A 144,179-nucleotide genomic window follows, 5' to 3' on the forward strand; every position below is an offset into this window, starting at 1 on the left:
TTGAACAATGTTTAGATTTGGACTCAGGAAGCTGAGGAAGCGCTTGTCCTACTTAAACAAAGGCTAGCATCTGCAGCTGAGTTGACACTCCCTGACTACTCTTCACGATTTCCCTTTGATGTTTCTGTAACAAAACTAGCAGTAAATCAAGTTTTGTTTCAGGAAAAAGGAGAGAGATAAGAGTGCTAATGTCATCCCCAATACACACAAGATGCAGAGGGAATAGCCAGATTGATTTAAAAAAGACGGCTCATTTAGTCATGGGACATACTTTACATGTTTTGATGACTCATAGTGTGGTGGCTTATATAAATACACAAAGTTTCACTTTGACTGCACTCAGACAGCACAGGCTGTCCAAAACCTTGGAGTCACCCAACATCATATTCATACATGAAGGCATGAACATGGCAGATGGCATCACGGATAGTGAACCTCATCAGTGGGAGGAGATTGTGTCCAGGATGATAAAGGTGAGACCAGATTTGGAAGCCAATTCTATTGAAGGCCCCCAGGTGAGACCGTAGTTTACAAAAGGTTGTTGTTTTAGACATAGTTAAGGACCAGAGCAGCCTTGGAAGAGTGTTAGAGCAGGAAGGGTGCTGTAAAAGGACCTAATGGAGGATGGTGTTTCCTCCAGAATTAAACAGGAACTTTTTCTGCAGCACATGGAGTAGGATATGTATGTTTCAAACAGATGTTGGACAATTCATTATTTTATGGTTTTTGAGATTTTAACACAGTAGGCTGACAGGAAGGGGGGTTGGAAGAGGGGGAGAGACATGCGGCAAAGGGCCGTGGGTCAGAGTCAATCCCAGGTCGACCGTGTCGAGGACTAAGGCCTCTATACATGGGTAGTGCTACCCGCTGCACCACCAGCACGCCCTAATGTTGGAGAATTTGAAAGAGTTGTTGCATCCAGTCATGTCAGATATGGTGGACTATTTTGTGAAAAGAGGTACAGCGTGTGGTCACTTTAATCTCAGACATCATTACAGGAAAAATGTCCTATGATTGCAAACCGGAAAGAAATTATTCTTGATTACACAAAAATGGTGATCCCTGTCAGAGGTTTTAAGTATTTGCTTGTGTGTGTTGATGCTTTTACAGGACATTTGACACAAAGATTATCTTTCTCAGTTACAGACTGTCTTGGAGGCATAAACCAGAATACAAGGAGATCTTAAGGTAGGAGAAGGATGTGCATCACCCCTAGATGCCGACTGGGTGTGCTTAAAGGTCATCTAAAGAAACTTGTTTTAGCCAAGATTCACAGAGCCCTACCAGTGCGTGGCAACATCGGAACCCCAGAAGTCGTTGAAGGAGGAGCAGGAGGGAAGTCAGTTGTTTGCGCTCAGTCAGCCATAAGCAGAACCAGGTGAATGGTCGGAATAAAACCCTCTGGTTCTTGACACCACACGCAGTCTACCCTGTGTGTTGAAAATTTATCCGGAAGATTTATTGCAGTTGCACCAAGTGGCTCTTTAAGCTCTACTTTTTTAAAAAAATAATAAAATGTCCGGGAGAAAGAAGAAGACATCATGAACAAAATTTTGTAATTAATTAATTGGTCTTATGAGTTCAATATTCCTAAGATTTAGATTACAAGAAATGTCGGGATACTGGTTGTGTCACTACCCTCATCTATGGTCATGAGCTTTTGGTCATGACCGAAAGAATGAGATCCCAGATACAAGCGGCCGAAATGAGTTTTCTCCGTAGTGTGTCTGGGCTCTCCCTTAGAGATAGGGTGAGGACATCAGTCATCGGGGGGGACTCAGAATAGAGCCACTGCTCCTCCACGTCGAGAGGAGCCAGTTGAGGTGGCTCCCTGGTGAGGTGTTCCGGGCACGTCCCACCAGGAGGAGACCCAGAGAAAGACCCAGGACTCGCTGCAGGGAATATGTTTCTCAGCTGGCCTGGGAACGCCTTGGGAGCTTGCCCAAGTGGCTGGGGAGAGGGACGTCTGGGCCTCCCTACTGAAGCTGCTCCCATGACCCGACCCGGATAAGCAGAAGAGGATGGATGGATGGATGGATGGATGGATGGATGGATGGATGGACGGATGGATGGAAGTCGGAGGAATTTATGTCTGCACTGAGCACTTTATATGCATGACTTACCATGAGTGACATGGTAAGTCATGCATATAAAGCAAGTAGCCTACTTGAAATCTGATCAATTTGACAGTTATTATTTATAGTTAACAACAATATACTGAATACACCTGCAGTGCTGTGGTACTGTCTGTGGTTCTGTTTACGCGATAAAACAGGTTTCCGTTGCGTTTGTACTGTCCATTTACGCACTACAAGGTTTAACTGTTGCTTAAGGTGACTTTCAGCTATAGCTGTGGGTTTATTCAGAAGAGTTTGCAGCCAAAACAGTACTCCACTATCTGTTTTTTTTGTTCTTGTGGGCAGTTTAATGTGGAGTTTTAAAGATCACAGCACTACTCGTGATGCGGTATGGGAATTACACCATTTAAGTACTGTGTCCGTGTCAAAAGGGCCTGTGAGTGCAAATGTACTTTAAAAATGTTAATGAAATTGGCTGACAAAAAATATAGAGTTAAGGATAAGTAGCTTGATTTTATTTTAAACATTTTAAACATAGTTAATCATAAATTCTGCTGTAAAGATTAATAAACAGTTTAAAACAGTCTACATTATTTTTTTTCTTGTTTGATATAACCATTATATCATTGTGCTTGAAGATTGACATGTCAACTATCGCAAGAATGGATGATGAGAGCTTGGCCAAATACATTACACCTATGTTGACAGAATTGCCGGAGATTTTGAGAGATTTTTGAGTACCAAGGAAACGGTGAAAGAGATGTGCATCAACAGACGTTGCTTGAAAAACTCAAAAGAAAGATGGGAATTGACAATGATCCAGAGGAACATGACCAAGATGCAGTCTTGCAGTCTGATGCAACTCATAAAAACCCAAAATCATATTTAAGATACAAACTGGCTTTCGTGGGAAGAGTTCGGAGAGGCCATTGAGAAAGACTTCCGTACGGTTTCGAAGCAATTCTGGTCCACTATCCGGCGTCTCAGGAGGGGGAAGCAGTGCAGTACCAACACTGTTTATAGTGGGGGTGGTGTGCTGCTGACCTCAACTCGGGACGTCATGCTTCGGTGGGCGGAATACTTCGAAGACCTCCTTAATCCCACCAACACGTCTCCCATTGCGGAAGCAGAGCCTGAGGACTCTGGGTGGGGTTCTCCCATCTCTAGTGCTGAGGTTGCCGAGGTAGTTAAAAAGTTCCTTGGTGTCAAGGCCCCAGGGGGGGATGAGATTCGCCCTGAGTACCTTAAGGCTGTGGATGTTGTGGGGCTGTGTTGGTTAACGCTGCTCTGCAGCAATGCGTGGACATTGGGGGCAGTTCCCCTGGATTGGCAGACTGGGGTGGTAGTCCCCCTATTTAACACGGAGGGTGTGTTCCAACTACAAAGGAATCACACTCTTAAGCCTCCCTGATAAGGTCTATTCAGGGGTTCTAAAAAGGAGGGTCTGTCGGATAGTCGAATCTCGGATTCAGGAAGATAAGTGTGGTTTTCGTCCTGGCCGTGGAACACTGGATCAGCTCTACACCCTCAGCAGGATCCTGGAGGGGGCATGGGAGTTTGCCCAACCAGTCTACATGTGTTTTGTGGATCTGGAGAAGGCATTCGACCGTGTCCTCCGAGGGATCCTGTGGGGGGTACTCCTGGAGTATGGAGTACCTGGCCCTTTAATAAGGGCTGTCAGGTCTCTGTATGACTGGTGTCAGAGTCTGGTCCGCATTGCTGGCAGTAAGTCGGACTCGTTTACAGGGAGAGTTGGTCTCTGCCAAGGTTGCCCATTGTCACCGATTCTGTTCATGTAAAGAATTTCTAGGCGCAGCCAAGGTGTTGAGGGGATCCGTTTTGGTGGCCTTAGGATTGTGTCTCTGCTATTCGTGGATGACGTGGTCCTATTGGCTTCTTCAGGGCATGATCTACAGCTCTCACTGGAGCGGTTCGCAGCCAAGTGTGAAGCGGCCGGGATGCTGAGGCAAAACCGAGTTTTGAGCCAGAAAAGGGTGCCTTGTCTGGTTGGGGAGGATGTACTGCCCCTAGTGGAGGAGTTCAAGTATCTTGGGGTCTTGTTCATAAATGAGGGGAAGATGGAGTGGGAGACGGTGGATTGGTGCGGCGTCCGTTGTGAAGCGGGTGCTGTACCGATCCATTGTGGTGAAGAGAGAGCTGAGTCAAAAGGCAAAGCTCTCGATTTACCGGTCGATCTACGTTCCTACCCTCATCTAATAAAAGAAAAAAGAAAATTTTGTAATTACTGAATTGGTCTTATGAGTTTAATATTCCTAAGATTTTGATTACAAGAAATGTCGGGATATTGGTTGTGTCACTACCCTCATCTATGGTCATGAGCTTTTGGTCATGACCGAAAGAACGAGATCCCGGATACAAGCGGCCGAAATTAGTTTTCTCCGTAGTGTGTCTGGGCTCTCCCTTAGAGATAGGGTAAGGAGCTCAGTCATCCGGGGAGGACTCAGAGTAGAGCCGCTGCTCCTCCATGTTGAGAGGAGCCAGTTGAGGTGGCTCGGGCATCTGGTTAGGATGCCTCCCGGACGCCTCCCTGGAGAGGTGTTCCGGGCACGTCCCACCGGGAGGAGTCCCAGGGGAAGACCCAGGACACGCTGGAGGGACCCGGCTGGCCTGGGAACGCCTTGGGATTCCCCCGGAGGAGCTGGCCCAATTGGCTGGGGAGAGGGACGTCTGGGCCTCCCTACTGAAGCTGCTAACCCCGCGACCCGACCCCGGATAAGCGGAAGAAAACGGACAGACGGACGGACTGGCTTTCAGCTTAAAGACACTACAGAAGATCGAGGGGAACTAGATCTGTCTAACTTCCATCACTACTACTTAGCATATAGGCTACAATACATTTCAAAATGGATAAAACATAACCCCTTAGATGAGCCCTGGCTAGACAGAGAACAGAAAATATGCAATAATATTATGATTTCAGATTTACCGTTTATTAGCTCAAATATAAAATATTATACATGCTGCGGTCTTCATGATGGTATCAGGGCTATGGTTGATTGTATCTTTAATATTTTATCGGCTGGTTGTGCTGTTCTTTTTACATCTCTCTTTGCAGGTGAAGATGCAGACTGAGGATGTTGTATTGTTCTCTCCCTTTTTGGTCCTCTTCCTTTCACCTTTTCTCCTTTTTTCTCTTCTTCTTTCTTGTTTTAGTGTCCATATAACCTGATATATTCCCTGCATAAATTATAATAAAGCTACTTGCATATATAAATCAAGCAGAGCACTACGGTGAAAGCAGTAAGGCTCCGCTTGTGAAAGTAAGATCTGTTGGGCTCTTTTTGGCATCAAGATAACAATTCTTATTGCCACATTGCCAGACAGGACACTATAAAAAAGGAACAAACTGGCTTTGAGAAAGGATGGATACATGAAGGATAGCAGCTACGCAAGAAAAAATGGAGGAACAAGAAGAATGGTCTTGCCAAAGGAAGCAAAAAAATCCAACATTTCAAGTGTAGCAAAGGAACTATTCTTTCCGAACAAAAGGTCTGAACAGGGAGAACTGTTAGTCTATCCATGGAAAAAGTGCAATTTGTTATGGAAAATCTAAAATGTTTCAGTGCATGCAATAGCACTATGTAATGTATTTCAGAAGAAAACTTACCATTTCACTCAGAAAAATGGCCATATGTTTCCAGGAACATATGGTAGTGAGCCACAATAGAATCAGTTAGCTTTTGTTTACAGGTAAATACAGGTTTTTGAAGTCAAATTATTGCTGTAGATATAAAGCTTCTTTAAGTTAAAAAATTTGAAGCTTGTGTTAAACTGTACTCATTTTCCTTTTCTTTACATTGGGCATTATTTTTCTTTTATATTCTTCAAAGTTGATTGTAAAATATATAAATGTATTGAGTGCAATAGTGCCCAGATTTCTAACAAAGACTTTTGTCTGTTTTATCATGTTAAATTTTGAGATCCATGTATTGACCATTTAAATACACATAGATCATATTCTAGTTAGGTCATCTTCTGGAGGTAGAGAACTTCCTTTCAAAAGGATATTTCAGATTACTTGTTAAAGGTACTTTAATATATGTTCTTCTGTTAGTAGACGTAACATTGCAAAATACTATTACGTTTCTAAAGAAAAAAATGAGTTGGTTTGATTACAAACCATAACACTTTATATTGTCATGGGTTTTTATCAAAGATTCATTAAAAGTTTTCATGTTCAACATAAGCATAAGCACTTTATTTTTCAACTTATATACCTGTCAAACAGTACATAACTTGGGTCTCAGTGTTCAGTAACAGATAACTATAACAGTCTTGCTGTTATAAATATGAAAAATATGTCTTGAGGAGTAGCGGTGTGGTTTATAAAACATCCATCCATCCATCCATCCATTTTCCGTCACGCTTATCCCTATTGGGATATACAGCTGTCAATCGGCGAGAGGCGGGTTACACCCTGGACAGGTCGCCATTCTATCGCAGGGTTTATAGAACATATGTAATTTAAATATTTTGTGTCCTGTATGATAGATTACAAGGCAGATGTGAATTTAAATGTCTTGTTATAGTCCTAATATATGTGGAAGCATATATTTGCTGTCATACACAACAATAATCACACAAAATATAATGCCTAAGAGCAAAATTCAAAAGGTTATGTACATCATGATAAAACTTATAGGTACATGGAGGTAAGTGAAAACTGAGGTCTGTTTCTTTTTTTCCCTCCATCTGTATTTCTTTGACTGCTTGTCCTTTATTGGTTGTGGGGTCTGCAGCTGCCTATTTCTGACTGTGTGGGAAAGTGACAGGGTCATTCTGTACATGTCACAAGTGCAAAACTTGAAAACTTCAAAAATTCACCTAAAATCACTTGTGTGGTGTAACAAGCTCAGATTTTCAGGATGTATTCCTTGAATAAGGAGTAACAATTCTCTCACTGTATGTATTGAGGTTTTTGAAAGTTGCACACTCTTATTTTTTAAAAGTTTGTAAAATGGAAAAATCAATGTATTTTCCACAAATATTGTTCAATCCCAATAAAATTGGCCACTATTTGTAAAGCACATTCAGACTAAATGTGGACTTCAGTTTGGTAAAAATCCAGGCGATTTTGAACTATTTAAAAGACTTTGAAATTCCCATGTGCAAGACTATAAAAACTAATTTATTTTTTATCTGAAACACTTTTTTCAATGGGCGTTTAAAAAATCACGTAGTTAGATACAGCACTCTTGGACATATGTGAATATTTTCAGAATTTTAGAGCAAACCGTTGATTTTTAACGATTTAATGAATTTTATGATCTGGTCACAGCTGTCACCATCCAGAACTGTGAACAGGGTGGCCATTTTGCCCATATATGGGCACATCACAGGATGTGACGTCACATTCTAAGCGGAGCAGAAACTTGAAAAGGGAGGATAGCTTTAAGAGTTTTGAAAAGAACACATAATTTAAAAAAATGAATGTAAAAATGATCAAGCAGAGAAAAGGAAAGTTATTTAGAAGGCAAAGAAGACAAAATGGAGAGATTTTTGTGATTCAATGGGCAGAACAACTCCTATTGCTAAGGTATGGGGAATGATTAAGAAAATGAAGGGAAATAGACCAGAGAGAACATATCCAGTTCTAAAACATGAAGAAGGAACAGCAGTAACAAATGAAGAAAAAGTAGAAGTAATGGCAAGAACATTTGCAAAGATCCATAGTTCAGATGTGGATCAGGCTTTTTCCAAAAGTAAGACTATAATATAATATAGATGGATAGATAGATAGATAGATAGACTTTGATAAATTAGAAAACTTTATTTGTCATTTTGTATGCACAGAGTGCGTGCAGAACGAAATTCTGTTGCATACAGCTTGTAAATTGCAGTAAAATAAATTACAGTATAAGGTGCAGCAGGGATTTGAAGTAAACAATGATTTTAGTCTTATTTAACACTACAAGCTACAAGGATAAGAAGAGAATATCTTGGTTGAACTTAGAATAAAAAGGAATAAATTACGGGATACATGTAATTCATATATTATGAGTTGTCATGAAAAGGAGTAATAGCATTAATGGTTTAAAGGTCACTGTAAATGAAGAACATTCATTATATATATATATATATATATATATATATATATATATATATATATATATATATATATATATACACAAAATGCAGAATGCTCTCTATGGTACTTGTGTAGAGGGTTGTGAGGATGGGCGGGGGCAGTTGGGCTCTCCTCATCCTCTGCAGGAAGTACAAGCGCTTCTGTGCCCTCCTCACCAGATGTGGTGTTCACAGACCAGGTGAGGTTGTCCGTGATGTGCACCCCGAGGAATTTGGTGCTGCTAACCACCTCCACAGCTTAGCTGAGTTTGTGTCATCTGCAAACTTCATGATGTGATTGGGGGTGAACCTGGGGGTTCAGTCGTGTGTCATCAGAGTAAACAGCGGGGGGCTGCGGACACAGCCCTGAGGGGAGCCCGTGCTGAGGGTGATGACATCAGAGGTGGTCTGTCAGACCCGGACCGACAGTGGTCAGGAGGTGAGGAAGTGATGAGGGGTGTGCTGAAGCCCAGATGTTCCAGTTTTTTAACCAGATGCTGTGGGATGAGGCTGTTGAACGCTGTAGTCCAGGAACATGCTCAAAGGGGGCGGTGTGTGGGCTTGGAACCCGTTAATAACTGCTTGCAGTTCTAGTTTGTTATTGTTTTTTCAAGTTTTTATTTTATTTTAAACAAAGTTGAAAATAATGTATTTATCTTTTCTACAAATTGAGCACATTCCTTTTGCTAAATGTGAGTAGCTAAATATTCCAAATATTTTTTTTTAAGTATTTACATTTAAATTCTGAATGTCGGATGAAATGTACAGGCATTCTAAGATGTAAAACAGCACATTTATGATTTTTTATTTTATTTTTGGCTGTATTTTTAATGTAGCCATCTTAAACCTAGTTCACCTACCTTAATGCTTTTGTTTATGGGAATTTAAGAAATTACTTTTACAAAATCCCCATCAAAAGGAGAATAGCTGCTGTTTAAAATTGTGAAAAAGGTTAGACTGGATCAATATTAAAACCGCTCAAACCTAGACTGCAATAGAACAATGTTGTTGATAAGTTTTCTTTTCTGAGTGAGTTTAAAGACATCAGAAAAAAACAAATACAACAACTAAACTGAAAACAGAATGTGGTGCCAGGAGCTTTGCCACATGTACCTTACCAGCAGGAGGCCCCAAGTATTATTGATCAGTTCTGATAATAACCTTTGAATTTACAGCAGTGATAATGGTGTCAGGATGGAGCTTGCCCTGTGCCCTCTGGCGCCACTGGCCTCTTGCTGCTTAGCTTACCCTCTAGTTCCTGGTGTTTACGTTTATCTTGATTCCCCGGCGTGTTTAGACGCCCTTTGTTCTTGGTTCCCCGGCGTGTTAGGACGCTCTCTGATTCTCGGTTCCCCGGCGTGTTAGGATGCCCTCTGATTCTCGGTTCCCCGGCGTGTTAGGACGCCCTCTGATTCGTGGTTCCCCGGCGTGTTAGGACGCCCTCTTTTCTCTGTTCCCCGGCGTGTTAGTACGCCCTACGTTCTTGTTCCCTGGTGTTTTAGATATTCCTGTTTCCCTTTGCGCCCCGGCAATCTTCTTCCTTGTGCCCCGGCGTTCTCTTTGCGCCCGGGCAATCTCCTTCCTTGCGCCCCGGCGTTTTTCCTCGCGCCCCGGTGTTCTCCCCACGCCCCGGCGTTCTTTTCCCCAAGCCCCGGTGTTTCCCTCACACCCTGGCGGGTGTCCCTCTGGCGTTGTCGTACGCCTGTTCTTCCCTCTGGCGTTGTCGTACGCCTGTTCCTTCCCTTTGGCGTTAAGTACGCCCGTTCCTTCCCTTTGGCGTTAAGTATGCCCGTTCCTTCCCTTTGGCGTTAAGTACGCCCGTTCTTTCCCTTTGGCGTTAAGTACGCCCGTTCTTTCCCTTTGGCGTTAAGTACGCCTGTTCTTCCCTCTGGCGTTGTCGTACGCCTGTTCCTTCCCTTGGCGTTAAGTACGCCTGTTTCTTCCCTTGGCGTTAAGTACGCCCGTTCCTTCCCTTTGGCGTTAAGTACGCCCGTTCCTTCCCTTTGGCGTTAAGTACGCCCGTTCTTTCCCTCTTGGCGTTTTTGTACGCTTATATTTTCCCCTTGGCACTGTCATGCGTCCGTTTTGCCTCGGCGTTTCCCTCACGCCCCGGCGAGTTTCTACCTTGCGCCCCGGCGGTTCCCTCATGCCCTGGCGAACTTCTCCCTTACGCCCCGGCGGTTCCCTCACGCCCCGGCGATCTCGTCCCTTGGGCCCCAGCGCTCCTCTCACGCTCCGGCGTTGTCTCTCCTTAGCGTTTCCACACGCCCGTTCCTTGGCGTTTTCACACGCCCGTTCCTTGGCGTTTTCACATGCCAGTTCCTTGCCCTTGGCGTTTCCATACGCCCGTTCCTTCCCCTTGGCGTTTCCATATGCCCGTTCCTTCCCCTTGGCGTTTCCATACGCCCGATCCTTCCCTTTTTGGCGTTTCCATACGCCCGATCCTTCCCTTTGGCGTTTCCATACGCCCGATCCTTCCCTTTGGCGTTGTGTACGCCCGTTCCTTCCCTTTGGCGCTGTGTTGCGCCCGTTCCTTCCCTTTGGCGCTGTGTTGCGCCCGTTCCTTCCCTTTGGCGCTGTGTTGCACTCGCTCTTTTCCCAGGTGCAGTCAAGCGTTCGTGCCTTTCCCTGATGTGCCGCGCCCTGGTTGTGCTTTGGCACATCAGTGTTCACTAGTTCCTTGGTTCCCCCGTGTTCTTTGGCTCCTTGATTCCCCGCTGTTCTCTAGTTCCTTGGTTCCCCAGTGTTCTCTAGTTCTTTGGATCCCTGTGTTCTCTGGCCCCTTTTGGTTCCCTGTGTTCTCTGGCCCCTTTTGGTTCCTCGTATTTGCTGGCTCTTTGGTCCCTCAGTGTTCAGTTTCGACTCTTGCCCGCCTTCCTGGGCCCCCTCCACCCGCCCGGCGTGGGGATTCTGGGCCGTCCAGTGTCCGGCCTCGGGGGGGGGGGGGGGGGTACTGTCAGGATGCAGCTTATTGGCTGCATGCTGAGCCTCTCTCCCTCTCTCTTGTTCCTGCGCAGCCTGATCGGTTTCACCTGGCAGGCTGCAATTAACCCACAACTGCTTCCACCTGTTTCCACCGCTTTATAAGACTCACCTCTTTCTGTTCCCGTCGCCGGTCCATAGCGTTCACTCCCGCTCAGTCCCTGCCAGTATTCTTGTCAGCTCCGTTTGTTACTGTCAGCCTGAAGACTCCGTTCTACCTGGTTTTGTTACAGTCAGCCCATAGACTTTCCGTCAGTTTGTTTTCCCCAGAACACGGCTCAGACGTTCAGCTCTCCTGTGCTCGGCTCAGACGTTCAGCTCTCCGGTGCACGGTTCTGATGTTCAGCACTCCACTGCACGGCTCAGACGTTCTGCCCTCCAGTGCACGGTTCTGATGTTCGGCTCTCCACTGCACGGCTCAGACGTTCTGCCCTCCAGTGCACGGCTCTGATGTTCGGCTCTCCACTGCACGGTTCTGACGTTCTGCTCTCCAGCGCTCGGCTCTGATGCTCTGCTCTCCAGCGCTCGGCTCTGATGCTCTGCTCTCCAGCGCTCGGCTCTGACGCTCTGCTCTCCAGCGCTCGGCTCAGATGTTCTGCTCTCCAGTGTTCGGCGCCAGAGTTCCTCCCGGTCAGTCTCTCCACACTCATCCTGCCGGCCAGCTTCTACACCCTTCACCTCCGTCCGTTGAAAGACTCTGGTCTCATCATCCATCTTCCACACTATTCAATAAAACTCACTCATAAGAACTGACTCTGTGTGTGCGTGCTGTGTCCGGGTTCATCCCAGAAAAATATATCATAACAAATGGATTATGAGTTTTTGCTTTTCCGCTGATTAAAGCATGTCAGTAGTTGACTGGGTTGATTATTGAAGCTGATATGAACAGCTGTCATTCACTTGCTCGTGAATGCTACTCACATTAGAAAGCTCTGTATTCATTACTTTGTTTTGACACAATAAAATGTGAATAAATGTAGCTTTATCTAGCTTAACCTTTCATTGTGTAGAATACAGATATTTTTTTATTAGCCTTACAAGTGTCGAATTAAAATGTATTTTAATTATATTTATATATGTTATAAACCCACAGCTATAGCTGAAAGTCACCTAAAGCAACAGTTAAACCTTGTAGTGTGTAAATGGACAGTACAAATGCAACGCTAACCTGTTTCCATCGTGTAAACAGAACCACAGACGGTACCACAACAATGTGTATTCAGTACATAGTTGTTAACTATTTAATAATAACTGTTGAATCGATCAGATTTCAAGTGGGCTACTTGCTTTATATGCATGACTTACCTTGTCACTCCTGAAAAGGTAAGGAGCAGAAATAAATTCCCCTGACAAATGCCGACTTAAAAAGAAATAAAGGGCGTCCCTCTGTCTCTCAATCTTCTCCCATGACACTGAAATATCCCGGGAACTGATGCCAGGTTATGTTGCGTTGTTTTAAGGAGAAAATTATCTCATTTTAACGGAATAAGTCTCTTGTTAAAACGAGAAAGTTATCACGTTATAACAAGTTACCTTGTCACCCGTCTGGCAGGAAAACACTTCAGTACAATCCGTGAAAGTCACGTGAACTCCCGCAGCCAGAACAGGCAGCCTGTGAGCATGAGCTCAGGGCAGCAAATCCGGAGGATACACATACAAATCCTCCTACACATTTGCGGATGTCTCATGGCAAAAGTGTAACACGTGTGTACACACGTGTATCACGTGTGTAAAGAGAGCCAACGGAGAAAGTGCTTGACTTGTAACCAATGATTTGTCTGTATTTGTGGGTCTTGAAGCAAAAATACTTTAGAGATTAGTGTCTCTGTGTGTGTTTACAGATTGATCTACACATTTGCAGATCTTGGTACACATTCGCAAATCTTAGTACACATTTGCAAATCTTAGTACACATTTGCAGATCTTAGTACACATGTGCAAATCTTAGCACACGTTTCTAATCTGAATACAGATTTGTGGATTTTTTACACATTTGCAAACCGGATTACACACAAGTTGTCTTACACATTTCCAGATTTTTGTACAGACACACAAATCTCGTCACACATTTACAAATTTATTTACACATTTTCAAATCTCACTGCACACACACAAATTGTGATACAGACACACAACTCTCCACACACATTTGCAAATAATGCAACAATAATGCCGCCATACAAATTGTTAAATTTGCAGATGATTCTGTCATTCCTATAAATCAATGTGGTAAAAATTAAAGAGATGTTGATCGACTTCCGGAACAATCCCACAGCCATCCCTGTTAGGATTGAGAATGAAGCAGTAGAACTTGTCAACAACTACAAGTACCTTGGAACTTATAAAGACAACAAGCGGACCTTTGAGACCCAAGTTGACGCTGTGTATAAGTGTCAGGATGCAGCTTGTAGGCTGCAGTCTGAGCCTCGCTGCCTCTCTCCCTTCCCTGCTCAGAAATATTAATTCCACCTGTCAGACTGCAATTAACCTTCACTAAATAAGGCTCTCACCTGGTTCCACCCTTATTTATACTCACCTCAGTCTGTTCTTGCTCGCCGGTCCGTAGTGTTCTTCTCCTGCCCAGTCTCTGCCAGAACCCTGCATCAGCTCAGTTTTCACGTTTTGCCCCGTCAGAAGCCTTCCCTTCAGTTTAGTTCCAGCCAGCCTCAACTCTAGACACGCTTCTGTTCCTGCTCACGTTCTCTTCTCCTGTTCACGTCTCCTGGGTTCCGTTCTACTCAAGTACTCCAGCAGTTCCACGGTCTCAAGTTCAGTTCCATGGTCTCAAGTTCTCCAGCAGTTCCACGGTCTCAAGTTCAGTTCCACGGTCTCAAGTTCTCCAGCAGTTCCACGGTCTCAAGTTCAGTTCCACGTTCTCAAGTTTCCCCAGCTGCTCCACGTTCTCAAGTTCCAACAAGTTGTTTCACGTTCTCTAGTTCCTGAGCTGTTCCACGTTCTCAAGTTCCCACAGCTGTTCCACGTTCAGTTCCACATTCTCAAGTTCTCCCCGCTGCTCCACATTCAAGTTCTAACAAGTTGTTCCTCGTTCTCAAGTTCCAGCAGCGGTTCCACGGTCTCAAGCTCTCGGTTCGGATATTCTGGTCTCAAGTGCTCCACCCTGGTCTATAGTCTTCAGGTCCGGTGTTCCTCCCTGGTCAGTCTCTCCGCACTCCTCCTGTCAGCCAGCTTCTGCACCCTTCATCTCCGTCCATAAAGACTCTGGTTCCTCTTGTCATTAATCCTCCATTCTGTACAATAAACTCACTTCAAGAACTAGCTCTATGTGTGTGTGCTGTGTCCGGGTTCATCCAAAGACAAATCATGACAATAAGAGCATGTATTTTTACAGGAAATGTTATGCTCTTTTATGCTCTTTACTCTTGTTTTATAGAATCCATCCTCACCTTCTCCTTTATTTGTTGGTTTGGCTCTATCTCCCTCAGAAAAAAAAATAGTGTAATGATCTTGGCACTTATGCTGGGCTGATAATCCACTCCACACACCTGCCCAAGTTCTGCCACGTCTTCAATCAGCCTTCATCAGATCCACCTGTCTCCAGCTCTATTTAATTAGCCTTCTGTCCAAGCAAAAGTGCCAGAACGTCTTGTGCCACCTCGGTGAGGCCATCCAACATTCTCAATTATTTGCCTGCCTGCCTGTTTGTTGCTCGACCTGATCTGTTTTCTGTCTCTGAGTCTGCCTAACCCCTTTCAAGTTCTGTTGCCTGTCTGGAGACCTACCGATCAGCCTGTGGTCCTCTGCATCGGCCTGGACTCGTCCTGGACCTGGACCTCTGAATCTGGACTGCCTGCCTGTTGCCTGACCCCGATCTGTTTGTGAGTAACCGCATCTGACTAACCCCTGTGTGCCTCTGAACTCAGCCTGACTCTGGACCTGGACTGTACCCTGACCTGCTCTGGACAATCCCTTGGACCTTCTCTGGATTTCTGATTCTGTCTGAACTGGACTGTCTGCCCGTTGCCCGACCCCGATTCTGTTGTGAGTACCAATTCTGTCTAATCCCTGAGTGCCTCTGTAAACAGCCGGATTTTGGATTGGACCCTGACCCGTTCTGGATACCTCTTTGGACCCTCTCTGGATTTCTAACCCCTCGGCTCCTTCCCCGGACCCCCATTTATCAGCCCCGCTTCCTCATTACTAGCCGGCGCTCAGAGTACCCCGCTCCCGACTCTCCAGGTTAGTGTCTACTCCTCAGTACTTCAACATGCCAGTATTCCCTGGTCATTAACCAGCTGTTTTGCCTCCAGAGTTTCTGCAGACGTGAGCCGCTCGGGTTGCTGTGCTACCACCATTAAATAAATACTCAAAAACGTCACTGACCTTGTCTTGGTTGTTTACTGGGTCCAGTCTCGGTTCTTAACAAATAGACTGTTGGGTATTGTAATAGTGTGCAGCAAAATTGCAGGTATTCGAATGACCTCACTCCCCTTTACAAGCTCAGAACTCTTAGTGAGGCCCGCTCCATCCTTGAGGATCAGAGCCACCCCTTGTCTGGTAAATTCCTGCTTCTACCTTTGGGGCATGAGTACGCCCTGCCAAAATGTAGGACTAACAGGCTAAAATAACTATAAAATATTCCTTTGTCCCTTGAACTGTTCTGCAATTTATGATAGAAGTTTGGTAAGTGCAAGCATAGAGTGTCATGAATTAGCTTTTTGTTTTGCTTTGGACTTTTTTCAGACTGTCACCCCTCAGCCACCAGTCACTATCAAATCAGCTCAGCCACCAGTCAATTAGCCCACATCAACTCCACCTGCTGCCAGTAATTACATTCAACTCTGGTCACCTTTTACCGGTTTACTTATACTTGCTTCAGCCAACTCTTCCCTGCCAGAATGTCTCTTCTCGTCCAGTGTGATGTGCCCTGCCTTTACCAGATCCTGTGTGCTCAGCCAGCTGGACTCTTTAGATAGAAGTTGCCTGTGTCTGTGTGCTGCAGCGGTCTGCCTGTTTCCCCGTGAGTTCCAGCTGCTTGCTCTACCTGTTCTGGTGGTTCCCCGGTCCACATCGCCTGTTCCGGTCTTTCTCTATCTGCAGCCTCTGGTCTCCTGCTGATCCCTGCCTGCATCACCAGTCATAACGCATCTGTTCAAGTCTGGTTCTGCTTGTCTGCCTCACCTGCCACTATTCATCCCTCACAATAAAACTTTTAAAGAAATGTAACTCTGTGTGCAGCTGAATATCAGGTTCACCAGCATCAATCATTACATACAGGTAATATGAATATCTATACATTTTTATCACCTCTACGCCTACTTATGATGTTTTGTCTTTTTTAGGAGGTCCAAACGTTGTTCAGGGGCACCAGACTTCTAATCCTTTGAATAGTTTGCATAATGAGTTCAACTTATTTACTATAATTGAGATGGCCATTTTTGTGAGTCATGATGTTGGTGCAATTAAACAGAAATTAATTCAATGAATTCAATATTCAAATATATAAACTTCATAACTTTCAAGTTGCTGCCTTATCCAGGAGTTCCACACACTATTCCACACACCTGCGTTCACATATTTATTATATTTAGCACCTTGCAAAGAGCTGTGGTGACCCTGAAGGAATCCCAGACAGCTTGAAGTTAATGAAGAATCTATGAAATACTTAAAAATTGATATCCACAGACATTTGCCATCAAAGCAAACGGAACTTAAGCTACATTGCAAAGAAGAATGGGCAACAGTTTTCATCCCTAGGACATAACCCCAAAAGACTTACGTATATGATGTGAATTTGCAAGAGTTGATTATATATGCATACCACAGTTTTTAGGTTGGTACTTCACAAATATGCACCATTAGGTCTCTACCTATTATTTAAAATTTAAATAAACCATGCTGAACTTTTTAGTTGTGACTAGGCCTGTCTCAATACCAAATTTTGTTGGACAATAAATCTTCATAAAAATTACCGCAATAAACCACAATATTGTCATTTGGAGACCTTTTTCAACTGATATGATAATGGCATAATAACACAAGTATATCTTCTCGACATAATGGCTCAGATAGATTAAACGGGTGGCCGCCGTCATTTGGCTTAAATCCAAAAGAACTCCCCCACTGCAGCAGTCGTGTTCGGCTTTGAAACCAATTCCATGTTCTTTTCAAGATAGCGGTTCTCTGGCTTTCTCTCTCACGAGGTGCTCATGCTAAACTTTGAGCATGTTCCTACCTGACAAAGTGTGTAACTCCTCCTACACTGAGAAAAAAAGACAGGAGGGGTGAGTAAACACAGATGCACCATACTGAAAACTTTCGTTGTCCAGTCTCATAGAGAGGAAAGGGAAACATGTGGGGATTGTTTGTGTCTCTGCTCTGTCTTCTCTGACCCCGAGTCGGTCGAGGCAGATGACCGTTCATACTGAGCCTGGTTCTGCTGGAGGTTTTCCTTCCCGTTAATGGGGAGTTTTTCTTTCCACTGTCGCTTCATGCTTGCCCAGTATGAAGGATTGCTGCAAAGCCATGGACAATGCAGACGACTCTACCTGTGGCTCTAGGCTTATTCAGAAGGAGCTAATGCTGCTTGTCAAGACTTTGATGCAATCAACTGGGTTCCCTTATATAGGAAAGTTTTTGACCAATCTGTGTAATCTGACCCAATCTGTATAATCTGATTGAATTTGAGAGTGCCTTGAGATCACATGTTTCATGAATTGGTGCTATCTAAATAAAAGTGAATTGAATTGGATAATTTGCATGCACAAATTATCAAGCTTATTTTCATTAATCGTGTGATGGAAATTTAGCATGCGACTAATTTATTCATTGATTATCGCGACAGCCCTAGTTGTTACAAAATGTGCAAAAGTCGAAGCGATGTAGTTTTACAAAGAACTATACAGTAAAATGTGTGTTAAACACAAAACAGCAAACATCAGCTAAATGTTTTTCAAGTAAAATTATAATCATTATGATCCCCTTCTAGCATTTGATTATAAATATTTTTTTTTCAAAGATGTATGATTATATTGCACTGCACTAGGTATGGTAAAATGATAGAAAATGTTAAAATTCTTCCTAAAAGAGACCAGGGTGGAGTTAGAAACATTCCCAAAAACATTTTTATGCTCAGAGTAATTCAGACAAATTAACACAGAGTCTGGGTGGACTGCCAGCTCTTGATTTTACAGAGAGAAGGACAGAGAGAGAGAGAGAGACAGACAGAAACACACATTAACTACTAAATTACCAAATTTTCTGCCTTCCTCTGTAACATCTTCCCGTTGTTATTTCACACACTCACTCCCTCATTCTGTCTACACACACTCACACAAGCAAATGAGTTGCTTGCTTAAACCAAATGGGCAGCTTTAAGTTGTTTTTTTGCCATTTGTCAACAAAGACCATAGCTTGTTGACCCTTGGTCCCCCTTTATCAGCCTCCTCTTCTTCCCTTCTTTCCAGCCAACATGGGGCGTGTAATGCAGAGACACACAAAAATCTACAAACACATGTATTGAGTATCAACATCACACACGGGTACATGCATCAAGCACACACACACACACACACACACACACACACACACACACACACACACACACACACACACACACACACACACACACACACACTGTTCTGTCTGGGTGTATAATTACAGTGAGTGAAGCAGCAGAGGAATAATTACATAGGCTGGTTCCTGTTGTTGTTTCCAACAAATAAACCAGTAAACAAACAAGATGGAGGGGTTAGTGGGGGGTCAAGGGATCTTGTATCTGTGCATCCGATTTCACAAGCGTTTATACGACCACTTGCAGCATCACTTGCATCAGACTGATGTGGTAAGGGTTTCAAATGATTCCTGAGAAGAGGTGGGTAGTAACTAGTTAGATGTACTCAGTTACATTTACTTGAGTAATGTGACTCAAGCTTACTTTTTGAACAAAATGTACTTTTAAGAGTAGTTTTACTACACTGTACTTTTGACTCTGGGTTCAGTGGGTTCAGTAATATTTCTGGGTGCTTTATGTGTAACTTCAGTGAATGAAGACCTCAATTGTTTTAATGTAAAATGCACCAGAGACACACCTACAGTTTATCTTAAAGTGAGATTTCTTGTTTGTACACACAAACTCTGTTGTTTTAATGTTATTTTTAGTGTCATTTTGAGGTATAGTTATATATATTAACTGCTCTAAGTATTGATTTCATGAGTTTTATGTTGAAAAAACATTATGTAGAAAAGTGTTTTTTCTGCCTGAATTTTTTTTTATTATGTTATGTTTTGTATATTTTTGTTTTTAAAATGCCAAAATCTGTACATAACTTTGATATTGAAAAATGATGTAATCGAAAACATAAAATATAAAGAGAAGTCTTCTTACCAAATACTTTTTACTTTTAATTGAGTAAAAACTTGCTGGAACATCACTGATCTTTCTTGAAAACAATTTTCGGCTAGTCTATTCACCTCTGTTCCCGAGTCAATTTTGTGGAGTTTAAAGTTCTTTACAACAGAGGAAAGACACTATAAAATAAGCTGGGAGGTAAGATACATTAGCTATGTTACATGTGTAAAATTCCTCGATCCGATTGACATGTATTCAGATTTAAAAAGTAATAAAGGGCACAAAATCAATCAATCTGATTATGATATGCATTTTCATGCACCAGACCTTATTCAGAACAGAAGCATTCTAACAATTCAATTAATTTCAATTTTATTTATAAAGTTCACAACACATGTCATCTCAAACTTTACAAAGTCAAATTCAAACAAATCATGCAGACAGATAGGTCAAAAAGTTTCCTTTCTAAAGAAACCCAGCTGATTCAGATGATTTTTTTGAAGATCTACAATCCTTACACATCTCTCCTTTATTTTAATTGTGTTACACTTAATTCAATACAATTTTCAATTCACTTTTATTTATATAGTGCCAATTCATGAAACATATCATCTCATGGCACTTTCCAAAGTCAAATTCAATCAGATTATACAGATTGGTCAAAAACATTTTCCTATCTAAGGGAACCCAGTTGATTGCATCAAGTCTTGACAAGCACCTTCAAGTCCTCCTGAAAGAGCGTAGAGCCAAAGGGGACAGTCATCTGTATTGTTGATGGCTTTGAAGCAATCCCTCATATTGAGGATGCATGAAGCGACAGTGAAGAGGAAATCCCTTTTAACAGGAAGGAAAACTTCTGGCAGAACCAGGTCATCTGCTGCGACTAACTGGGGGTTAGAGGAAACAGAGCAGAGACACAAAAAGCACAGGAGCACACATTGATCCAGGAGACCTTTCTATATTAGAGGGTAATGGCACCTAACGAAACGCCAGACCAGGTGTACCTACAATGAAGAGAATAAAGACAGAGAGAACAAAAAGTTAAAACCTGAAATAACAACAAACAATGCAAATTGGAGAACAGTAGGAGAACTGAGCGGAGTGAGAAGAATAGACACTGATGTCATCCAGCAAACTAAGCCTATAGCAGCATAACTACAGAGATAGCTCAGGGTAACCTAAGTCACTCTAACTATAAGCTTTGTTAAAAGGAAAGTTTTAAGCCTAGTATTAATAGTAGACAGGTTATCTGCATCATGGACCAAAACTGGAAGTTGATTCCACAGGAGAGCAGTCTGGTAACTAAAGGATCTGCCTCCCATTCTACTTTTAGAAACTTTAGGAACCAGCAGTAGACCTGCAGTCTGAGAGCAAAGTGTTCTGTTAGGAACAAATGCGGTACCGGTATGAGACGGTAGGGTTTTTCTTCCAGCTTTAAATTTAGGTCAAAAAGGTTTTTTTTTTTCTAAATACTTCTAAAAAAAAGAGGCTTTAAAGTTGCTAAAACAAGTCACTATTTCTGTATACATACTTTTTGATTTTATACCACCTTAAACCCAGGAGATGCCATTTAAATGTCTATCAAAAATTGCTCACTCTCTCAGGGAATGTTGTTTTTTTCTTATTTCTTTGACAATGTGGATTTTTCGGAGATCATCTGCGGTCGTGATGGCACAAAAGAGGAAATGTACCATTCAGGAGGCTTTGGAAGAAATTACGAGGGAGAGTCATGCTGAGATAGAGGAATCTTCTGACTTACACAGATTTTGAAGAGGACTAAGATAAACAGCAGCTGATTCTGGACCTGGTTCATGAATAAGTCATATTGTTCCTTTTTGTTCCCAGCATCTTTACCTCACATGTCGACTACAATTAGTTACAGCCATGAATAACACGGTCATTTTATGTTATTTTGCTATTTTTGAAGAGCGGGTTGTGCAATTATACACTGCTTAAAGTTATTTAATGTTTGTTAAATAACCCTCTGTCTGTTAAGTATTTTCTGGTAATAATCAGCTGTTAAGCTGATATCAAGACAATGGTTGAAAGGGACGATTCGAGCACTAGTGATCTTTTAACAGCAAAACCTGCACACACAGAATAAAGGAGTGACAACTTCTTTTCAAGTTGAAGAATTTAATAACAGAAATAAAATGAGCATCCAGAGAACATCACTATGTAATGCTGTTTATCTGAATTAACACAATATTTTAATTAACAAATCCTCTCTACTAGGCTAGTGAAATTTAACTAAACTACTAAGCAAAATGAAGATAAAAAAGAAGCTAAGCTAAGGAACTATTTACATGCAACAACAAACAAAAGACAAAACAAAAGTGGTTGATCATAATCAGAATAACTCAGTGAATCCTTGTTCACTACGGATCTGATTCCAAAAGCATGGAATGGAGTTAAAAACATTTGCCATATGTTTCAATCCATTCACAATGCAAAGCCCAAGTTAAACAAAACATTATTTGATGAAATAATATTTTGTTTAAGTTAAAGAACCAAAGTTCACCTTAAAGAATGTGAATCCTGGTTAAATTAGCTTAACTAATTCAGGACAACATTTGATATGTGTTTCAACCCATTCACAATGCAAAGCACAAGTTAACCAGAACATTATTTTGAGTAAATAATATTCTAAAGACTGATTTGCTCAATAAAATCATTTAACCCTTATGGCCGATCTTTATCAAAATTTCCCTTAAAACCGATATTAATATTCGATATTAATGTGAGAATAAGGCTCATAGCACTATTTAAGGATGGCCAAGCACAACAGTTAAGCTTTATGCTTTAAAAACAAGCTCCTTTTGAATGTCCAGAACCGGGTGTTAACAGAAGCTAAAAGCATTTTGGCTAGCGGGCATTCGGTGCTAACAAATAAAGGCTTTAGCTTTATTTTTATTCATAATGAGTGGGCTAGATAACATAAATATTAATGTCCCATCAATGTATGAAACCCTTGTGGAGATAACCTTTTGTTATAACCATAAAAACACACTCAAATGATATTAGCAATACCATGAACGGAAGGCTAGCGTGAGCTACCTCTGTTAGCCCTTTGTTCTTTCTACTTTCTCCGGCTTGGATGCAGCCCGATTTGAGCAGGTTCTCCTCACATTCGAAAGCAGGCCCAAATGTGTCTGCTTTTCAGCTCCAGCTTTGGTTCGCTTACCTGTAAAGGCTGAGAAGAAATACAACAAAGCTGTTTTTGGCATGCAGGATCCTTCCTCCTGCATCTGATTATGAGGTTAAAACAGTAGACTTAACTCTGATTTGCCCAGACATGTTCTCCGGGCGACGAGAACTTCCTCCCAGGTGTTAGATGTGCGTCGGTCAGGCCCGGCCAGGGCCTCATTGTTCAGGCCTTCTCCTTTGTCTCGGCAGTAAGGAAGGTCCAGGGAGGTGAGTTCCACAGAACGGCTGTTCTAAAAGAGCATGTGGCTTTTGGGTCTTCAGTCACATAGATGCAGAGGAAGGAGACCCCCCTCTCCTTGGGAGCCCCAGAGGAGTGCTGGTCATCTCAGGTTTTGGAGGAGTGTGAGGAGAAGAGACTTTTTGTCTGTGGGGGGAAACTTTTATAGCCAGAGGGAACCCCTGCTGAGAGAGAGAGGGGCCGTCCCCGCTGGCTCTCTCTCCTCTGTGGCTGTGTCATCAGAATTCAATCTGACCTCAACCATTTTGGTGATCATGGCGGTAATATCACAACAGCTGTAGGTAATAATATATTGTCGCGTGAACAGAGAGTTTAGCTTCACCCATCCGAACCCCTGCTGCTGCAGCACAAAGCTGGTTTTACTTTCACTATTGTCTGCATGATCTAAAAAGCATTTTATGAAGTGGTAGTATTGTTTATACCTTTACAATACACCTGATGTTTTATAGCGATGTTGTTTTATGTTTTTTTGCTATTTTTGGAGAGCAATAGGTAACAATTTATTGTTACTCTCTCCTACCACCCCAGTAGCACAATTACTTCTACTGTACGTTGGATGGTCTAAAAAGCCTTATATGAAGGGTTTATATAATTTACACTTTCCCAATACAACTGCTGTTTTATACCACTGTTGTTCGGTGTTATTTTGCTATTTTTGGAGTAGTAACAAATAATTATTCTTGTAATCAGAAAGTTTAGTCACTACCCCTCTCTCCTTGCTTTTGCAGATCAAAGGAAGATTTACCTGTCGTCAGGGTGCTGCGGAGACGCCTAGGGTGGGCGCTGCCGTTTTTTCCTCTTCCTTCTCCACAGGTGGTGGCTGATGAGCGAGGAGGCGCCGCTCGCAGATGTTTGCCATTTTGCCATCAGCAGGCGGCTGTCAGCACTTCTTTGCCAGAGTGTCAGCCTTATGGGGTAGGACTTAGTAGGCCAGCGTCTCTCGTCTAGAGAAACGTTTAATCGTTATTTCCCTGTTTCCCAGGTTGCACCCACTCCGGATCCCGCTCCGGAGAACCTCCTCAAGTTCTCAAGTATCTGCCGAGCTGGCCAGCCTTCGGTCCGCTCTGCATGTCTCAGCTGATTCCCACGAAGACATCCGATCGTCCCCACAAGCCCGGCGCCCTCTGTGCGGCGACCAGCTGACAGCCTCTCAGCCGCCGGCTCGCTGCATGCACAACCGGACACTGCTCGCCCTCCTCGGATCTGTCTCTCAACCTGACAGCCACCACTTCCACTCTGATCACCAGAACTCACTTGGCAGCCCTACCCCTGCTGCAGGCACGGCAGTCTCCCAGCCTTGGGCGTCCCACAGCAGCCACTCACTCTAACCCTAACCGGGCAAATCACTCACACAGCAGCGGTAAGCGTCTCACCCCCTACTCCTCCTGGCTTGACTTCGGTGTACTCACGCCTCTCTCCGTTTCTGATCATCAACTTCCTTGCTTTGCTCCCCGATGCCCGGAGGGCTCTCTGCTCATTCGATATCTGATTTTTTTTTAAATTTGTGATTATTATTAAAGTTTTTATAGACCAGTTCATTGTTATTGTTTTGATGCGGGTTTTTCGCGCATGCGCGCCGGACTGGTAGGCAGAAAGCGAGCATAATGGCGGACGCAAACAATGGACACGAGGAATTCTCGGCGTATTTTTCTTCTTTAGATAACGTTTCACAAGATCGTTATAAGAGTAAGTTGATGATTGATGGTATCAGATTGCCAGATCCATATAGCAAAAGCCTGAAGGGATGGAGCGAGTCTGTAAAATGCTGGCCGAGTGTTCCTTACGGCAACATTTACAGCTACCTTATCGACACGCCAGGCCAGTACACACGAGAGAGCATGAAAGCCTTGAAATCACGGTATCCCCGTCCCAACGGGCCAACGACAAGCCACATGAGCCGTGGGTGTACCTGAACAAGGAGCAGGGATACGTTGTAGCTGCATATTGCACATGAAAAGCTGGGTAAGTCGCCGAACAAAACATGTTTCCACGTATTTATTCTATCAATATTTTTCCCCTACAATGTTTAAATGTGTTAACATTTAACTAAACATATATGATTTGGATGAAAAAAATATCTTAGTTGCCGTTAACTTCCCTTTATTTGATATCGTCTTTTTTTGACCGGTTAAAGGCCAAAATTTCCAACTAAATAAGCAAAATGAATGTTTGTACATGTAACAGAATTTATTTACTCCATTTTATTAACCGTGGAATCTGTTCCATTTTGGCTTGGCTTTGCTTACATGTATGTTGATTTTCTTTCCAGTTTGGGAGAGGCATGCAGTCACATTGCTGCTCTCTTGTTCTCTTGAGTTTCCTTTTTTCACCTCCGGAATATCGCCAAAATTAGAAACATTCTGTCCAGGAGTGATGTTGAAAAACTGGTCCATGCATTTGTTACTTCAAGGCTGGACTATTGTAATTCTTTACTATCAGGAATTCCACAAAATGCAGTTCAAAGCCTTCAGCTGATCCAAAATGCTGCAGCAAGAGTTCTGATGAAAATCAACAAGAGGGATCATATTTCTCCAATTTTAGCTTCCCTTCATTGGCTTCCTGTTAAATCAAGAATAGAATTTAAAATTCTTCTTCTAACGTATAAAGCCCTTCATAATCAAACTCCATCATATACCAGAGCTCTGATTACCCCGTATGTTCCTAACAGAGCACTTCGCTCTCAGACCGCAGGTCTGCTGGTGGTTCCTAGAGTCTCTAAAAGTAGAATGGGAGGCAGATCCTTTAGCTATCAGGCTCCTCTCCTGTGGAACCAACTCCCAGTTTTGGTCCGTGAGGCAGACACCCTGTCTACTTTTAAGACTAGGCTTAAAACTTTTCTTTTTGACAAAAATTATAACTAGTGACTCATGTTACTCTCAGCTACCTTTATAGTTTTACTGCTATAGGCTTAGGTTACTGGAGTATATCAGGATCTAATTTTCTCACTATATTGAGTTCTACTGTTCTTCAATTATGCATTATGTGTTGTCATTTCTGCTTTAACTTTCTGTTCTCTCTCTTTTCTCTTCATAGTAGGTACACCTGGTCTGGCGTTCTGTTAACTGTGACATCATCCACAAAAGACGGCTCACCCGCTACTACCATCTAATGTAGAACAGATTACTAGATCAATGTGTGCTTCTGTGCTTTTTTGTTTCTCTTGTTGTGTCTCTGTTCTGTCTTCTGTAACCCCAGTCGGTCGAGGCAGATGACCGTTCATACTGAGCCCGGTTCTGCCGGAGGTTTTTTTTCCCGTTAATGGGTGGTTTTTCTTCCCACTGTCGCTTCATGCTTGCTCAGTATGAGGGATTGCAGCAAAGCCATGTACAATGCAGATGACTCTTCCTGTGGCTCTACGCTTCCACAGGAGTGAATGCTGCTTGTCGGGACTTTGATGCAATCAACTGGTTTCCTTATATAGGACATTTTTGACCAATCTGTATAATCTGACCCAATCTGTATAATATGATTGAACTTGACTTTGTAAAGTGCCTTGAGATGACATGTTTCATGATTTGGCGCTATATAAATAAAATTGAATTGAATTGAATTGAATTGTTCAAAGTTGAAGCAGTGGACAGATTCGGCCTCAACCAGGAATCGAAGACAAGCGTTGCCTGCGCCTGGAACAAGTCTTACCGGCAAAAGGTATTGCAAACTTATTCATGCAAATGTTGCAATTACTTATTGTGTGCCAGCAGTCAGGTTTCAATGTATTAATATTGAGTGTTAATCATAAATTTCCCTTATGTACACAATCATGTAGCTTACATGTTAATTTTTTTAGCCTAATATTAGGTACATGTGAACATTACCCTGGCTCAGTGGAGTATATTGTTTAATTTTGAGTGAAAAGCATATACATGACAGGGTGCTGAAAATGAAAATTTTTATTTATTTATAGCTTGTTTCTCATAAATATGATTTTATTTGTTTCATTACAGGTCACAGCGCAGCGAATTGTGGACATTGTTTTCACCACCCCCAAGTATGGCAAGACCGCAAAGTGGAAGGTCAACAAACAGAGACGCGTAGAAGTGGCTGGTCTGGACAAGTCTGAACAACAGAGGCCTCTTGAAGCGCTCCGAAGAATCTGTCCCACTGCTGGATGTCTTACGAAAGCGGAGTCGGACACGGACACGGACAGCGCCTCAGAAGATGAAGACCTGCCACCGGTAGGTTTAAAAAAAAAACATTGTTCATAAAGGAATATTTCTGTTTACAATTTCTTTGAATCCCCAGCGAATATTAGTTACTTTTTTATTTACTTGAAAAAGAGAAATGCTGTAGTTCCGTAGTTGTAAGTTTTGGAGATTTTATTTGACAAGATAAACTGTCCAGCTTTATTTGCCGGAGCACCCATTTCTTTAAACTTGTAATCCTTTCTTTACATCCATAAAACAATCTATTCTTTAGTTTTTAAAGTATTTTGCATGTAATATGTTTCAGTTGCTGAGTCGCTTCCGTGACACCGAGAGAAAGAACAGTTCGGCAGATGATCTTCGAACCCGATGTGCTGACTTTCTGAAAGACTTCATAGTAAGTCAGCACCAGTGCGACAACCTGGAGAAAATGACGAGGACACAGAGCCAGAGTTTACTGTGGCAGCGTCATCGTAAGGGAAGAATAACGGCCACGATAGCGCATGACATCAGTACGTTGCAGGACACAACATCACGAGAAACATTGTTTAATCGGGTTATGAACCGCTCCCATATTGACTTGTCGAGCGTTGCAGCAGTGGCGTTTGGCCGGAAATATGAAGACCAAGCCAAGCAGCTGCACAGCGAGTGGATGAAAGACAGACATGAACAGTTTGGTTTGCGTGAAACGGGCCTGGTTGTTGACCAACGGTTTCCCTTGTTTGCTGCCACTCCCGATGGCATTCGATCATGTGTATGTCATGGCAAGGGAGTCGTTGAAGTAAAATGTTCTTTCAATCATAAGGATCTGTGTGTGAAAGACATTCCTGAGGTTGACAAAACATTTTATTTAGAAAAAGACTCGCTTGTGTTAAAACAGAGCCACCGCTACTACACCCAAGTTCAATTTCAGATGTATGTTTGTAACAAGCTGTTCTGTGACTTTGTTGTGTTTACACACAGAGGTGTTCTTGTGCAAACAATAAAATATGATCATGCTTTTGTACAGGAACTAGTTTCAAAATGTATGCCTTTTGCAGTAGATGAACTTGTGCCAGTCATCATCCAGCAGAAGCTTACAAGTTGAGATTTAGTTCATTCTGTTGTTGGAAAGTTAAAAAAATAAATGTAAATAAAAGCAACATTCAAACTTGCTGTGATTGTATTTATTGAAATATATTTTGCTTTCAGTTGGTAGATAAACATTTTTGTACTAAAGAATATATAAATACATTAGTCATACATAAATATATGTACACAAACCACTCAATACACCCCCTAGTGGGATCTTTATGATAACAACTTTACCAAAAACAAAACTTGACAGCAGCTTGTGTCCCATATGTTTATTTTTTTAGGTGTCACTTCAACAGTTTAGGCAAAACATTTGTAATTGCACAACATATGATCAGTATAGAATCAATATGACGAGACAGTGTTAATGGCATAACATTTTTCAAAATTCCAAATCGTTTTACACGCTCAATTGCTCGTTCAACATGAATCCTCAGCTTTGATAAGCACCTTCCCTCTTCCACTTCTTTTTGCGAGAATTGTTGCTTTCCCTTGGCAAATGGAGGCATGGCTAATGATGCCCCATGAGCAGCCAGTTCTTCTGCAATTAGAAATCCTCTATCTGCCAACACCAAATAACCAGGCTCAAGTTTATCATAGAACCCGGATTGTTTGGTCAGTTCTTTATCAGAAACTCGTCCACCCCAGTTGGAAGAAACAAAACTAACCGTTCCATAAGGGGTGATGCCAATCAACAATTTTGCTGTATTATGATGCTTGTAGTTGGACCATGTCTTTGCACGGGCACTCAAATTCACAGGTCGCTGAATGAAAATCTCACTACAGTCAATAATTACTCTAGCTCTCCTGTAGTGCTGCCTGAACACCTTTGGCATATTCTTCAGCACCTCACCCTTTGTTGGCCACCGTATGAGGAATTCCAGTTTTTTAGCTATTATGGGTATGGCGCTATTCAAGATGGCAGACACCTGTGTTGGGGCAACCTTAAACCGTATTGCCAAGTCTTTATTGGTACAGCCAAGTTTCAGTTTCATCAAAACCAGCAGAAGAATGTCACCAGAACACAATTTACCGACCGGTTTCAGAGAAAGACACACAAGGGACATTAACCACTGGAATAATTCCACATTAGGAAGTCCTGTCAATGTTTTTGTCACCGAGTTGTTGAGATTTGTGTAGGTAAACCAACTTGCTTCACGTTCGGCCTTGAGACTCAGATTTTCATCCAGAACACGTTGGTAGTCCTGTTGAAGTCCTGTGTAATCCCTTTTTAGCTGATCATACTGCTGCTGAAGAGGGTCAGGGTCAGGATCTGTTCCTGAAATGTATAAATTTTCTTTTTTAAGTATAGCTCAAAGCCTTACAGTTTCATTTTACAGTTAAACAACCATCATTTGAAGAAATAAATTTTAAAGTCAAAGATTGCAGAATTGGACAAATAATGTAGTATATCCTCTTTAATAAGTTCAATAAATTCTGCACTGAACAACTACAATACAACATTGTTACAATGTCAATCATTAACTCTTTACAACTTGTGTTCTTTAGTTTAGGTACCATAATATTATTAACATTAATATCTTGCCAACCTGAATCTTTGTACGATGGGGTATGATGTGCCAAATCCAACAAGGCCTGGGCGGCTGTTTGTTCCTGATGGCTGTGCGATACATTTTCCTTCGTTTGATAGGGTGTCAATGCCAATCTTCTTCGCTGTTTGGCCACCCGCTCGAACCTTTCCAACGATATTGGAGTTGACTTGGTCAACGGTGTAAAGTTGAAAATAGTGGGCTGAAAGTCGGGATGGTTTACGTCTGTTGAAGGCTGACCTAAAATATTGAACAAGACAGTATAAATCTCACATCTAAATACTGTTTTTTTTCTTTTTAAATCAACATAAATCACAGCACAGGATACATTTACACAGATAATGTACCAACACAAAAACCTCCCTCAAAAACCTCCCCCAATCCCCACACACACCATGTACACACACACATTCATTCATCCACATTGAAAGAAATCGGTCATCCACTAATTACTTAAATATATATCCTAATTTTTTATTTATATAATTATTTAAGTAGAACAATGACTAGTGCTAAATTAAGTTATATTTACCGGAGATGAAGTGCAGACTGCAAATTCTGTCGTGGTAAGACGGCTCCCATAGTCGTTTAGGGTTGTCGGCCTGCGCCCTTTTCATAGAAACAATCCATTTCTTTCTTCGGTAAACGAAAGAACCGTACATCCGACGACTTGGAATGCCTCTGTGAGCAACCGGGAGCACAACAAGTTGTAGGCATTGTTTAGATTTCGCAAATAAACGACCTAAAAGCACGCTCTAATTCACCCGTTTTTACACGTTGTTTGGCGAGAACAGTCCTCCTTTTGCCTAACGGTTTAACCCGGAAGTAGCGCCGACGTCACGCGTGAACTACCCTATTATTTTTTTAGAACATATGTGCGTACAACATGCCTCAAACCTTCTCACCCCCCCCCCCCCACAGAACAAAAACCACAAACATAACTGAAAAAAATAATAATACAAATATCCTTGTATTTCTGCTAAATATCCTGTTAGCAGAAAACACCACAAAGGACAAAAATAATCACTCGTCAATACTTACCAAAACAGCAGTTCGTCAAAGGCATTTACTTATCCCAATATTGCAGGAAAGGAAATAGTTCCAGGATTTCTTAAAAATGTTCTATATCATTATGTAGTCTAGCCAGCATTTGCTCATATGACAATATTTCCAACATTAATTCCAGCCAGTTTTTAACATTCGGAACAGTTGAAGATTTCCATAGTCTGAGGATTATCCTGGCAGCTGCAAACATTCCCACCTGCACCATGGTTTTTTGATGCTTTGACATTTTAGGCATCACTGTTTGATCCCCTAACATGCAAAGTCTTGATGACATGGGTATCCCCAAACCTATCCACTTTCCAATGTGTTGTAATACTGCTTTCCAGAATGAGGAGATGTATTTACATTCCCATATTGCATGTATAAAAGTTCCTGATTCTGTTTTTCCAACATAAGTTATCCGCAAGTAGGCTCACTCTATGTAGCCTAGATGGTGTGAAATAAAACCTATACCTATGGTACATCTTGTAATGCATAAGTTTCCCCCCTCGATTCTGTAATATATTTCCCATTATTTGAAAGTATTTTCAACCATTCTTTATCACTAAAAGTGCAGCCAAGGTCCCTCTGCCAGACAATCCCCAGACCTTTACATATATCTTCTGACATGCTATTAAACAATTTATAAAATGTGGATGCCTTATACTTAACTTTCCTTGAGCCCATAAATTCCTGTATTGGATTATCCACATGTGTGAAATTATCTATAGTAATACAGTCTCTAATTTGTAGATATTTCCAGAAACTATCTTTTTTTAAATTATATTTCAGCATGACATTTGAAAAAAAAACATGAAAACCCCATCTGCATACAAATCATCCACAATGCGTATTCCCTTCACAAGCCATTGTTCCCAGTAAACAGGTTTTCTTCCAATACAGATGGATGGAACCTAAAACACAAATAAACCATAAGGCAGGAAAAGGCTAACTTACCCAAATCATAAACAGGAACCAGGACCGAATATTACACATTATGCTGTGCACAATGGTACATTTTGATGAAACATTGGGTAAATCTTATGAACAAATACTTTGTCATATGCAGAAGGAGTCATACAATGGAAATCAGCACTTTTATCTGACCAGATTTACTTTGATGAGGTGTAAAAGACATTTGTCACAGTTTTGGCCTATTTTGGCACAATTGTACCAAAATCACAGGTCCGCCTGGCACACTGCCCACTAAAACCCTTGTGGAACAAATATGCTTCAACTGATTCAGTCAAAATTTATTGCAGTTATAGTTAAGATGTGGATCTTTAAAATCTGATGTCATGATTTAGGTTGTTGTTTGTTTATTTTGGACTTGTCTGGACTTGAATCAGAAACCATTCTGTCAGCCTATCACATCTCAGCCACCAGCCACTATCCAATCAGCTCAGTTACCTGTCAGCCCAGATCAACTCCACCTGCTGCCAGTAATTACTTTGAACTCTGCTCACCTGTTTCGCTGACTACATCTACCTACCTCAGCTAACACATTCCTGCCAGAACATCTCTTCTCTTCTGATCTCATCTTGTCTTTTGTGATGTGCCCTTCCTCTTAAAGTTGCCTTTATCTGCGTGCTGCACAAGTCAGCCTGTTTCCCCGTAAATTCCAGCCGCTTGCTCTGCCCGTTCTGGTGTTTCCCCGGTCCACATCACCTTTTCTGGTCTATCACTACCTGCATCTTCTGGTCCCCTGCTCATCCCTGCCTACCTACACCATCAGCCGTGAATCCTCTGTTCTAGTCTGGTTCCACCTGCATATGGTCAAGTCTGGTCCTGCTTGCCTGTCTCTTCATCAACTACTCATCATTTCAATAAACTTTTTTAAAAATGTAACTCTGTGTCTAGATGAATATCAGGTAAATCAGACATGGTGACATTTGCAATAGTCGTTCCACCTGAAAAATATTCTTTGATGCCTTTTTGTCACACAAATACTAACTTTTACATTTACACTTTATAACATTGGAGCTTTACTTGATTTATTTATGTAATTTCATGTAGAAGTTGGTCCTAAAATCCTCTGGGCTTATGGTTTCAAATAAAAAGGTTGTAAGTCTAATGGACAGTTTTGCTCCCCCGACGTAGAGTGTAGCTCCTAATGGTGAAAATACGCCCCATTGACATAGGGTACAGGCACAGTCAGGGCAGTTTACCCCTATCTGAATGAAATGATTGGAGCAAGTTTTTAGATGGACGCTGGTTGGATTAAGGATCAGCATAAACCACCCATCTCATTCAGAATATGATTTAATTCCGATTGAGCTTAATCCAGTCACAACATTATGATTGCAGTGTTTACATAGTGCATTGTTATTGCAATCAGCCCTTTATTCCAATAACTAATGTTCATGGAAACATCGCTAATGAAGAAAAGAAAGGAAGGAGCTGAAGATACAACATAAGGACAAACAGGAAGAGTGACTAAATTAAGGAAGGAAGCAATGACACAAAGAAAGAAGAAGTATAGCAAGGAAAGACACATTTTAGCTAATGGAATGGATGAAGAAAGGAAAGAAGGGAGAAATTAAGAAGTAAAAGATTCAATTATATGAGGAAGGAAAAAAGGGAAAAGCAGGGACATGAGGGAAGATAAAGGAGGACACAAGCAAGGAATTACAATAGTTTCCTATCCCCTCTACTACACTATCAACCCAGTCTCACTAAAGAACATGTAATATCCATGTTGGTCCACAGGGGAAATACCATATTGTCACAATTTGGCTCTTTAATAAAGATTATGAAAATAATAACCAAACAATATCCAGGCACTTTCTGCACCATTGTTGATGTAAACGTTAACCATGAATCTGAATTATATTATTGTCAAGCCTTTAAATATGGAGCCTACTAAAATCACAGACTGTTAAAACTGATGGTAGAAATTATGGTAGAAACAATGGATGGATGGATGGATGAATGGATGGATGGACAGTCATTAATAGAGGTATTTCAAACAGAACTGATTTATTAATCCTTTAGATAGGATAAAGCAGAATCTACTCCAGTTGTCTGATAATACAAATAAAAAAAAATAGAACACTAAACCAAATTGTGTTAAAGTAAGGTTTACATGTCCATAGCCATGTTGAAGTTAACATTTTATCATTGTGACTTTTCTGGAAATGCATCATAGGCCTACCACTGCATTTGTTCACTTTTGTTGATTCACATACTGGATTAAAACTTTATTAGAGGGATTTTAAAGTAGGTTTTGATTATGCTATAATTTCCTAATTTGTTCAAAAATTTAACTCAAATTCTTTCATTCTTTCTGTCGGCATTTCCACCACCTCTATCATCTCCAAACTTCTTTAATGCTCTCACAAGCACACACTTTTCCAAACCACCCAGTGACCAGGCAGTCACCTGTACTGAAGGGAAATGGAGTGTTAGTTTTTACTGGTGCTGTGATTACGGGGTACTGCTGAGGAGGAAATGTGTGTTTGGTTTGTTTATATGCCATCAGACAGCAGGTGGCAGAGTCAGCATACCACCTCTCGAACCGCACCAGGGAGAGGGGTTGATCAAGGTGCAGGCGAGGGGCGGTACCTACAAAACTTCCATCCAAACATCGGTAACAAACAAAAATGCTGATGGATACACATGTATGTACTTTAGACTCCATCAATCCTCCTGTTTTTATGGTCAAATCTAAGTGTGTGCATCTGTGCATGTGTGTAAGCTACTGAGGGTTATCCCACTGTGTTAGATAGGGGAAAACGGTGAGGGAGGGAGGCTCTCTTGCAACTAGACAAAAAAGGACAGATGAAAAAAATGGACGATAAACGAGTGCCGTATGAGGTGGCTTTGTTCTACTGAAGGGCTGGGTTAAGCATTGGATGAAGAGCTATCTCTTACTGCGAAATCACAGCTTGCAGTGGGTCTCTGCCTTTCATTTTTTTTGCTTTTTATCTTTGTTTCTAACTCACACTTTTGGTCTGATTATCAATGTTTTTTTCTCTCTCCTGCTCTTTATCTTCTCTGGATTTACCTTCAAAATGCTAACTTAAAAGGTAAAAATGTGACTTTCCGTCTCCTTAACCTTTATTGAAATAATTTGGACCCATTTTCTTCAAGCTTTACTTTAGTTAAATGAGGTTTTTACTAAACATCCCACCAAAGCATTAAGGTTCAGTTGAAGACTTTGACTGGGTCATTGCAACACCTTGACCTTTTTCATTGGTGCCATTTTGCTCCGTATTTGCAGCTGTGTTTAGGTTCCTCATCCTGTTAATGACCCAGAACAGGTCAAGCTCATTGCCAAAACAGGCCCACATCATCAGCCTCCCCATACTTGTTCCAGGAGAACTGTAGCCTGGCCAGCCAGACGACTTACGCTGTAAACAAGGCATATCAGTATGGAGAGCTGCCGGTAGAGCCAAATTTTAAAGGTGGGACTAACGGGCTCAGCAGAAACAGGCTAGAACCAATCAGATAACTACAGATGTGATGCAAACTCCAAGTAACAAACTCAGCAGCCAGTTGTTGAGATTTTACATCCAGCTCATTCAGGACATAATAAAAGGCATCATTAAAACATCGCTCTGTTGCGGCCACCATCTTGATTGGTATGGTTACAGAAAGCACTGTTGCATTAGGGGTAAAGAGTGACATATTGTAAACTCCCGTGCTGTGATTGGTGTGGTAAGTTTTAGACCGGAGAGTCTAAGCGTTCCCAGACTGACAAGCTGTGTATTAAATACACATAGCATAGGTCAGTCTGGCTGGCCAGGCTAGGAGAACTGGTGTTCATTCAGATGAAACGTTCCTTGTCTTGCTGCCTTTACCGTTTTACAAAGTATAGTGCTGCTTCAATCCTAATTCTCAAGCTTGTGGTGCAGCTCCTGGCTTTGTTGCTGTTTCTCTTTGCGTTGCAAACCTTTGATTTAGTTTTGTTGGGAAGATTGAGAGCGGTCTTAAATGTTGTCAACTTGTAAATAATCTTTGACTTCAAATTGTTATGGGATGGCCGTACAACCCTTACCAGATTGATGGGGAACAACAATTGCTTCTCTGAGGTAACTCCTGATGTCTTCCTGTTTTGATATTGCTTGAACACAAAAACATTTGCTCCAGATTAGCTAACTGCCCAAAGTCCTCCGCTTATAGAAGTAGTCACACTTTTTGTTGATCAACAAGTCAAATTGCCTTTCATTGGCAACACCTGACTGTTCCTTTAGTCTTCATTTTCATGAAAATAGCAAGAGATTTGTATTTGCAATTTTTGTTACTCTATTGCCAGTAATATAAACATTCTATATCCTATGCCAATCAGTGTGAAAAGAAAAAAAAACTGTCTTGAACAGATAAAAAAATAAGGTTAATGGCCTTGAAGTTTCATGAATGTCTACTTTGTTTCTTCTCACCTGTCTTTAAATGGACAGGAATGAGTAATAGGGGTGAATAATTTCTCAGTACATCTATTTCAGTAGTGTATTTAATAAAATAAAATGGCATTGTATGAACCCCTGGTCATCAGTGATGCAATTATTTGCAAAGGGTTGTATTTTAAGTCCGAAAAATATTGTATTTGTTTAAAAACATGATTATAGACATTAAATGAAGGAAAAATTCAGTCTTGGAAAATAAATTTTACAAAAAGGGAAATAATTTTTTTGGCAAGCCTTGGCCTGCTAACTTAGTCAAGTCAGAACCAGCCTAAAGCATAAGCAAACTATGGGGATGTTTAGGGCAACCAGACTAGTAGGCACCCACCAGAACTGCTTGACTTCTAAAACATTATACAAATTTCAAAGCTTTACATTAGTAGTTTTGCTTATGAATACTGAGACAACTTAGAAATCCACATTAAAGCTTTTATATTAAAAAGACATTTCAAATTAAAATATAATTTTTTTGAAGATCTACAATCCTTACATATCTGTCCTTTATTTTAATTTTGTTACACTTAATTCAATTAAATGTTCATTTAAATTTTATTTATATAGCGCCAATTCATGAAACATGTGATCTCAGGGCACTTTCCAAAGTCAAATTCAATCAGATTATACAGATTGGGTGAGATTGTTGGGATGTACTATAAACCTTGCAACTCCACACTACTCCAGACATTTTGAATTGAGACAGCTTTCTGGATAGGAAGTGAAACGACTTCAAACTTTTTTTTTTGTTTTTTAACTTTTTTTTGGAATGACCATGACCTGGATGACTGAGAATCTTCACCATCTTATTAATATGAACAAACTGGAATCTGTCAGACAGATACGTTTTAAACCAGTCCACTGCCTTTCCCTGAACATACTGTAGGCAGTATGTTCAACTTTCTAGGAGAATATTGTGATCAACTGTATCAAATGCAGCACTGAGATCTGACAGGAAGAGTATAGACACAAGTCCATTATCTGAGGCCATGAGAATATCATTAGTGACCTTCACCAGCTCTGTTTCAGTGCTATAATGAGCTCTGAAGCCTGACTGAAACTCTTCAAATAGGTCATGACTTTGTAAATGTTCACATAGTTGATTAGAAACTACTATTCATTTTCTCACTCTACAGATTTCTACTGTTCTTCAGTCTACTGTTCTCCAGTTTTGCACAATGTGTGCTTCTGTGCTTTTTTGTCTGTCTTGCTGTGTCTCTGCTCTGTCTTCTGTAACCCCCAGTCGGTCGAGGCAGATGACCGTTCATACTGAGCCCGGTTCTGCTGGAGGTTTTTTCTTCCCGCTAATGGGTGGTTTTCCTTTCCACTGTCGCTTCATGCTTGCTCAGTATGAGGGATTGCTGCAAAGCCATGGACAATGCAGACGACTCTTCCTGTAGCTCTACGCTTCTTCAGGAGTGAATGCTGCTTGTCGGGACTTTGAAGCAATCAACTGGTTCCCTTATATAGGACATTTTTGACCAATCTGTATAATCTGACTGATTTTGACTTTGTAAAGTGCCTCGAGATGACATGTTTCATGAATTGGCGCTATATAAATAAAATTGAATTTAATTGAATTGAACTTTCTGAAGAATTTTAGATAGGAAAAGAAGATTAGGTATAGGTCTGTAATTTATTAAGTCATCTTGATCAATAGAAGGTTTCTTAAGTAAAGGTTTAATAACAGCTACATTAAAAGCTTGTGGTACATATCCATTTACTAAGGATAGATAAATCATGTCTTAAATAGGGCCATTGATCAAAGGGAATACCTCCTTAAATAACTTGGTTGGGATTGGGTCTAACATACAAGTAGAAGATTTAGATGAAGCTAAAATTTTAGATAGCTCAAAAAGCTCTAATGCTGCAAAACAATTCAAACACCTATCAGGTTCTAAAGACTCCTCCAACACTGCCTCACTTACTGAGGACGAGGTAATCATGTTTGGGAGGATGCCAATTATTTTATTTTTAATGGATTCAATTTTATTAATGAAGAATCCCATAAAGTCATTACTGCTAAGAGCTAAGGGAATGGATGGATTAACAGAGCTGTGACTCTGGGTAAGTTTAAGTGTTGCACATCATCCAGGTTTTTGCTCCTCTTTCTAAAGCTTGAATTAACTGTGATTAATCACATTAATCAGAAAGCTTATTCCAATTTCATTAGACCTTACCTAGATCAAGAAATACCTCACATAAGATTTGTCTGACACCATGAAGAAGAATAAATAAGAGATCTCCCATAATGCTGAAACCTAAAGAAAGTCACAGACATCTATCAGTCTGGAAGGGTCACAAAACCATTTCTAAAGTTTTGGGACTCTAGTGAGCCATGATGAGAGCTATTTTCACAAATGGAGAAAATATGGAACAACGATACTTTCCCAGAAGTGGCCTGCCCCCTATAATGACTCAAAGAGTACATCAATGATTATCAAAAAGGCCAGAAACGAACCTAGAACAATACGTAAACCACTGCAGTCTCACATGCCTTAAGATCGCTGTTCATGATTCAGCAATAAGAAGGAAACTGTGGACCCTGATGATTTGCTCTACTTAACAATGCCATTATTTTTTTTTACCAAAAACTCCTGAAACAAGATTTCTGACTATCAGTTTGTGACCCAAAGGCTCGAGTTTTGCAGCAGGACGATTATCCAAAGCACCTCAGCAAGATCATCTCAGAATGACTCAAACAACAAAAAAACTAAATAAAGATTTTGAACTATCTGTTTTAAATGTTGTGGAGAGACTTTAATCAGGACAGTCATGCTCGATAGTCTCCATCAACATGTTTTACGTGCATTTTTCATATTGCATTACAAAAAGTTGATGGAAACAGCAAAATTTCAAATACCTTCCTCAATTTTACAAAAAATGTTATCCACTCGCAAGATGTGGTGTTTGGATTTGGCAAAAATGTATTAATACGCAAAACAGGAGATAGAATCACATTTACCAAATAAGTTCTGACATAATGAACATTTACCTTACATGACTGATAAGCTGTTTCTGCAGTCGGTGTCTTCCCGGATATTCCCACAACACGCATAGAAATGCATTTCCTTCTCCATTACATCTCCGCACAGCATGTAACATCGCCAGTGCAAGTTGACATGACCTAACAATTCCAACTTGCCAGATAGCAACACATTACTGAAAACCTCTCTCCTTTTTTTAGAAGTGTGATCCATGCTAGTTTGCAACCTCTACTTCCTGTTTACTACGGCTATATGTACCATCAACTTCTGACAAAATTGCACTTTTGTTAATTTGTTCCAAATTCGCATGACAATTGGATGGAAACATAGTTAATGACGGAGTAAAAAAAAATTCTGATTGGGTGACCCTCTACAAAGGGTCGCTCAACTAGTTGTTTGGTTGAAGGAATATTATTTTTCGACATTGGCTAGGTTGGTTGGACAGCATTTTTCTTGATAACACAAAGGCTTCATTATTTGCATTTACTCATTTAATCTTTGTCTGATATTGAAATATTTAAACATGACAACAGCAAAAGCCAGAAATCTGTAAAAGGGGAAACATTTTTCAACTGTCAAATGCACTGGTTCATACAGAAAAGATTATTCATAGTCTGAATGTAATCCCAACTCTCAGGATAATATGATGCTAGCTAAATAATATTTATTTTTATTATTTTTACTGCTTGAAAACAAATTAATAATTCATAAATGGGCCATTTACTTGTTTTTTTTCTAGTTAAGCATTAAATGTAACAGGTTTGCTCAGTAAAGAGATATGACTGCTGTGTTGGCTTCTGCGTGGTGGGCTGAACTGGAATTGGATTCTGCGTGGGGCACCATGTAATCTGTGTGAAGATGAGGCATGTAGGTGAAACAAACTCAAATTCTTTTATTCATAAATTAATTAATCTTGGTTGAGTTTTATTTAGAAAAAAGTCAGTAAACCGACACTGTTTGTTTACTGTCCAGAGCTTATTCTAACAAACTAATGGTTATCACTGTAATACCTCATGCAAACATGGCAACCTCATTACTTTGCCTACAGTCTGATCCCTAAAGCGATGGCCACTTAAAACCACGCTGAACTCCTGAATATCATTGTTTACAAAACAGTATGGGTCAGTGAGCGGATATACAAACAGGATAAAAAAAACAGCTTTCACTAAATTTGTTTTTGCTTTTTTTAGTCTGTCTGCCCTTTGTTTGTCTTATCTGTGTGTGTGTGTGTGTGTGTTTTTTTTTATTTAGCCTCTTCTTGTCCCTCATGTTTTTGGCTCACGTTTGGGGCACCAATGAAAGTATTTTGAGCAAACATGATGATTTTTTGTTTCCATGGGGATCCAGAAGGCCTCACAATGTCATAGCGGCTTTAGCCAATAGTCTGCTACAATTTTGCTTTTTCTTTCACATTATGTCGGCTGAACTGAATCTCGGCTCGTCTTTTAAACACTTCACTTTTCTCATTTCTTTACATTCGACTTTGCCAGCTCATTTGTTTTTCCTCATTCATCCATTTAAGCAGCTCCATTTCTCTTTTTCCCCTCTGTTGTTCTCTTTCCTCTCTCTCTCACTTATTCTGCTGTCGCTCTTTGCCGTCATCTGTGTGTGAAGAGCTGCGATAAATAAAGACAAACAGGGTGGATTTTGTTTGTGTGTTCTTTCGAGAGAAGGACGCCAGCTCTCTGATAGCATTGTTAGCCTCTCCACCTCTCCTCACTCCACTGAACATCCACGGCAAAGGCTTTCTTTTCTCCCTCCATCCCTCCATCCGCCCAGGCCCTGTGCCAGGAAGGTGGCTTTGGGGCCATGTCAGGACCAGAATAGGGGCTTCACTGTGGGGCTGCAGGGGGCATCAGTGCTGGAGGAAGAGGATGAGGGATCCAAGCCAAGCTCTAGACCCTAGACCCTAATCTGGCTTGCCAACCTACCCACAACAGGGCCTTTATGGCTGGACACGGCACCAGGGCCAGAGAGGAGGTGGAGGCTGAATGTCTCAGCAGTGGCAATGGCAGTGGCTAGATTATGACCTTTTCTTCTAAAATCACCACAATGGAAAAAGTCTGCAGCACATTGCCTCTATTCAACTTCATCCGTCAGAGGCATAAATAATTGCATGAGCATGGTGGAGCTTAGACTGGTTAAAAAAAGAACACATACTAAAGGGAAAAAAAGGGAAAAAGTTAAGAATTGTTCTGATATTTTTATGGTACAGTAATTGCAGTGAAAGATAAAAAAAACGATGGTAAGGAGGATGACTCAGAAAATCCTTTTTTCCATACACCCAGTGAGGCAGTCAGTTGGGAATAGTTAGGAAAAAGCCAAGTATGAAGAACCATGCCAAAAAAGAAATATGGTAGATTGTCAAAAATATCCCCTTGTTTGCCTTCATACAAACATAGTGAGTGACATCCCTTTCCTAATCCATAGGGTTTAATATGATGATGGTTTCACTAAGGCTATAACAGGTTCTGGGAAAGCTTTCCACAAGGTTTAAGAGCTCCTTTAAGGAAATATTTGACCGTTCTTCCAGAAGTGCATTTATGCGTTCAGACACTGATGATGGAGGAGAAGGTCTGACTCACAGTTGCCACTCTCATTCATCCCAAATATTCTATCAGGTTGATGTAATAATCGTCTGTAGGTCAGTATGCCTACTTGTTACACACAAACCTTGCTCACCTATGTCTTTATGGACCTTGCTTTGTGCACTGATGTCCAGTGATGTTTAAGCAGGAAGAGGACTAATCCCCAACTGTTCTCACAAAGTTGTGAGCATAAAACTAACAAAAATGTCGGTAAAATATTAAGGCAGTAAGTAGGTAACCCAGTTAGCAAGCATAGAAGAAAATTACATCCAGGTGCTTTTGTGTAAGGTCTGTTATATAGTAGAAAACTATTGGGTTAAATTGAATGTCATGTTTTGGAGATAGGTTACAGAAACTTCCCTTTAATTGGCCAAGGTTGGGCAAGGACTACAATCCAGAAAAGAAGACTTTTCTGGATTGTAAGGTCTAATCCAAACCTATAAGGTTTGGATTAGACCTTTATTTTAAATTTGTTATGGTACCCATTTTTACGTTGAAATGATTAAGAGTTTCAAAAGGGGACATCTACCAGTACATGTGAATTCCTGTTTCATGTTGCCGGCGCTAAGGCGATGTCATACTATTACCCTTTGGATGTGTTGAGTGGACTGGGATAACAGTTCTAAACCTTGTGCAGGGTCTATATACTCAGACCTTGAATCTCAGAGATATAATAATTTAATGTTTTGGGGGCAAGATGTGAGAATCTAAATTCCTGCCACACTCACAAGCTTACATAAAATGTGACCACATTTTCCAGTGAAGAGTCACTGTTTCTAAAACCCCAAGTTTTATAACTCATTATAGTGTTATGAATTTACAATGCAAAGAGTATCCTGGTGTTTTTTGCTAATGTTTCAATGTCTCCAGTAGATACTTGTTAAAATGCAACATGTGTAAAATATCAAAATAACACAGTTGATCCAAAAGGACAGACTTTTTTGGTTTAAAGGTTTTCCTCCAAGAGGAGGTTTTTTTCCCCTTCTGGAGGAATTTTACATATGTACCAATTTATACATGCATATGTCACACTGGCTTTACTGGCTACAATCTTAGGAAATTGTTCCAGTATAAACAGACTTTTCAGCGTCATTCTGCAAATTATTGCCACGATTAACTCTTAAACTCTTTTTAAACGTTTTTTTGTGTGGAAAAAAAGACATGTAAAACAAGTTTTGTTTTTAGCTGTTTGGTTAAACTCATCCACTGTGGACCAATCCTGCAGAGACATTGCTTTATCAGCTGTATCAAAAGTAGATATTTAGGCTGTTAAGCATTATTAAGGTAAGTTAACAGCAGAGCTGATAAAAAAAGGAAAACAATTTTTTGGATTTCTTCTGATAATTTGCTGCAGTTTTCAGTATTTTTTCTACAGTGCATTGTTAGAGTTTCTTGACAAAAGAAGACAGAAAAGAATAGGTGATGTGTATGAAAGTTCACCAGTACAAATAAACCCATATTCATTTCTCTTTGTGTCTGCTAATGTCCATGTTTCTAGTCACAGAGGAGCTCGGATACCTGGTAATGCCAGCAATAAGACCTTTTTACCACCTCTTACCTCTTCACCTGTACCACACTGTACTTCTGTAGTCAAAGTGTGTGTGTGTGCATGAGTGTGCGCGTGTTTACGTCACAGCTCTCAGAGAGGACCCTGGGACCCTCCTCGACAGAGAGAGCTTTTAGCTCTTCCTCGCTAATGTCCTGAATAATGGCATCTTGATGGAGACGGAGCAGAGGGAAAAGAGGTAGAAGGGGGACGGAGACAGAGAGAAAGACAGAATGAGAAACCGGTGCCCGTGTGTCTTTACCTGCGGAGCGCCATCAGGAGCAGGACTACCATTATTCCCTCTCTCAGCCCTTCTATTTTCATTATTCCCTCTTTGTGTTTTTCTGAGCAGGATGATCATCCTGACATTTTACTTACTCTTGCAAAACCCACCTCTCACTCTGTCTGTACTCATTGTAAGGGGCCTCCCGTGACACCCTAGCCTTTTAGCAGCTGGAACTTTTGAAATCAATGAAGCATTATTGGAAAGAAAATAGAATATCCAGGTTTCATGTTAGCATTAAAAAGTTTCAACTTGGGCGTAAAAAGTTGAAGCTTCCAACTATGAATCAGAATGTTGTTTAAAAAAGGAAGTAGATCTGATACAACATGTGTGTGTCCCCTCTGGTGTTTGGCTGAAACAGAAAAAGTGGAAGTGGAAAAAAATTGCTCAAGACTTACAAGATAATGCTGCTTCCCATTTTTATGCCACAAAGAAATATGAACACCTGCTGTGATGAGAGGCTGTTCTGCTATGTTTTCTCTTGATTTGTGTTGTTTGTTTCCCTCCACGTCATGTCGCCTCTTTTTAGGTTTGAGCGCTTTTTGAGGCTCCTTGAATCCTCCTCATCTGCACTCATTTGTTTCAAGTCTGGCTTTAGGTGCTGCACTGTAGCATTTCTGCAAGCCTGCATCACACAAGTCATCAAATATACGATTCTGTGTGATATGTCTTTTTTTAAGGGAAAAGTGGACTTCAAAGCTCCACTCAGGTGCTTTTTTCAACAGGTTTCCTGTTTTTTTTCATTTCTGAAAAAAGCGGAAAACTCTGACCTCCACCTGTGCCTTTGGTTTTTGACATTTTTGGCTAAAAACTGAAAACAAGTGCATCTCAACGAATTATAATATCAAAAAGTTAATTTATTTTGGCAATTCATATTACATAATTTATTTACAGAGTGATCTATTTCAAGATTTAATATTTTGGTAAGTATAATGAGAATGGTTTGTGACTTATTATCACCAAATGTGGAGCCGCAAATAAATAGAATAATTGATTCACAACGGAATTTTAATCAACAAATGTTGTGTTGTGGCCAACACAATCATGGGAAAGACTGTTGAGTTTTCATCGAAACCTTTAAGATGCAGGCTAAACCACGTAAGGACATTGCTAAAGTATCTGGTTGTTTACAGAGTGCTGCATTCAATCCAATTCAGTTCAATTTGATTTTATTTATATAGCGCCGAGCTACAACACATGTCCTCTCAAGGCACTTTACAAAGTCCAATTCAACCAAATCATACAGACAATTAATCATATTAATAGAAAGTTAAATGGAAGGAAAAATGTGGCATAAAGACAGCAGGAATAACTGCAGCTTTGGGATGAATGAACTTTTCAGTGCATTAGAATATCAATGAGCATTAATTTAATTTCAGGAACTCAAAAAGTGGATTTCATATCTTTTATTGATTGATCAAACTCAGACTGACATATTTAAATAGCTTATTCCTATTATAATATTAATATTAATTATGGTTTAGAGCAAATGAAAATCTCTTTTTCAGTTTCCTGAAAAAAATTAAAATAAAATAAAAAATAAAAATAGAAAGGGATTTTTGAAACAGAGATGTTGGCCTCCTAAAAATATGCTCCATGCAGCATATGACCTAACTAGCTAGGGCTTCTTTTGCATAAATTACTGCAATAGGTTACCATGTCATGGAGGTAAACTGCATATGTTCAGTTAATCTGCATTGTCAAGAAGAAAATGGGAGACACCAAACAGATCCTCTGCTTCACAGTAATCCCAAGAGAGTGCAACATTTTCCACCTGACTTTTCCTTTCAACTAAACTTCCTATTAATATGGCTGGAAAAAGCTCCATAAATAGCTATCTTCTTAAGCAAATGCCTTTTGTGGGTTCCGCTCCAGTCTCTTGTGCCCATTGTCTAGGCTGTAACATAACATTTCCGTGTTTAAAAAATATTCAAATGGTCTTGTTTTAAAGCCCAATTTTTGGAGGATCTGTATTATGGCTTTTCATTAGCCGCAAGCTGTAAGCATCACAGTTAACAAAAAAAATAGTTTAGAAAAACTGTTTTTGAAATACTGCAACATTCACCTCTCATTGACATGATAACATACTGAAACGCTTCTGTATAAGTATTTGTCAGGTCATACCTGGATATCTCTCTCTCTCTCTCTCTCTCTCTCTCTCTCTCTCTCTCTCTCTCTCTCTCTCTCTCTCTCTCTCTCTCTCTCTCTCTCTCTCTCTCTCTCTCTCTCTCTCTCTCTCTCTCTCTCTCTCTCTCTCTCTCTCTCTCTCTCTCTCTCTCTCTCTCTCTCTCTCTCTCTCTCTCTCACACACACACACACACACACACACGCGTGATTAAAACGGTTTTAGTTGCAAATATTTGTTACGATTAAATCTTTAAAGGAAGTTGAGATTAATTTAAATGGTGTGTAACATATATTCTCTAAATAAAACCCTTTGTAGGAGTGATTGGACTTGCTACTAGCTGTAGCTCTGATGCATTCATTTTCTCTCTCCGTTAAAAAAGCTTTTTATTGCTTTCATTTCCATCAAATTGCCGCTACCCCCTCCTCTTTCGTAAAATAATTCCTTCCCAAACCCCTTCTTGTTTTCGGCCTTTCATAAACCCTTACTCCCACACATTAAAAGCTGAATATATGATAACTTCCTAATGTGCATCGAGACTAAATATCTGCGCATGTTTAAAGCTGCCCATCTAGGATTCCATCATTGTTAGATGTGGTCAGAACATTTGCAGCGCTTCTGATGTGTGCCTATTTCTTCTTTTTTATTAATCAAATAAAACTAAATACTTAGGGCCTTCTTGGGCACGGGCAGAGAACTTGAGCGTTATTCCAATTTTACGTTTATTTCAAGGCTCCAAACGGTGCTGCTGCACACAGATCCTCGTTCTGTGGCGCGGCAACGCACAACGCTGATGGAACGTTTAATGATTGACTCCTACGTTTAATGTTGTGAACAACTAGTACCGCGCTATCAAAAACAAAAAAAAAACAAAAACAAAACTAGGTTTCATGGAAATCTTGCTTGGAGTTCCTTTCGTGTCTTAATTACTTTGAAGCATCAGATGCGCACTAAAATTTGATCCCAGATGAAAAAGAACAGAAGCGCATTTCCCTTGTCCCTTTTTAAAATTCTCCTTATTTTCAAAACAGCATAGAAATGCTTTTGTTTTATTTATTTTTGACTGATGTCGTTTCAGGGTAAATGCAAGTTAAATGAAACCGCATAGTTTTACATTTGCTGCCGTATTAAGATTTCTGTCGGGATTAATTTTAACACCTTTGTAGGACAAAAAAGCGTGTTTTAAAACGATGATCGTTACGCGCTTTTTCAGGTCCAGTCCACTTTAAATTACTTCACCAAATGATCAGTGACACTCAGTAAAAAAACGTAGGACTGAACTCACTTATTACTAAGGCTTTATTTTAGGTCTGATTGGAATTTAAACATGTACCATTAAGAGTTAAACCTCGGGAAATTATGACACGGATTTTTTAAATTTGATGCATAAATTGACTTCAATATGAAAATAATATTTCCATATAAAAATAACTTTTGATATTTTTTTACCGTCAATCTGGAGAGTTCTCGGCAGCTTTGCGCACATAATTAATCACCAAGGATCAATTGGAGGATGACCAAAATAAAAAAAAGTAATTGATTTATTTAATTAGGATTTAAAAGTAAAATTATTCAGTTATAAATCAAGGCTGATATTTAACCATGTAGAATGAGACAAGTTGAAAAGTACGGATAAATGTTACTTTATGTTAAAAATCATGTATCCCTAGTTCAGTAGAAATTATTAAAAGCGGTTTAAAAGCAACCAATTATCGCCAAGATCTGAAGCAAAAGAGGGATAGCCCAGATTACCCCATTCATCCTCTCTCCATTCCCTCCTTCTCCGCTCTGACAGCGCGCCTCCTTATAAATAAAATCCAACGTCTCTCCCCCCCCTCCGGTTCCTCGTCCTTATTGGTCAGGTGAAGCCGCTACCTCACTCCAGGCCCGGTGACGCAGCGTCTTCGCGTATCCTTCGTTTTTTTCCTCCCTTCGTTCTTGTTTCTTTACCCTGAGAGTCTTCCAGTCCGCTCAGAGTGTGTCGGGACGCGGAGCCGGCTAAGGGGTGCACTCGATAACTACATACTTTCCATCCCGGGAGGAGAGCGGCGCGCAGGAACACACGCTCTCTGTATCTCTGTGCGTCTGCTTTTACTCTGTCTCTGTCCCTGTGCGAGCTTTTCCATTCTCTCTCCCGCACATCCACGCACGTTCCGCGCGCACACGCATACATCTCCACTTGGCCGTAGTAAATTACGGCATTGATCTCAAAGGCGAGTGTGGATCTCTCTTCTGTGCGCTCCTTGCTCGACGGAGCGACGCTGAGGAAAGAAGTAAGTAGAAAAAACCTTCTACAAACAAGGATCGAGTTTGAATCATCCACTCCAGCGCAACTTTAAGCTTCCAGATGGTTTAGTTTGTACTTGATCCATTTTCCCGGTTGTCTCTAACTGCGTTCAGCTTCTGTTTGAAAGAAAGACAGATTAAAGTTCACTGACTTGCTTTATATGCAGTTTAGATCGGGTTTGGCTGTGTCCACTTTTTTAAGTAATTTAGTTTTGAAATTAAAACTAATAGATCACCAAGAAAGTGAAAGGTTGACCAATTTTCACTATTATCTGGCTTCTGCTTTAAGAAGAAACGCCGCATAAACGCAAAGGTGTTTATAGATAAAATGTGCGCAGTGGACGAGCATGGATTCATCCTGCTCGCGCTGACTGTCATTATCTCGAACTAGTTATTGCTTGGAATAAAGCAAAGATCCGCACATCTCTTTATCTCCCGTGCGTAAAAGTGACCCCGGACTCGGAGCGCACTGACAGAAATAATGTACTATAGATTTCAGATTTTTGTTGTTAAATTATACTCACGTTTACATAAAAAAAATATATTTAAATATATATTTCTAAATTTCATTTGGTAATTTTTAGTTTAAATATAAAGCAAAGTGTTAATAAATATAATTTAAAGCGTTCAGATTTCATTGTATTGCGTAATTATAATCCTGCTTCTTGTTTATTCAGTCCCTAGATACTAAAAAGGCGTTTCCAGTCATTACCTGCTCACTTACAATTTCACTTCTCAATTGCAGAGATGGTTTTCCTGCTCTTTAAATTCAGATTAACACTCAAGTTTCAGTTTTGACACCAAAACCATGCATGTACTCCGTCTCACATCTCTTTTTCAGTACACCTTTAAACAAAGGCTCCAAAGTTTAGTCTGTTTTATGTGTGTGGAAGACATCGTGTAAAATCTCAACTTGCTTTTTAAGAGACTTTATAGAAAATACTTTCTGTTTTTGTGATTCAAGCTTTCTAATCTATTTCTAAATGTCACTTTTTAATATAAAGTTTGGAAGAAATAATGCAAACAGGTAGCAATGTATGCATTCATGCCTGGATAAAAAATGTACTGCAGATTATTCCAATTAAACTTTCACACCTGCTTTGGGAGCATCCCTGTTCTGAAGAACTGTGCTGGAAATAACTTTAATTTGTTAGGCATTTTCCTACAATCATTAGCCTGAAATCTTTTGCAAGACATGCAAACGCTGACACTGCTGCTTGTCTGTTTAAGCAGGTAATAACTTTCTTCTGGAACAGTTTTCAAAACTTGTGCCATTATTTTTAGAAGAAATGTTGAAAGCAATACTTTATCATCTGATGATGTTGAACACTGATATACGGACTTGTAAGATTTTTTTCATTTAAATTAATTCAGTCAGTGGTCTACAGGCAGTTCAAAGCTGAATAAATATGAAAATAACATTGGTTGTCATAGGGATTTTGCAAACATTCACGGTGTAGGTGTTTCTGATATAAATAGATAATTAAAGCTTAAAAATGCTATGACTGGAGAATTTAATAAATTACCACATAGGATTAGATTTTAAGCTCCACCAGGATAAAAGCTTCTGCCGTGTAGGCCAGCTATTTTTAAGAAGATGGACAACCCTAACCCTAACCATAACCCAAAAGTAATATATATATATATATATATATATATATATATATATATATATATATATATATATATAAAGAAACAAACAAACAAGTACAAATAATAGCACAACACATTTAATGGTAAACATCCAAACATTGTAAGTATGAAAGGAAAAGCTCTCTCCCAGGTTGTCATTTTCGGCGTCTTTCTCTCCAGCACTGTGCCTTTGCTTCAATTATTAACTTGAAACCTGAATCTCAGTTAAATTACATCTAGCAATTACTTTGATATTGAGTAATGTTTAGTATTTAATTTGACATCTTTTATTATTTACATGAAACCAAAGTTAAATCCACTGTAGTGAATGTGATGTATAACTCTTTTTATCTAGTTTGAGTTGACTTAATTCTCCTTTGGCTTCTCTCTCTGCACACTGCCGTTTGAAGAAATTTAAAGTAATATGTTTTGCAAAGTAATTATCCTCTTGTTTCATTTGAATGAAAAAATACTTAGTGGGTTGTATTGTGAAATTTTGTTGGGTAACGTCACTTTGACCTTACTCGTTTACTTAAAAAAGTTCAACGTCCATCTGTTGGGAAACAAACAGAAAGCTGGGTTCACCGCTTTGCCACCACAGTAAATTATGTCAGAATAAAAGGCATTCAGACAAGTTTTACTCAAATAATAAAGACCAAATTTAGACCTGATATAATGTGTCTATTTCGCATGCATTTGTAAATTAATTGCTAAGCAGAGAAATAGTTTAAAAAAAGCTGTTAGCATTACTTCTATTTATGGCACAAAGCCATACATTTGCTTCATGTCTCTATAAAGGTTTAGTGTGGCCAAATTGATCAATACTGGGGCATGTTTTCCTGTGACAAAGGTGGAGAAAAGGAGTTTGGGGATGTAGGTGTCAGTGACAATATTCACAATTGTGACTCCTTTTTGACAAATTGAATAATAAGAAACCAATAATTCTGTGTTTTTTTTGTTTTGTTTGGGTTTATGGTTTTATTAAAGACAATTATTAATAATGCAGCACACAATTAGGATGAAAAACATTTCATTTCGGCCTCAGATAATAAGAATCTGTTGACTCTTCCCAGCTCCTTCCAAGACACAGGAATCAAGGTTACCCTTCAAGGGAATGCAGAGGAAATGATTTTCAATATTACAGACAGGTGTTATGTCCCTATGGGAATATCTCCTTGAGCTATATTAAAGAGTGCAGTGTTTTTTTTCCAGTGCTTCCCATGAGTTATTTTCAAGAAGTGCAACAGGTTCCTCCTTTTTTGTGTTTAGCACTGTCTCTCACTGACTGAAGTGACTTGCTGTTGTTCTTCTGAGTTTTTATCTGAGGTTTGTCTTTTTGATGCCTTAATAATAGGACAGACAAAAGAAATGTTGCAGTAGTGGAATTAGATTATTTGAACAAGTATAATTTCAAAATTAAACTAATTATAGCTACCCATTTCAATTAGTCTTTACTTTGTTTTTTAATGGACAGGCTAATCCTCTCACTGTGTATTTGACTGTGAGGCCCCCTGGACATGCCTGTTTAGCTGCCCTGCGGGATGCCTGATCATGACAGCACCACCCTCCTAACCAGACAAACCAAGCGCAGACGTGTCGACATCGGGGTGAAAAGGACTGTGGGTAGCGCAATATTCCCCCGTACCCGGGAGACCCTGCTCAACGCCATGAACCAGTCACACGGCCCTGATCAGGATGGAGACTGCTCACTGGTGAGTCACAGCCATGGGGCCACAAATGGTGACGGCGAGAAGACAAATGTCCTCAGAAAGCTGCTAAAGAGGGCCAACTCTTATGAAGATGCCATGATTCCTTTTCCTGGGGCCACAATCATCTCCCAGTTATTAAAGAACAATATTGGAAAGAATGGAGGGAGTGACTCAGGCTTTCAGGTACAAGTTAATCTGCAGATTTTAGTTTAAAAAACATGTCCTTAACTTTAAAGCCCAAATTAAATTACTGATATGCCTAAAACATTATAAATGTATTGCCTTTGTTTCTTTATCTTAGGGTAGTGGTGCCCTGTCCAGTGGGGGTTCAGAGATTCAGGCTGAAGACGCCTGTAGTAACTCTTCACAAGACAGTCCATCCGACTGCCTTTCCCCTGGTCCTCAGCTACCTCCTCCATCTTCCTCTTCCAACTTTGGACGACAACCACCCCCCTCAAATCACATTTCACACACCTCTTCTCAGTCCTTGTCTTCTTTCGACTTAGACCGACTGTCGGACGAGCATCTCCGCGCCAAGAGAGCCCGCGTGGAAAACATAATCCGTGGCATGAGTCACTCCCCGCTTGTCCGTCCCAATTGCAGTGACCACAACCAAGAAGGCAACCACGAGAATGAAAACAGCAGCAGCAACAGTAACAGCCACAGAATAGAGGACGGCACACACAACAGCAGCCGGCATGGTGAATGCCCTTCCCTTCTGAGCTCTTCTGGTTCACGAGGCGGAGTGATTGGCATTGGTGAAGTATACAGAGAGAATAAGAGGAAGCAGCGTCTCCCCCAGCAGCAACACAGTTTCACCCAGCTGGTTTGTTCCAGACAGGAGCAGAGACAGGAAGAGAGAAGGCAGCTCAAACTACAACTTGAAGACATGCAGGTAACCTTTTAGAAAAAACACTCCACACTCATGTCTGAAAGCTTTCTCTTCAGTTTAATTCTTAAGCTTAAATTAGACTTTGAGATAGTATAGGGGCTCCCCTGAGCTTCTAAAAAAATCAATCAGGGGCAAAAAGAAGATCAACCCATATGTGTTATGTCTTTTCTTTGTTCAGAAACAACTGCGCCAACTTCAAGAGAAGTTCTACCAGATCTATGACTCCGAGACAGAGGAAGAGGAAGAAAATATGGTGAATGGAGAAGCCAACCGAGGAGGGGACAGAGAGGAGGATGGCAACCTTTCAGAGGACAGTATCCGCTCTGACTGCCTGGAGGAGAGGCACAGAGACAGAAGGGGGCAAACACAAGATGATCTTTCTGAACTGGACCCAGGACTGTTCCTGGACCGAGCCCGAGCCCTCCTCCGTGAGCAAGCCTTGATAGATAGAGAAATGGAGGAGGAAGCTGACAGCCGAGAAGAAGAGGAAAGAAATGGAGAAAGGGTGAAAAGGAGAGCGGTAGCAGGGGGTGGGGGAGGAGGAGGTAGGCAGTTGGCCGAGACTCTGAAGCAGGAGCTGAACTGTGCCGTGTCACAGGTTGTTGACACAGTTGTTAAAGGCTTCTCCTCACCCAAGCAGACCCCCAGTCACCATCACGGCTGCCACAGCAGTACACCAGCTGCACCTTCTTCTTCCTCCAACTCATCCTCATCCTGTCCACCACCTTTCGGAGCACTACATCCACTTACCCCAGAGTCACGGTTTGGTGGTGGTAATTTGGCACTCAACTTGAATGGTGAAGGCAGTCCTACCCCTAACTATCATTCGTCCAACCAGAGGCTGCACTGTTTTGGGGATGTAATCATCCCCAGCCCACTTGATCCTTTCGGCGGTCTGAGCAGCAGGCTTAGTGGCGTGCCTACACCCAATGATCAAACAGAGGCTCTGCCGCTGGTAGTGCGCAAAAATGGTGGGAGTGCAGTAGAGACCACCAACTCTTCTCTTCCTCCCCCTCCTCATCATTCCTCATTCCAACCATCTCCGCTCACAGCTTCTCTGGGCTTCAGTCCTCCATCATTTCGCCACCCGTTTCCTCTCCCCCTCATGGGTTACCCCTTTCAGAATCCCCTGGGGTCACATGGGGGTGGAGGTGGCTACCCACCAGGACCAAAAGACCACAGTCGGGTATCCCCCGATTCTATGGACATAACCCGGGAAACTGTCAGCATCAGAACCAAAATGGCATCTCTCGGAGGGGGCCACATGGGTCACCATCACCACAGGCATAGCACTGAAAGCCAGCATGGACCGGAGGGCCTGTCACTGTCCCTCATCAAGTCAGAGTGTGGAGATCTTCAGGATATGGCTGACATTTCTCCCTACTCAGGCAGCACTGTATCCTTAACATATAATACTATATGTACTATAATTAAGCTAAATTTAGGCTAATAGAGCATGGCAAAGCTTCAAAACATAGCCTGAAAGATACAGCCTATACCAATTTGGAAGATTTACCACAAATTTATTGCTATATTCGTGGATATTACTATTAATATTTTCCTTCTCCTGTCCTGAACAGTCACATTTTTCATAACAAAGACAACAGTGGCAGGAGGTAAAGTGACAAAAAGTCTTTAATATCAATTAATTAGCATTCATTGGTTCCTGCTCTGAACCTCTTGTTTTTTCGGTGAGTAGGGAAGATGAAAAGGGCGCGCCGGGTCTTGCAAGAGGGGGAAGATTAAACAGGTCGCACGCTGCTCTCTCAAGCTCTTTTAAGTCTGTACAGCAGGTTGTGTTGTTTAAAGGTGCGGGGTGAGGCTAGTGAGCTCCCTCTTGAACACGCCAACACACACACACACACACACACTGTTTGCAGTGTCTGAGACACTCTGGTGCTGTTAGGGTCTCTTTCATCACAAAGACTTTGTACATAAACGCTCAAAGCAAATCATATTTCACTTTGTCTGAGTGCATGTGTGTGAGGTAAGACCTTGTTCACAGGAGCTCAAAGCTAATCATATTTCAAAGAGCATGTTAGAGGAGCAGGCAAACGTTTTGCTTTATTGACGGCAGCTTTCTAAATTTGTGTGTATTAGTGTTGTGGGCAACAATAAGGAGAAGTGTAACATCTAAAATGTGCACAGTTTCCTCTTTATCATTTTTAGCTTAATCTCCTCCTTGTTACTGTTTTGGAACCCACCCACTCACTTTCATTTGCTGGCCCTTCGTTCTTAGTTGCCTAGCAGCTGTGTATGTTTAGCACACACGTGTATGCACGCAGGAACACCCGCTCTGCCTTTCATGACGTGTGCATGTGGACAGGTGTTTGCAGGTAGCTGTTTATCTTTTCGTTCCTAACCTTTCATATGGAGAGGGCATCTCCAGGTCACCTCACTTTGTTTCACACAAGTGAGCAAAGAGGCACATGTGCAGAAACGCACACATTTGAACAACAAAGTAAAATGAAACATAAGACTTTGAACCTGACATCGGGAACTCCTTGCAGCTGGGATGGGGATTTGATCACAGTAGTCTTCAAAGCTAATGTAGATGTTGCTTTCATGGAAGTACAAGAAATACTGTATTTGACACAGCTCTTGATCTTGTTGAGCTGTTTCATACCAGAATGCTACCTTGTTCATTTGTTAGATAAAAACAAATATTTGAAATAGATCATTATATGAAGACAGGAACCTTGCTTTAAACCATTTCTTTTGGGGAGACATTGCAAAATCTTTTTTTTTTTCCTTATGTTTATCAGAGAAAAATAACTTTTGTCATAACATATAGAGTATCTTTAAATCTTAAAGGGTAACTTACTGTTGTAACAGAGCCTTACTGGTACCACATCTAATGTTTGAAAAATGTGCTTAAAGGAGGCAGTGCCTGGTGGACCAGGGAACATGGGGGTTGGGTGGGCTGTGCGTGGTCTAGGCTACTAGAACACGGTAAATAAATGCTAAATAAACTGACAATTGATAGAAAGATAGCAAAACTCACTATGCCAACTCGCTACAGAGGCATGTATAAGATGGAGACACTTTCATATGCCACAGCAGCAATCCCTTATACCGAGCATGCATGTAGAGACAGTTGTTACGACCCCCTGTTGGTCTAGGGGAGTGGGGTCATAAACATATAGGCAAAAACAGGTAAGTTCTTATAAAATGATAATTTATTTGGTAACAAGAGCTGCAAGCCAGACACAAACAAAAGAAGGGTGGATGAGGGTGCTGTGAAAATAACAAACCAAGTAAAATAAAAGAGATCCTCAAAAGGAGGATTGTGCCTAACTATACATTTAAACAGAGGAGATTCTTACTAAAAAACACAGAGCACAGCACCCACTACACCTAATGAAACTAACATAGGAAAACTCAATGTGGTAGTCAGTGAGGACTCTGGCCCTAATTCCACCCTCTTTCTGGCCTCAAGTTAATAAATGCACATCAAACAAACACAACAAAAGATACTGGCACAGGCTACTAAACACAAACCAAAATGGGTAACCATAAACTTATATGAGCTACTCCACTAAGCACAAATGCATCAGCTAACTAACAATTTCTCATTCACATGAGGCGCACAAGTCAAATGGCTGTGACAAGCTGCCCCAATCAACTGGTGGGCTCTCCTTATGAGCAGGAGGTGATTGTAGGTGGTGACGAGCCATTGGTTGAAGTGGAACCGAGGGAACCAATGGATGGGACTGAGGTCAGCACCCCCAGAAACCAGGAAGTAGGCGGGTCTTTTCACAGGGACAAGCAGCCTACTTAGTATAAATGAGAAAGAAAAAGGGGGAAACACAAATGTGACGGCAAGAGCCGTGACACAGTGAAGAAGCAAACTCCCCTTTACCAGGAAGAAACATCCAGAAGAACCAGAACTAGGCTCAGTGAATTTTACACAAAATCTTAAACAGTACTATCAAAACCTAAATACAGCATACTCTATGATAGCGCTCAGTACCATAATAATAGTGTAGTTTTTTCATGTCGTTTTAAATTTCAAATTTGCCCTGAGATCAAGAATACAAAATAAAGCCACATGCCAGTAATGGTTTAGAGAATACAATGTAAAATAAAAAAAGCTACAACTCTCTTTGTGTGAAACACTTGCTAGCTGCTAGGTGATATGCTAGTTTTAGCAAGCAATTCAATAGCAAGCTATTTCCCTTCAGGACATTTTTCTTTTGAATTGTAAAATGTTACTGTAGAGCTTATAACACCCATTTCAGCACATTTTCAGTATTTCCTTTTTTTGTCTCAATGGGCATGTTCATCAAAAATAAAAGGTATTCATTGTAGATGATTCAGGGTGTAAATTCACTGGCCAAGCAATACCTCAATTTGTTACCCATTTAATAGCATGTTGTCCCTATTTCCATTAACATTTATGCATCCACTTTTTTCTTTTGGTAGTTAAATACTCTTTATGAAGTTTTAACATAAATATTCATATGTCATCTATAACTTCATTTGTACAAAAAAATAAAAATATCTTTATTACACTATCTCCATTGATTTTGGTTCTGATCCCCAATGGGGCCAGTACACTAATAAAATATGAGAGATTATAGTTTTTATGTTAAATCTCCAGCTGATAAAAGCTAAGACTAAGGTCAAAATAAGATATGTTTTGCAAGAGAATCTGTTTATTTATCTATTTTTAGCTGAATGTTGCTTAAACTTGCAGTAACTGAAGTGGAAATATTCAATCAAAAATCAAGAATCTTTATTGTCACCATGTGTTAGTTGTGAATTTTCCTTTGAGACAGACCCCGGCTTAAGATGTACATGGATAACATAACACAGAGACACACAGACTAAATATTTTAAATTTTTTAAACATTATAGGATTAGTGCTCGGAGTGCCGATTAGACGAACAACACAAAGACAAACATAAAAATCTGGGTGCCTCCAGCAGCTGCATGTTTCTACGCCACCATGTGATATTTGTCCCATTTAAACTAAATTTGTTTGTAAAGCATCAAATATGAAGGCAAGTATTTATAAAGCAATTGCAGTGAGCAGTATTCAACAAAAGAATTACATTTTTGCCAACTATGTATGATTTGGGTTTTACCGAGTCAAACAGCAATGAAATTGGATAAAACCAAGGGCTCCTTTAGATTGAAAACAAGGCTTATCTAAACAAAATACAAATTGTTTCAAAGCACCCTCTATAAAAGCAGTACATGTGTTTGTGAAATTGGCAAACTAAGTGAATACAGGGATTTTAAATAATGTTGTACCTGAAAAAGTTGCGTATTAAAGATCTAAAATTGCGTGGTGGCTTCGGTGGCGCAGTAGTTAGCAACATGTCCTCAACAGGCCCTCCAGGGTTCGACTTCGACTTGTGGTCCTTTGCCGCATGTCTCTCCCCCTCTCTCGTACACCCTTTCCTGTCAGCCCAATGCCATGAAAACCTCAAAAACAACAAATCTAAAATTGTGAAAGTACAAAACAGCAAAGGATCAAACTTACTTGTGTATAAATTATTAATTAAGTGGACATGTTACTGTTCTTTGCAGTCCCTTCAAGGCATTTTGCAATGATCATCAGTCACCTGAAAGGCTGCCTTTTACAGTGAACACACTCAGGTCTGTGTATCTTTAATCCTTTGTATTAAGATGAGCAGATGTCCTCCATTCATATATGAATTTATCCCTCCACCCTCCCTCTTTGCCTCTCAATCCTGCTCTTCCATTTACACACACACACACACACACACACACACACACACACACACACACACACACACACACACACACACACACACACACACACACACACACACACACACCTGGTAACAAGGTCAAGTTACCGCTGGTAGAGTGAGCTCTGCACAACACTCGCAGCTTATTTGACAGCTATGCATTAGGCTAAACACAGACCAATAGGAAAAGAAAGGAGTAAATTGGGAGGAAGAGGAATAGGAGGAAAAAGAACATGTTTGCTGTTTATTCAGTAACCCCCTTGAGCTACTATTACATCAAAAACAATGCCTCATTTACTCTTTATTCATTATATTACCTCACACTTATTCACTGTTAGTCCCGTTTAGTTTGTTTGTGTCCAAAGAAAATAGTACATTTTGTGCAGGGTTTTAGTGTGTGTTCTGAGTGGGTACAGTGACTGGTTGGCATGAATGTTAACAATGAGATAGTGTTTTTGTCCCATGACATGATGATCCAGTCTCTAAATGAATGATGGCTCACGCTGAGACTCACTTCTAGTTGAACATGGAGGCTGCATCATGACACTTTCCAGATGTTGCTTAATTATGATTTGGAGCAGTGACTATAATATTTTGTGAATGGCAAAGCCCTTGAAATTTAAATGTGGCACACCATTATGATTTCAAATTTGATTCTCTCCTCAAATTGCTCTTTTTTTCCCTTTTTTCTTTACACCAGAAAGCTGATGCCACTCTTTCCTCTTTTTCCAGCTGTACATGGCCCCTAAGGTTTTCTTGTGTGTGTGTGTGTGTGTGTGTGTGTGTGTGTGTGTGTGTGTGTGTGTGTGTGTGTGTGCTAATTGACCTTGCAGGGGGCTCCATTGATTGCCTCATCTTCTCTGATAGATTATAGGCTTTTTAATGTGGTAGGGAAATGGCAGCATGGTGGGACACAGCTGTTGCGACCACACACACACACTAACAGTCACTCGCTGTTGGACACACTTGCTTTGGGCGCTCCTGAATCCAAGGCCCTCACAATTATTATTTTTGTCGCTGAGACTGTGGGATGCAGGTTGATTGTGGGATTTGATCAAAAGCCAGCAGGTGCTTGTGTTTGCTTTGGGTGTAAACTACCATATTCACCACAACATCAGGCCCATAGGGTTTTTATGTCTAATTTGGCCTTAAATGGGACAAACATTTTCAGTACTTGGAGGAATATATTTGGTTTTCTGCATTCTTTAATGAGGCCAAAGATTCACAACCCATCCCTGCAAGTTTGGTTTAAGCCATAACTAAAGCATCCCTTTATCCTGACTATTTATGATTTTTTGGGTGCTGAGCATTTCACCCTTTAATGTTTACCACTGTTGATTGTTTCGCACTTGAGGTTATTGGGTATATGGAAGAAAACTGTCTGCCAAGACTCAATTTGTATCAGCTATGCACCAATTCATACCTATGTATGGTTCTAGATATTTCACATCCACATTGAAGATTTAAAGTACTCTAATTTATGTTAGAATTTACGAGCTTACATGTACTATATTTTAAGGGTTCGTGACCTCTCATATTTCAGGAGAGACAATTGGAGCAAAAATGGAATAGGAACCAATATAAAAGGCAATATGTAATCATTCAGGTATAATTTAAAGTCTACAATTGAATTAAATAGGAGATTTCAGCATTTTTATTATTATTTATCTTTAGAATTCATAAAAATACTCAAGTTCTAAGAATGACAAACTGAAAACATACAAAAGCTAGATTTTTTTTTTAGAAATATGTCCATTTAGACCACTACAGAGGCAGTCCCCATAGCACTGAAATTTGTCACAACTTCTACATTAACACGTCAAAATTTGAATGAAAACAGTTACTCTTTATAGCTAAGATGCAAGCCAGCATATATCTATCTATCTATCTATCTATCTATATATATATATATATATATATATATATATATATATATATATATATATATATATATATATATACTCTTTTATCAGACTGGACAAAACATAAAGTTGGCTAAAAAGTGAGGGAAAGTTGTCGACAGAAGTGTTCCTAGTGTGCTAATAGCCCGAGTCACTGTTATGTTACACTGTGCTCTGTAATGATTACAAAACACTTGTAAGGATATTACTGTGAATTGAAGAAAATATGTAATTTGAGAAGAAAGTTACTCCCTTGGTTGCAGTTGGTTATGTGTTAGTCTGTGCTCAGTTTTCTGTGCTGAGGTGAGGAGCTGATTTTTGGTTCAGCATACTGCAAAGGACATGTCGTGTAGGCTTTATCATTACAAATGCAGAAGATCACAGTTTGGACTGATTTAGTAGCAAAACTCTCTATGTGTGTTCTTTTAAAAGTTTTTGATAACTCCACCACCTTTAAGCTCCTTAACCTGTTATGATTCAGATTCAGGAGGGTTTGTCTCCAAATCATCTCAAAAAAGCCAAGTTAATGTTCTTCTACACTCGCTACCCTTCCTCCAACATGCTCAAAATGTTCTTCTCTGACGTCAAGGTAAGACCCATTTCTTTATTTTTATCCTTCTTCCCTTTTGAAAAAGACACTATTCTTCTTTAGTGCCATTTTGTATCATGTCGTGCTGTATGTCCCTTTGTAGTCTGACTGAGAATGATTTTAAAGAACATTTATTTAAAACAGCTTTTGTTAAAATAAACATACCTTTCATTAATTTCTAATTTGGTCATAAAATCTATAGCCTTCATCAAATCCTCAGGGTAACTGCTGTTCTAGCCAATGCAAAGCAGTGTGAAATTGTGAAAATAGAATTACAGTATTATTCGGACTATAATTCACTCATGAAAATAAGTTGTATCAGTCAAAAAATGCGTCATAAATACGAGAAAAAAAACATATAATTCGCACCGGACTGTACACATTTATTTAGACATTTATTTCACACAATCCTTGGCTAAAAACTGACATTTAATCTGGCAAGCAGAGATGAAAGTAAGCCGATACAGTTGGATACTGCATACCGCTGAAAGGATTTAAGCCAGAATGCAGTACAGAGAAGAGGGGAGAGCAGTCTCCACCTATAAAGCTTTCATTCTGAAACAGCCACTGCTGCACGTTAGATCAGAAAATAGATCTGCTAACCAGATTCAGTCTGAAACATCACAATCTTTTTATATAAGTTTTGTTTCTATTAATTCTGAATTGTTTCTGAACTACATGTGCTGTGTTTCTGTGCCTCAACTCTCTTACCTATTCTCCTATCCCTTTCCTCGGAGCAAGCGCCCAGCCTTCAAAACGTGTGCCATTATGTTTCATGTCTTTCAGCAAAATTTCCCAAATAAAATTAATGGGAGAGTTAGTAGTTGTGTTTTGTTCTATAATGTTCAATCTTAACGACATAGAACAAGTGGTGCTTCGTTGAGTTGCTGTGTTGCCTTACACTTGATTCAGGTACGCATAATTTAGTAACACTTAATTTAAGTGCGTACTTTTAAGGGCCATTTTGAGGGACTTGTAACATTGGGGGGGGGGGGGGCATCATCTCAGGCCTCCTCATTCCTCCTCTTCCCTCTAAACCAGCCTTTATTTATTTATGCATTTTTTCCCACTGTTTATTTCTCACGTGCAGCGCATGCATGGAAAACGCAAAAAAAAAAATCTGCCCACCTCAACACGGTAGAATAAATTATGCTGGGACTGGACAATTTGCTCCCAAATAAAAAAAACTCTACTGTCACTAGGAACCAGTGAGACACAGATCTTGAAAAGCTAGGCCTATAATCTGGGATAACAATACATAAATAAAAGCACTATCTCATATAGGCTTCGGCCTTTAAGAATATTGCTGGGCTGAAAGCGAAGCAGAAAGTAATCATTCTGTCCGCTCGGACCACAAACATCACATGTGCTAGAAGAACAACTTCAAACTCAACCTGCGGCACGCACAATTACTCACTAGAGTACCCTGCACAATATAGAAGATATAATGTCTGGTCAGGGCAGAGATTGAGATTACTAACCTGCGAAAGGTGACAACAAAGGTTAGAAATTACAGTCTAGAAATGCATGGAGCTGAAAAAGAGGGAAAAATCAGCAGCTGGATTACGTGTAAAGATGAAGTGTGAGCCCCCGGACGTGTTTCAAGTGTGGCAGCTGAGGGGAAAATGTTGGTCCATAGGGAGGCTTGATGAAAGTCAACCACAGTCAAAAATGAGGTCATAGGTCTATATTGATAAACAAACCCATAGATTAATGATAATCGGGTGTGTTTTCATTCCCTGGATGTTAATCTTATAATTCAGATTGTGCCTTTTATAATCAGCTACAATACTTTCTTATTAAAGTCAGGGCCATAAAGATTGTGTCGTTTTGTTGAGCTGTTTTTGAAGAACTTATTCTTCATTGCAAAACAACTGTATTTCCCCCTTTTTAGCAGATTAAATTAAAACTCAGTTGCCCTGAGTGCTTTAGACACTCTAAAAACTAGTAATTAGGGCTGTCAGTTTTAACGCGTTTTTAATGCATTAACTTTGTTAGACCATACCACAGACGTTAATCGCGTGAATGCTTTATTTTGCAAGCAGCACTCTCCGGACTGTATGTTTTTTTTGCCCTCTGCGCTTTCCGTAGTTTCTAGAGGTTGTAGCAAAACAGACCCGCACGTACTGTTGCCAAGCCCGCTTATCTAACGCGACTTAGGTCTTCTTTTTTCTAAAGTCGCTTGTAAATGAGTTGCGGGTTGCAGTTTTTTTGGGCTTGTTTCTGAAAGTGAAGTCGCTTATTTGGGCTCTAAAATAAGTGACGCTGCCGCACTACAGTGAGTATAACTAGCTGAAATATCCCTTCACCTCATAACGCACCCCATCCTCCTCTACACTGATATAGGAGCCGAGGGAGTAAAGGCAGAGAGAGCAACTCTGCCTGTATTTTCTGCAGTTTACGGTTGCAATAATAGATGATAACTGCTGAAAGTAGATTATGCGGTGCAGATCACTATTTTGAGCAGAGATTGGTTCTGAAGATGATTTTTTACATGCTGATAACATTGCAGAAACCCAACCCATAAACTATACTTTAATGCTTGTTGATTTGTTGTCTTTTTGTCTCTAAAATGTAAAAACATTTTCTGCATGAAATTTTTATTTATTTACACATTTGTTTACACATTGTGTAATCATCAGGGAGTTATGATTAGTGATTTAGCCATTATAGGCCAGATTTTAGCATTTTCTGGCACCAGGATGTTTTCATTCCAATTCTGGAAAGTGCTTGAAAATAAAAAAATATATATATTTTTTTTACAAGCATGTTTTTCACAAGTGTCATTTATTGCAAAATTGCATATTAAAATGCCCAAATAGGCTTTTACACTTTCAGAAATAAAAAGATAAAATATGCACATAAAATATAAACATTTCAAATTTGGTTAAAAGCTAAAAAGAATAGCTGTGTTTTAAGACAACGTTTAAAAACAGAAAGTCTGCCTATAAGATATTTCATTCCAGAATCTTGGTGCAACAACGAGAAAGTGTCGTTACCTCTTTGCACTCTCTTTGTTTTTCAAATGACTAATAAAAACTGACTTGCCAACCTGAACAAACAAGAGGAGCATATAGATGAAGCAGGACTGACAGATCCTAGAAAGCAAGACCATGAAGATATTTAAAGAAATAAAACAATTTTAAAATCAATCCAAATTTGAACCAGTAGCCAATGAATTGCGGTTAAAACGGAAAATTGTGTTCTTGTTTCATGGTAGCAGTTAAAAGAAGTCCAGAAGTGTTTTGGAACAGCTGCAGTCAAGCCCCTGGAGTTTTGTTAAGACCAGAGTTAAGTGCAGAGCAGTAATCTAAACAAGTTTTAAGAATAGCTTAAAATATTTGGTCAGTTGTCTGTTTGAAAAAGCTGGACCGGACCACAGATTTTAACTGAGGCTCAAATTACAAAAATAAGGCTAAACACTGGTTTCTTATAACTGAGCCCAATGGGACGGGGTAAAGAGAGAAGATGAAGGGGCCAAGAATGGAGCCTTAAGGTACTCTGCATGAGTAGGACTCTTTAATAAGATAAAATAAAATAAAATAAAAGAGCAGTCCATTCATAAAAAAACTACGGTTTGGTGTGTCCTAGCTGTCTGATGGATGATGGCTGACACACTGCCATGGTTTATTGGAATTATCCAGAAGTTCTTCCGATGTCCTCATGTCTCTAAGATATATTAGAGGGAAAAATGTTCTGATTAATATTTTGCTCTTTGAATTTAAAGATGTTCACATGAGCAGAGATGGTACTTTCTCCTTCCTCTCTGCTTGTATCTTCTTCACAAAGATTAAACCTGCCATTTGTGGAAAGTACTAATCCAAGTTACACCAATTACACAGCTGCATCCACAATCGTCTGAATAACATAGAACATGCCAAGGAGGTTGAATGGGGTAAATTAGCAACTCCAACCGGCAAGGTTCTTTCCAGGGCATTTCAGCATAATGGGCTGTAACGCTGAAAGTCTTCAAACTTATGCTGATATCAGACCATGAGCTTAATGGTGCTACGTGCTAAACTAACAGTATGACACAGATGTTTCAGAGCAACATAAGGCTCACATACATCAGCGAAGTTGTAAACCACCTGGACAACAGACCTTTAAGCTAGCACTAGCTGTTATTAGCTTCACGGACATCCCAATAACAGGGTTCTGTCACGATCTGGGCTCTCCTATCGAGCTGCACCACACAACGGTCTGCTGCGTGAATGCATACTTAAACAGTGAAACAACATACAAACATGTGTTCTGTCTTTGTTGTCTGTAAGTTAAGGTTTCAATATATTTTTAAGCGGTACATGAGCAGGATATAGTTTTCACAAGCCTAGAGCACCCTCTTCTGGCTATAGGCAGTAATGTTACTCCTTGGTTTATGCTGGTCAGTATGTATTACCATTTAAAATTGATATACAAGTCGCACCTGACTATGAGTCGCAGGATTGGAAGAAAAATATGAAAAGTGTAAGGTATAGTTTGAAAAATACAGTAGAAATGGGTTTCCAAGATTCTACACATAAATAGCGGATAAGTGTCATGGATGTATGTATTTAGTCTTCCAAAGTCAGTACTTCCTACAATCACTTTTTGCTGCAAACCCAGCAGCAGGTCTTTTAGGGTATATCTGCACCAGCATTGCACATCTGGCTCCAGCTCTTTCAAAGGGGCTGGAAAGTAAACGTTTGCCTAAATAGCCTTGGAAGGTGACTGTAAGGTCCCTTTAGGTAAAATATTTTTGCTCAATGTGGTCTCTCTGTGAGAGGCACTGGACTTTTGAACTCCCGTCAATTTAAAGTCTGTAACCAGATACAACATTATTTTTAAACATACTAAATATTGGTTTTGTCAAAACTCAAATTGTAATTTGTTTAACATGGTTCTCCGCCATGTTTTAGGTATATTTGTATTTATTCTCAAATTTTTATCAGTATTTTAATTATTGCTGTATTTTAGATATTCTGTTTTTAACAGCCCATTGTGGAACATGTCCTGCAAATTATCTCAGGCTATAAGCACCATGATGCATCCAAGGGACTAATGCTATCTCAGTTTCTTTATGTTATTGTCTGTCTCTATTAAATGAACAAAAATAAAAAGCTCATAAAAATTTATGTATCGCCAAATATACCTAAATTATATCTAGGTCTGGATATTGACAGGGCCATTTTAAATCATAAATATACCTTCATCTAAACAATTCCATTCTATCTCTGGATGTATGTTTTGGGTTATTGTTCTGCTGGAAGTTCCAGTCTCTTGTCGTTGACACCCTCTAACAGATTTTCTTCCATGATTGCCCTGTATTTAGCTTCTTTCATTTTTCCATCAACTCCAACATGGGAAGATTTCTGTTCTGTAATAAAAGATCTCCACAGCATGATGCTGCTACAACCATTTTTCTCCAAACCTCTGAAGCTTTAACTGAATGACTTTAATCAGGCAGATTCTAAATTACACAGATGGATTCTATTTAATTATAATATGACTTCTAATTTTATTTTAGGAATATCAGAGTAAACTGGATCTAAAGAAAATGCATGTCAGACTCAGATTTCTATTTGTAAAATAAGAACTTGAAGACCACATATCATTTCCCTGGCACTTATGTGTTGTTTTGATCCAAATTAGACATGAAGTTGGTCATTGTAATATGAGAAAATCAGAAAAAAAAAATCAAGCAGTAGGAAAACATTTGCTGGGTATTTTGTTGTTCTTCAATGCCACTGTCGTATTTAGATTATCATTGCATCGTTCTATATATATCTGAGTTCTTGTGTGTGTCTGTTGTGAAAACATGCAGCACAGATGGGTGCTCCAGCCTGGCACATTTTGTGCCATAATTAGAGTTTCTGGCCTTAATCGGCCTGCATTTAGTGAGTAAGATGGGGGGTTAACGCCCACTTTCCTCTCACACACTCCCACACATACAGTACAATCCCTTCCCCCAACTCACACACACCATAACCTAAACCATTGTGTTGTTGTCCCTCAAACACGCCAGTTGTGACTGAGTAAAAAATGCATTAAAGATGTTAGAGACAAGGGTAAATGGACTTCAAAGAAGTTTGTAGAGAAAAATGACAAAGCGTGTGTGAGTGATTGCATGTTTGAGGAAAATGACAGAGGGATTGCAGGGGAGGAGAGGTTAAGGGGGACAAAGAAATGAAAGGGATGACAACAGAACAACAGCTTTAAAACAAAAGCGCTGATTGTTTTGTGTGTACAGGCTGCTACGGGTTAGCAAAGGAGCATACGGCTGTTCGACAGATTCAGGACGCTCTATTCAAATGAGCAACCACTCTCTCCCTTTCACACACACATACACTCACACACACCAGCTGCCCTTTGGCTCATATCTATGGTGACCACTTCCTCGTGGTAGTGCCACATCCTCATTGGCTGTCATGGGACACCAGGTTGCCAAGCAAACTCAAGGTTGCTAAGCTGACCTACCGCAGGAGAGTGAGAGCCTGAATTGTCATCTAGGAGCCCATTAAGTGATTAAAAAAACTACATTTTTTTTATCTTGCAAAACATTTAAATCACCAAAATTCAGACAGCAACACAGAACACGTTAAATAAAAACAACTAAACTTGCGAAAATGATAGTCCGGCCATATGTATAATGGATCAACAAATACAAATAACGAAAAAATGCACTAAAACACAAAAAAAACCTATGGAAATCAGAGTGTAATGCATTCCCTTTGATGGCAGTGTTTTTGCAGTAATATAAATTTATTATATTAGACCAGGGAATCCCAAAGCGCACCCCCGAGGTGCCACTAGGGGGTGCGCGAGTTGAAAAATCGCGCAGCGCCTACAAACAGCGCTGCTCATGGTGCCGTGACTCTGAACTGGCGACAAGCACTGACGCCCATGACACGCCCACACCGCTGCTGCCACTGCTGCTGCTGCTGGGGGGGCTTTTCACTGTTCATTGCGATTCAGACAGGCACAGTTAATTTTAAAGATGCAGTTTTAGTGTATATATAGACAGGAACAGAGAGGAACAGAGAAACCAGAAACCAACGGGGGTGCGTCAACCCGGATGGGACATTGAAGGGGATGCACGGCTAAAAAAGTTTGGGAACGCCTGTAATTGTCTTGTGAAATCACTAGATTTTGTCAGGAATGTGAATTCCTGACCCCACTTTTTGTCTTTTTTTCCACTTAGAAACTAAGCTGGGTACACAGTAGGGTATAAACCTTGAAAAACATAAAGAAATTCCATACTTTTAAAATATTGGCTCAGATTTTTAAGTGAGGTTCTAAGACGATATTATGGTATTAGTTCCCTAATCTTTTGTATATGTCTTATCACCACAAGCTTGTTGGAAAGGTAAACTTTAGAAATGCAGGTTGGGTAAATATAGGCCCGTTTACACTACACCTAAAAACCGAGCCATGCCGAGACCAGTCCAAGCTTGGATCAGTTAACCGGGATAAAAACGGCCGTTTACACACAAGAGTTATCTCGGTTACCTCGGTTCCTTGGTTGCTGCACGCCTCCTAGTGGCGATCTGCGGTACTACCGCTCTCTGGAATTAAAGGCGGGACCGAGCAAATCAAAATGGTGGCACCCGTAACATTCAGGATGTTATGGTTAGACAGAGTCGGCTTTTGGGACGTGGATAAGACAAACAAACGTCTAATAAGGATTTACAGACGCAGGAAACAACAACAGACACTGAGGTTCATCACACTGCTAAGCAGAATCATCTCTGGAAACCGTGTGGCACGGCAAGGAAGCTAGTATTATTATGAATGTCTGAAATTTGTCTGAATGGATTGTGAATCGGGACGTGCAGCCAGACACGGCGGAAAACCCGCGGACAGTCAGCTGACTGTAAGGGGATGACACGGTCTGCTTATGCACTCTTCGTTATTAGGTAACCGGGATAAAAAAAAACAGTCCGAGACCTACTAGGGAACTGGTCCGCAGTTAGCGCGGTCCGGTTAGGGTTAGCGCGGGCCGGTTCAGTCTGCTGACCGTTTACACACAAGAGTTATCTCGGTTACTGAGCTCGGACTGGTCTCGGCTCGGTTAAAAAAGTATAGTGTAAACGGGCCTTATGATGCCCTTATGTACCAAGATGATGTTTTTTGTAGTAATGGATGCCTGAAAAAAGGGTTAGAAATTATAGAACAACCAATAGGTTTTTATGTGATTTCATAGACATTAACAAAGTAATTTTTTTTATTCCAAAAAGAAATGTAAGGGATTAGGCTTCAGAAGCCTAGCTAGGTGCTGATCATATTGTGCCTTTCCTGCACTTTTTGTCTCCTTGTAACCTTGGTCAGTAAGAAAAGCACTCAACCACATTCCAACAATGCATCACTTCCTAATTCTCTAAAATCTACTCATGGTCCAATTAATAAAATATACTCACACACAATTGGGTTTAGAATGCCAGTAGGCTAAAACATAATCATTAATCAAAATGGGGATAGATTTTATGAAAATTTAAAATATACCCCATAGTGCTTTTTTGTTTGCATAAGTTATTGTTTACCAATGGAAAGAGGAACAGGAGTACACAACTTACAACTCTCATAGATTATTGCACCATTTTAAATTATTTTGTTTCTGAATTGAGATTCATTTTTAATTTTACTTTACCAAACAGCTTAATTAGAACTAATAAGTTTACACATTCACTCAGTTTTTATCTTGTAAAGGAAAATTTGTATTTATAATAAATTTAGTCTCCAAACTGTAACTTTATTAGCAAATTGATATTCAATTAAAATATCCAATTTTAGTAAACATAGATTTAGATTAGGGAAATCAAATTTTTCATTGTTATGTTTTTTGTTTGTTTAACCAATTAACACCGACCAACATTACCTTGCAAAGATATTGTAATACTTCTTAATATTATTGTCTTTTAACAGCCACAAACTTCAGTTGTATTTATAGGTATGAAAACAAAAGTGGCTAAATTCAGGTGTATGCAGTAGTTTTCAGATTTTTTATTTTGGTTAAGCAAAACGAAACAAAGAATAGCTCCTAGACTAAATGTGTGATCAGGTTTGCCAACATTATGTCTAACAGATAATAGTTCATCAAAGAACCGTACAGGCAAAATTTAAAAAAAATACCACACACATGGTGATGTATAAAACTTACTTTTTCTAATGGGAACAGATCATTAATATCTACATTCTTGTCATTCAAGAAATACAATCTTCTTTTCGGTTTGTGTTTTATGCAAATAAGTGTTTTTACCAAACTACTTTTGAGTCATAATCCCACTTAATCCATCATGTTTTGAGACACTTCACAAATAATGATATGCTTAATAAAAGAAAAAACAAGATTTTGGGTAATCCTACTTTTAAATGAGTGGAGCTGTCCTTTTTTAGGCTTTGTTAAAGTGTGCGTAGGAGACTGGAGAAATTGCGAGCGCCCTGTTGCTGTCTGTATATGTGTGCCCCGTTTCAGCGTCGCACTGCATTCATTATCATAACTCTAAAATCCCAGTCAGTGTATATTTCCTGTTCCCCTTTCTCACCCTCACTCTTACTAACTACTATCTAACTAACAACCCCTCCTTCCCAGGGAACAATAAGTAGCAAGTGTTACAAGGATTCACTGTAAGGGAATTAGGGCCCTGAATGGCTTCTGCTAATTGAACTTGAATGGACTTTGTCTATGGGAAACTGGTTCTTAAAGATGAGCCTCTTATGGAGAATGGCCTTCTCGCTGAGAGTACAAAGTGGGTTGATCTGACAATTGTTTTAGGCACAGACGAGCAAGCGCGCGCTCACACGCACACGCACACACACACACACACACACACACACACACACACACACACACACACACACACACAGACAACAACATACAAAAGGAATCCCAATTGCATGGCTAGACCTCTTGCCTTCTGACCAGACAATCATGTGTTAGCACGAGACACAGGGATTCCTGATGTCTCGCATTGAGAGAGTCAGTAAGAGTAATTAAGACCTTGTTAAGACTGGAGGAGGATTAATTAGATGCTTTCTGGCTCAGGGAGCTCCTTCTAAGTCACACACAGCTGAGTGTTTTTACTCTCACTAACTTATATTCATGCAGCGGGCATGAAGCTGTGATGTGTTTATCACTCTTGTCTCAAGAGGCTGAAATGATTTCTCAACGCATCTGCCTCAGTGAGAACCAATTGGGATCCACACCGCTATTTAGCCATCCTGTCAATTAGGTACACAATAAGTTATACAGCCAATTTCACAACATAAGGATGAGAACACGGGGGAGGTTCTCCATACCGATTTAACTGTACCCCAGCAATCTGTAGGTTTAATGGTGTAGGTGTGCAAGATATATCTAAATGAAGAAGCAAGTTGAAAATCAATTATTTCTACCATATAAGAAATAGTTTCCTTATTAAACAAATTAATACATACACGTATAACTGGTATTGATGTCATATTAATTTTGGGCCTTTAATGATGCATTCCAGGGTGGAATAATTATTGAAAAAATAACTTAAATTAATTTTAAAAACAAAAATTTGCTGCACAAGTCTGGATTTAAAGTGGATTTTCTCCATAAACCATAAAACGTTTAAAAAATTTCCCTTAGCAAGTTGCAGAGGAATTATGGAGTTTTTGAAGTCATCATTAAGGCCATATTTTAAACTGTTAAAACCACTGGCTCAAAATTTTACTGTAAAGGGCAAGTGATTCTTGTAACTGCCACCCACAGACAAGCCAAATAACTTCGAGACAAAAATGTTATGGTCCAACAAACAAAGATTAAGGTTTTTGGCCACACTGAAAAAAGTATATTTGGAGAACTCGAACTAAGGCTTTCTTTTTTTTTTCTCTTGCTACTATTTAATGTTTTATGAAATAAATCTATGCATATACCTACTGAATTCTAAGGTATAAACTAAGTGAATATTGGAATAACACAAAAAGGACAGGTTTACAAAATATAATATTCTTTGACAGATATATTTGTTTGTGTTCCTGGCCCAAAATGACTGTAAGGTAAAACTTTCCGACATAAAACTCAAAATCAAGCTAATTAATTAGTTATATTACAGAGAACCATCCACCCAATAATTATTTCCAGGTCTTGCTGATGCACACTATTTGCATAGCTTTGACTTTCTTTACTTTGCCTTACATTACAAGAGTAATAAACTGCAGTGGCAGGGTATCACCATCTTTAAGATTAATCGCCGGAAGGATCTAGCTGCAGCTGCAGCTCCTTGGACTCGAGGGGAGTTTTGACATGAACACACTGCTTTTCAGTGATTGGCCAAGGGTGATCAGAAACAAAAAGGTTTCTCTCCAAAGGTCCAGAAAGACTGAAGAGCGAACACATGGATGTTAATGACCACTATGAACAGAGTGGTTAAAACCAAAATATAACTACTATTTAAAAAAACATATTTGCAACCATATCTGCTCAACAGCAGAAATAGTTGCAGACATTTTACCACACCTGCCTTTTCTCTTTTTTTATTTTATTTATTTTTTATAATAAATAAATGATATTATTGCATATAAATATGCAATAATATCATATAATATAATATATATCATGATTTCGGATTTGCCGTTTATTAGCTCAAATATAAAACGGCATACATGCTTTAAAAATATTAATATTAGCTCTACTATAACAGCATGGTGGGAGTTTCTTAAAATGACGAAGTCCTCCCTTATCTCATGCAGTCCTACACCCATCTGGAATAATCCTGACACCCTACAAAATAATAATATGATAACTTTACATACTTGAAGAATAAAGGTATTGAATACCTGGAAAATTAATTTGACAGAACCAAGTTTATCACTTTTGCCAAATTAAATATGCAATATGCAGGGCAGTCAAACTTTTTTACAGTAGCAGGCCACACACTATCAGGTAGGAGGGTGCACTTATGCCGGTGCCCGAGCCCCGGAGGGGAGAATTTTGAAAAATAGAGTCTCCCTGATGTATTTTGGAAGCTTTCAAAACAGGTGATTATTTAAACAATAGAGTCAGAGTGTGTCATGGTTTAAGTTGTCTGGCTTCTGGTTATTTTGTAGTTCACCCAGCTCTCCCTCCCACAGCCATTAGTCACACCTACTCTAATTAGTCTTCATTCCCGTCACCTGTCAGGCTCCCTTTATAAACTCACCTCAGTTGTTTCTTCGTCGCTGGCTCGTAGTGTTTGTTGCTCTCCATCGTGTCTGTCTGCTCCTGTTCCCCCGCCTTGGTTCCCGGCCCGTCAAGTTTTGTTTTTTGTGTGGCTGTGCTGCTGGCTTCAGTTTCTCTGTCTTCGTCCTGGTCTCGTCCCTGGTCCTGCAGCAGCCCAGCTCCTCTCTGTCTCGTAGACTCTGTACCTGTCAGTCAGCTCCTGCATCATTCACCTCCGCCTGGTAACAAACTCTGGTTCCTCATGTCACCACCATCCACCTGCAATAAACTCTCTTCATCCTACTCTGTGTGTGCGTGCTGTGTCCGGGTTCATCCTCGACAAAATCCTGACAGTACGAGCCAGCCACAGGATGAGTCACGATGCAGGAGCTGGCAGGATCTGCTCCGCCTCAGTTAAATGTCTCCGTGAGTGTCTTCGCCGCTGGTTCCGTTCCGCCGGAAGGATCGTTCTCCGCGGAGCTCGCCTCCGACGCTGCCCAGCGTTCTCAAGTTCCTGTCTGCATCTCAAGTTCCTGTCTGTGATCTCAAGATCCTTGTTCTCAAGTTCCTGTCAGCGTCTCAAGTTCCTGTCAGCATCTCAAGTTCCTGTCAGCGTCTCAAGTTTCTGTCAGCGTCTCAAGTTCCTGTCCGCGTCTTAAGTTCCTCGTTCTCAAGTCCCTGTCTTCGTTCTCAAGTTCCTGTCTGTGTTCTCAAGTTCCTGCGTTCTCAAGTTCCTGCCTTAGATCTTTAGTTTCCTAGTTTAGCTTTTATTTTCTAGATTTGCTTTAGTTTTCTGGTTCTCTTGTTTTCTAGTTAGTCTTCTAGTTTCTGTCCAAGTTCCCTAGTTTCTGTCTTAGTTTTGAGTTACTTAGCATTCCTTAGTTTTAGAGTATTTCAGTTCTTCTTAGAATCCTTAGAGTTCTTTAGTTTTTGTCTTGCTTTGTTTTTTAGTCCTGCTTTATGTTCTAGTTTAGCCTTAATTTTCTAGTTTCGTTTTAGTCTCTAGGCTTCTAGTTCTATCTTAGTTTTCTAGTTTTTCTTGAGTTTTCTAGTTTGCTTTAATCTTCTAGCTCTTGCTTTGGTTTTCCGGTCGTCTAAGCCCTGTAGTTTGTGTCTTTTAGTTTTGACCTCCTAGTTCCCCTGTTATACCTAGTCCCTGTGATTTATCTTTTTACCCTGTAGTCCCTGTCTTAGTCTTGTAATCCCTGTCTTAGCCTTGTAGTCCCTGACCTAGTCCCCTTTGTCTTGTCTTCCTCAGTGTTTAGGCGCCACCAGAGCCCTCCGGCGCTCCAATGTCGCCGGCTGAGCCCTCTGGTGTGCCCGCCCTGTCGCTGCCCAGCGCACGCAGGCCGCCGCCAGAGCCCTCCGGCGCTTCCTAGTCGCCGGCTGAGCCCTCTGTTGTGCCTGCCTATCACTGCCCAGCACACGAAGGCCCCGCCAGAGCCCTCCGGCGCTCCCGTGTCGCTAGCTAAGCCCTCTGGCGCGCTCGGCCTTTTGCTGCTCGGCGCACTCCCTGTTCCTTGGCGTGTTAGGACGCCCTCCGTTCGTGTTCCTTGGTGTGTTAGGACGCCCTCCGTTCGTGTTCCTTGGCCTGTTAGGACGCCCTCCGTTCGTGTTCCTTGGTGTGTTAGGATGCCCTCCGTTCGTGTTCCTTGGCGTGTTAGGACCCCCTCTGATTCCTGGTATTTTAGAACTTTCCCTCTCGCCCCGGCGTTCTCGTCCCTTGTGCCCCGACGCTTCCCTCGCGCCCCGGCATTTTCTTTCCTTGCACCCCGGCGTTCCCCTCACGCCCCGGCGTTCCCCTCACGCCCCGGCGATCTCTTTCCTTCCGCTGGCGTTTCCGTACGCCCGTTCTCTCCCCCGGCTCTTCTGTACGCTAGTTGTGCTCCAGCGTTTCCGTACGCTGTTGAGCCCTAGCGTATCAGTCTGCCTGTCTTGTCCCTCTGGCGTTTCCGTATGCCTGTTTTGTCCCTTTGGCGTTTCCGTACGCCTGTCTTGTCCCTCTGGCGTTTCCGTACGCTTGTCTTGTCCCTCTGGCGTTTCCGTACGCCTGTTTTGTTCCTTTGGCGTTTCCGTACACCTGTCTTGTCCCTCTGGCATTTCCGTACACCTGTCTTGTCCCTCTGGCGTTTCCGGACGCTTGTCTTGTCCCTCTGGCGTTTCCGTACGCCTGTCTTGTCCCTTTGGCGTTTCCGTACGCCTGTCTTGTCCCTTTGGCGTTTTCGTACGCCTGTCTTGTCCCTTTGGCGTTTCCGTACGCCCGTTCTCTCCCCCGGCTCTTCTGTACGCTAGTTGTGCTCCAGCGTTTCCGTACGCTGTTGAGCCCTAGCGTATCAGTCTGCCTGTCTTGTCCCTCTGGCGTTTCCGTATGCCTGTTTTGTCCCTTTGGCGTTTCCGTACGCCTGTCTTGTCCCTCTGGCGTTTCCGTACGCTTGTCTTGTCCCTCTGGCGTTTCCGTACGCCTGTTTTGTTCCTTTGGCGTTTCCGTACACCTGTCTTGTCCCTCTGGCATTTCCGTACACCTGTCTTGTCCCTCTGGCGTTTCCGGACGCTTGTCTTGTCCCTCTGGCGTTTCCGTACGCCTGTCTTGTCCCTTTGGCGTTTCCGTACGCCTGTCTTGTCCCTTTGGCGTTTTCGTACGCCTGTCTTGTCCCTTTGGCGTTTCCGTACGCCCGTTCTCTCCCCCGGCTCTTCTGTACGCTAGTTGTGCTCCAGCGTTTCCGTACGCTGTTGAGCCCTAGCGTATCAGTCTGCCTGTCTTGTCCCTCTGGCATTTCCGTATGCCTGTTTTGTCCCTTTGGCGTTTCCGTACGCCTGTCTTGTCCCTCTGGCGTTTCCGTACGCTTGTCTTGTCCCTCTGGCATTTCCGTACGCCTGTTTTGTTCCTTTGGCGTTTCCGTACACCTGTCTTGTCCCTCTGGCATTTCCGTACACCTGTCTTGTCCCTCTGGCGTTTCCAGACGCTTGTCTTGTCCCTCTGGCGTTTCCGTACGCCTGTCTTGTCCCTTTGGCGTTTCCGTACGCCTGTCTTGTCCCTTTGGCGTTTTCGTACGCCTGTCTTGTCCCTTTGGCGTTTCCGTACGCCCGTTCTCTCCCCCGGCTCTTCTGTACGCTAGTTGTGCTCCAGCGTTTCCGTATGCTGGTGAGCCCTAGCGTATCAGTCTGCCTGTCTTGTCCCTCTGGCGTTTCCGTACGCCTGTTTATTCCCTCTGGCGTTTCCGTACGCCTGTCTTGTCCCTCTGCCGTTTCCGTACGCTTGTCTTGTCCCTCTGGCGTTTCCGTACGCCTGTTTTGTCCCTTTGGCGTTTCCGTACACCTGTCTTGTCCCTCTGGCGTTTCCGTACACCTGTCTTGTCCCTCTGGCGTTTCCGGACGCTTGTCTTGTCCCTCTGGCGTTTCCGTACGCCTGTCTTGTCCCTTTGGCATTTCCGTACACCTGTCTTGTCCCTTTGGTGTTTCCGTACGCCTGTTCTCTCCCCTGGCTCTTCTGTACGCTAGTTGTGCTCCAGCATTTCCGTACGCTGTTGAGCCCTAGCTTATCAGTCTGCCTGTCTTGTCCCTCTGGCGTTTCCGTACGCCTGTTTTGTCCCATTGGCATTTCCGTATGCCTGTCTTCTCCCTCTGGCATTTCCGTACACCTGTCTTGTCCCTCTGGCGTTTCCGTACGCCTGTCTTGTCCCTCTGGCGTTTCCGTACGCCTGTCTTGTCCCTTTGGCGTTTCTGTATGCCTGTCTTGTCCCTTTGGCATTTCCGTACGCCTGTCTTGTCCCTTTGACGTTTCCGTACACCCGTTCTCTCCCCCGGCTCTTCTGTACGCTAGTTGTGCTCCAGCGTTTCCGTACGCTGTTGAGTCCTAGCGTATCAGTCTGCCTGTCTTGTCCCTCTGGCGTTTCCGTACGCCTGTTTATTCCCTCTGGCGTTTCCGTACGCCTGTTTAGTCCCTCTGGTGTTTCCGTACGCCTGTTTTGTCCCTCTGGCGTTTCCGTACGCCTGTTTTGTCCCTCTGGCGTTCCCGTACGCCTGTCGTGTCCCTCTGGCGTTCCCGTACGCCTGTTGTGTCCCTCTGGCATTTCCGTACGCCTGTTTTGCCCCTCTGGCATTTCCATTCGCCCGTTCCTTTCCTCTGGCGTTTCGGTACACTAGTTGTGCGCCAGCGTTCCCGTACGTCTGTTGAGCCCTAGTGTTTCCGTGCATCAGTCCTTCCCTTTGGTGCTGTGCTGCACCCGTTCCTTCCCTTTGGCGCTGTGTTGCGCCTGCTCTTTCCCCTGGCGCTATTTTGCGCTCGCTCTTTCCCCTGGCGCTGTGTTGCGCTCGCTCTTTTCCCTGGTGCTGTCAAGCACCCGTACCTTTCCCAGGTGGGCCGCGCCCTGGTTGTGCTGTGGCGTGTGCCGGCTTGGGTACGTCTGTGTTCTCTAGCCCCTTTGGTTCCTCCGTGTTTCCTAGCCCCTTTGGTTCCTCCGTGTTCTCTGGCTCCTTTGGTTCCTCCGTGTTCTCTGGCCCCTTTGGTTCTTCCGTGTTCTCTGGCCCCTTTGGTTCTTCCGTGTTCTCTGGCCCCTGGGTTCCTCCATGTTCTCTGGCCCCCTGGTTCCTCCATGTTCTCTGGCCCCTGGGTTCCTCTGTGTCCTCTGGCCCCTGGGTTCCCCCGTGTTCTCTGGCCCCTTGGTTCCCCAGTGTTCTCTGGCCCCTTGGTTCCCCAGTGTACTCTAGCCCCTTGGTTCCCCAGTGTTCTCTAGTTTTAGACCCCCTATGTTCTTGACCTTTTGGTTCCTTAGTTACCTGTTTTTGACTCGTGCCCGCCATCGTGAGACCCCTCCACCCACCCAGGGTAAGAGGTTCTGGGCCGTCCGGTGTTCGGCCCTGGGGGGGGGGGGGGGGGTAGTGTCATGGTTTAAGTTGTCTGGCTTCTGGTTATTTTGTAGTTCACCCAGCTCTCCCTCCCACAGCCATTAGTCACACCTACTCTAATTAGTCTTCATTCCCGTCACCTGTCAGGCTCCCTTAATAAACTCACCTCAGTTGTTTCCTCGTCGCTGGCTCGTAGTGTTTGTTGCTCTCCATCGTGTCTGTCTGCTCCTGTTCCCCCGCCTTGGTTCCCGGCCCGTCAAGTTTTGGTTTTTGTGTGGCTGCGCTGCTGGCTTCAGTTTCTCCGTCTTCGTCCTGGTCTCGTCCCTGGTCCTGCAGCAGCCCAGCTCCTCTCTGTCTCGTGGACTCTGTACCTGCCAGTCAGCTCCTGCATCATTCACCTCCGCCTGGTAACAAACTCTGGTTCCTCATGTCACCACCATCCACCTGCAATAAACTCTCTTCATCCTACTCTGTGTGTGCGTGCTGTGTCTGGGTTCATCCTTGACAAAATCCTGACAGAGTGCATGTTTCAAATTAAATAAAAGGCAAAAAAAGAAGTGAATGATCAATTCTTCAAAAACAACCTTTGTTTTTTTATTATTATTCTTAAAACATAATTTTTTTTCACATGATGTTATCATCATGTTTTAACAAGGTAAGGTAATCTCCATTTGTATAAAATTAGTTTAATTTGAATTACTAGCACCACATAAAACAGATCAGAATAGATGAGGTCTATTCATCTTCCTATTATTATTCACAGTTCTGTTCTAAAAACGATCCTAACATTTCTTTAAGAACAAAAATAAAAATACAGGGTTGGAATTTGAAATTGAATTTACATGTTGAATGTATTTCAGTCATATCGCTCTTTCGAAATCTCTTATCTCAGTTTAATTTCACTTGCACTCATCACACACAAGATATCATATCATCGGCGAGGATTCTAGAAACGAACACAAAATGCAAAATGCATAATTTGCTGCTGTAATATTATATTATATGTAATATTATAGATTTTTCAGAATAAAAAGCAAAAAATATCAGAAATACAATTATAGAGCATTCAGTATTGTAAGAAAGCCCACACTGTTTCTGGATAAATACATTACTGTGTGAGTTAAGTTCTATTCCATTTTATGCCTCTTGTAACTTTGAAATGTCCCATGCTCCTGAATGCACCATAGCTTTCTGACGCTCGTGAATGCATCACACAGCTCTGTGAATGCCGTGCTGTGCAGATGCATGTTTGATCTTCCGCCTAAGACAAAGCTTTGCCATTTCAAAACTCATGTCGGCTCTCACGGTTTATTGTTGTGTGTGAATGACAAGAGACCACAACAAATAAATCAGCCGTACCGCGTATAAAAACTTTGGATTTAATGTTCTGCATAACACCCGTAATTTTGTAAACGAATCTGCCAAATAACAATTCAATTCAATTCAATTTTATTTATATAGCGCCAAATCATGAAACATGTCATCTCAAGGCACTTTACAAAATCAAGTTCAATCATATTATACAGATTGGGTCAGATTATACAGATTGGTCAAAAATGTCCTATATAAGGAAACCCAGTTGATTGCATCAAAGTCCCGACAAGCAGCATTCACTCCTGGGGAACCGTAGAGCCACAGGGAGAGTCGTCTGCATTGTACATGGCTTTGCTGCAATCCCTCATACTGAGCAAGCATGAAGCGACAGTGGGAAGAAAAACTCCCCATTAACGGGAAGGAAAACCTCCGGCAGAACCGGGCTCAGTATGAATGGTCATCTGCCTCGACCGACTGGGGTTACAGAAGACAGAGCAGAGACACAACAAGAGAGACAAAAAAGCACAGAAGCACACATTGATCTAGTAATCTGTTCTACATTAGATGGTAGTAGCGGGTGAGCCGTCTTCTCTGGATGATGTCACAGTTAACAGAACGCCAGACCAGGTGTACCTACTATGAAGAAAAAGAGAGAGAGCAAAAAGTTAAAAGCTGAAATGACGACAGTCATTTCAATGTAATACAATGCAAAACTGGAGAACAGTAGACTGAAGAACAGTAGAAATCAGTAGAGTGAGAAAATTAGACCCTGATGTCCTCCAGCAGCCTAGGCCTATCACATCACAACTATAGAGATAGCTCAAGGTAACATGAGCCACTCTACCTATAAGCTTTGTCAAAAAGGAAAGTTTTAAGATTAGTCTTAAAAATAGATAGGGTGTCTGCCTCACGGACCAAAACTGGGAGTTGGTTCCACAGGAGAGGAGCCTGATAGCTAAAGGATCTGCCTCCCATTCTACTTTTAGAGACTCTAGGAACCACCAGCAGACCTGCAGTCTGAGAGCGAAGTGCTCTGTTAGAAACATACGGGGTAATCAGATCTCTGATATATGATGGAGCTTGATTATTAAGGGCTTTATACGTTAGAAGGAGAATTTTAAATTATATTCTTGATTTAACAGGAAGCCAATGAAGGGAAGCTTAAATTGGAGAAATATGATCCCTCTTGTTGATTTTCATCAGAACTCTTGCTGCAGCATTTTGGATCAGCTGAAGACTTCGAACTGCATTTTGTGGACTTCCTGATAGTAAAGAATTACAATAGTCCAGCCTTGAAGTAACAAATGCATGGACTAGTTTTTCAGCATCACCCCTGGACAGAATGTTTCTAATTTTGGCGATATTCCGAAGGTGAAAAAAGGAAACTCTGGAAACCTGTTTAATATGGGATTTAAATGACATGTCTTGGTCGAAAACAACACCAAGATTTTTAACTTTATTACCAGAGGCCAAGTTAATGCCATCCAGATTAAGTGATTGATTAAGAACTTTATTTTTTGAAGACTCTGGCCCAAAGATTACAACTTCTGTCTTGTCAGAATTTAAATGTAGGAAATTTAAAGTCATCCAGCTTTTGATGTCATCAAGACATGACTGCAGTCAAAGTAACTGATTGGATTCATCAGGATTTATGGATAAATATAGCTGAGTGTCATCAGCATAACAGTGGAAATTAATCCCATGCTGTCTGATAATTTTGCCAATCGGAAACATATATATAGTAAATAGAATTGGTCCAAGGACTGAACCCTGTGGTACTCCACAAGTGACACTAGAGTTTGAGGAAGATTTATTATTAACATGAACAAACTGGAATCTGTCCGACAGATAAGATTTAAACCAGCCTAATGCTTTTCCCTTAATCCTTACAGTATGCTCAAGTCTTTGTAGGAGAATGTTGTGATCAACTGTATCAAATGCAGCACTGAGATCTAACAGGACAAGTATAGACACAAGTCCATTATCTGAGGCCATGAGAATATCATTGGTGACCTTCACCAGAGCTGTTTCAGTGCTATGATGAGCTCTAAAGCCTGACTGAAACTCCTCAAGTAGGTCATTACTTTGTAAATGTTCACATAGTTGATTAGCAACTACTTTCTCAAGAACTTTAGATAAGAAAAGAAGATTAGATGTAGGTCTGTAATTTGCTAACTCATCTTGATCAAGAGATTGTTTCTTAAGTAAAGGTTTAATAACAGCTACTTTAAAAGCCTGTGGTACATATCCATTTACCAAGGATAGATTAATCATGTCTAAAATAGGACCACTGATCAGAGGGAATACCTCCTTAAACAACTTGGTTGGGATTGGGTCTAACATACAGGTAGAAGACTTAGATGAAGCTAAAATTTTAGATAGCTCAGAAAGCTCTACTGCTTTTAAACAGTTCAGACACTACGCAGGTTCTAAGGATTCCTCCAATGCTGCCTCACTTACTGAGGATGAGGTAATCATGTTTGGGAGGATGCCAATTATTTTATTTTTAATGGAATCAATTTTATTTATGAAGAATCCCATAAAATCATTACTGCTAAGAGCTAAGGGAATGGATGGATCAGCAGAGCTGTGGCTCTGGGTAAGTTTGGCAACTGTACTAAAGAGAAATCTAGGATTATTTTTATTCTCTTCAAATAATGATGAAAAATATGCTGCTCTAACTCTGCGGAGGGTCTTGTTATACAACAATAGTCTGTCCCTCCAGATTAAGTAGGATTCCTCTTGGTGTGTAGAGCGCCATTTTCTCTCCAATTTCCTAACATTGTGCTTCAAGGAACGCAGCTCTGAATTAAACCAAGGAGCCAGCTTCCTGTGAATAATCACCTTCTTTTTCAAGGAAGCTACATTGTCTAATGCAGAATGCAATGACGAAGTCATACCGTTTACAAAGACATCTATTTGTGAATTGGAAGAAACAACATTGCTGCCATCTACAGGGCATTTCTGCAATATGGAGGATATTAAAAAGGGGACAGACTCTTTAAGTTTTGATACAGCATTATCCGATAAAGATCTACTATAATGGAACCCTCTTTTGGGGGTGGAGAACTCAGTTAGATTAAACTCAAATGTTATTAAAAAATTATCAGATAGGACAGGGTTGTGAGGAAATACTGTTAATTCTTTACAATCAATGCCATATGTCAGCACAAGGTCTAAAGTATGGAGCCAAGAGTGCGTCGGTTTATGCACATTTTGAGCAAAACCAATTGAATCTAAGATAGTTTTAAAGGCTACACTAAGGTTATCACATTCTGTGTCAACATGGATGTTAAAATCACCCACTATAATAACCTTATCAGTATTTACAGCAGTTTTTTTCCCCACAAGAGGTTTAATAAAACGTTTTGATATCAATAATTTAAGAACAAGTAACTGCGTTGGTCACATTTTAATGTGTTTTCTTCGTCAATATTCAGTTGTACAGAGCGAGGTGCGCTCCCGCGACAGGGGATGCATATGCATGCACTTTTCGGCATAATACCGGTCTGTGTTTTGATCGGAAAAGTAGCATCTCAGTTGGAACAAGGAACCTAATCACTCTTAATGTTGCTCTCAGTGGAGACAGATGCAAAGGTGATTTTTGGGATGTATAATCGGGGAAATGTAGGCGGCGGCAAGAGCTGCTATAGACGGCGATTTGCCGCCGTTGACCCGCTACTTTTGACTGCCCTGAATATGGCATTAATAAAAATAAATTCTAAGAATATGAACAAATTAAATCTATAATTTGAAATAAATTTAAGCATATTAAAGGTGGTTTACAAATCCCAACTAATATATGAGAGTTTTTAGATTTAAAAAAAAAAACTACTGTCTAAATCATACAGGACACTGACTAATCTAGATTATTCAATATCTCTTCCTATTATGAAATGGGAAGAGGATTTATTAGTCAGCTTTGAACAAAGCTTCTGGGCTCAGATATGTATAAGAACTTTCAAATTGACTAGAAACCCCAACTTACAACTAATGCAATACAAAATCCTTCATAGAGTACATTACACAGAACAAAGATTATTCAAGATGGGTTTTGGACAATCTAATATCTGTCCACACTGCATAGGCAATCATCCTGATAATTATATTCATGCGTTATGGTTATGCACACCTGTCCAGAGGTTCTGGGCACAGATATGTGAGGACTTATCAAAGTGCCTGAGTTGTAAATTGTCACCTTCCCCATCAGTTTGCTTGCTGGGTAACTTTGAGGAAAGCCCTCTGGAAATAAAATAGTTTACATGGTTTTCACTGCATTATGTATCGCAAAGAAAACTATCCTCATGAATTGGCCTCCCAAGCCTCGACCATCTGGGCGAGGCTTGGGAGGCCAAGGGGCGTCCTACAGCGGCTGCTTGCAATGCTCTTGGGGGGTTCCGCGGTGACGGACGTGGGTTACTGACCTGGTAGGAGGGGGAGGGAGTTGGCTTATTAGGTATTTGGGGGGAGGGGGGGTTCTGGTTGGGTGGCCCGTACGGGTCATGTTGGCCCCCTGGGCCGGGGGGCGTCTGGTCCGGGTGAGGGATGGGGGGTCGGGAACGAGCAGTCGGATCATCGGATTGCGTTGCCCCCCCCCCCCCCCCCACTTGGGATAGTTGGATGTGAGTGTTATGTGAAAATGTGTACGACCAGGTGTCCGCCCCTGCACGTGGCCTCTGGTGTGCTGGGAGGCCTCAGGGCCTGTTGAGCTGGTAGGAGGGCATGGACATTAACATCTCATGGCAGATGCTCTCCCCCTTTTTGGATTGGCACTCGGCTAGTGGGGGGAGGGGAGTGTGGGGGAGTGGGGACTAACCCAGCTTGGATGTCTATTTGTGTATGTATGGTTAGTTGTTTCAATGTTAGTGTTGGGGAGGGATTACATATATGGGTGGGAGGGGGGGTGGATGTGGACATTTGGAGGGCTCCGTGTCCAGCCCCTATCTCAGTCCTGGCCTGTGCCGTCTCCCAGTGCGGGTTTTGTCTGGGGGGAGGGGTTCTGGATGGCTCATGCAGGCTGGCTAGCTGGGGTCCCCCCCTCTTTTTTTAACTTCCGGGAAAGCCAGGAGGTTTGGTGGGTGGGTTGGGGGCAGTGGAGGTGTTGGTCCTGGTGGTGGTTGGCTCACTGGCCCTACCGCCTATCCCTGGCCCCAGGCTATGGTGGTGTGGCTGGCGGGGCCCCCTTCTCCCGGTTGGCTTTCGGGGAGCGGGGGTGCCTCTTGTAGTCAGTAAGGGAGCTGGCTCCCTGGGAGTGCAGTAGGCTCCTCAGTCCTTATCTCCCCATCCCTGGACTCCTTCCTCTGCCTGCTCCATCACGCTGTCACACATGTAGGACCTTGGGGAGGGGGGCGTTACTGGAGGTTACCACTTTCTGATGATGTCCCTCACCCCAATTTTATTATGCATTTTAGACACTTTCACTCAAAACATTTTCACAACGCACATACATGTAGGCCATTGTATGGAGGGGGCGGGGGGGCAAAGACAACTGGGGGGGAACTTATGTTGTGTGAGCCTCGCCTTGTATGGCTCCCTCCAACCCCTCTCGCATTCAGACATTGAGGGTTCTGGGCAGTTGCTTGGAGGGGGTGTGCTGGCACCAGCTACCTTCCAGAGGGGGGGTGGACTGTGATGGGCACCCTCTTCGGTACTCCCAGTTTTAAACACACTTGAGAACAACATGCAACAACACAACATCTGAGCGGGCGTAGGGAGGATCGGGGTCTTTCCCACACCCCGATCTCCGATTGCGGCACGGAGTCTGGGGCCTGGAGGAGGAGCGGGCCACCGGGTCCGGGGTCTTGGTGGAGGGTTGTTGTGGGGCCCGGGTGGCTTGATGGGACTGGGGCTGATGCCTCTGCTCTCCCCAAAAAGGGGTGGGGAGAGGGGTGGCTAGGGTACGGAGTGGGAGGAAGTGGGCTTAGTAGGTATTTAAGGGGGAGGGTTCTGGTTGGGTAGCCCGTACAGGTCATGTTGGCTCCCTCCCTCAGTCCTGGACCGGGGGGTGTCTGGTCCGGAGACGGGATGGGGGGCTGGGACCGAGCAGGTTCAATTCAATTCAATTCAATTTTATTTATATAGCGCCAAATCATGAAACATGTCATCTCAAGGCACTTTACAAAGTCAAGTTCAATCATATTATACAGATTGGGTCAGATTATACAGATTGGTCAAAAATGTCCTATATAAGGAAACCAGTTGATTGCATCAAAGTCCCGACAAGCAGCATTCACTCCTGGGGAACCGTAGAGCCACAGGAAGAGTCATCTGCATTGTACATGGCTTTGCTGCAATCCCTCATACTGAGCAAGCATGAAGCGACAGTGGGAAGAAAAACCACCCATTAACGGGAAGGAAAAACCTCCGGCAGAACCGGGCTCAGTATGAACGGTCATCTGCCTCGACCGACTGGGGTTACAGAAGACAGAACAGAGACACAACAAGAGAAACAAAAAAGCACAGAAGCACACATTGATCTAGTAATCTGTTCTACATTAGATGGTAGTAGTGGGTGAGCCGTCTTCTCTGGATGATGTCACAGTTAACAGAACGCCAGACCAGGTGTACCTACTATGAAGAGAAAAGAGAGAGAACAGAAAGTTAAAGCAGAAATGACAACACATAATGCATAATTGAAGAACAGTAGAACTCAATAGAGTGAGAAAATTAGATCCTGATATACTCCAGTAGCCTAAGCCTATAGCAGTAAAACTATAAAGGTAGCTGAGAGTAACATGAGCCACTAGTTATAATTTTTGTCAAAAAGAAAAGTTTTAAGCCTAGTCTTAAAAGTAGACAGGGTGTCTGCCTCACGGACCAAAAGTGGGAGTTGGTTCCACAGGAGAGGAGCCTGATAGCTAAAGGATCTGCCTCCCATTCTACTTTTAGAGACTCTAGGAACCACCAGCAGACCTGCAGTCTGAGAGCGAAGTGCTCTGTTAGGAACATACGGGGTAATCAGAGCTCTGATATATGATGGAGCTTGATTATTAAGGGCTTTATACGTTAGAAGAAGAATTTTAAATTCTATTCTTGATTTAACAGGAAGCCAATGAAGGGAAGCTAAAATTGGAGAAATATGATCCCTCTTGTTGATTTTCATCAGAACTCTTGCTGCAGCATTTTGGATCAGCTGAAGGCTTTGAACTGCATTTTGTGGACTTCCTGATAGTAAAGAATTACAATAGTCCAGCCTTGAAGTAACAAATGCATGGACCAGTTTTTCAGCATCACTCCTGGACAGAATGTTTCTAATTTTGGCGATATTCCGGAGGTGAAAAAAGTAAACTCTGGAAACCTGTTTAATATGGGATTTAAATGACATGTCTTGGTCAAAAATAACACCAAGATTTTTTACTTTATTACCAGAGGCCAGGTTAATGCCACCCAGATTAAGTGATTGGTTAAGAAGTTTATTTTTTGAGGACTCTGGCCCAAAGATTACAACTTCGGTCTTGTCAGAATTTAGATGCAGGGAATTTAAAGTCATCCAGCTTTTGATGTCATCAAGACATGACTGCAGTCGAAGTAATTGATTGGATTCATCAGGATTTATGGATAAATATAGCTGAGTATCATCAGCATAACAGTGGAAATTAATCCCATGCTGTCTGATAATTTTGCCAATCGGAAGCATATATATAGTAAATAGAATTGGTCCAAGGACTGAACCCTGTGGTACTCCACAAGTGACCCTAGAGTTTGAGGAAGATTTATTATTAACATGAACAAATTGGAATCTGTCTGACAGATAAGATTTAAACCAGCCTAATGCTTTCCCCTTAATTCCTACAGTATGTTCAAGTCTTTGTAGGAGAATATTGTGATCAACTGTATCAAACGCAGCACTGAGATCTAACAGGACAAGTATAGACACAAGTCCATTATCTGAGGCCATGAGAATATCATTAGTGACCTTCACCAGAGCTGTTTCAGTGCTATGATGAGCTCTGAAGCCTGACTGAAACTCCTCAAGTAGGTCATTACTTTGTAAATGTTCACAAAGTTTCTCAAGAATTTTAGATAAGAAAAGAAGATTAGATATAGGTCTGTAATTTACTAACTCATCTTGATCAAGAGAAGGTTTCTTAAGTAAAGGTTTAATAACAGCTACTTTCAAAACCTGTGGTACATATCCATTTACTAAGGATAGATTAATCATGTCTAAAATAGGACCACTGATCAGAGGGAATACCTCCTTAAACAACTTGGTTGGGATTGGGTCTAACATACAGGTAGAAGGTTTAGATGAAGCTAAAATTTTAGATAGCTCAGAAAGCTCTACTGCTTTTAAACAGTTCAGACACTGCGCAGGTTCTAAGGATTCCTCCAATGCTGCCTCACTTACTGAGGACGAGGTAATCATGTTTGGGAGGATGCCAATTATTTTATTTTTAATGGCATCAATTTTATTTATGAAGAATCCCATAAAATCTTTACTGCTAAGAGCTAAGGGAATGGATGGATCAGCAGAGCTGTGGCTCTGGGTAAGTTTGGCAACTGTACTAAAGAGAAATCTAGGATTATTTTTATTCTCTTCAATTAATGATGAAAAATATGCTGCTCTAACTCTGCGGAGGGTCTTGTTATACAACAATAGTCTGTCCCTCCAGATTAAGTAGGATTCCTCTTGGTGTGTAGAGCGCCATTTTCTCTCCAATTTCCTAACATTGTGCTTCAAGGAACGCAGCTCTGAATTAAACCAAGGAGCCAGCTTCCTGTGAATAATCACCTTCTTTTTCAAGGGAGCTACATTGTCTAATGCAGAACGCAATGAGGAAGTCACATTGTTAGCAAAGGTATCGATTTGTAAATGGGAAGAAACAGCAATGCTGCCATCTACAGGGCATTTCTGCAATACTGAGGATATTAAAAAGGGGACAGACTCTTTAAGTTTTGATACAGCATTATCCGATAAAAATCTACTATAATGGAACCCTCTTTTGGGGGTGGAGAACTCAGTTAGATTAAACTCAAATGTTATTAAAAAATGATCAGACAGGACAGGGTTGTGAGAGAATACTGTTAATTCTTCACAATCAATGCCATATGTCAGAACAAGGTCTAAAGTATGGAGCCGAGAGTGTGTCGGTTCATGCACATTTTGAGCAAAACCAATTGAATCTAGGATAGTTTTAAAGGCTACACTAAGGTTATCACATTCAGTGTCAACATGGATGTTAAAATCACCCACTATAATAACCTTATCAGTATTTAACACCAAATCAGATAAGAAATCTGACAACTCATCCAAAAACTGAGTGTAGGGGCCTGGTGGACGATACAAAACAACAAACAGAAGAGGTTTTATTGCTTTGCAGTTTGGATGAGGGAAACTGAGGGTTAAATGTTCAAAAGAACTGTAATTATTAGTTGGCCTGGGACTAATTAATAAATCAGACTGAAAGATAGTTGCCACTCCTCCTCCTCTTCCCACAGATCTGGGAATGTGGAAATTTGAATAACTGGAGGGGGTTGACTCATTTATACTAACGTAGTCCTCTAGTAGCCAGGTTTCTGTGAGACAAAACAAATCAATCTGATTATCAGAAATCAATTCATTAACTAACAAAGTCTTCGGAGGGAGAGACCTTATATTTAATAGACCACATTTAATTCTTTTATTTTTTGGTTCAAAGTGATCCGTATGGATTTGTATTAGATTTTTATGATTTGTTCCTTTTAGATCAGTTTTTGATCTGTTAAGTTTTGGCCGTGGGAAAGACGCCGTCTCAATAGGATAATGGGTGGGTAACAGTACAGAAGCTGCAGAGAGGTGTGTTAAACTACGGCTCTGCTTCCTGGTCTGGACCCTGGGTTGTCAGCATTTAGGAGGACTAATAAATCCGGCCAGATTTCTAGAAAGAAGAGCAGCACCCTCCAAAGTAGGATGGATGCCGTCTCTCCGGATCAGACCAGGTTTTCCCCAGAAAGTTCTCCAGTTATCAATGTAGCCCACGTCGTTTTCTGGACACCACCTAGACAACCAGCGGTTGAATGATGACATGCGGCTAAACATGTCATCACTGGTCAGATCAGGCAGGGGACCAGAGAAAATGACAGAGTCCGACATAGTTTTAGCAAACTCACACACCGAAGCAACACCAACTTTGGTGACCTCTGATCGGCGTGACCGGGTGTCATTACCGCCAGCGTGAATAACAATTTTGCGGTATTTACGCTTATCCTTAGCCAGTAGTTTTAGGTAGGATTCTATGTCGCCTGTTCTGGCCCCTGGTAGGCATTTAACTATGGTCCCTGGTTTCTTTAGTGCCACATTTCTCATTATGGAGCTGCCAATAATTAAGGTCGGCTCAGAGGGGAAAATTTATTAGAAACGCAGATGGGTTGGTGGTGATCTGGGGTCTGTAATCTAGAGCTATGCTTCCTACGAACTGTCACCCAGTCAGCCTGGTTACCAGGCTGCTCGGGTGCTACTGCTTTAGGTTCGCTACGTGAAGTTACTCTATGCGGCTCAGCGCTAGCAAAAGAGCGGCTATCAGCTGGTTTTTCAACAGCACGGAGCCGGGTCCGACAGGTGAGTCGGATTGTGGTGCCCCCACCCTCACTTGGGTTCATTGGATGTGAGTGTTATGTGGGAATGTGTGTACGGTGTCGTCTTTGTTTTTTTTTTGTTTTTTTAAAGTCTGGGTGTTGTGAGTGAGGCACTAGGGTGGGAAGGTGTGAATGAGATTTTTTTTTTTTTTTTTTTGCCAGGTTCGGGCCTGAACCACTCCCTCTCCCAAGAACATCTCAAGTCTCCGCTGGGTGTTGAGCCCATACCCCCCTCCCCCCGTCCTTCCCCCCTCCGCTGGCTGGCGCCTTGGCCCACTGGTGCATTGGCGGTCCTCGGGTTCAGGGTGAATTCCCGGGTTGGTGCTGCCTCATTCCTGGCGGCTGCTTCGTGGGGCCTGGCCCCCGGGGCTCGGTCGGGGTTCCCGCCGTTGGGCAGGGCACCCCTGGGGTCCATGGCCGGTTCCACTTCAGCGTAGCCGGCTGCCGGCGGAGCCCACGGGCTCGCCACCGTGACTCCTGGGGGCTTCGGCATTGCGGTGGCTGGGCGATTTCCTCAGGGTCGTCCCTCCTCTTCCCTTGGTCGGGGGCAGATTTCCTGTGTTGGCCCCTCTTGGGCGCCCTGCTTTGGGTGTCTGGGGTTATGGGTCCCCCGGTGCCTGCCTCGGTGCGGATCTTTGGTTCTTCACAACCACTATAGAGGATTTTTCTTTTGGATAAATTTTACATACACAAGTGCACTCTCACAAACACCCACAGGTCCTGGGTTCCAGGTAACCGGTGTTCATTTCTATACAGAAAGCCCATAATTTATTTATTTATTTACTTTGTTTTCTCAGCTATCACATTATACATGTCAGATTAAATAATAATACATATAATTTAGCAATGGTATCAAGGTGTTAATTAATTGTATCTGTTATACTATATCTGTTGGTTGTGCTGTTCTTTTTACATCTCTCTTTGCAGGTGATGAAGCAGACTGAAGACGTTTTATCATTCTCTCCCTTTTATCTCCTCTTTCTTTCACCTCTTCTTTTTTCTTTTTTTCTCTTTTTCTTCGTTCTTTACTCTCCTACTTTCCCATTGTAGTGTCCACATAATTTGAAATACTCACCACATGAATTACAATAAAACTACTTACATGCATGAATCAAGCAGAGCACTATGGCGAGTTTCACTGCTCCACTTGTGAAAGTAAAATCTGTCAAGCTCTATTTGGCATTAAGACCATAATTCATATTGCCACATTGCTAGACAGGACACTGGGTAAGAAAAAAAAGAACTATGGTTGTGGCAAGATCATGCTGAGTGGCAGTATTACTGCCAGTAGTATTGATACATTTTCTTCACCACAAATCAAAAACAGCTAGATAGTGAATTCATAGGACATTCAGACATTTAATCAGGATCCCTCCTTGGCCCTTCACTTTGGAAGTGTTCTGGGCATATCCCACTAGAATGAGACCCAAAACCAGAACTTGCTGGAGAGACTATACATCCTTGCTGGAATTAAAACACCTTGGTTTTCCCCAGAATGAGCTGGAGCATGTCACATGGGTTAGGGATGGCTTTGTTTCCCTAAGGAAGCTGTTACCATAGCGGCCAGATCTCACATAAGGGAACGATGATGGATGGATGGATGGATGGATGGATGGATGGATGGATGGATGGATGGATGGATGGATGGATCGACACAATAGCTGTCACTCCATTAGTAGTTATTTGTCTGAGACTTTTGTTGACTAAGCAAATTCTATGTCTGCTGGAAAACAAACAAAAACCAGCTGACTATGATTCTTTTAGTTGCAGAGGGCATATTCTTAAAGGATGTGAGAGTCTGCCCTTCAGTTGTGGCCCTGGGGGCACTGACAACACCCTCTGTCAAGAGAAGGAAACTGGCAGTCAGGGTTCCCTGACATCATTTCTGACACTCTCCCTTTACCACCATTTCATTTTAAACGGAAAATGACATTCCTCAAACTCAGCGATTTGCCTGCTTACCACTTCCATTATCCTTCTTTCTTTTGTCTGTTTTTGTTTTGTGCTGATTGGGATGAGCTGGATTGGACTGTGCGTGTTGATGGCAGGGCAGTTGATCAGTTTGTAGGTGCATGTTTGTGGAGAACCTAGAAATAGGTGATATTAGTAGCCTCAAAGAACATTAACCTATAAAATCTGACTTCTAAATAAATCAGAAAAGTGTTAAAATAGCTTTCAGTCTTGCATCTTAGGACATAGCATTGCTTGTGGGTTTACTTTTAACTTTTAACTTTTAACTTTACCTAAAAACACCCTTAATCTAATGCTTTACTGATTCTTCTTTTGATCCAAGAGTTGCATTCGATCTTATTGATTTCACAACTCCATTCAATCTAATTAGCCAGTAATAAAGGTTAGTACATTTAATCTTTTGCATCCTTTAGCTAAAGCAAAGATGAACAAACAGAATACTGGGGATGAAGGTAATCTCCCTATGCAAATCTATCAGTCAAAAGAAGAGTAAAAACACATTAGTTCACCACTTGGAATGGCCAATAAGAATGAATGATGTCATGATCTGGCTTGCCTACTGTCTGCTTTTTGCCATTCTTCCTCTCCATGCAGTTATTGCACACAGTTAGTGTGGTAAGGCCTTACAGCCTCACACCACTATCAAACTCATCTGCTTCACCCGTTTCAAGCTCTTTATAAGCTCTTGTCAGACACCAAGACAATGCCAGATTATTGAAAGCCTGGAGCCCATCGATGTCCAGCATTTATCTTGTCTATTTTTATGTTATACCAAGGTAGCCAAAAGTTCTGAGGACTCATAACTGAGTCAGTTGCTAGATGCTGAGTTAGGCTGTTATTTACAGGCAACTGTTGTCAACTTTTAGGGCAGAAAATCTCTCAACTTCACAAAAGCATTCTCCTCCTGCTACTTGTCTTTTTTCAATACCTGTTACCCCTACCTCCAGCTTCAGTTATGCTCCATTATGTCACCCCCTGTGATTACCAGTGACAAAATATATCTTTCCTCGTCTCACCCTGCCATCCGTGCATTCCTTTTCTTCTGTCATTCCTACCGTCCCGGGCCATTCATTCTTCTCTCAGTTACAATGTCTGTTAGTCGTCCAAGCCTCACCATGTTTCCCCTCCTGGTCCCTCGTTCCTCTGAGACAATGTGTTGTAACAATACAGCGCTTAATCTCCATGTCAAAGCCATTTTTTCCCTTCAGCGAACACTTGCAAGCTAGTGGCTAGGAGTTAATTGCGTGCACACAGACGCGCGCACACACACACACACACACACACACACACACACACACAAATAAAAACACATACACATCCTTGTTTAAATTAAAAGTGAGAACCGTGCCTTTACTTCCACAGACTTCCATTCATTTTCGAGCTTCTCTATGTCCTAACCCTGACCCTATACTTTGGATGTATATACCTAACCCTAAACCTAACTGACACCTTAGTGCTAAACCTAACCCCTAGCCCAGAAAAAAGTGAGGTCCTCACTTCACAGAACTTTCCTGTTTTTTATTTTAGCATTATAAATGTTAAAGTTTATGAAAGGGCAATTTGAGAAGGACTGAACCAAATCAACAACCATGTCTATTTGACAGATGAGACCAAAGCAAAGATGTTTTAGCATAATGTCATGTTTGGAGGACAACAAACAGCAATTTAGACAAAACATTTCATGCCAACTGTCAAGCGTGGTGATGGAGGAGTGATGATCTGAGATTGTTTAGCAGCTCCAGGACCTGGGCACTTATTTGTCACTGAGTCGTCCATAAAATCTTCTGTATTCTTAAATATTCTAGAGTCAAAAAGGAACATGATCCCAAATACAGCAGCAGCTAAAACAGAAAGAAATATTAATGTATTTGAAAGGTCCTGTCAAAATTATTGAAAAGATGTGGTATGTCCTTATAAGAGCTGTGCAAACAAAAGCATCTGAAATTTTAATATGACCTGATATGTACAGTAAAACCTTTAAATTGAAAAAGGAGAACTTTTTTATCTGAACTCTTCATTGTCAGAGCTTCATGTTGTAAGCTACAGTGCTGGTATTTGACTCAGGTTACTCCTTGCCCATATTTAAATATAGAAAAATATATAAATAAAATATTAAGTTACAGCTCTGGATTGCTATTTTTTCATACTGGGAAACAGGAGAATCATTTGCAAGTAAAATCCACATGGCCAAACTCAAAGCAAATTCCCGCATTAATGCTGCACCATAATCAATGCAAGCAGTCACCCAGCAGCTTAGATGGAGGCAAATGATGACATGCTGTCATGCAAATGAGGACAAAAGCAAACATTGGGTTATTACATGATACGCGATACAGCAGAAAACCATGGATAATTTTACTCTAATATTTACATTTGTGCCATAGACATACTCCTTTAACCAGACTTTTAAGTTAGTATCAGTATTCAAGCATGGCTGGTATATACAGGATAACCATGTCCAGGGCAATTACACAGTAATATTTTTAATTCTGACATGTTCTTTTAGGTAAGTGCACTTTAAAATAAGCATTTGCTTGATGTAGGTGTTTTAAAAGGAATGCATGATTACTATTTTTCCCCAGTTTAATCGGTGCATCACATCCCAGCTGATCAAGTGGTTCAGCAATTTTAGAGAGTTCTACTACATCCAGATGGAGAAGTTTGCCCGGCAGGCCATCAACGAAGGTGTAACTGCAGCCGAGGACCTGACCGTGAGCCGGGAAGCGGAACTTTACAGGGCGCTCAACATGCATTACAACAAGGCCAATGACTTTGAGGTAAGACCGGCTTTAGGCTCGTTGATTTCATCAAGAGAACTGCTACACACCCTAAAAAGTGGCTAAGAGTTGTTGTTTTTTTATATTGTACTGACAGTTTTAGTAAAACATTTGCATATGCTTGTCATCGTCATCAATCGGAGAGATTTTAGATATGAAAAAAATGTGTGCAAAGGTTAGAATTCTTTGATTTTCTCTAAACCACACAGGGTCAAAATTATACATACAAGCTCAAATATCTACATACACCTCCCCTAACATTTAAGTCGCACCTCAGCATCATGTTTGGTGGAGCCATCAATTAGCTCTTGGCATAATCCTGGCTGGATCTTTGAACACTCTTGTTGGCAGAATGATTGAGGTCAATAAAACTCTTTTCTGAAACAGAACAATCTTTAACGAAAGTTTTTTTAATAAGGTTGAGGTCTAAGGGATTACAGAGCCTGATTTAACTCCTCTAAGCAGTTCTGTTCTGTGTATGAAATCATTGTCCTATTTGAAATTTTCCCAGTTACAATAGCTGCTGACTAAATGTGAAGCTGCCACTCTGTAATTCTCAAGGGACATTGGTAGCCAAGCAGACCCTCAGCATAATGCTTCCACCATCATGCTCAACACTTTGTACTGTGTTATTAGATTTGAAAGCCTCATCTTAACTTTTCCAATTGTTTGTTGTGTTCATGTGGTCAAATACCTCAATTTTAGTTGCAACTAGATGCTTCTTGGCCAGTCCAATGTCTTTGCATAATGATTATGAAACTGGCTTCACTGTGAACAGGGACACTGATGCTACAGCAGTTTTCGGTTTACTAAAAACATGAGTCTTGGTGGTTTATTCATGAATATCCTAACCCATTGTCAGTACTTTGTAGAGCCAATTTTTGTGACAATTCCAGCATCAAGTAGCTTTAGATCAGTCTCTATGAGCGTGCCACATTGTACCACTTGGATTTCTGTCTATTCCTCAAGGCTAAACTGCTCCACCTCCTTCATGTTGGATGGTTTTTGCTTTTGACCAGTGATCTATAAGTCTAACCACAGATTCTCAATAGGATTGGGGTCTGAACTTTGATCAGGCCATTCCAACACATTTAACTGCTTCTCATTAAGCCACTTAAGTGTTACTTTAGCTCTATGCTCCCGGTCATTGTCCTTCTCTTTCATTGTGCAGATGCCGTTCTTGGGGTGATGGGATGAGCTGTTCAATTTTAGTCTCATCTCACCTTAGCTTGCCCAGCTCCACTCTTCCCTACTAGCTTTATTTTCGTGTGGTTTTTGTGTCAACTAGCCTAGAAATGCCTGGAAGATGGAAACACCTTATGGGAGTGGCTTTTTTTACTTCAACTATGGCGGCAGAACACATTAATAGCTTATAAGTGAAATTATTGTTATTGGTTTGATTTTGCGCTCCTTGGCTTCCTGGTGTGATGCCTCTTGCTGCAGCTTTTGGGGCCTTTCAGAAAAGGTGTGTTTGTACTGACAGGACATCCATTCATCCATCCATTCATTTTCTAACACGCCTTTCCCTTGTGGGGTCGGAGGGTGCTGGTGCCTATCTCTAGCTGTCAAAGGGCGAGAGGCGGGGTACACCCTGGACACGTCGCCAGTCTATTGCAGAACACTGACAGGACATGTGACACTTAAATTGCACACAGGTGGATTTCATCCACACACTAATTGGTAATTGGTTGCACCAGAACCTTTTAGGGGCTTCCCAGCAAAGGGAGTAGATGCATATTGACATGCCAGTGTTCAGTTTTTCCATTTTTATTATTTTTTTCTATGTATTTTTGTCATAGTTTACTGAAGCTGTTTGTGGTACAACTGCTTGACGGGGTGGGGTGGGGTGGGCGTGGAATTATCCAATAAACCATAAAAGAACCTAAAATAATGACATCCATGTACATTAATAGTGACAGTTTTTGCCAAATGTGTCAAATTGTTAAAAAGGTAATTTTGAAGTTCATGTCTACTATCACAGTTTTTCAAGTGTTTTTTTAAACGTAGTTGATTCTGATTTCAGCCCATTTTGCTCAAAAATGCCCTCCACCAAGTCAACTGTTCCCCTCACAATTCTGTTGAGGTGTGGATGTTATAATAACTCGCTTTTGTGTGTGTGTGTGTGTGTGTGTGTGTGTGTGTGTGTGTGTGTGTGTGTGTGTGTGTGTGTGTTTGTGTGTGTGTGTTTGATGAGGCGAAAGAGGACGCCACTCGAGGCGCGGGTGTCCTTGTCAAAGCGATTTGCAGAAGTCATCCCCCCCCCACACACACACACACACACACACTTCTTCCCAGCCAATATTGGTCTAAGGGGACCCGAGGGCCCTTAAACTATGCAACGTAACATCAGCAGCATTTAGACATCCATTAGCGCACACCTTCTCGCTGACATGCAAACTTGTCTTTTTTGCTCAGCAAGATGGGTGTTGAAGCTTAAATGCAACAAAGAGGAAGATGTGTTGACAAATTAGACACACGAAGCAGAACAGAGGGGCCGTAGCATCCTATGTAGCTGAAAAAGAAATAGGAAACACTTTTCACATTTCCCCAATGTGGATGGGAAGGAATGACCAAAAAACACACAAAGATATGCAAAGTTCTTGTTTGTTTTTTTAACTAGTCGACACAAGGGGGTAATTTTTAGGGTTTAAAGGGAAAAAGTTCAAACAGGGGTGATCCTTCGTGTCCTTCAGGAGATCTTTATAAAATCCTGCTTGGAGATGCAGTCGAGAAAGCTTTAAAACCTCACCTATGTGTGGAACTTTTTCCAACTAGGAGCTAGGGTTTGACTCATAAAGATTTATAATGAATGTTACCTTAAGGCCGACTGAAAGGTAGAAAAATCGATACAAATATTTGTAGCTAACAGCCTAATTTGCAGAGCTACAACATGTAATAGTAATCAGTGGATGCTGATAATGACATCAGAAAAGGGTTGTGTTCCACAAACTAAAGGTACATTTACTTCATCTTGCTCAACTTTGTCGCCTTCACCTCTAGTCTTCCTCTCATCCGTTCACCTTTAGGGAACATTACTGGCTAGGGACCATCTTCCCCCTCCATTCCTCTCCTTTCCTCTCTCCATTCCTCTCACCCTCTTCGTCAAACTCAGAGGCATGAAACTGGAACCGCAGCCGATTCAGCAAGTCTCCTGATGTACACACACACATAAGTCTCCTCCTTTTGCCAAATTTAGCATTGACTAACTTCCACCTTGGTTTGTCCCTCATTATAACTCACTCCCCCTTCTTTTGTCCATCTTTTCCATCTTCCAGCTTAATGTGCCCTCCAATAATAAGTGCAATCCCCTCTTTTGGTCCACTTTTGTTTTTTAATTTCGTCTCTTCAAGCTTCAGGTCCCTCAACCTTCACTTTTCTTTTATTTACTTTTCTTTAAGTCTTTATAAAGAAGCAAGCTAAGTTTTTCCGTCAGTATGATTTTCTTATTGTTTATTGTAGTAGGTAATAGAACAAAAGATCAGGTTTGGGGATAGGGTTCAACATGACACCCATCCACTCTTTGCTGACTGCTTATTCTGGTGTAACAATTACAGAAGAAAAAACCCAGTCATCTTTCTCCCCACCAACAGTCTCCAACTCTCTTTTGGGTTCTGCAGGCTGGAAGGTACATGTAGACCTTCATGTTTCAACATGGAGGAGCAGCCTCTTGACTACAAATTTCTCACCCTATCTCCAAGGTTATTGTTTTAGTCACGATCAGTATCTTATGACAACGTTGAAGGTCTGAATATCGACTGACAGGAAAATCAAAGCACCAATTTTTGACTCTTTCTTCAACATGAAAGACTGGAGCAGTGCCTGCATTCATAAAGATGAATCGTGATTCCATTTATCTATCCCTGCCCCACTGTGAGCAAGATCATTTCAAAGCCTTTTGAAAAATACCTGGGCTCTTAAACTCTAGGATGGTTTAGATCAAAGCATGTTCATGTGTTAGAATGGTCCAGTCAAAGTCTGGTTGAGAATCTATTGTAAGATTTAACGCAAATGTCCATATGGAGCCTCCACCTTAGCTGACTGAACTTATGGTAACCTATTTTGCAAAGACAAATGAGCAAAAATATTTAACACTTGATAAATATCGGATAGGCGGATAAAAACATACCTGTAAATCTGTACAGTGTTGGATGTACACAAATACTGTACACATCATCATTTGAGAACATTTACAGTTTTACACCCTTTTAAAAACAATGAACCATTTTCTGTTGAGTTGTCACATAAAAGCCAAAATAGAACACATGGGAGATTTTTGCAGTAACATTATACAATGGGGAAAAACTTCAGGGTTACATTTACTTTCTTTTGCTAGGCACTGTTTATGCCTATTTGCAGTTTCCTGATACTATGTTCTAACATGAATCGCCAGATGGATTCCGTTCCGCAGAGCTCCACACACCCATCTGGGATTGCTTCTTTGGAGATGTATTTCAGAAGGAGAGGCCTTATCAAAAATCCTTGCATATGACTGGATAAACCACTTGTCTTACATCTTTACTGATGTGCTACTTCAACCACCCACATCTTAACCAACCTGTGATACTAACGAGAGCGATGCAGGGAAAACCAAAACAGAACAGCCGCTATCATGGATATAGCATGATGTCAGTAAATGACCAATGTCAGTGTTCTTTTAAAGAACTACTGTTTTTTGGCTCGTGAAGCCCACTGGATTATAAAATGCATTAAATATTATTCCCATATCACTCCTACCCATCCACGGACACACATACTACCTGAGTGGGAGAGCTATCTGTCTCTGCTGGGAGGACGGTTTTTAAGTACATTATCATGGACTTTTGATCACAACAAAATTATTTTTATGTAGTTTAAAGCCAGACTATAAGCACTGAGCTGTTCTCTCCTTTTTCTCCCATGGAAAGCAAGCCTGCTATGTGCATGCACAGAGAGATATAGAGAGAGAGACAGAGTGAGAGAGAGAGGGGCGAAACAGTTTAAAACACTGCAAACATCCAGCAAGATTTTAACTTTTGATATTTGATATGTGCAAATATCCCCTACTAAATCAGTAATCCCTTTAGGGTTCAGGCAGCGGGAAATCACAGACTGTCCGGCCGCAACACTGCAGTCTTCCCAGCCAGGCTTGCCTGTCAGCGGGTCTCTGCCGGTCCTAACAAGTCCAGCAGAATTAAAATTGGGTCATAATCCTGATGAACTGACTACACAGATGAAGTTTGGAGGTGTACTTTCTGGCCTAAAATCATCTTAAAACAACGTTTTGTGCTAAATTAAATTTATAAAATTGATACTTTTCAATTCAATTCAATTTTATTTATATAGCGCCAAATCATGAAACATGTCATCTCAAGGCACTTTACAAAGTCAAGTTCAATCATATTATACAGATTGGGTCAGATTATACAGATTGGTCAAAAATGTCCTATATAAGGAAACCAGTTGATTGCATCAAAGTCCCGACAAGCAGCATTCACTCCTGGGGAAGCGTAGAGCCACTGGAAGAGTCATCTGCATTGTACATGGCTTTGCTGCAATCCCTCATACTGAGCAAGCATGAAGCGACAGTGGGAAGAAAAACCACCCATTAACGGGAAGGAAAAACCTCCGGCAGAACCGGGGTTTGTAAACTTATCATCTCCATCACCCTTGAGGTGGAGAGTTTTTCTTACTGCATGCAACCCCTCAACAAGCCCCAAGAAAGCAGAGTAAAGTATCGGGTCGGACCAAAGCCCTGGGAAAGTAAAGCGTGGGTAAATGTGTATGATAGCACTACCTGTGATTTGCAAAGCCCCAGGCTTCTCTAAAAGCCTCAGGCTTTTGAGTGGCAATAGAAAAGGGGTTATTGTTACCGCTTGCTTCCTCACTGCGAGCTGCCGTTGTTGTCTGACTCCAAACAGTCGTTTCTCTGATACATCATATCTACAAAATTCCCGTCCAGCAATCTTGAATGGCTTGTCCATTTTATGTGATATGGAAATCCCTCCCAATGGCACCTAGTCCAGATGGGTGTGTGGAAAGTCAGGTTAACTATGTTCAGTATTTGATGCTCGAAATTAATAACAAATGCAACCATGGAATATTTCATCCTCCACTTTAGAGGATTTCTTAGCAGTTGTTCATGCTAGACTGAAAATAATCCTCCTTTTGGAATCCATGTTTGCAAAAATAAATTTCACTGGTTTGAAAAAGAATTTTGAATCATTAGGTAGGTATTGGATGGGATACTTAGTTTTCTGTTTTAAGAGAACAAACACTTTAGAGAATGTGTGTGTGTGTGTGTGTGTGTGTGTGTGTGTGTGTGTGTGTGTGTGTGTGTGTGTGTGTGTGTTAAACCAAAATTTGCCGTAAACAGGCCTGAGTAATAATGACTTCATTAATTACCACCGCATCAGCCACGTTCTTTCTACCATCCTTTTTGTTTACCGTTGTCTTTCCATATCTCTTTCCTTACTGCTCCTCCTTCACTATTCTGTGCTAATTGCTGCTCTTCCCACTAACTAATGAGGAAAAGTGGGAATAGTCATCTTGCCAGGACATTCAGGGAAAGGTGTCAGCCTCTTGTTCTGCCAAGAGGAAGAGAAATGTTTCCTCTTTTGGATTTTTGTTTGTTTTTTACTTCAAATAGAAGTAAAAAAACATTAAATCTACAACCCGAGGAAAGCCAAATTCCCACATGCCATAAACATGAAGCATAACAATCCAAGCCGTCACATTCCGTTGTGTGTGCCGGGTCAGCAGGGACAATGAGACATTTTTATGAATCCTACTTGAGGACAGTCTCATCTTTCCAGTTCAAGGATCCTCGCTGGCTCTGTCAGCACCAAATGATGGCACAGCTGCGCCTCACACACACACACACACACACACACACACACACACACATACACACACACACACACACACACACACAACTGTAATAACCTACGTGCAATATCAAATGTGCGATTCTATTTAATACATTGTGCAATAATCCTGAAAGAAGTGACTTCTGCTGCTATTACACCTGAATATATGTCAATACACATGTATATGTCACCGTGAATGTACATATGATATCTGCTGCCTTATTTCTATTTTGTATTTATTATTCTTATTTTCTTATCTACTTATTTTTGATCCACTGTATAAACGAGGACACACTGTATATACCTGATGCACCTTGTCCTACTTTTGGCACCTTCTTCAGATTACTGATTACTGAGCCGATTTGACATGTGAATTTCTCCAATGTGAGATCAATAAAGCCTATCTTATCTTATCTTACCTTATCTTATCTTACACACACATGAACACCTCAAAATACACAAATACCCAGTTGTGTTCATCTGAAGACATAGATATCCTCTCTCTGGAAGGGTGGGTGTGGTTGCAACCAAAATCTGCCCTTTGACTTTCAGCTACACGCAGAAATGCACACCTGGAGGCCATAGAGTGATCAGAGATATCCACTTTCATAAGCTTTGGTATCCATTAAAAAGGCTAAACTTCTCATGTCTTTCTCCAACGTTTTAGTCTTTTTCACCCTTTTTCACTCATTATTCATCCATTCACTCATCTTTTTCCCCACTTCCTCTTTATGGAAGCTCCCTGAAAAGCAGGCTAAACTCAACACCCAGGGATCAATTCTGAAAGTGGGAGGTTTTCTCAAAGACAAAGAAAATTACACTCAGTGCTTTTGGACCACACTGTTTGGTCTAGTTCATGAATTTGCTCTGAATTTGTCCTTTGGTTCCCTTTTCGTCTGCTGTCCTCACCTCTTTTATTCATAACCTACCCTGAAGGCACACCCGCACAAGTGTGTGCACACTTGAAGCAATGGATCAGCCATTTGAAAGAGGGTAAAAAAAGTGCACAAATGTCTGAATTAAGTAAGCGGCTTCCACTACAGCATTATTTGTCATTATGCTATTTGTTATACTGTTATGTGGTTAGGCATTTGAATAATTTGGTGGTTAGTAGTTACTAATTGGTTATTATATATTAGTTGTTATGTTGTTATTTAATTAGTTGATAGATTATTGCAATTTAGGTAGTTATTATTTGTTACACAGGTTTTAACTCAAATATTTTAGCTCATTATTTTAGTTTATTGTTTACTTTAGTGGATATGTATTTAACATTACTGTTGCTTGCTAGTGGTATGTATGTAGTTTATTAGTTGTTATCTGTCAGTAGTTTGTTTTTTGTTAGTTGGCCATTAAATGTTACCTGATAGTTGTTTGTTAGTTAAGCTATTATTTGTTATCTGATAGTTGTTTGCTGGTTTTTAGTTCTTATGTGTTAGTAGCTTATTTGTAGTAAGTTAGTCTAAACATATATAAGTTGACTGTGGGATAACTGTTTTCTGTTAGTTGGTTCTGGATTGATAGTTGTTTGTTAATTGTTATATTTTAGATGTTGGCAATTGTTTTTTAATTACATTTTAGTTGTTTCAAGATTCTTAGTTGGTTAGTTGTTTGTTGTTAAAATAATAGTTGTCTGGCTAGTTGTCTGGTTGTAAAGTATGAGTTTGTTAGTTGTTAGTTTGTTTTGTTGGCTGCTAATTGCTATGTTTCTGATAGTTGTTAGTTGGTATTTAGTTAATTTATATTTTGTTATGTAAAGTCACTTATAATGAGAAAGTCTAATATTCTAACGTATATTGGTGGATAAATGCATTAAATGAAATATGTTATATGCATTGCCTGGCCAAAAAGAAAGTCACCACCAGGATTTAACTAAGCATTATGTTTCAGCTGGCAACAAGTTATTTAGTCCCAACTAGTGCAATGAGTTGCTTCTCGTTTCTTAAACAACCATGTCAAATGATACACCCGTGGTCATGGAAAAGATGTCTGTATTTGACCCTTCTGTTTCAGAAGGGTCAAATCATTGGCATGCATCAAGCAGAGATTGCAGAAACTACCAAAATTGGGTTAAGAACTTAATATTTAAGACATTATTAAAAACTGGAAGGATAGTGGGGACCCATCGTCTTTGAAAAAAAAAAATCACTTAAACATTTGGTGAAATCAGATTGAAGAAAAACAACAGTAGAACTCCGTGCTATGTTTAATAGTGAAAGTAAGAGCATTTCCACAAGCACAATGCAAAGGGAACTCAATGGATTGGGACTGAACAGCTGTGTAGCCTAAAAAAAAACACTAATCTGTGAGGCTAACTGGGAAAAAAGGCTTCAATTTCCTAGGAAGCATACAGATTGGAACAATGGAAGAAGGTCATATGGTCTGATAAGTTCCAGATGGGCACATCAAGGTAAGAAGAGAGGCAGGTGAAGTGATGTACATCATGCATACAAGCCTGTGGGGGCAGTGCTGTGATTGCTGCAGTTGGTCAGGTTAAGGTTCAGTAACAGTATGTGCTTAAAGAATTTTTCAGCTGGCTACCTGAATATACTGAATGACCAGGTTTGACAGTGGGGACAGTGCAATTTAATAAAACACATCACATGACAATTCCTGATTTAAAAAAAGCCAGAATTAGCCAAAGACTATTTTTCATCTGTAGTCTCATGGTCATCATGTTGAAAAAAAAACAATAAAGTACAGGAATATAAGTAGAACACTGACACACAGTTAGTAAGGACATGAGATTGCACTAGACAGATCCTGACACAAAGACAACAAAACACTGCTGCTAAGAAAACGAGGACAATACAACGCACCACAATACAGTACAAATATACAAATACAGCACAACCAATGTAGTTTTGGTGTTGACAAATGTATATATATCTACAAGTGATTTTTCCCCCCAAGTGTTTAATGAATGCCTTATAAATTAATATTTGTCTGATTTCATCTGGTAATGAGTTCCATTCCCTGGAACCTCTCACAGACCAGGCCGACTGAAAAAGGTGTTCTTCCTCGGAGGAATAACAGTCTCCTCTTACAGATGGTCTAGTCACACGTTCACTGTTGTTTATCTGACTGATGAACCATGAGAGAGCGGCTAGGGCTAAACTATGAGTTACTTTCAAATTTGTACAAGTCAGTCCAATTAAAAAAAAAACATCAATGGATTTTTCCCCCTGTTGGCACGGGCATATTCTAAGATGACAATGCCAGGATTGATCGGGCTCAAATTGTGAAAGAGTGGTTCAGGAGCATAAAAGATCATTATCACAAATGGATTGGCCACCACAGAGTTAAGACCTGAACATCATCGAAAATCTTTGGGATGTGCTGGAGAAGGCTTTGTGCAGCGGACAGACTGTACCATCATCAGTGCAAGAACTTTGTGAAAAATTAATGCAACATTGGGTGGAAATAAATCTTGTGACATTGCAGAAACCTATTGAAACAATGCCACAGCAAATGTGTGCCGTAATAAAAGCTAAAGACGGTCCCACGAAATATTAAAGTGTGTAAACTTTTTTTTTGGCCAGGCACTGTATAAAACCTATAGCAGAAAGAAATAGCAAAAAATATACAGTAAGTCAAGCCAATTTGGAAATAATGTTTGAATGATGGATTTCCCTTTGGATCAGACAAGTAAGGTACATTTCAACTGCAAATCAGAACTTCAGAAAAATAAAGTAATTAAAGTTGGTTGCGGTTTGTCCCAAGGTTTTGAGCTGATTGTGATTTAGCACAAAAAAGCAATGCTTTTTATAAGTCCTATTTTAGCAGTGACTACTTTCCATAAAACTGATGCCTGGGGAGTGGTGGTGTAGTGGTTAGAGCATTGTGCTTGTGTCATGGAGGTTCTGGGTTCAACTCCCACAGACTGCCACTCTGGGTCCCTGAGCAAGACCCCTTAACCCCTGATTGCTCCCTGGGTGCTGCAAAGTGGCAGTTCACTACTCCCCAAGGGGATGAGTTAAATGCATAGAACAAATTTTATTGGAATGTATGTTGCAGTGACAATAAAGACTAGAACTGCAAGCAGTTATTAATAGGTTCCAAGCCCACCCACGCCCCGCCCCTTTGAACATGCTCCTGGACTTCAGTTTAGCATTTAACAACCTCATCCCACAGCATCTGGTGGAAAAACTGAAACATCTGGGCTTCAGCATAACCCCTTCGCAACTGGCTGCTAGACTTCCTCACCTCCTGACCTCAGTCGGTCCGGGTAGGGCAGAACACCTCTGATGTCATCACCCTCAGCACGGGCTCCCCTTAGGGCTGCATCCTGAGCCCCCTGCTGTTCACTCTGATGACACACAACTGCGTCCCCAGGTTCACCACCAATCACATTGTGAAGTTTGCAGATGACACAACGGTGGTGGTCCTGATCAGAGACGACAACGACTGGGACTACAAAGAGGAGGTGGAGCAGCTGGTGGGCCGGTGCAGAGACAACAGCCTGATCCTGAACTTGGAGAAGACGAAGGAGATCATCGTCGACTTCAGGAAGAACCGGCCTTGCCACGCTCCACTACTCATCAACAGCTCAGCTGTGGAGGTGGTCAACAGCACCAAATTCCTCAGGGTGCTCATCACAGACAACCTCACCGGGTCTGTGAACACCACATCACTGGTGAAGAGGGCACAGAAGCGCTTGTACTTCCTGTGGAGGATGAGGAGAGCCCACCTGTCCCCGCCCATTCTCACGCGACCTTCTACAGAAGCACCATAGAGAGCATTGTGACTAGCTGTCTCTCTGTATGGTGTGGAGGCTGCAGCGCCTCCCACTGGAAGAATGTGAGGAGAGTGGTGAGGACAGCAGAAGGGATCATCGGGGCTCCTCTCCCCTCCATTAAGGACATTTCATCCCAGCGCTGCATGTCCCCAGCCCATAACATCATCAGAGACCGTTCACCCTCCCCCCACCCATCTTTGTACAAACCCTTCAGGTTTGGACAAAAATAAGATACGCTTTTTTTGATATTTAATAATTTCATTTTTAAACACAAAACACACAAAAATTGTCTTAAAAATAAGACTACACAACATACACTAAACTTCAAACATATACAATTTACCAACTTGCAGTTTTAATAGTGGCATAGCAATGTCATAATTGTTGCCATAAGGCATGGAGATTTGAAATTTTTTTACACTGTTATGCTGATTTGGCAAAATTATTAGACAACATGGGATTCATTTCCACTGTTATGCTGATTACACTCAGCTTTATTTATCCATAAATCTTAATGAATCCAATCAATTACTTCAACTGCAGTCATGTCTTGATAACATCAAAACCTGGATGACTTTAAATTTTCTGCATTTAAATTCTGACAAGACAGAAGTTATAATCTTTAAACCAGAGTTCTCAAAAGATAAACTTCTTAATCAATCACTTAATCTGGATGGCATTAACTTGGCCTCTGGTAATAAAGTAAAATATCTTGGTGTTATTTTTGACCAAGACATGTAAATGCAATATTAAACAGGTTTCCAGAGTTTCCTTTTTTCACCTTGGGAATATCGCCAAAATTACAAATATTCTGTGCAGGAGCGATGCTGAAAAACTAGTCCATGTATTTGTTACTTCAAGGCTAGACTATTGTAATTTTTTCCTATCAGGAAGTCCACAAAATGCAGTTCAAAGTCTTCAGCTGATCCAAAATGCTGCAGCAAAAGTTCTGATCAAAATAAACAAGAGGGATCATATTTATCCTATTTTAACTTCCCTTAATTAGCTTCCTGTTAAATCAAGAACAGAATTTAAACTTCTTCTTCTAACATATAAAGCCCTTAACAATCAAGCTCCATCATATATCAGAGCTCTGATTACATTGTATGTTCCTAACAGAGCACTTTGCTCTCGACTTCAGGTCTGCTGGTGGTTCCTAGAGTCTCTAAAAGTAGAATGGGAGGAAGATCCTTTAGCTATTAGGCTCCTCTCCTGTGGAACCAACTCCTAGTTTTGGTCCGTGAGGCAAACACCCTGTCTACTTTCAAGACTAGACTTAAAACCTTCCCTTTTGACAAAGCTTATAATTAGAGTGGCTTATATTACACTGAGCTACCTATTAACTTATGCTGCTTAGGCTACTGGAGGACATCAGGGACTATATTTCTCACTCTTCTGAGTTCAACTGTTCTCCAGTGTACTGTTCTGCAGTTCTGCATTTCAGCTTTTAACTTTTTGTTATATATATATATATATATATATATATATATATATATATATATATATATAGCTGCCAGAAGGGAGAGGGGAAAATGGCAGCACCCAGCCCCTTTTGAATGAAGGGTCTTTCTGTGTGTGTAAAAATCCATCTATAATTAAATGCTGCCATCTAGAGGAATCTTTAAATTAATTCCCTACATGCCCACATTTTCATACATGTTATTTCACATAAGAAAAAAATATTAAAATTTAACGGTTTGCTCTAAAATTCTGAAAATATTCATGAATGTCCAAGAGTGCTTTATCTACTTACGTGATTTTTTTAAATTTCCATTGAAAAAAGCATTTGAGAGAAAAGAAATATTAAACTTTATAGTCTTGCACATTTAAATTTCAATTTCTTATAAATAAGTCAAAATAGCCTGGATTTTTACCAATCTGAAATCTAAGTTTAGTCTGCATGTGCTTTACATATATAGGGCATTGTTTTGGGGATTGAACAATATTTGTGGAAAATACATTGATTTCTCCATCTTCCAAACTTTTGAAAAATCAGAGTGTGCAACTTTCAAAAACCTCGATACATGCAACGCGAGAATTGTTACACCTTATTCAAGGAATACATCCTGAAAATTCAAGATCGTTACACCACAAAATTTATTTATGCAAATTTTTTGAAGTTTTCAAGGTTTTTTTCACACTTTTGGAAATAGGCCCCACCCACTTGTTTCAATCATTACTATATTTAATACTTTAGTTCGAAGGGGATGAAGAAGGTTTTGTAAAAATCCGATCAGCCATTCTTGCGTAGTAGATTTCTTGACATCACAGCGCCCCCTAGTGATGGACGATCCTCAAACGCGGGACACATGTGCAAAATCTTATTTGGAGTATGGGCTATGAAGTACATGTTAAAATCTGTTATGGTTTTAGAATAATCAGCAATTACATTTAGAGCTAGCTAGCTAACAATCTTTTATTTTAGCATTTTTCGAAAAAGGCAAAATTCAAAAGTCCACCGCATTAACTTTTTTTATTTGTCCATGACACGATTATATATAAAGTTTTGCACAGATTGCACAAAAAATGTAGGAGGAGTTTAACAAGAAAGGTTTAACCATTGTAGCCATGTAGCGCGAAAAGTAGCTGGGAAACGAAAGGTGTGCCAACTCCCTTTTTGATGCAGAATCATCCAATACACAAAGTGATATGAAGTATTTGACCAGTAGTTTGGTGGTTACAGGCCGAAATGCATTGTCCAATGTTATAGCGCCCCCTAGTTAAAACTAGGGCCGTTCACCTCTGCTGCGGGCTTGGAACCCTAATAATAAATAATTTAAAAACACACGAAAAACAATAGGGTTCTCTGCACACAGGGTTCTCTGCACTGCAGGCTTGGAACCCTAATAATTTAAAAACACACGAAAAAAATAGGGTTCTCTGCACATAGTGCATAGCCATTCGCCTGGAACCCTAATTATTATCATCCAGTGCAAATTAAAGCCAGACAGGAGACCTAAGCCACCCCTAAAACTGTTTCTTCAAAAAAAATTTAATTTCTAAAAGAGCCTGATAGAAAAAAAACTTAGTTCAACACTTATTTTTCAGTAAACACCAGCTTATATTTCACATCAACACCCTCTTGACTCTGCTGTTAGTCAATAAAATAAAGAAAGAATGCTCACTGAGTAAGTCTTCTTCCCTCTGTTTCCTCTCAGCCTCTGGCTGACACAGAGCGGTATGCAGCAGATAATGCCACCTGCCAGTTTCTGTAACTATAATTATAGCTATCTGCTCCGTGTGTGTGTGTGTGTTTAAGTGTAAGTATTCCAGCTGAGAAGACGAAGAGATCATCTTTGTCACCAAACCTGATTGGAGTAAAGAGGGTGCACCAGCATATGAAGGCTCGTGCTTGCATAGGCGTGCAGTGTTTCCCTTTTCCCTGCCCCAGCTGTCTCCTTAGCTTTAACAATAGGGCTGCTAACAAAGACATGGCCTTCAGCCTCCATCATGTGATATTAGTGGTCTGCAGCCTCTCGGTCAGATGACCCGGGCTATTGTCCTCTATGGGTGACACACATAAACGCACACAGAAGGAAGCAAAGACTGCAAATCTAAAGAGATGCAGCACTCGTTTCAGCAGGGTCCCACAGAGAGACACGGAGATGCTCAAAGTTGGGAACCCCTTGGTGATGAGATAGTGAGGACAGACAGAGACGCAATCTGAGGACGCAGACCCTTCCTTCAGTCACATGCAATCTGAACAAAGAAACTTTAGTGTGACTGTTCTGGTGATAGTGAGATCAGTTGGGTGACTGACAACACATCAGATGAGAAAGGAAACGTATTGCTCATGTCCTGGAAGAGCCATTAGTCTTCTTCCAAGAGAAATGTTTAAAAATCTACTTAAACCACTGCTATTTCATCCCACTGTATCTGTCCAGCCAAAACCTGGTTGTTGTACAGGCTTTTTTCCTAATTAACTTTGAAATGTCCATCTGTTGCAAATATGGACGACAAATGCAAGATGGTTGTAAACCTGTTATTTCTAATTGATATGTATTGGGTAGAAGGAAGGAAGGAAGGAAGGATAGAAAGAAAGAAAGAAAGAAAGAAAGAAAGAAAGAAAGAAAGAAAGAAAGAAAGAAAGAAAGAAAGAAAGAAAGAAAGAAAGGACTGGCTGTAGGGACAGCAGGCAGGAAGGGAAGGCAGATAATACAATGGTGAACGTATTTACTCTTGCCTTTTTTTGTCTTTATTCTTACCTGGAAATACTTCCATGTTCCATACTACGTTCCATCTGTTGCAGACTCTATAGGTACCCTGTATATATTGTGTTTGGACACTAAATCATCTACACTAGTTCCAGTGTTCTTCATAAAGACCAGAATTAATCATATTTAGAAGCCTTTAACCACCAACTTGTAAAAATATTGATAAAAAAAAGAGATTCTTAGGAATTTTAGGGGAATGGTGGTAAGGTGTTTTCAACCACACATGCACAATGTAATCAAAAGAAAAACGAAAAAACTTGGTTTGTATTCATTTGATGCTTTAACACTACAAATTTTAGCTAGGAAAAGTACACTGGTGTTGCCCAGTTGTTCAGATTTGATGGCAGTGAGAGCAGAAGAGAGATAGAGAAAGGAAAAAGGAAACAGATGCTTGTGTGTTGGCGCAGAAATGACACATCCATTTAGTCACAAACAAACACACACACGCACTCATACACAGATCCAGCATTTGACAGTCTATGTAATAAGCGCACATGAAAGAGTTCCAGTATTGTCTCCATGATGAAGAAATACCCAGTTGACCAACAGCAGAGCAGACCTCAAGGCTGCAGAGCCAATGAATGGGTAAAGAGGTGAACAAAAATAGTTTCCAGTGCGTTATCAAAGATTTAAAGAGAGCACCAAAGAGAAGTAAAGATGTTAGAAATGGACAAGCAAGGTAAAGCCTGTGATCAGGAAATGCATCTTTTTTCAATGAGGAAGCAGAAAAATAGTGAGCATAACGAGAAAATTAATCAAGTTGGAGGAGTTAAGAGATTTAAGGTGGATAAGAAAGCAGTAACTTGGATCAAACATACATTATGAGATTATGTTATACAGGGTTCCAACAAGTATTTCATATCAGGGGCCTCATGTATGAAAGAGTGTGCAACTTTCATACTAAATTTTGGCAATAGGTAGAAATCCTGAAACTTGCATGTGTACCTAGGGCCGCCCTGTCCTAGCCCCTCAATACATATGCAAATCAGTATAAATACCTGGAAGGCACGCACCACGTGTCCAAATAACCATGGCAATGGAACTGTCAGACAGTCACAAAGACACCTCAATGGATATTTGTAATGAGTGACTGCCAACAGAAAACAGCTTCTTGAGTGACATCAGCAACCCATTAAAGAAGCTGGTTAAAAATATAAAGTTTGTATTTGTATAAATATAAAGTAACTGTACAAATTGTGTTCTACAATGTCTATTAAATTCAGAAATTGCGGGCTGGCTACTGCATTAAGATGATCATTCTAATGTACACCAACTTATTGTAATGATGTGAATATGCCTCCCATACTTCAATTAAGAAGTTTCTCCTCCCACACACTTTGTGAAGTGCTTTAAATCTTTAACACAAGTATGGAAGTTATATTAAAACATTACCAAGACAGCCATCGCCAATGGAGCTTGCTCTTATTTGGTTCCAGACATGTAAGTTCTCACTTTGGTGGTGAAATGCATTTTACTGGTAAAGTGTGGACTTTCATGTATAGTAAGGACATTCCTCTGATCGTCCCTCCTTTTTTGGGGGGCGGAGTTCTAGGGGTTAGGTTTAGGACTAAGATGTGAATTAGATTTAGGGTTAGGTATGTACTGGTAATGGTTAGGTTTATAGTTAGGTTCATGATTAGACCATAGAAAGGTTTAAAAAGGAATGGAAGTCAAGGTAAGGTCCTCACTTTGTACGTAAAACACAGATGTGTGTGTGTTCTTGTACTTGCAGCTGAGTGAGAACATTTTTGCTCAATTTATTGATAAAGTAGATAGTGTGTGTGTGTGTGTGTGTGTGTGTGTGTGTGTGTGTGTGTGTGTGTGTGTGTGTGTGTGTGTATGTGTGTGTATGTGAAGACAGCGTAATTGAGCCTTCCCTCATCCAATATTTACCCAGCAAAGCGAAGCATTCATGCAAAATAGGTTTACTGGAAACAAAATGTCTTTCTTCCTCCTTATCTTTCTTTTTGTTCCCCACTTTTCCTATTCCTCCCTCCTTTCTCTCTCATGGCAAACTCCTGGCCAGTAGTTAATTGCAAGCGCACACACATACACAAAACACACAATTTAGATCTCGTCATTGGACTGATTTACAACGATTGAATAATTCTGGGTAACTGGAATCCAAGTGTACGTCCATGTGAGTCTGTGCACCCTCTTTTGGTCAAGCCAACACCCAACCTGGAAATTCAATATCCTGCTTGCTTGACCTATATCCTTCCAGCTTGTGTTTCCCTACATCTCTGTGCGAGTGAGCATTGTCCTCTTGGTCTTCTTGCTTCAGCACTTTGAAACATGTCACTGTGAAAGGTTTGGCAAACATGATCAGATGAAGCTGCGATTAAAAGACACAGAGGATGATGCTGCAGAGTCCCTCGTTTTCTAAATGTCAAACTGTATTAAAAACTAACAAAACAAAGAAAGAAAACAATCTAAAAAATACCTGTAATGAGATGAAAGAAAACAAAAGACTTGATTTGTCCTGTTTTAAGATCTGGATAGCTACAGAATGAGAGGGGGTTTGCCAGGGGAAAGGTTTTCTCAAAGGCACATTCATCTTCAAGATCAAGCTCAGGTTTCAACTTTTATTTGTCCCAGAGGGCAGTTTCACGGCAACCATTAAATAGCATCTTTCTTGACTTTGGGGCTTTTTCAGTGTGGTCATGCCTTTTAAAGATTACAGGAATATTTTTAAGGCACCGTCTGAGACTTAATAGTCAAAAATGTATTTAATTTTCAAATTTTATATTATTAAAAGGAAGGATTTGGTGCACTGGATGTGAACTCATTCCCCTGTTATTTAGCAAAAGAGCTTTCCTCCTTATTAGTGAGGAAAGTCCATTTCAAGGAGTAATAAGCAAAATGTCATTATTTTATATAGAACTAAAAAAGAGTTAGCGAGCCAATGGGTGAAAAGGCGAAATGGGTGTCATGTGCTGGAGTGTGGTTGATAAAGACATGGCTTGATACATGTCTTGTTTTAGTCTGAAGACACTGCTCAAGCTCCAGCTAGTGGTGAAAAATCGCTTATTGCTCCTTTACGGAAAGTGGAGACATGCACAATAGTGAGGAGCTACAACAGCTCCAATATGTGTTGGTTTATGGTTTCCATAAGATTCTTGCTTTCGATGATTGAGTACTTCATGGGTCTAGGATTGTTATCAGTGTTTCAGGAAAATTCCTTTACAGTTGGTCCAGAAGCAGGTGAAAAAACTTGAAACAATGCCAAAAGAAGAAAACAAACTTTGCCTGCAATATTTAAGTTTACAAAAATTATTTTTACTCAAACTGGGAAGAAAATAATACTAACCAAACCGCTGTGAATTTTAACACATAAAATTGCTTAAATAAAGTCTGATGAACAAAATAACTAACTTAAGTTCTTTAACTTTAAAGTGCAACATTTCAAATTAATATTTACATTTCAAATATTTACTTATTAATATTAATCATAAATAATGTTTGCCTTATTTTACAAATATATAAATACTTTTAATCTATTATTTTACTAAATCTAAATTGTTTACTGTTTAATTAATCGTTTATCTGTTAACTTCTGTCAGTTAAAAGTCTCACTAAGGTAATTATTCCAACCATGATAATCACACATTATTATTAGGGCTGTCAAAATAACGCGTTAATTTCGATTAATTAATTTAAAAAAAATTAACGGATTAAAAAATTAACGCAAATTAATCGTATAGGGTAGTTCACTGCTATTGTTTTCATCCGGGTTTTTTCGCGCCTGCGCGCCGGACTGGAAGGCAGAAGGCGAGCACAGCGGCAGATGCCAACAGAGCAAACAACGAGTTCTCTACGTATTTTTCTTTAGTTAACATATCACAAGATCGTTTTAAGAGTAAGTTGATGGTTGATGGTATCAGATTGCCAGATACAGTCCAGATAGCGAGTCTGTGAATGCTGGCCAAACGATTTAGTCCGGTCCGGTGGCCAAATGCATTATCATTATTCAACAGCTGTATCTCCTCTCTGCATCGACCGATCTGCACTAGATTTTTTGTGAATCGTGGGCGAGCGCTGCTTAACGTGTTCGTGTGTATCGCCCGGTGGACGGGTGGAGAAAATGCGTGACAGCTTCTGCGGTGGCTGGCGGCCGGCGGTGCGCGAAGGCGCTTGGCTGCAGGGCCGATCGACGCCGCTTGCGGCTTTAATTATTTAAGCAGAACAATGACCAGTGCAAAATTAAGTTGTATTTACCGGAGATGAAGTGTAGACTGCAAATTCTGTTGGGGTATGATGGCTCCCACAGTCCATTGGGATTTGTCTGCCTGGGTCCTTTTTCACTGAAAATATCCATTTCTTTCTTCTTCCTTCGGTAAACAACAGAAACGTACATCCAACGATTTGGAATGCCTCTGTGTGGCATAAACTAAAAGCACGCTCTAATTCACCCGTTTTGTCACAGTGTTTGGCGAGAACAGTCCTGCTTTTTCCTACCGGCGTAACCCGGAAGTAGCGCGTGCGTCACTTTACTGTTGTAAAGTGTTGATATGGAGGGGAGTGTTCATTTATTTTCATTGTCTCCCCTACATTACTGTGTGCCACATATGCCACAGCGACACATGTTAAAACATCTGAAGGCATGAAATGTGAATGAGTTTTTGAACTTTAATTTATCTAATGCTGATTATTCATTGAATCATTTGAATTTAAATATTTAAATTACTTTCACAGCAAAAATTATATGCGATTAATTTAGATTAATTAATTACAGAGTATGTAATTAATTAGATTAATTTTTTTAATCGATTGACAGCCCTAATTATTATACTAAACATTGACAAGCTTTCATTACTGCAATAGTGAAGTTTTGAGATAGCTGACAGCATATAACTAATCTGATGGCTAAGCTAACGCACAAGGTAAGTGATCCAGCAGTGCAGTCTCAGAAAATAAAGTCTATTCTTTACCAGCTGCCTCTCTGCACGTCTCTAGATGAATTCAGTTCTGCACAGGCTTTTCATATGAGCAAATCACTGTTCAAAAGTGACACCAAACGCTGATTGTTTTGCCTCTACCTTATCTGGCACTGATGTCATTCTCCGTCCCTTTTTGTGGTCCATGTAGCAACCACTGTTCTGTCCTATATTTTTCTGATTGTCCATCATACACAGCAAATGCATTTGTTTTCTCTATATCTTCTCCTTTTCCTATTTTATTCTTATTTGACTTCACAAATATGTATATTTATAAAGTCCTGCCTCCTCAAACTCCCCGATCTGGTAGAATTTCAAACAGCTCAGCTGATGTACAAAGCTAGAAATAAACAACTACCGGACAATATTCAAAAGCTGTTCACTGATAGAGAGGGGGGATATGACTTCAGGGAAAATCTTAACTTCAGAATCTTGAGGGTTCGAACCACCATGAAGAGAAAGTGCCTTTCAGTCTGTGGTGTAAAGGTCTGGAATAAACTCCAGAAAGAGCTGAAGCAATGTCCATCCACGAGCCTGTTTAAAAAAAGGCTTAAACTGATGTTTTTCAACAGGTATTGTAATGAGGAGAGATGAATGATATATCTGAGCACTGTGTATGTGTGTGTATGTTGATATGCACGTGTGCATTTATGTGTATGTATGTAGATGCATATATTCATATGTGTATAAATATAATTGTTTATATTTTTTGTGAATTTTGGATTAAATACATTGTTGGTTAATAGGAAGGTACTTTAAGTGAAATTAGAGGGAGTAGGGGTATGAAAAATAAGTTTTACTTCTTCATACCCCTTTTCAGATAACTTTCTTTAATCACTAATCAATGTCAGAAATCAGGGTAAATATACCTGATATATTTTATGTAGAGGAAAATTTTGTTTATCTCATCTCTATTTATGTTCAAATTATTTAATTGAACTGGAACAGAAAATTTAATTTAATGTTTATAAATTACTTTTTATGTAGTCCTTGGTTGAAGAATTTCTTAAATTGATTTTTTTTTTATTGTTATGTGGTAATTTCTGAAATTGATTTATTTAATATTTGTTAAATGTGTGTTAAATTTGTTAATTGTCTGAAATAAATTCATTCATTCATTCATTCATTCAAATATGTCCTGCAACAGATTTAATAGGTAATGAGCATGATGCCATTTTTAACCCATAGACAATCCCCTATGGGCCCCTTTTCATCCATATGTAAATGCTGATTAGACCTTTGTGATAGCTGAAACATACTGTATAACAGTAAAACAGAGATTTTACATGAGCAGAAACAAAGCTATAGTTTTTAATGAGCTGAGATTTCAACAATATTTTCCACCGTAGCACTTTCAAAGACGAAGTTTGTATTCCTGTTTATGTACAAGCTAGTGCTGACATTGCAGCACAGCTAGGTGCTAAAGGACATTAGAAATGCAGCTATTTAAAACATCCAAAAGCCATTCATTTAACATTTTTGACACTGATGTGTTTATTGTGCTGTATAATGACCCCTATTGTTGTTAGTGTATGCAACAACAACAGCCATTGGTTTAGCTATACCACACACACATTTTTCTTCAGCAGTAAGCTGTGTGCTGTCAATGTTCAGAAGTTGGAGGGATGGGTTGAGTAGCAGGTTGGACGATGTGGGTAATGTCAATTAAAGTTCTGACAAACTTGTGTACCCCATTTTAAAAGGAGAAATAAAGAGGCTTTCCTATGGTCTGAGATTTATTACCAAGAACCATTATTAGAAGAAAGAATGTTTACTAAAAATGTATTTCCTTTCTGTGTAGTTTAACATGGTATACTGTACATTACTATGACCTAAAATGTGCTCAGAAGAATATCGGTGATTTATTCAGTGAAATATTAGTTCAGAATTTACTCACAGTCCCCTTTAAAAAAGGGATGTAGAAAGCTACATACATGCCTCAGTGCTCTGTGGAGTGGGTCTTTGGTTCCTCACAATTACTCCTGCACATTTTTCTTATGGATAAACCTCTCACAAACTCTCTACAGGAATTTACAGATTCACTTCTATAAAGAAAACCCCTATCATTCGCTTTAGCTGTCACTTTATACATTTTGTATTAAATAATATTGTACATTCTTCAGTGATGGTATCAAGGCATTGGTTGTTTGTACCTATAATACTTTTTCGGTTGGTTTTGCTGTTCTTTTTATATCTCTTTGCAGGTGTAAAAGCAGACTCAGAGGATGTTATATTGCTCTCTTCCATTCCTCTCCTATTTTATTTCACCTGTTCTCCCTTTTAGCATTTTGTCTCATCTGTTTCTCTCCTTTATTTCCACTTCTACCTTCCCGTTTCTGTGTCCATTGAACACGAAATACGCCTAAAATCTAACAAAGCTTCTTGCATATAGAAATCAATTGAAGCACTATGACGAAAGCACTAAGGCTCCACTTGTGAAAGCATAATAAAATGCACTATCAGTGAATGATTCATAACTGGAGGTGTTTGGCTTTGTTATACCATCCTTATGCTGTCATGTACTAATACAGGGAGAGATTGCTAGCTATGCTCCAATCGATAATACAGATTTAATCATATAATCCCAAAACATATAAATTTCTCTACTTTAATAGAAATTGTTTCTAGATATATTTTAAAAGCTCTTTAAGAAGTGAAACATACATGAACATATTTTTTTTAAGAAAATTGTTTCTTGCATCAGGATGTAAATGCTTAAGATAAATAATAAGCAACATGGCTCTGTAATATTGAACACCAATGAAAACAATGGAACAATTATGGATTTTTCCATGGAAAAACAATCCAAAACGTCTAGATTATCAATAGAGAGCAACTGAAAACGGCCCTCATAGAACTGAGAAAGTGTCTGCTGTGACAGGCTTATTAAGATTGTTACGTTTTTCCAGCAAACACTTCCAAAACCCTCATATGTTGCAACATGTCACTGTTAAAAATACAAGGAAAACCTCAAGCCAACATTGTAGATATCACCTTAAAGTTGCATCCAGAGCACGTGTGTTGTGTGTTTGTAAACGAGTGTCTGCAGTAAGACAATGACAGAGAGCCTCATTGAAATAACAGCGGTCTCGGGAGGGCAGCTAAAAAGAAAGGAAGGGTAGGTTGGGGTAGAGGGAGTATATGAGAGTCAGGGGAATCATTTAACCGATGTGTGCGTGTGCGTGGAGTGATTCATCCGTTCTGGTGGCGGCTAACCTTGGCACGTCCTGCCACGCGTGACGGGGTTACACTCTTTTGTCCTCTACATGTGTGTGTCTGAGTTTGTCGGGGTGTTTAGGTCGTATTTAGTCTTGAAGAGTCAGCAGTGTGCGTTTGTGTATGTCCATGTGTTTGTGCCTGAGAGAAAGGGGAAAAAGGAATGAATGATGGGTATGTGCTGCTCTCCTTTAAAACACCGGGTTAAAACACACAAACAGTCATTGAGAGATACCAGACAGATGTTCACCTGCCATAGCTGCTAACTGTGTGCTTCATCTGCTGTCACTTGTCATTGTGTGTGAACTTGTGTGTGTGCATAAGGAACTCTGATAGCACCCACACAAACAGCCTGACGCTGGACAAAAATATATGCATTTAAGGGAAGTTTTGAAAAATAACTTGGTTTCAGGAATTGTAATATAAAGACACCTGAAGCAAACACAAACATCTATCCTGGACTGTTTCACTAAAAGCTGTCACTATTTCTAACACTTATGTGTTTCATTTAGTATCCCTTTAGTATTTAGTGAATTTGCTTGGATTTTGTTATTACCATTACTGTTTGTTTTTCAGTTTAAGCTATGCAGAATACATGTCACCTTATATGTGGAAAACTTTCTAAAAGGAAACATCATGGCTTAATTTTTTCCTTACAAAAATCTGCCAAATAGCAGGATTTAGTTAAGCCTTCTAATAACAAGTGATAATAAGTAACATGTTTCTGGGTTTGCTGCTTACCTGTGTATTTGCACATTCCTGTATTTTCTGTCAGGTTCCTGATCGATTTTTGGAGGTGGCCCAGGTGACTCTTCGTGAGTTCTTCAACGCCATTGTGGCTGGAAAGGACGCGGATCCATCGTGGAAGAAGGCTATCTACAAAGTGATCTGCAAACTGGACAGCGACGTTCCAGAAGTCTTCAAATCTCCCAATTGTCTCCAAGAACTCCTCCATGACTGACTAGGACATAGGAGTAACCCAGGCAGGAGGAACAAACCTCCAGGGACTGTCGGAAGACTATAAAACCAATCCTCCTTAGTGATATTTGTTGTAGTGGTTCTACTCAGACAAAGTTTTATCAGCCCTTCTTTTAAAGAGAACACTGCCCTTAACAAGATTTTATATGAGAGTTGCTCGTCTTATATAATGTAAAAGGGCTCAAGCTCAATTTTAGATATTTATGTCTGGACTTTTAGAAATTAAAAGCAAAAAAGATGAGCAACTGATCCTCCTTGCACTTAAAGAAAAAGTTTTCTCCTCCACCTTCTTCAAACGTTCTCTTCATCCTTGTCAAGGGAACAAAAAATTTAAATTATGCTGGAGCAGACTAATAACAAAGATGATAATATATTTAAAAAAAAACTTCGTATTATGGATGTTTTTAAGTTACAATGACAATTTTGAAAGAAAAAAAAGATGTTTCTCCTGTTTTGCATAAGTTCCTATTATTTTCTCTCATGAACCCATCAGTCATGCACACACATAAGAAAGCACAGTAGCATCCCTCTTGCTTACCTGAACACAAAAAGACTGATGAAAATTAGAAAAGTTGCTGTTTATTCTGTCTGTTTTACCTCGTCTTTTCACTTCAGCCTTTTAACTGTACTAACACTGTATGTTTGGAATGCTCCATCATTCCCTCACTGCCCCTGTAAAGCATCAGAGGGAGATCACATTAACATCCAGCACCTTGAAAAAGTATTTCTACCCAAATTTGTTGCACTGGATTTTATTTAGGGGTATTAAAGTAAAAGGTGGCTGGGTACAACTGCATTCTACCCTTTTCACATTTCATTGGAATGACTTTGTTCTTTTACGTTTATGTGCCAGTTTGTGTTGGTCTAGCTAAAAACATAAATAAAATACAGTTTTTGATGTTAAACCATGACCAAATAATCAAGGAGTATGAATACTTTTTCAAGGCACTTTACCTATCTCAAATGTTTTTTAGAGACATTAGTAAAAATAATTACTTCTTGAATTTAAGTTGTGGGTTTGATTGCCTCATTCTAATTCTAAACCATTTCTAAATGTGGATGCTGTATTGGTTAGCCTATATAAATGAGACAAGAGAAAGCCAGCATGTTTTTTGTCCAATATTGAGTGTCATTAAAACAAATCCTGAAGATGAAGTGTGAAAATTTACTTTACCAATAGATCATTCACATTTGCAAATCAACATTAAATACATTTTTAAATCAACAGGCACATCTGTCCCGGCACTCACATCCATAACTGAATCTGTTATAATTCAGTTAAATTAAATTTTACTTGTAGAGCACCAATTTGCAACATGTGCCATCTCAAGTCAAATGCAATCAAATCATACAGGCAGATTGGTTAAAAAGTTTCCTACCTAAGGAAACCCAGGAGATTGCATTGAGTCTTGACAAGCAGCATTTTCTCCTCCAGAAAGACCATAGAGCCACAGTGGACAGTCATTTGCATTGTCAATGGCTTTGCATTAATCCCTCATTCTGAGCATGCATGAAGCTTTTTTTATCCATAGTAAAGTGACAAATTTGCGCCAGGTTTTTGATGCACTGTCACAAACCTTTTCAAAAGAATTCAAAATTATGTAATTCAAAATATTTAACATTATTTATTCAACTAGATCAGGTAATATTACATATTATTGGTGCCTTCTATTTGTACCTGGACGTCCGAGATTAAAGCTAGACTCAGTAATGTTTCCAGAAGTTTTCCCCAAGTCCCATTTTGAATAACTGCGCATGTGCAAGACCATCTTACCCTGCTCTTCCGCTTTTCAGGGGGTTTGCATGAAAAAAATCTCCCAAATCCACTCTTGTCTTATTTCTTTCTACCGTGGCCTTCCTCTTCTCCTCATGAATTTGACTCACTTCTTGTGACTCTCAGCCATGTTCAAAGTATACAGTGACAGCAGCGGAGCTACAGTGAATAGCTAACCGCTAACCTAGCCGCTATGCTCGCCGGATCAATAAACACTAGAAGTGCGCATGCATGCGCAGCCAGCAAGCAGAAACTGGCGTTACGTGAGCGCGTCACAATTATTGGCATGTGGAACAACCAATAAATATGGCAATATATTGGAACTTGAGAGACAGAGCGGGGTCAGTATATAACATGTATGGGTGATAGCAGGACTAAAGTTTTGAAAAATCCATGCACTTCGGACCGAATGGCAGAGATTGGTTATAGTTTTTACAGGCCTGCAGCTCCCACAGATAATACTTTTTTAACCTCCTTTTTTGATTACATAATGTATTAACTACTTTCAGGATGGAAGGACAATTTTACCCAGTATAACCAGGGCTCTCAACTCTCACGCCATGACCATGTGACACGCATTTCCTTGACTTCACACGCACACACATGCCATTTCTCAAGCATAAAAATGACAATGGGCCGTATAGGCTGCAGATGATCTGTTCACAGCACTGTCCATTCAGAGCTCAGTCTAAACCCCGCCTTCTGTGGAGCAATTCCTGCTGCTGTTTGGGTTAACAGAGGTGCAGGAAGAGCAATCAGAGTTATAAATAATTTTGGTCTTAACCAGTGGTGAAAGTAAACAGGAGGCAATGGGGGAGAGCGGCTGCCAGATAAAGCCTTCATTCAGAATCATGGCTGCACGTTGGATCAGAAAACAGATCCGCTAATCAGATGCTGTCTAAAACACCAATCAGTCTGTTTATACATTTCTTTTATTATTTCCGAAATGTTTCTGAACGATATGTGCTGTGTTTCTGTGCCTCAACTCTCTTACTGCTCCTTTCCTCTCTCTTCTCTTAGAACCAAGGGCTTTTATCAGCAGCCAGCCTTCAAAACGTGAACCACTACGTTTAAAGAGAAAATATCACACCGTATAGGCTTAATGAAACTCAGCCTCATTCACCAATGAGACTGACAATAGACCTGCATTCATAAACAAACCCATAGGTTAATGATCATCTGTAGTGTTTTCTTTGTCTGGATGTGAATCTGATCATTCAAATTGTGCCTTTTATAATCAACTACAATATTTTTGTTTTAAAGTCAGGAAAAAAAGATTGTGTTATGTTGTTGAGCTGTTTTTGAAGGACTTATGTTTGCAAAGCAACCATATTTACGTTTTCAACTAAACGTTATTTATACAACTTAGAAACTAATAATTCAAAATAGAATAAAAAGTTAAAGCAAGCTAAATGTAAAATAAAATGCAGATCCACAAAAACAAACAATAAAATAAAATAAGGCCAAAAAAATATATGTTTCAAGAGTACATTAAACACAGAACGTGAAATGGCCTGCCTGATATGTAAAGCTACTTGAATTCAGAGTTTTGTGCAACGAAAAGTGCGGTTACTCTCTGCACTTTTTTTTTCCGGATGACTAATAAAAACTGATCTGCAGACCTGAGCAAATGAGAGGGAGCATGCATATGAAGCAGGTATAACTGGAGAAATGTGCTGTCTGGTAGCATTTAAAAGAAGAACAGCAACATTTTGGACCTGCTGAAGTCAAGCCACTAGAGTTTTATTAGGCCCAGAGTGAAGTGCAGTGCAGGAATCTAAGCAAGTTGTAATTAAAACATAGATTCAAATCTTTTGTCAGCTGTCTCAGTTTGAAAAAGCTGAACCGGACCACAGATTTTAACTGTGCATCAAAGTTAAGTCTTACACATGTCTGTAGCAGTATGTGTCAGATACTGACACAGTGTTGACCTGGTCCCAGGTCAACACTGTGTGTGGTTGAATTCTGGTGAACCCAAATTCAACCACACACAGAGCCACGTTTAAGAGTTTTATTGGAGAACGATGAGTTGTGGAAGGAGGGACTGGCGACTGTACCGGACTGAAACTGGTGGATTGTGACAACAGGAGCCGGCAGATGTGAAGGAGCTATTTAGCATGCTTTTGTAGTGAAATCCAATAACTTATTAAAAAGGCCACATTTTAAAGTTGGTTAAATAATTTTCAAAGAAATATTGACACAAATCCTGTTCTTGTTGTAAAAATTACCCTTAAAATGTCTATACTAATTAATAACATATATCATGTGTATCATACATCTCCAAAATTTAGGACTATGTATGCCTTTCTTGAACAGAAACCATTTAAATGTTATGGATCCACAATGGTTACAGATCCTTTATACACACAAAAAAGAGATTACTGCTTATATAATTATTATTATTATAATTATTATTAATATATTAACGTTTATAGGTAAGATGGTGATAAACTTGACAATTTTGGCCACTGCTTTATTGTGTGAACTGGAAATGGAGTAACATATGTCATTGGCCTATAATCCAACCTGCTAACTGGCCCAAAAAAACAGCTTTCAGAACGCAATCAACTTGAATGTGATATAACACCCAGATCTGCGCTCCAACTTCTGTAAAAAATCAAACAAAAGGGATTTTATGAGAAGTAACATTGACACAAGACAGTGATGAATTTTTAAGTGGACAACACTACAATTCCACTAGAAATACAAATACATCACTAAACAATGACTTCTATTATGAAGATGAGTCAAAGAACACTAATAAATAGGCTGTAATTGAAATGACAGCTGTAACTTTAGTAAGCTAACTGCATAGATTTGTAGTATTTCTTCATCACAACCACACAATCTCTTGGCGTCTCTATACTTACCGTACCATTCTATTGAATATCTTTCACACCGAAGAAAACTACTTTAAAACCTGTCTTATTTTCAACAAATATTACACAATGCACCATTTTCGCCATTACCAGTCTAACACAAAAGTCAAGGTTGTAGAATAAACAAAAACACAACATTTAAGACAGGATTTCAATAAATGCAAAGAGCATGGATTTTTTTTTTTTACAAACAAGCAGTGACGGACTGGACGGTCTGGCATTTGGGCAGATGCCAGAAGGGCTGCGGGCCATCGTGGGCCGTTTGGGCCGGCCAATCACGAGGCGGCATGATCGTCGGGTGTGCGCGGCCCCTTTCACCCTGTTAATTGTAGGCCTACATTATCTCTCGGCCCACTAATAAGCCAAATGCAGGGTTTCCCGCAGCGCTGACTTGTCCTCTACCCCCTCCCCCCCCGCGCTCGCCGCAACACTTGTTGTCTACCCGCCCACCCCCCGCCCGGCGCAAAACTTGTCCCCCCCCCCCCACCGCTCGGCGCAAAACCTGTCGTCGTTCCACACACATACCCCCCACCCCCCGCTCCCCAAGCGGGCAGCTGGTTGGTGAAAATGCCAGGGCCAGTTTTTAATCCCAGTCCGTGACTGCAAACAAGCTACAGTGTTGTATTAAAGACTCAGAAAACAGGCTTATGTGCATCTGGGTAAATGTATTAATTATCTGTTGTTATATCTCCAAACCCTTTTTGTGGTCATACCATGTGATTGCATTGTTATCATTAGTAACTCTTGTTTATTTTTCCAAGTCTAAGCAGCTTTTTAAATCCAAACAGCTGAACTCAAACGTTTATATATGTTTTTGGCAAACTACTTTACCAATACGATATTTTTACAATGCAATCCACTCAAAAAGGACATGAGTAAAAAAAGCGCGCCAATTTCATAGATTGTGAATACAAACTCAGTCTCTTACAAAAATTGTTATCTGATCAGCTAAAAACACCCTGGAAAAATCATTGTATAACAGATCCGTGAAAATGAAGTATTGTTTAGCTTCAGTTTAAGGACAATTACCCAAATAAGCATATTAGCAGCAGCAAAATAAGCATGAAGATCACCCACATTAACCTGCTATTGACTGTTTTTTCCCCAAGACAAAACACTATTTAGCATACAGAGCTTTATGCCATTTTGTAAAATCATCTCACCCTGTTTTATTTCAGTGTCATCCTCTGAACACAATGAAGACCCTGATGGCTTGCTTCTGGGACTTTACATTTATATAAGGAACCACAATGCAATTGAGTAGAGAAGGCTAATGCAAAAATAGAAATATCCTACTAAAAATGAAATCCATCCACACTCACATCTGTTGTGCAATTATACACTGTTTAAAGTTATTTAATGTTAACACAATATTTCAGTCAATAAATCCTCTCTACTAGGCTGGTGAAACTTAACTAAACTACTTAGCAAAATGTAGATAAAAAGAAGCTAAGCTAAGGAACTATTTACATGCAAAATTAAACAAAAGACAAAACAAGAGTGGTTGATCATAATCAGAATACTTCAGTGAATCCTGGTTCACTGCAGATCTGATTCCAAAAGCATGGAATGGAGTTAAAAACATTTGGCATGTGTTTCAATCCATTCACAATGTAAAGCCCAAGTCAACCAGAACATTATTTTGAGTAAATAATATTCTAAAGACTGATTTGCCCAGTAAAATCATTTAAACCATTATGACCGAGTTCGTTAATGCGATTCTCCCTCCGGGCGTCTGGGGTCGCTGTAGCAAATCGGTGGCTAAAAGGTTACAGCATAAAGTTGTCAAAATTGCCTTTACACCAACATTAATATTCAATATTAATGCGGGGATAAGGCTTATAGCACCATCGAAGGATGGCAGAGCAGAACGGTCAAGCTTTTATGCTTTAAAACACTCCTTTTGAAATGTCCGAAACCGGATGTTAGCAAGGCTAATAGCATTTTGGCTAGCGGGCATTCAGCGCTAACAGATAAAGACTTTAGCTTTATTTTTAGTCATAATGAGTGGGCTGGTGTTAAGAAAATATGCCAGGCTTAAGGTAGGTTTCCCCCCTGTTGCCGGGTAGAATAACATCATGAAGATTTATTGCCAGAGGGGGGGTTGGTCAGAACCAGAAGGATTTCTTTGTTCCAAACAGAGGGGCTCAACCACCCTCCCCGTGAGCTTAGCGGGAGGAGCACTAAGTTGATGAAAAGGATGTCTTTCCAAAACTTACTTCAGACAGAATCCTACATCGCGCTGTGAAATCATCTTATAATGGTAATGTAATACTCTGTCTCCATATTTAATTTCTTATAAATTAAATATGCATATTGCAATGTTTTACCTCTGCGCAACGTATTCTTTATTTACTGCCAAATCTGGGACCGGGGTAAGATGGGCATTAAGAGAGATGCAGCAACAGGCCGGCTCTTAATACTTAACAACATGGTGCCGTGACCTCGGATTTGGCTGTAGGTAAAGAGACATTTTGACTTTGAGCACGAAGAAGTACTCACTTGCAGCACCACAGGGTCAACCCGAACAGGTAAAGAGATTTTTGATTCTCGTTTGGCAAAATGTTAGATGCTTAGGCAAAATTTTCATGTGGTACTGTGGATGAGACGCTTTCTTCTCAAAATATGAGAGATTGAACAGAGCTATTAATATGAGAGGATTGAATGTAATTTATGTTGAAACCGAGAAAAGATTGAATGGGATTTACGTGTATGTCTAAGTCAAAAAACGTATATATAATATATAATAGAAACATACAGTCGAGAAACTTAAATGGTGAGACTATAGGAAAATATATATAAAAGACAACAAAAAATATAAAAATCAAAGAATAAAAAGAGTTCCGGAATTTGGTCATTCTAACTCCAGATTGACAAACTGGTGATTTTTAGGACTGAGATGGCGGCGCTGTCTCTGGAATTTGGGACTTCCAAAAGAATGCGTAGGGATAGGTACTGCCAAGAATACATAACATCTTTAAAAGTTGAGGCTAAGAACAGCAAGACCCTGAAATGGTAAACTGTTATAGAAGAATAGAGATAAAAAAAGGGGCCCAAGAGAAGCAATTTGGGTTGTTTCTTAGCTTCCAAAAACGGGATTTTTCGGAAGCAAGATGGTTAGACGAGGAGATATTAAAAGAAAAACGTTCCGTCGTCTACGGAAGGGACAAAGGTCCCGCCGTGATGCGCAAGCTGTCTTTATATGTTAATTTTTGTTATGTTTTGTACGACTTGGTTGTGAATGGGATCCATTTATGTGAGAGAGAGTGTAAGAGAGACTGGTGGGGCCTGCGGCTCAGCAAAGTGTGGGTGTCTCTGTGTGTGTTTCTGCTGGGGTGTGTGTGTGTCTTCATGATGGTGTGAATTTCTCCATGTGCGTGGGCCTTAAGATAAGAGAAGTTACTGTGGAGCAGATTACATTTGGTTAAGTTAAAAGTGTTCATTATAGGCCCGTTTACACTACACTTTTTTAGCCGAGCCGAGACCAGTCTGAGCTTGAATCAGTTAACCAAGCCGAGACGACCGTTTACACACCACACTATCGCGGTTCCTTGGTTGCTCCTCGCCTCCAAGTGACGATCTGTGGTACTGCTGCTCTCTGGGATTGAAGGTGGGACCGAGCAAATCAAATTGGCGGCACCCGTAACATTCAGGATGTTATGGTTAGAAAGAGTCGGCTTTTGGGATGTGGATAAGACAAACACACGTCTAATAAGGATTTACAGACACAGGAAACAACAACAGACACTGAGGTTCATCACACTGCTAAGCAGAATCATCTCTGGAAATCGTGTGGCATGGTAAGGAAGCTAGTATTATTATGAATGTCTGAAATTTGTCTGAATGGAGTGTGAATCGGGACGTGCAGCCAGACACGGCGGAAAACCCGCGGACAGCTGACTGGGATGACGCGGTCTGCTCATGCGCTCTTCGTTATCAGATAACCGGGATAAAAAAAAAAACAGTCCGAGACCTGCTCAGGAACTGGTCTGCAGTTAGCGCGGTCCGGTTATGTCTAGCGCGGTCCAGTTCAGTCAGCTTACCATTTACACACAAGAGTTATCTCGGTTACCGAGCTTGGACTGGTCTCGGCTCAGTTAAAAAAGTGTAGTGTAAACGGGCCTTATGGAGCAAGAATCTGGCTAAGATATGAGTAAAAGTTAAGGAGAATTTAGAAATAATTGGAAAAAAGGTTGATGCATTAATGATGTTTGTGTTGCCTTTAAAGCATTTTGTTAAACAAATAAGTTCATGGGTTAAATAAATAATATTAAAAACGTTCATATGCTGCCAAAAGTGATTAGAAGTTGATCAGATGTATAATTCATAGTTTATTTACGTTTTTATTACAAAATATTATCAGTAAAATCTACTTCCGGTTTGCGGTTACGTATTTCCGGTTCCGGGTTTTGGCTGGTAAACAAAGAGGTCCATGTGTGGAGAACAGTATGGAAACTTGAAATCTGATGCCATCCACGCTGAATTATCAGGCAGGAATGCCGTAAGTTGCATTATATTGTTGATTATACTGAAAAGTCTAGATATCAGTGTTTATTTTGCTGAAATGTCACTTTATTCAGTTTGATGCACTTTTATTTTGTATGCAATGACTCTATGTATAGAGATTGAGTTTATTTTCTGTTATTACAGTTTTCACCCATTTTGATGAAGACAATTAAAATGCTTGAACTGCACCTGGGTCTTCATTCGCGGTTTAACTCGGTGTCACCAACATCTTCTACGTTGAAAACACTAGAATGTTTGTTGAAGTGCAGAAGAAGTTTGAACGGAGAACAGTGATTTGAGGTGCTACCAGCAGTTGATGTGTGTGTTACAAATAAAGAAGCGCACGGCCAGCTGAATCTTGGTGAGTTTTGGAGAAAATTTTTATTTTAAGCTGTTGCCTAAAAGTTAGAAAGAGGTTAGAAGTTTGGAAAAGTTGTTGGCAATTTGGGAGAACATTAAACATCTGTTTGAGGCTTTAAAAATTGGTAAAAACAAAAAAGAGAAAGATTAGTGATTAAAATGTTTTTATTGTTTGATAGCTCTAGTTATAATACATATATATGAACATAATACACCAGCCTTAAATTTAGCTGATTAACAGAGAGCAGGAAATAGCACATTATCAGCTTCTGCTCATTGCAGGTCTGGTAGAAAACACGAGTGAGCAAAACTAAAAGTTAAAAGTTAAAGTTAAAATGTACCTTGATTATGCTGGCAGAAAGTAAATTGCTGCTGACTTGATAGATTTTGTTAGCCCTGCATTTAGTCATGAGTCAGTTTTGAAGTTATCCTCAAATGAAGCAGCTAATATTGAGGAATCTATGACAAATGTTAATGGCTTGCATAATTTTATTATAGATACTGATATTGCAGAGGGCCAGAAATTAGTAGAAATTTAGGGGCCGTGGAATCTTTTCTTTTTCTTTTGGTGAAATGCAATTTCTGGTGAATAAACTTTTCAACATCGTTGCTGGTGATCGATTGTGGCTGGCTGAATTTGAAAAAATTCTAAACAAAGGTGCAACACTGATTTTAGAGCAATTTTAGGATGTAACTTTAGTGTTGTTTCTACTTTCTTCTTTGGAAGAAAGCTGTGTAATCTCCGAATGGAGTTACACAGCATTTTCTTTTATTTATTTTAGCAGAGCTTCCTAAGTTCGACTGGGATTCACAACATCTATCGGAAAAAGTCAGTAGGATGAATCAAACACATAGGTGTGGATCCTAAAACTAATCAGTCCAATTTGGGTGAATTATTTAGAGTAATATTGTTAAAAAGCATGTCCTCTTCAGTATCTCAGCTGCTGAATTAAATCCTGATATGCTCGCTGGGACAATGTTTGATACACCATTTGCCTGTGGCTCAAAAGGAGAGGAGTAAGACAACGATTGTGTTTGTTAATTACTAAAAGATACTACACTTACAGTTATTGGAAACTAAGCAGAGAGGGAGTAACAGTAAGCAGCAGATTGCACCAAGCAATGTCTCTAATTTAACTCAAGGAGGGAGGGGGTGGCCTTCTCCGCTTTTCTATTCTTCATTTTATTCCAGATTTGTTGTTCCTGCACATGGACCCGGATGCCATTGTAACAAATTAGCACAGACATGGGGCAAAGAGCAGAGGACCGAAAGGACGAGGTGGACATGTCAGAACTTTTCGAACACCTACAGCTGCTTACGTTGGGCCCTGGGCATGAGGCTGTTTCACACCACCAGCAAGTCAGCCTGGCATGAAGTCCCAATATGACCTCACCTGCAGAAGGTCAGTACCCCAGCAAGGGGATAACGCTCCCATAAACAATGTTTACGCACCCTGGAAAAGTGGCCAACGCCCATGAACAGTGCTAATCCCAAGCTGTCAAGGGGAATGACTGCATGAACTTTCTGCACATATTGGAGCCACTGAATTCATCAGATTCTGAGTTGTGAAAAGGGAACTTTGTCACTGAGGTGCATCGCAGAGTCATTACAGCGGTCTGCCACTGCAACACTGGGAGAAGAAATGTTGAGTTCCACACATGGAAGCCTTGAATGTGAAGTCTTAACTCCGATCTCCTGTTTGCCTGATCTGTTGCATGTCAATCTGAGTCCATGTCGGGACCCACACAGCCTGGTAACAAACATTTTTAAGGTAAAACAGACAGTTATTTCTAGCCATATACTACTGAACAAAATTGATTGGGATGTGACCTGGATGGCCTGTGTTCTCATATTTTTTCTTTTTCTTTCTCCATCTGTTGAGCTCCAAGGCAAATGGATCAGGAGATGGTTACACATTTCTTAAGGCAGCCAATTGAGTGTACACCAGCAGTACAGGTTTGCTATTTTGTAAATATACCAATATCTGTTGAATTTTTTGCTATGTAACTGATATGTTCCTTTTAAACATAAGTTTTGATTCTATTATGTCCAGGACCGTATTGCTCATAATCAAACAGTACGAAGGTGTACTTTACCGTTACAATTATGGGCAGAAAATCCACTGGGGTGGGTATGTTTTTACGTGATTCACTCACATTTAGGTTTCTGAGTTGTCTCTCTGGTTAACAACTGCATGCCATAAATTTACAACATGGGAGTTGTTATCACTTTAAACTTCCTGGGATGACAAGTTTATTACACACGAGGCCTCTCTCTGGTATGCACAGATGCGCCCTTAGTTAGACATTCTGTTTTTAAACAACATAGGTTTGACAGATTTGTTAGGTGTTTTATTCAGGTTAAAAACAATGTTTTATGTGTCCTTTGCCCAGCAACACCATCCTGCTTTAGTTTGATTTGAATTCAGGATATAAGGCAGTGCTTTTCCTACTTCAAGGAAGATAAGCACTTGCAGTTAAGTTTTTGTAACAGAATTATTTTTGTTCCAAGGAGGGAAAGTGGGATAAAATAGAAAAAACTAGACAAAATGGAAAGGGGATACCGTTAATGTATGTACTGTTGTGAAACTATATAAGCATTTATATGATAATAGTGTATTCTAAAGTTATCCAGATCTTACCCTTTATATCAACCCTTGGCACAGTAACTTGGATGAGGTGTTCTTTGCAGGACCCCACGGGAGGTATGTGACAGCATTGTAGATTAGATAACGGTTGTTTAAAGAACCCCAAATAAACTTTCTCATGGCTCTGAATGTTTTTTCAGTTGACTGCTAAGAAACAGGCCGGGGCTATAAATTAAATTTAATGGGTGAAGTGTCAGAAAGCACGTATCTGCCGGAGAAAGACTCTATAAAGGGGGTTAGCTTAACCTCATCGGGGGGTTCCTGGAAGGCTTAAATAGATTTAGCAGTACAATAAGTGAATATTAAATAAAGTGGAACAACAACATAAACTAGAAAAACTATATAACATAGAAAAAACTGGATAAAATAGAAAAACAGAGGGTAACTTAATGCATATCTACGCTACTTCTATTAAAGCCCTGTTAAAAGTAGTAGTTTAAAAATGGTCGTTGTGTCATGCAGGATAGCTAGGACTGAAAGCTGCATATATTGTGTTGGAGTTAACTGGATCAGGATTTGCAACAACTTGATAGAAAGATAGGTGAACAAAATAGGGTTTAGTATGTGTTGGACAAACAGTGCATGTCAAATGATGCTACACGGTGGTTGCAGGACTTTTTGATATGAGGTTGGTATCTCTTGAAGGTAAACCAAGAGAGGAATTCATTGCAAGAGGACTCCAAGGTGCTGTAAAATGACCTGATGGAGGTTTGCGTTTTCTCTAGGATTAAAACAGGAACTTTTTCTGAACCACACAGAGTAAGACCTCTGAGGTTGGGTGGAGGTTACAGAGCTTAATAGAGTGGTGACCTACAGCTTGTGTAACCACTTTTGTGTGAAATGGTGCAATGTGTGGTAATTTTTGAATACAAAGAAGATGCTGACATTCTTACAGGAAAATGTACTTTGATTTCAAAACTAAATTAACTAACTACTTTTTGATTCTACAGACATGGAGGTCCCCCGTGAGGAGGAGAGGACACAGAAATTGTGATAAAATGTCTCTTTGAATATTACATTTCTAAAATAGGTTTCCCGATAGGATGGCGATGGAACAGTAGAAGATGGTAAGGATTAATGGAACTCTGAAAAAACAATTGGCTAAAATCTGTGCACAGACTAAATTGGTATGGGGTAAAGCTTTGATGTTTGTTTCTGGTTGGGGTGTTCAGTTAATTTCATTACAGGATACATTCCATATACCTGGAAGGAGTTTTTCGGGGTGCAACATCAGCTCCCGGGATTTACAGGTGGCGCACGACATTTGATATCTAAAGATTGTTGTGTAAGTTTCAGGTTGTATTGGAGGCATAACACTAGGTGAGTCCAGGAATGTGAAGGAGGGTCTACCAACCCCGACCTCGAATGAGGAGTGCACGCTAAGGTCATCGAACAGACAGATGTGTGGGCCACACGTCAGGGGCCCATCAGATTCCAGACCCGTGCGTACCAGCCACCAGAGGGTTCGAGGAAACATCTCTGGAGCAACTTGCATTGCATGATAATTGGTCTTTATTCTGTGGTTTGATTGGAGTGCAGTGCTTTCACAGGTTATATTCATTTCTAAAAAGACATCTTGTTAAGCTAGGTTAGGACTCCTAGAGTCGCATTTAGCTCATATCACAGTTTCATGGTAGTTGCAAAGTTATCTTGGGCTTACACCTACCGAATAAAGGTGCTTACTTTTCTTGGTTCTAGTATGCTTCAGATTCAGTTAGGTTTAGTAGTTTATTAGTTTGTAGTTGGGTTATCTTACTTTTAAGGGGTAAATTGGAACTTAATGTGATTTCATAAGTTGCCAACAGGGGGCATAGTGGGTTACAATATCACATCTTATTATTTGAATTTTGTTTAAGGGTTTCAAGACATAACATTAGTTTAGCCTAGTTATTGGTTTGATCTGTAGGATCAAAACAGAGGGAATTGTCAAGAAAATATCCCAGGCTTAAGGTAGGTCCCCCCCCCCCCCCGTTGCTGGGTAGAATAACATCATGAAGGTTTATCGCCAGAGGGGGGTTGGTCAGAACTAGAAGGGTTTCTTTGTTTCAAACAGAGGGGCTCAACCACCCTCCCCCTGAGCTTAGCGGGAGGAGCACTAAATTGATGAAAAGGATGTCTTTCCAAACCTTACTTCAGACAGAATCCTACATTGCGCTGTGAAATCATCTTATAATGGTAATGTAATACTCTGTCTCCATATTTAATTTCTAATAAATTAAATATGCATATTTCAATGTTTTACCTCTGATCAACGTATTCCTTATTTACTGCCAAATCTGGAACCGGGGTAAGAAAGGCCTTCAGAGAGATGCAGCAACAGGCCGGCTCTTAATACTTAACACTGGATAACGTAAACATTAATGTCCCATCAATGTATGAAACCCTTGTGGAGGTAACATTGTTATTATAACCATAAAACACACTCAAATAATATTAGCAATACCATAAACGGAAGGCTAGCGTGAGCTACCTATGTTAGTCCTTTGTTCCCAAGGCACCATGTGTACAACGGTTTACAAGACATTTTCCAATAAACCTTTTAACTTCACCCTCAGCGAGCTGCCAAACCTGTTGGTGCCTCATGTGTGAGTTTTGTCCACTTTGGCCAATCCAGGAAGGACGTAAAAGCTGGGAGAATCGTTGGTTTCTTCTTGGCAGGCTAGCGCTTAGCTCTGCAGGACCATGTGGTCAGGGTCGGAGGCCTTATGTCCTGCAGACAGTCTCTGACTTGGATGCAGTCTGATTTGAGCAGGGGGTTTTCTCAGAATTCCACAGCGGGTCATTCTGCTGGCTTTTCAGCTCCGTCTGGGGTTCTCTTCCCTTTACAGGCTGAGGATAAATACAACAAAACAGTTTTTGGCATGCATGATCCTTCCTCCTGCATCTGATTATGAGGTTAAGACAGCAAACTTAACTCTGATTTGCTCGCACATGTTCTCCAGGCGACGAGAAGTTCCCCAGGTGCTGGATGTGCGTTGGCCAGGCCCGTGCCAGGGCCCATGGTCCGAGATAGCCTTTTCCTGGTCTGCTCCAGGGAGAGGTGGTCTGAGAGAGCTGCTGAAGAGCTGGGGTGGGTGCCCCCCTGAGGGCTCCAGCCAGAAGTAGAAGTCACCTGAGAAGTGAGAGGGTCTGCAAAAGTGTGTTGTGACTATCTGTGGGAAGTGGTCACAGCTGACATCCTGCTGAGAGAGAGGAAGGGCCGTCCTTCCGGCTTGTCTCCTTATGTTTGCAGCCAGATAGAATTCTTTGTTACCTTTTCCATACTACTGTTCAGAATTCAATCTGAGATCAATTATTCATCATGGTGTTATTATTGCATAACACATCTATCAAAGAGGATTTATTGAAACACAACTGGGAGTCTATTTTGCATGAAGATAATGTCGATATGGCATATGAAAACTTTCTGAATAGTTTTATAGTATTATATGATAAAAACTGTCCATTAAAACTGTTCTGTCACAGAAACAAATACTAAGAAGCTCCATGGATCACAAGGGGTTTGCAAAAGGCCAGCAAAAAAAACTATATAGAGATTTCATAAAGCATAGATCCTTGAAGGTAGAAAATAAATATAAGAAATATAAGAATAAATCAACTGCTATTCTACAAAAAGCTAAACAGGACTACTACAGTAAATGTTTGGAAACTGCAAAAGCAAAACAAATGTACATATCCTAATAGAGAATATGACAGTAGAGAGAGTTAAGGAAATTAAGTTTTTGGGAGTAATGATACACAATAACATTTGCTGGAAACCTCATATAAAATACATTCAAACAAAAATATCCAGAAGTATTACTGTTCTCAGCAAAGCTGAACATTTTCTAAATTATGCTGCTCTTCATATTCTGTATTGCTCACTTATCTTACCTTACTTGAGTTACTGTGTGGTCATATGGGGCAACACCTATAAAACCTCACTGTAACCGTAATGCACATTACAAAAAAGGGCCATCACAATGGTTCATAAGGCATATGGCAATACAAACATACTATTTATAGAGTCCTGTCTCCTTAAACTCCCTGATCTGGTAGAATTTCAAGCAGCCCAGCTGATGTATAAAGCTAGAAATAAACAACTACCAGAGAATATTCAAAAGCTGTTCACTGATAGAGAGGGTGGTTATCACTACAGGGAAAATCTTAATTTCAGAACCTTGAGGGTTCGAACCACCATGAAGAGAATATGCATTTCAGTCAGTGGTGTGAAGGTCTGGAATAAACTCCAGAAAGAGCTGACGCACTGTCCAAGTATGAGTCTGTTTAAAAAAGGCTCAAACTGATGTTTTTCAACATGTACTGGGATGAGCAGTGTTGGGGGTAACGCGTTATAAGTAAGGCGTTAGAGTACTCTTATTAGTTTTTTTCAATAATGAGTAATCTAACGCATTAGTTTTGCAAATTCAGTAATCAGTAACTCCGTTATTTTCCAAAATAAGCACTCGTCACTCCGTTACTTTAAGCATTTCCCTCGATAAGGAAAGTGAAGTCCCTGCTTTTCTGCATTTAGTCAGATGCGGCTGCTTGCGTCTGTACCCTGCTCCTTCCCCTTGTGTGTGTGTGTGTGTGTGCGCGCACCTGTATGTGTAAGCTACTTGTGTTTGTACCCCGGAAAGATGGCCTAGAAGACAGCGTTTGATTCTTGGAGGTATGCACATTATTTTGAGTTAAACAGCGAAAAGGACAAAAACATGGGTCCGGCAACACCGATGCGTCGGCGCATGAGCAAAACCTGTGTCGATGCGCGTATGTGCTACGTGACCAATACAGGAACTGTTTTGAACTGACTGACGCGCCAAACTGTTTATGTTTCTTCTAAACTGCGCGCGTGTGCATTCGCGCACAGCATCTGGATTCAGCGTGCACAGCTAAGCTATGCTGCATCGTAAATAAAATCAGGCCTGTATTAAGACAATGTGGTGCCCCTGGGCACTATACCTTAAAGCCCCCCCCCCTTACCCATGCTGTCCTCCAGTCAAAAACATCAGACATAATCAAGGGGATTTCTGTAATGTAATTTACTATTTACTAACTTACACAATTACATGTAGGCATATGAGCAGTGAGCAATATTCAAATATCTCATTTTAAAATGTTGAAATCAAAAAAATCTTGATTTATTTATCATTTATTATTATTGTGACATCAGTGTTCACAAAACAAAAAATGCATGGTCTTTCAACAATTTAAAGTAAATAATCTAACAATTTATGAAAAATATATTTTTAAAGCATGTGTCATGTGGTGCCCCCCCCATGGTTGGTGCCCCTGGGCACTGGCCCTTATGGATAATCCGGCCATGATAAAATCCAAGCTGAACTGTATATATAGCGTGTCATGGAAAAATAAAAAAAGTTAACGCGGCGGATTTTTGAATTTTTACTTTTTTGAAAAGTAACGCTAAAATAAGTGATTGTTAGCTAGCTAGCTCTAAATGTAATTGCTGATTATTGTAAAACCATAACAGATTTTGACATGTCCTTCATAACCCATAGTCCAAATAAGATTTTTCACATGTGACTCGCGTTTGAGGATCGTCCATCTCTAGGGGCGCAGTGATGTCAAGAAATCTACTACGCAAGAATGGCTGATCGGATTTTTACAAAACCTTCTTCATTCCCTTCCAGACATTGCCCTTAACTAAAGTATTAAATATGGTATTTATTGAAACAAGTGGACGGGGCCTATTTCCAAAAGTGTGAAAAAAACGTTGAAAACTTCAAAAAATTACCAAAAATCAATTTTGTGGTGTAACGATCTTGGATTTTCAGGATGTATTCCTTGAATAAGGAGTAACAATTCTCTCACTGTATGTATTGAGGTTTTTGAAAGTTGCACATACTGATTTTTTAAAAGTTTGCAAAATGGAAAAATCAATGTATTTTGCACAAATATTGTTCAATCCCAATAAAAATGGTCACTATTTGTAAAGCACATTCAGACTAAACGTGGATTTCAGTTTGGTAAAAATTCAGGCGATTTTGAACTATTTAAAAGACTTTGAAATTCCCATGTGCAAGACTATAAAGATTAATAATTTTTTTTCTCTGAAACGCTTAGATAAAGCACTCTTTGACATACGTGAATATTTTTAGAATTTTAGAGCAAACCGTTGATTTTTAACGATTTAATGAATTTTCTGATCTGGTCACAGCTCTCACCATCCAGAGCTCTGACCATCCAGAACTGTGAAAAGGGCGGCCATTTTGCCCATATATGGGCATATCACAGGGTGTGACGTCACATCCCGTGATTTTTCTAAGTGGAGCAGAAACTTGAAGAGGCAGGATAGCTTTACGTTTTGAGAAGAACACATAATTTTAAAAAGTTAATTGAATATAAAAAAGATCAAGCAGAAGCTGTGAGCAACGCTGTGTGGTGCATTCACAGTACATGGGAAAATTCAATACTCAAGAAGAAACATGTTTTTGTTCAATCAATTTTAAAATGTTGTATATATATATATATATATATATATATATATATATATATATATATATATATAATTGATTGAAGAAAAACACGTTTTTTTGTTGAGTACTGAATTGTCCTATGAACTGTGAATGCACCACAGCTGAACCTAGCGTTGCTTCTTCCTGGCTGCTCAGAGCTAGCATGCTCTACAGGCACAAGATGTGGGAGTTCAGTCCTGTAACCTGTTAAGCAAGACAACAAAGTTTTTTGTTGAAGCATAATCCTGGTGAGTGCTTTTTTTAGATGTAAAACCAGTCAGGATATGATATTTTGTAGAAAATATGATTTTGTTTGCACAGTGGAAACAGGAGAGCAGAAAGAGCACATGTGGGCCTGTGATGCTGAGCTGAGGAAACCCTCAGGATTGAGTGAAGGTGATTGACACTAAGACAGCTCATGTGTGATATTTTGATTAGCTTTATTAAAGAGAAAAGTTGTTTTTCTCCCTTTAACAATCCAACACACCTGAAATTGGTTGTCTAAGAGGCGGAGCGCGCTGATTGCGCTCCGCAATTACTGCGCGCAGTTGTTAGCACAGGCCATCTGCCCCTCTGCCAGCGCCTGATAAGACATAGTATTAATGACACATCCACAGATGTGCAAATTTCTTTAAAAGGCAGTGTCATAATTTACAAAAAAGAAAAAAGTTTGAAGTGCAGTTGTCTTGTAACCCTTGTTTTAAAGTTTGCTTCTTCTTAAGGTTATCTTAAGTATTTTGCAACTATTGTTTAGATTTGATAAATATTAATTTGCAGGATAATTTAAAGCAGGGTATGGTGTGCAATTATAAGATATGAAATGGTTAAGGTTTTTTTTAGATTTTGTAAATTGTACTTGATTTGTTTTCCTTGCAATTCCTCTTAAACAAGAAAATACAAAATAGGTATAGTATGCTGCTCGTGTGTTTTATTAAATATCTTTTTTGATAGTCTAGTCATTTAGATAACTTTTTACATAGCACTACAACAATTAACATACAGAAATAATTTAACTTAGTCAGCAACAAAAAATGTGCCTTGATAATTAGCCAAAACACAACAGTTGTGCCAGATTTGATTGACAGTTCCTATTAAAGTGAGAGGCAGCAGAGAATCCCAGATGTGGTGGCACGTTACTCTAGCGATTGCTCGCTCTACAATGATCCGCAGGCGAGCAATGGTCTGGGTCTCCTCTGTCTTATTCTCGCTGAACTGGCCAGGATGCCTGAATGGTGGAATGATGAGTTTGGCTCCAACTTCTTGAAGGAGGTCTTGAATGAGGAATCCTTTATCTGTCAAGACTTCATCTCCAAGCACAAGCAGAGGAAGGATTCCACTGACCTTTGTTATTTCTTTGTCTGAGATGCAGCCTTTGTACAATGCTAAAATAAATGTCACCAACCCACAGGGACCAACTCCGATCAGCCCTTTCTGATTGGTATGATTCTTGTAGGCTCAGAACGTTTCAGACTGTAAGGTGAGGGATGAGAGCGTCTCCAGAGCAACATCTGTGCAGTCCAACATGACACGGACATTTGGAGAGAACTTCAGAAATCTCAGAGAGAAATTCAAAAATACACACCTGTACACACAGTGTACAGGTGTGTATTTTTAAAAAACATTTGTATGTGCGGAATTGATTGTGCAGAGGGCAATTTGTGCAAGAATACAGCTTGTAAATTACAGTCAATTTAAATTACAGTATAAGGTGCAGCAGTGAACAATTGAAGTGTGAACAATGCATGAGAAAGTCAGTGTACAGGTAAGTATTTTTAAAACCATTTGTATGTACTGAATTGATTGTGCAAAGGGCATTTGTGCGAGAATGCATTTAGAAACAGAGTTTGACAGCATTTGTAATGCTAGTTGGAGATGCAATGATGCAAAATGAGCAAATATGCGAATGTTGTGCAGAGTTTATGGGTTATAGTTATAGATAGCAGTGACATGCAGTCAGGGGAGGCAATCATGAAAAGAAAGAAAATATAGAATAATGATAACATAATATATATTGTGATTTACTCAGTCATTTGTAATAATAGTTGTTTTTTAATCTAATTTCCTTATTTTTTATCATATTCTCTTTAAAATCGAAGACTTTTCGCTATTTTTAACATAAATCCTTGGTGGAGCTTCACTATCAAGCGCCACCAAGCCAGCGATCTTGGCATTCCCTGGGATTGTGCAATCCCAATTTAACTGCGCTGACTTCCATTCCGTGAACGCATCTTCCTGTCTCTAGATCATAAATTCAATTGTTCAAACACTTATGAACTGATTTTCCACAATTTAATATATGTGGATTACGAATTGTGTTTTGGTCATTAAACTGTATGTTTTCGTGTGCTGCTGGGCGATCATAAAAGCCAAAGAGCTGGTTGTAGGTGAGGCCGGCAGTTCCTTGGCCTCTAGGCAGGGGGTGCTCAAGGGGCACTGCTCTGATCCCCAAATAGTAGAGTCAAAGCAAGTTATGGATGTGTTATTGGCGAGCTTTGCTAAACAAGTAAAGCACTAAAAAGACTCTAAACAGCCGGAACAGGACTGATCAAGGCTTTCCTCCCTGGCAGTGAGCTCAACTGAGACTGAGAGACTTTTAAAACTGAAGAAGATAAAAAGAACTTTTACCGGAAGGTGACCGATATTTTTGTTCAGAAAGAGCGCAGCTGGACTTCATTTCTAAGTAGAGGTAAGACAGCAATAATTATTCATGTTTAGTTTTTGTAATGAAATGTGCGTAATGTAGGTTATAGTTTTTGAATGTGTTACAAATGTAGAAATCCACCATAACTCATAAATTGCTACCAATCAAATGACAAATAATTTAGTTGTATTTATTTTTTTAACAAATAATCAATATTTTTTCCATGTCTCTTGGTTAATTGATTTGGCTCAACCAGTCTCCTTCAGCACTTTGCAATGAGTCTACTCTGTAGAGTGTATATATTTGTAAATCTGACTGATGACGTCAGTGCTTCACCAGCTATGAACCCTACCGCACGTCATTGATAGGTATATCTATCAACATCTGCATACCTTGATTCAAATGAAATGATTTTAGTCTTATTTAACACTACAAGCTACAAGGATAAGAAGAGAATATCTTGGTTGAACTTAGAATAAAAAGGTATAAGTTACGGGAAACATGTAATTCATATATTATGAGTTGTCATGAAAAGGAGTAATAGCATTAATGGTTTAAAGGGTCACTGTAAATGAAGAACATTCATTATATATATATATATATATATATATATATATATATATATATATATATATATATATATATATATATATATATATATGGGGAACAGTTCATGGTGGGGGTTTGAGGGTCTCTGTCGATGCTATGGGCTGGGGACATGCAGTGCTGGGATGAAATGTCCTTAATGGAGAGGGAAGAGGAGCCCCTATGATCCCTTCTGCTGTCCCCACCACTCTCCTCATTTTCCACCAGTCGGAGGTGCTGCCGCCTCCACACCACACAGAGAGACAGTTGGTCAGAATGCTCTCTATGGTACTTCTGTAGAAGGTTGTGAGAATGTGCGGGGACAGGTGGGCTCTCCTCATCCTCTGCAGGAAGTACAAGCGCTTATGTGCCCTCTTCACCAGTGACGTGGTGTTCACAGACCAGGTGAGGTTGTCTGTGATGTGCACCCTGAGGAATTTGGTGATGTGACCACCTCCACAGCTGAGCTGTTGATGAGGTTGTGTCATCTGCGAACTTCATGATGTGATTGGGGGTGAACCTGGGGGTGCAGTCGTGTGTCATCAGAGTAAACAGCAAGGGGCTCCGGATGCAGCCCTGAATGGAGCCCGTGCTGAGGGTGATGACATCAGAGGTGGTCTGTCAGACCCGGACCGACAGTGGTCAGGAGGTGAGGAAGTAGTGAAGGGGTGTGCTGAAGCCCAGATGTTCCAGTTTTTCCACCAGATGCTGTGGGATGAGGGTGTTGAATGCTGAAGTCCAGGAACATGCTCAAAGGGGGCGGTGCGTGGGCTTGGAACCCGTTAATAACTGCTTGCAGTTCTAGTTATTATTATTATTAATATTATTAGTATTATTACGGCACTAAAACGCGTTGTGCGGCCCATGCGGATTTGTAACGAATCCATTGAAACAGGTATCTAAGTACAGAACGTTCACCGCTACTAAAACCCAGAAATTCAGACCCCTCAACAACTAGGTGGTGCTATAACAAAGGACAATGCGTTTCGGCCTGTAACCACCAAACTATTGGTCCAACACTCAATAACTTCATATCACTTTGTTTATTGGATGATTCTGCATCAAAAAAGGAATTTGCACACCTTTCGTTTCCCAGCTACTTTTCGCGCTACATGGCTACAAATGTTAAACCTTTCTTGTTAAACTCCTCCTACATTTTTTGTGCATTTTGGATAAAATGCACAAAAAATTAGCATTTTGCAATCCGCGCAAAACTTTTTATATAAGCGTTTCATGGACAAATAAAAACAGTTAACGCAGCGGATTTTTGAATTTTGACTTTTTCGAAAAATAATGCTAAAATAAAGGTTAGCTAGCTAGCTCTAAATGTAATTGCTGATTATTCTAAAACCATAACAGATTTTAGCATGTCCTTCATAACCCATACTCCAAATAAGTTTTTGCACACGTGTCCCGCGTTTGAGGACCGTCCATCACTAGGGGGCGCTGTGATGTCAAGAAATCTACTACGCAAGAATGGCTGATTGGATTTTTTACAAAACCTTCTTCATCCTCTTCCAGACATAGACCTGAACCAAAGAATTAAATATGGTAATGATTGAAACAAGTGGGCGGGGCCGATTTCCAAAAGTGTGGAAAAAAACTTGAAAACTTCAAAAAAATTACCAAGAATCCATTTTGTGGTGTAACGATCTTGGATTTTCAGGATGTATTCCTTGAATAAGGTGTAACAATTCTCTCACTGCATGTATTCCACCAATATTTTCCACAAATATTGTTCAATCCCCAAAACAATGGCCTCTATTTGTAAAGCGCATGCAGACTAAATTTAGATTTCAGTTTGGTAAAAATCCAGACTATTTTGACTTATTTACAAGACATGCAAATTTAAATGTGCAAGACTATAAAGTTTAATATTTTTTTTCTCTGAAACCGTTTTATGAATGACCATATTAAAAATCAAGTGGTTAGATAAAGCACTCTTGGACATCCGTGAATATCTATCTATCTATCTATGTAGATAGATACATATATAGATCAACATCTGCATGCCTTGATTCAAATGAAATTATTTTAGTCTTATTTAACACTACACGCTACAAGGATAAAAAGAGAATATCTTGGTTGAACTTAGAATAAAAAGGAATAAGTTACGGAAAACATGTAATTCATATATTATGAATTGTCATGAAAAGGAGTAATAGCTTTAATGGTTTAAAGGTCACTGTAAATGAAGAAGATTCATTATATATATATATATCGTGATGGGAATAACGGCGTTGAAATAAACGACGTTACTTTTTTCAGTAACGAGTAATCTAATTACTTTGACTGTCACTATAATGCCGTTATCATTGCCGACACCCCGTTACTGCACGTTACTCAAGTCGCACAATGAACTTTTTTTTCACTTCATGATAGGACTCGTGCAAAACCTGTGTCGATGCGCACATGCACTACATGACAGATACAGGAACTGTTTGAACTGACTGACGCGCCAAACTGTCTCTGTTGCCTCTGAACTGTGCGCATGTGCATTCGCACACAGCATCTGGATTCAGCGCGCACAGCAAAGCTATGCTGCGCAGTAAATAAAATCCAAGCTGAACTGTAAACAAAATAATAATAAACCAAGTTTTTTTTTCTGGTGTGATGGTTTACCACGGCCGGCTCTGTGAGCGCCAGGTGCTGATCAGAGCGCACCGCTGATTGATGGGTTGGGCAGACGCCTTTATGGTTGGGCAGGTTGCGCTGTGCGTCTTTGTTCTGAGTGTCGTTTCAGAAAAATGTCGTTTCGTTTAAAGTCAATGCATGCGCGATATGAAAGTTATGTGATGGAGAATTAAAGCTGCTTTCTCACACTTCACTGTTCAACACAAAAGGGGGAGTATGTGTGTGTGCATGGGGGGGGGGGGCATTGAAAGGACATAGCAGCAAAAAAGTTGTAAAAAAATAAATAAAAAAGCCAGAAACGAAAAAGTAACGCAATAGTTACTTTTACTGGTAACTAGTTACTTTTACAGTGGAGTAACTCAGTTAGTAACTCAGTTACTTTTTGGAAGAAGTAACTAGTAACTATAACTACTTTTTCTAAGTGACATGCTCAATACTGTATATAGATATATATAGTTTTAGATATGAAGAACAGTTATTATGCTGCAGTTGGAAAATACATTTGATTGTATTAATAAATATGGCAAAAGCGAGGCATTGAGAAACATCAATATTCAATGGCCAGGTACATGTTTTCTTCTGATGTACTGGTCTGAAGAGGTGTAATACCAGTAGGTCTTCACAGAATGCTTTCTGCTCTGTGTTATAAAACACATGTGTGACAGCTGAGCATTGTCACACATGTCAGTGGACTCATCCACGGCTAAGCCTTGGGGCCTTTTTCATTGCTTCGTCAAGCTGGGATAGCACATCCTGAGTTAAAACTTCACATTTCTTTGTAGGAGTTAATGCAGACATGGGG

General features: G+C 40.4%; 2 protein-coding genes across 3 annotated transcripts; both read left to right on the forward strand.

Moving 5' to 3' along the window:
* Positions 1-22,931: 22,931 nt before the first annotated feature.
* LOC118557991 lies at positions 22,932-28,420 on the forward strand. The gene is made up of 6 exons (XM_036128541.1): positions 22,932-23,004; positions 23,883-24,026; positions 26,466-26,548; positions 26,845-27,075; positions 27,350-28,007; positions 28,401-28,420. The coding sequence occupies exons 1-6, from the start codon at positions 22,932-22,934 to the stop codon at positions 28,418-28,420; spliced, it is 1,209 nt and encodes a 402-aa protein (XP_035984434.1).
* Positions 28,421-47,437: 19,017 nt separating this feature from the next.
* LOC105918555 (prospero homeobox protein 1) lies at positions 47,438-120,050 on the forward strand. 2 transcript variants are annotated; one of them, XM_012853667.3, is made up of 7 exons: positions 47,441-47,908; positions 51,028-51,445; positions 51,564-52,157; positions 52,333-53,550; positions 60,260-60,367; positions 93,773-93,967; positions 118,693-120,050. In XM_012853667.3, the coding sequence occupies exons 2-7, from the start codon at positions 51,095-51,097 to the stop codon at positions 118,876-118,878; spliced, it is 2,652 nt and encodes an 883-aa protein (XP_012709121.2). In that variant the 5' UTR covers positions 47,441-47,908; positions 51,028-51,094; the 3' UTR covers positions 118,879-120,050. The 2 variants fall into 2 exon arrangements, with proteins under 2 accessions (XP_035983868.1, XP_012709121.2); XM_036127975.1 differs by lacking the exon at positions 93,773-93,967 and having other exon boundaries at positions 47,438-47,908.
* Positions 120,051-144,179: the final 24,129 nt, after the last annotated feature.

The sequence above is a fragment of the Fundulus heteroclitus genome, chromosome 24 (genome assembly GCF_011125445.2).
Source record: "Fundulus heteroclitus isolate FHET01 chromosome 24, MU-UCD_Fhet_4.1, whole genome shotgun sequence".
NCBI lineage: Eukaryota > Metazoa > Chordata > Actinopteri > Cyprinodontiformes > Fundulidae > Fundulus > Fundulus heteroclitus.

Coding starts and splice junctions, on each gene's coding strand:
- LOC118557991 (XM_036128541.1), top strand. CDS start 22,932: ATGCAGAGGAAGGAGACCCCCCTCTCCTTGGGAGCCCCAGAGGAGTGC. Junction 24,027..26,465: donor CCACAAGCCCGGCGCCCTCT/GTGCGGCGACCA, acceptor AATTGTTCAAAG/TTGAAGCAGTGGACAGATTC. Junction 26,549..26,844: donor ACAAGTCTTACCGGCAAAAG/GTATTGCAAACT, acceptor GTTTCATTACAG/GTCACAGCGCAGCGAATTGT.
- LOC105918555 (XM_012853667.3), top strand. CDS start 51,095: ATGCCTGATCATGACAGCACCACCCTCCTAACCAGACAAACCAAGCGC. Junction 53,551..60,259: donor CTCCCTACTCAGGCAGCACT/GTATCCTTAACA, acceptor GTTATGATTCAG/ATTCAGGAGGGTTTGTCTCC. Junction 60,368..93,772: donor TGTTCTTCTCTGACGTCAAG/GTAAGACCCATT, acceptor ATTTTTCCCCAG/TTTAATCGGTGCATCACATC.